This window comes from Sturnira hondurensis, unplaced genomic scaffold (assembly GCF_014824575.4).
Source record: "Sturnira hondurensis isolate 20B ecotype Veracruz unplaced genomic scaffold, ASM1482457v3 Scaffold0000256, whole genome shotgun sequence".
Lineage (NCBI taxonomy): Eukaryota > Metazoa > Chordata > Mammalia > Chiroptera > Phyllostomidae > Sturnira > Sturnira hondurensis.
The window spans coordinates 2,686,386-2,808,281 of NW_028072887.1; the positions used below are offsets into that span (position 1 = coordinate 2,686,386).

The 121,896-nt window shown below is 42.6% G+C and overlaps 2 protein-coding genes and 1 pseudogene across 2 annotated transcripts; 1 reads left to right on the forward strand and 2 right to left on the reverse strand.

Moving 5' to 3' along the window:
- Nucleotides 1-6,846: 6,846 nt before the first annotated feature.
- UBXN4 (UBX domain protein 4) lies at nucleotides 6,847-50,831 on the forward strand. Its single transcript, XM_037027913.1, has 13 exons — nucleotides 6,847-7,078; nucleotides 13,914-14,016; nucleotides 17,086-17,114; nucleotides 17,608-17,726; nucleotides 18,182-18,356; nucleotides 23,473-23,563; nucleotides 31,007-31,061; nucleotides 31,810-31,974; nucleotides 33,099-33,226; nucleotides 42,057-42,159; nucleotides 46,278-46,409; nucleotides 47,350-47,552; nucleotides 49,115-50,831. Exons 1-13 carry the CDS (start codon nucleotides 6,997-6,999, stop codon nucleotides 49,251-49,253), a joined length of 1,524 nt encoding a protein of 507 aa, XP_036883808.1. The 5' UTR covers nucleotides 6,847-6,996; the 3' UTR covers nucleotides 49,254-50,831.
- Nucleotides 22,732-23,466, reverse strand: LOC118974385 (non-histone chromosomal protein HMG-14-like; annotated as a pseudogene).
- An 8,741-nt stretch (nucleotides 50,832-59,572) lies between the features above and the next one.
- Nucleotides 59,573-112,899, reverse strand: LCT (lactase). The gene is made up of 17 exons (XM_037028033.1): nucleotides 112,085-112,899; nucleotides 102,297-102,376; nucleotides 99,643-99,726; nucleotides 94,869-94,971; nucleotides 93,546-93,624; nucleotides 88,045-88,771; nucleotides 80,874-81,519; nucleotides 77,257-78,807; nucleotides 76,345-76,613; nucleotides 72,865-73,155; nucleotides 70,857-71,055; nucleotides 69,166-69,368; nucleotides 66,967-67,076; nucleotides 63,461-63,595; nucleotides 62,280-62,503; nucleotides 61,058-61,285; nucleotides 59,573-60,373 (listed from the first exon to the last, which is right to left on the reverse strand). The coding sequence occupies exons 1-17, from the start codon at nucleotides 112,725-112,727 to the stop codon at nucleotides 60,153-60,155; spliced, it is 5,793 nt and encodes a 1,930-aa protein (XP_036883928.1). The 5' UTR covers nucleotides 112,728-112,899; the 3' UTR covers nucleotides 59,573-60,152.
- Nucleotides 112,900-121,896: the final 8,997 nt, after the last annotated feature.

A 121,896-nucleotide genomic window follows, 5' to 3' on the forward strand; every position in this document is an offset into this window, starting at 1 on the left:
TCACATGGAAAGGGTACTGTTAACAGCTTGGGTGGGCCATAAATTGGGTGGGATGGAGCCTGAAAGAATCACCAGGGTTGGGCTAAATAGTGTTAGGAGATGATGACTCCAACAGCCAGGTGATGGAGTCTCAGATAAGGCACCTGCCTGCCAGTTCTGTGGCTCTGTCGGGGGAGAGTTCAGAGAAAGAACAGTGGCCTCTGCCCACCTTTCTGCCTAGGAAAAAGCTATCCCCCAGCTCTCACCTTGATGCCAGATACTTCAATTCCTCCTGGTAGGCCACTGTGCCTTTCAAGTTGTTATCCTGGTGCTGGAGTTTGGAAGGAGTGAAGCTGATTAAATCCATATTCAGGTTCTTTAAGAGGAACTGCTTGGGACTCCAGAAATTTCTTCCACTGACTCAATCCCTGCTGGGTTTTGCAGCCAAAAGTTATCAGTATGTATCTTCCTGGCACTGGAACCCAGGGCTGGGGTGGGGTGATGTTGAGCTGGGACCCCTCGCTTCTGAGATGTCCCTCTGGAATTTTTATCCACCACGTATGGGTGTGGAACCAGCTTGTTCCAATGTTTTTGCGTCTCTGCCCCTCCTGCCAGTTTGGATGCATGTGGTTTCTTCAATTCCATCCTTGTCAGACTTCCATTTGACTCAATTTCTGATGGTTCTGAGTGATGGTTGTTCTATAGTTCATTTGTAATTTTTATGGTTGTGGGAGGAGGTGAGCTGTGCTTGCCTACACCTAAACTTGGCCAGAAGTCAAGAAGTCAGTTTGTGATGGTTTTTCACCTGTGCAAATTGAAATAAAACCTTTGTAATGGGGAAAGTTTGGCATCAAGACATTTCACAAAGGATACAAGGCGTTGTGGGGTATAGAAAGAAGTACAGTTGCTGCTTTTCATCTTTTAGAGAAAAGAAGACATAAACCCAGAAATGTAAATAACTGTATAAAATAAAGTGTTCACAGGATACAATAACCAGGAAAAACTGTGCACTTCCTCTAGAGGTGCTACATTACCTGACCAATTGTCTTTCACATTCTTAGGTGGAAACTGGTACTAGAGCTGATTGGTGAAACACCAGCCAATGTTGTTTGTATGTTTTTGTCTGTCTGATGCCAACTAAATGTGTACAACAGGGTTGGCAAACTCAAATACTTGATACTGCAAGAGAGTAAATAAAGGAATGAAGCTTAGAAGTGGGAGGGGCTGTGGTGAACTAGAGTGCCCGTGACTTTCTAAAATCTCGTGCACGCCCTAAAAGAAGAGGACGAGACCAGATACAGCACATGGACTCCAGCACAAGTACAGGACCCAAACATCTGAAGATAACACACTGCTAAGACATGAAGAGAGTGAGGGGCCCTGCCTTGGGTAAACAGTTGCAGGATCTCTGTTGATTCAACCTGGAGCAGCACGAAGTGATCGGTTACAGAAGAGAACTGATGGATTTCGAGAGGTTGAAGGGCAGAAGATTTATGGTCAGCCAAATGGGGTATAGTTCCCCATCTCTGCCCAGAACCTCTGTGAACAACTTCTCTGTTTTTGATGACAAGAAGTTGAACTTTTAAATTCACAGGAGGGTCAAACATGTGGATTACGCTGCTGTGATGGGGGTTCTTCCATGGTGAGAGACAAACCAGCTGAAACCCTTCTTCATGGCCTCTAGATCTGGTCACAGGTCTGTATCTAAGGTCCTACCAAGAGCTCCATAAAGCCTTGGAACCTAGGTCATGGGAAGTTTTTCATTAGAATTTAGGGATGGTAGTGAGAAGGGAAAGAACAGGATATAACTCATTTCGTGGTTTGCTTGCTACACATCAATAACCAAACTTCTGTTTTAAGGGTCTGGTTATAAAACGGGGTTTAACTTTTCATCAGTGACTAAGGTCCATTTGAAAAATAGGACACCACCTCCTCCAGGAAGCCATTCCTGTCCCTCTCTTCCTCCCTGCAATACCCCGTACATGGCTCTTTCATTTCATACAAGCCCATATATAATGCTCACCTATTAATGTTTTGGTCTCTCCCATGACAAGACTGTAAGTTTTTTGAGGACCAAAATGCTATCAATCAGCAATCAACTAATATATAGGTTTTTCACAGCATCTTATCTACTAAATATTTGTTGACCAAAAGGAGAGGATTCCATGCAAGAGGCATGGTGTGGACAGAAGTAAAGAGGATGAGGGATATGGCAAGGACAGCGAGTCAATAATCTGGCTGTCCTGGAGGGCTCAGGCTGGAAAGTAGAAGAAACAAATGTTGAAAAGTGAGTTGGAGCCAAATTGTAGAGGATTTTGAATGTTGGGCCATAGAATTTTTACTTTACTTTTGGAGGCACTACAGAGCCAGGAAAGGTTTTTAAGCAGGAACACAGTAAAAAAAAAATGGGGGGGGGCGGAGAAGATGAATATGACATCATTTTGTAGGATGGACTGGAGAGAAAGCAGAAATAGTTTGGAAAGTTGTATCAATCTTTCAAGTGATTAGGGTTCTGTCTCGTTTGGGTTCACAGAAACAGACTGAGACAAGATCAACATACAGAACATTTATTAGGGAGTGAACCACATTGTTAACAACATTGGTAAAATGCAGTTGTAACAGAGGCCTAGAATGACTCCAGGGAGAAGGCTGGAGATAAAAGGTCCTTCAGAGGCAAAATGAGGCAGAGAAGTCAGGCCCTTGTGCCCTCCGCTGAGTGAACCCTCTGAGAAGCACACAGCTTTGAGCCATTAGACACAGAGCTTGGGCAACAGGGGGAATGAGTGTCCTGGTTCCTAAGCGCGGCTCTGAGAGGCTCACCATGGTATATTCGCTACCTTGAAATGAAAAGAATTTAAAATAACACAAAAGTATGAAAAGTTTGCTGTGGCTAGTTTCACACAGAATAAAGGGAGGAGACAGGTTTCACTCTGTGGAAGAAGAAAGACGGGTGTATTAATTCAGGGAGGAATATGTTTTGACTGACCGAATTTGACAATATCGCATTAGAAAACTCAAGAATGTCGAAGAAATCAAGAATTTCCATAATTTCTAATGGTTTTCCCCGAGAAAATTTAACATTTTAAAATTCCACAGCGCCAACCAGTCTCTTGCCTGCCCCTGCCCTGTGGGCCATTGCCTCTCCTCTGCTCTTCTTTTCGTGTCCATTATCTCCTGCCCACATTTCATTGCCCCTCATTCAGCTTGGATTTCACATTTCATCACATTGTTCAATCTTGCTGCTCTCCTAAATCCCCATGTTCCTTTGTTCTTTCTCACACTGTCTAGCATGCACAGCACTGGATAATTCCATCTCCACTTTCTTGGTGTCTGTGCCTCTGGAATTGAGTAGCTACTGGAGAAAATCATATCAGGCAAATTCAGGGCCACCAGTCCCACCTGGCCCTCAGCACTGCCTGGCACACTGTATTCCCACCCCCCCACCCCTACTCCACCCCAAGTCCTTGCCCTGCAACACTCATCGATATTATTTCAGACCTTGTCCCCTATCTTTAAGAACAAATGTCCTTACCTCACTACCCTGTCACTCTCAGCAAATGACCTCTCCTTCATAGGGAAAAGTCCAACCTTTATATGAAAACTTACTGTTTTCTTATGTCACCTTAATGTCCTAAAACATATAAACTTATTTATGTCCAAAGTTATTTTTCCTCTCTCATTCCTGTTAAAATGGAAAGGGTGTCTCTTCTGTCTGCCTGGGCTCTGAATCCCATTCCAACTTGTTTAGAACAGTGGTGATTACAGGGAGCAATAACAGCAGCCTAATCAATGAGGACAGTTATTATCCCACTAGAGGAGACTTGTGGCACCACAGACAGAAGTACTTTCCATATTCTATTCTACCACTCTGAGCGTGTTGGCAGTGTCGTTCGTTCATTATGACCACAAGGTAGCTGTAGCAGTATCAGGGATCATATGCACACAACCACATCTAGCAAAAAAAGTTTGTGCTTTTTTTCCATGATTCTTTCTTTAGAAAATCTTATCTTAGAAGTGTCCATGCCTACTTCCCACAAGGCCTTTACTGGCTGAAAGGGGAGGTTAAAAACAAAACAAAACAACTATCTGGTAGTTTCCCCTCTCTGCCAGCAAGGAATAATGGGGTGGGGGTGTAGTAAAAGAATGATTGTTGAGCGGGCTATTAGCTCAATATCCCATATATCTCATTTCCCCTCTCATCTTCATAGGGGTCCCTCTTTTCTGTGGATTCAATCTCTCCAAGATTAGCTCCTTTTCAGCAGTATTTAATTGTGTACAAATCTCTCCAATATTTAAAGGTTGTCTTTCCCAATCCAAATCCCTGTCCAGCTAATGCCCTTTCTTCCTCCTTCCTTCACATTTAATGACACCCTTCCTTATCTCTCATTTTTCAACCCATGCCATCTTGACTCCATGCAGAAGAAAAACCCCTCATGCTATGTTGCTAAAAACAATGGACATTTAAAAGTCTTATTTAAGTTCACCCAACAGCAGCATTCAGCATAGCTGCTTCTCATCATTTTTCAAACTTCTCTACACTTGGCTTCTTTGGCATCACACCAACCCATTTTCCTCCACTTATACTTCCCCTCACCCCACTACCTTTCCTGATTTATACTTTTCTATACAACCCTGTAGCTATCAGAGGTTTTAAGACCAGAGTCATATAGTCTTATCTCACTTCACTTTGCACATCCTGTAACAGCATCCTCCAGAGCCTCAATTATCCTCTGCATGCAGACAAATCTCAAATTCTTTTCTCTAGGTAAGAAATGTTTTCTGAGCTCCAAATCTACTACTTGTCTGCCTACCTAACACCTCCACTTTAATGTCTTTCCAGCAACCCAACACATGTCTAAAATTGAACTCACATCTTCATGCACTCCTCCCACCAACCTGCTCTTCCTTTAATGTTCCCTCCCTCTCAGTGCCACCTTCTGTATGGTTTTTCAAAACAAAAGCTCCAGATCTCTTCTTGACTACCCCTTCCTCAAATTCCATACCTAATCAACAAACAAAACCTGTTGGATCTGCTTCCAAAATATCAAAAGTATCCACAGCTCCATCTCCATTATACATGAATAGCCTCTTAACCAGTCTCTTCATATTCACCCATTCCACTTCCAGTGCAATCCATTTAAATTGCAGCATAGCTGCATATTAAAAACATAAGTCTTATGTATAACTCCTCTTTTTAAAATTCTCCAATGGCTATCCACAATTTTTAGAAAAATGTCTGCAACATTTAACATGACTTCCAAATCCTTGCTGAACTTCCAAGCCTCATTTCCACTACACTCCCTTTCTATGTTCTAGCTGCACTGTACATTTTTTAGTTTTTCAAGTGTACTGTTCTCATTTGCTTCACAGCCTTTACATTGCAGTTTCCTCCACCTGGAACAGTCTTCTCTTTCACCTAGCTAGATTTCTCCTGGCATGTCATTTTCTCAGAAAGGCTTCTCCAAACCCTGCTATCCATGTTTGGTCACATCATCACACCTCTGAAGCACTCAAAACTACCCCTTTTACGGCATTCATCATCACTCACAATCACTTGTTCAATGTCTGCCTTTCTCTTCAGAACAGTCTAAAGTCATAAAAGCAGGGCTTTTGTTTGATCACCTCACCTCCCTGTCAATGTCAGGTACAATGCCTACCTCAGTATGAGAGCAATAAATATTTGATGAAAGAAAGGCTTTGAACGATTCCTATAATATTTAATTCTAACAATAGAAATAATTAAAATCATTGCTCTACTGAAAGAATTTATAGGTTGATCAAATTATAAGAAATCCACTTAAAAAGTTGATGTTGAAGATCAACTCTAATTCTTCTTGAGGAATGGTGTCCTTTATAAGCAGCAACTGTCTCTAATCAGTATTATGTTTATTTACAATAACACTATATGAAAGTCCTGATTGGAAAAAAAGTAAATAAAAATTGGAATGCATTATGTTAGCTATTTTTAGGTTAAACATTTGCAAGAAAGCGGTATTTTCAGATGTAGTACTGCCTTAATCCTGCAAAGATTATCAAATTGTACTGCTAATTTAATTGATGTAGAATCTATAATGCTGGAAAATAAATCAAATCATTACTCTCTGTTTTTGAGTTGCTTTAGAAAGCAGCTATGAAGTAGCTGCTTCATAACACTTCAGCAGTGTTATGAAGTTCTGTAATGATCTCTAGTCAATGACTAGTACAAGTTTACAGTCTACGGATACCTTCCCTTAGGTACATGGGCTGTGTGGTGTTACAGAAGGTGACTGCTGTGGCTTTCATATCCTGTCTTTTCTTCAAGATTGGGATGATAAGGTTCAATAGTAATCAAAACCTCTCTAAATCCCTACAAAGCCCATTTAGTTCCATCCTGAGACTCCCAACCCTGAGACTCACACAGTGACCACTGATCGTAATAGAGAATCACATCGTCCCCTACTAAGCAGGGTTCCAACTCGAAGAGGGGATTATATCTCCGGGGACCACGTCCTCCACACGTAAGGCCTCAGGGGTAAGACCACAGCAGCTCCGGATGACTGCCCTTTCTCTCTTCCCCGTCATAGATACTGAAGTGGCTCTCACTGCTGCCCGCTTAGCGGAGCCCGGAAATCAGTTACATCTTCCTCTATCAGGAGAACAAGCCCAAGACGACTACAATTCCCAGAATGCCTCACGAAGGCGCCGCACACACTGGCCACAGGGGATTAGTCATCCTTCCATTGCCTCCTTCTACTTCCGTGACAGAATTCACGGCCTAGCGGGCGCGCGCACGCACCAAATTGCCAAAGAGACAAGGCAACGGGGCTCCTAGCCGACCGCGACGTGTGGCGTCACGTGACGCGGCGCGCTCTGTCCCCTGAGGCGGCTGACGGGTTTGCGCGTTCGTGCGTAGCAGGAGGCAGGGGGCGGAACAGTTGGGGCTGCGGGGAGCCTTGGGGTCCGACGAAGAGGAGGGTGCGGTCAACTTAAAGACCGCACGGACAACACTTCAGTGACAGCGTAGACCCGTGAGGAGCAATGCTGTGGTTCCAGGGCGCCATTCCGGCCGCCATCGCGTCGGCCAAGAGGAGCGGAGCCGTCTTCGTGGTGTTCGTGGCAGGTGAAGGGGGCGGCGGCGGAGATACGGCCAAATACCCTCTCTGGCCTACTTCCTGCTCTAGGGCCCCCCAGGGTCTGACCGTCGCCACCTTGTTAGCGCCTGTCCCCCACCGCCCGGGCTGGGGGTACCGTCCCAGCCTCACCCTCAGAGCGCGTGGAGTCTCGCGGACCCCTCTCTGCCTGAGGCCAGGTGACGCGACGAACAGGCCCCTCGTCGCCCTGGCCCTGGTCGCCCAGCCCTACTGCTCCCAGCCGAGCCTTTCTCCCGCGCCTTCAGAGGAGTCGGCGTAGACAGACCCCCCGCAGCTCTCCCTGTGCCCCCATAGAGCTCTCTGTCCCCAAGGGCCCACTTCGGATGCCCTGACGCCCGTGGGTAGCTCTGGTGTTTATGTGGGGAAATGGCAGGCCATTAACCAGGCAGTTGGGTTGGTAATTAGTTGTGGGCTGTGAGGAATAAAGCTGTGTCATCGGTAAGCAACAAAGACGGACCTGATGTTACTGGCGTTTTTACCTTGCTGAAACGTAAGAGTGTTGAGGTCTATATAGGTTTGATATTTTTAACAGTAGTGGGGAAGGTTCCAATGTGAAATAATTACTTGTTACAAGTTGATTTTTAAAAACCATTTGTTTAAAAGAAGTAGACGTTCGTCCTTGGTTCTTTTTGTTTTCCTGGTCTAATATCTACAATTTCTAGAACGTGTATTAACTCATTTTCCCTGGGTTTCTCTGGGTTACTGTGCTCCGTATTTTATTACTCTCCTATTTAATTACTGTAATGTTCTAGATTTACAGTAAACCTATGCCTCTATGGGTTTGCTGATTCTTTTTACAGGAACCAAATCAGTGTTTTTGATTACTGTTAATTTGAAGTGCATTATTTCAACTATATGTGTTTAATAACGGCTTATTCATTAACTCATAACTCTTGGGAGACTACATAATAGCTCTCACTTTATGCACTGTGGTGAGAACAAGTTGCTGAAATTGAGTTTTAATTAACATTAAATTTGACATTTATAATTATTCTAAAGCTTTTAATTTTGAAGAGTTTGAGTAGTTCATATTATGGTTTTACAGTTTTTATTTCACATACATAAGTAATTGCTGTAATACTGTAAGAAAAGATTAAAAAGGAAAATAAAATGATAAATACTATGCTTATTAAGAATATATACACAGGAACAAGTATAGAGGACACATGGACAAAAACTAAGGGGGGTGGAAATGAGAGGGAGGTGGGGAACACTGCATGGGAGTGCTAGGATGGGAGTAAAAGACAGAAACTACTTGAACAACAATTAAAATAAATTTTAAAAATAGAACAAATATATAGTGGTTTTATGACATTTTAAGTTGTGTCTTTCACATAAAATCTCAGTTGATTCTTGTGGAAGATAGAACAGGATTTATCATCTACATTTTATAGACGAGGAAACTTATGTCCAGAGTGGTTAAATGACAAGCACCAGGATCACAAAACAGGATTTACATCTTGTCTCCACCAATTTTTTTTTTAGCTGCTTAAAAAGAAGTGTTTGTTTCTTATGAAAAACAGAACAATTGTAGACTTTATGTCATTATTGAAATCAGAAAAGGGTAATGGTAGTCATGTTTTTAAACAAAAACCACAATTGATGGCGTCCAAATGTTCCTAGAAGGCACTCTTGGGCTAACCAGTTAATTTGCAAGAACTAATGCTAGATTTAATTAACAAACATTTGGAAAACAGTAGTGCTAATTATTACAATAGTGAAATAAAGTTATAGGTCTTTGGGGCTTTGTACGTATGTGCACATTCTTCAATTAACTTTTAATGATACGCATGTATTCTTTGCTTTTAGAATATTAATGATTTGGTTGAATGTTTGTAGGAAGACTGTTAGCTATCTTTCAGGTTGTCCCTTGACCCCTTCAGAATACTGTTGCCTTTTCTAGTGTTTTAGGGAGTTATCTCCAAGAAAAGGTAAGATTAGTGTCACCGTAGGAATTTGTAGACAATAATGTCATAAAACTGCAACACTTGTTCCTTCGTTTATAACTCTGAAGCATCAGCCAGGACTCATGATTTTCTTAGATCTGAGACCTCAACAATAATATACTAACTCAGTAGAAAATTAAAAAGATACCTTTATAGCTTTTTAGGAGTGGTAGGAGTGGTCATAGAGTAACTTTGGTTCACATAACTACACCAGTGGGAAATATTTTAGGTAAGTTGTTTACATTTAGCGAACTTTTCACAGATGAATTAAAGAATATTGTAGGATTGATGTTAGGAGACTAGAAAGATTATTACTAGTTCAGCCAACAAATTAACAAGGATTTTCAAAGTATTGTAGATTACTTTATTACTATATGTAAATTGAAAGAAAGAAAACTGAAAAAGATTTGATTGTGTTCATGGGAAGAAGAATAAATCTGATAAGGATCCTGAAAGTAAGGTGTCAGTTCACTGACTAGTGTTGCTAGTGGGCTAACATTTCCTTGACAGACACTTTTTACTGCCTTTTTTGATTAAATACACCCTAAACACCTTTAAGTTTTGACCAGTGGAGGTTTTCTAGGTTTGAATTGCCTGCTGTACTAGGGTCTGCAGTTCTTTGCTTCTGAGCTTGTAATGTTCTCTTTAAGTACCTTTACTTTGCATACTGTTGAGACCACCAAGGAGACAGTGTTTTTTCCTAAAATCTTAGGCACACCTAAGATCTCCATAGCATAGTTCATAATTTGGTTAAAACTAAGAAACTACCCTGGCTGGTGTAGCTCAATGGATTGAGCGCAGGCCTGCAAACCAAAGGACCGCGGTTCGATTCCCAGTCAGGGCACATGCCTGGGTTGCAGGCCAGTTCCCAGCAAGGGACACACCAGAGGCAACCATACATTGATATTTCTCTCCCTCTCTCCTTCCCCTCTAAAGATAAACAAATACAATCTTAAAAAAAAAACAAAGGAACTAAAGATACTGAAGTTGGCACTAATAATTCCACTCAGTAGTGTTAAGATAGCTCTCACCCAGTTAAGCAATTCCAATCTTGCACCTCTTGGCCTTGCAGCTGCTACTGCCACTAGACTGAGTCATGGACAGACATTGTTTGGGGGGATGTGACATCTGGGACTCTAACTGCATGGTACAACATAGGTGAGAGAGTGCAAAGTACAGACCTCAGAAGTAGGAGATCCGTACTTGCAGCTACCTACTTGAAATCCCCTACTTGGATCCCTCAGGATTCTAAAGCCTAAAAGTAAATTACTGCCTAAACTCCCCCAGTGTTCTACATCTAAGTAAATGGCACCACCCAGGTGGTTTGTGACTCAAATCTTCAGTCTCAACCTGTCTTGTGTTCCTATTATTCATGACACTACCAGTCACATAGGCCTTTCCCTATACCTGAATTTCTTTTCCTCAGTGAGCTCTTCTGGCTCTTGGCATAGCTCAACTTTCTTATCCCTTAGGTCTAACCTTGAATTTCACCACACAGAGAGCTTCTGACCAGTCTAAAAAAGTCTAATTTTCTCTCATAGTTCTGTTCTTTTTCCACAGCACTTGTTACTAACCAAGTACTTTTTTCTGTACCATTACATTTTAATCTCCACTGAGGGCAGTGTCTCATTTGTTTTATATTTAGTCTATAGTCCAAAGCCTAGCACAGAATAAATGTGGAGTATAATAGCGAAATGTATGAAGTAATGAATAGAAAGTATCCCTGATGCCTCACAATCTTCTCTAAGAAATGTTTGTAGTAACAGTGTTCCCATGCAGCTATTTTTAAGGTTGATATTCTTGTCATTGATTGAGAATTTTACATCTCTCTGCAGCCCTTAATGCCTTAAGAGGTGCTCAGAAAGATGATACTTTTCAACATCTAGGAGTCTGCTGATAGGCACTCTTTTTGGTTTTAGTCTGTGGATGCATTAAAGTCCGTTTATTTTTCCCCAGATTTCTCAAGCCCCTATTCCTGATATTCCTGGATCTCATCTCCCACAAAATACACTCAAATGTGCAGCATTAGTCATACTATATCAAAAACTTAACTATTCATTCCACAAAATAATTATTGAGAGCCTGCTATATATATGCCACCTGCTTATGCCAGGTTTTGTTCTGGACATTTGAGTTATTACATATCACTAAGTAAAGAGGAAAACAATCCTTGCCCTTCTGCAGCCTGCATTCAATGGAAGATACAGACAATAAACAGTAAACAGAACAAGTGAAAACGTACTCTATTAAAAGGTTGTAAATATTAACGGGAAAAAATGCAGGAAATAAGGAACCTTTGGGAATATTTGAAGGTTGGATCATTTTAGAGTGGTGAAAAGCTTTATTGAGAAAACAATATTTGAGCAAGCATTTACAGAAGAACATTCCAGGCAGGGGAAACAACAGGTACAAAGACCTTTAAATGAATGTCTTTCATAATTTGAAGAATAGAAGAGAAAGGAATAGCAAGAAAGTAAAAGAAAATAGAGGCAATTGGACCTTTGTAAGGACTTTGGCTAGGGAGCCATTGTAGGATTTTGAGCAGAGGATTGATGAGACCTGAGAGCTTAAGGAAAGTTGCTGTGTTAGGAATAGACTGAGTGTTGTCACCAGTGTGGCTCAGTTGGTTGGATATTATTCCACAAAGTGGAAGAACGCCGGTTCCATTCCTCACTCCTGGTCAGGGCACATGGTCTGAGTTGCTGGTTCAGTCCCAATTGAGGCAAGTAGGAGAGGCAACTCATTGATGCTTCTCTCACTTTGATGTTTCTCTCCCTGTAGTCTTCCCTTCTCCACTCTCTAAAAATAAGATAAATAAAATCTTATTTTTTTAAAAAAAGGCCCTGGTTGGTGTAGCTCAGTGGATTGAGTGCAGGCCCGCAAACCAAAGGACCGTGGTTTGATTCCTAGTCAGGGCACATGCCTGGGTTGCAGGTGAGTTCCCAGCAGGGGACCCACAAGAGGCAACCATACGTTTACATTTCTCTCCCTCTCTCCTTCCCTTCCCCTCCCCTCTAAAGATAAATAAATAAAAATGTTTTTTAAATTTCTTTTAAAAAATAAATAAATAAAATACACTGAGAACGGAGACAAGTTAGGAGGCTGTTGCAATCATCTAGATAGATGTGGTAAGCATAAATCAGGGTAGTAGTAGTGAAAGTGGTAAGATATATTCTGGGTATACAGTTGACCCTTGAACAGCACAGGTCCCTTTATACTTAGATTTTTTTCAATAAATATGTAGAGTTAAAAGTAATATGAAGATTTTTCACTGTATGGGGGATTGGTTCCTCAACCCTGTGTTGTTCAAAGGTCAACTGTATTTTGGAGATAGAGTCAACTGAAGTCAAGGGAAACTAAGGTTTTTGGCCTTAGAGTAAAAGGATGGAGTTCAATGAACAGATAACTGAGATGGGGAAGGCTAAGTATGGATTAAATTGGCTAGGGGCAGGGTTGGGGGGAGTTACGGGGGGTAAAGCAGCTAACAAAAGAGTAAGTATAGAATAATCTCATTTTTGTAAAATGAAAAATGTGGCCTGAAAACTTTTTTCATCTGTAAATTGGCAAAGGTTACTCACCTTTGAGAAAATGCTTAGCTCTGCTAACCTCAGAAATATTTTTTAGTGACTTACTCAGATGTGTTTCCCTCTCTTCACTACTAAGTAGTGATGCCAAGTTGTGGACATTATAGGTCTAAAGTGGGAACAATTTCTTGATAGGTATAACTATTTTTAACTTAAAAATTATTTTACTTATTTATTTATAGAGAGTGGGGCAGAGGGAGAAAGATAGAAACATCAGTGCATGAGAGAAACATCAGTCAGTTGCCTTTCATATGCCCCCACCTTGGGATGTGGCCCAGTAAGGGAATTGAACCAGGAAACCTCGACTTCAGGGTTTTGCGGTGGATAGCCAACCCACTAAGCCATACCAGTTAGGGCAGTAGATACAACTTTTAAAAATTTTGTCATTGAAGTATGACTTACAATATGTAAAATGAAATACAGAGTCCAGCACAAGTAACACCTCTAATACATTGTATAATATTTAATAATTATTTAATAAGTAAGGAAAATCAAATGTGTACGATATAACAAATGTGTATATTATGATGTTTTAGGTGAAATGTTCAAATTGTTGTCTGTCTCATGCGAGACATTCATGTACCCTACCAACCACACGCAAGGGCCTTCTGCTGGACCCTGTATATTAAGTGAACACGTGGATGAATTTTTACAAATGAGTACACCTGTATAATGTCATCCAAATGAGATATAAACATTTCCAGCAGCCCAGAAGGTTCCTTCATGCTCTTTCCCAATCATTAGCACCTCTACCCAGTTAGCCATTATACTTAATTCTATTACCATAGATTAGTTTGGGGTCAGCATAACTTTTATGGTTAGCATACTAATAAGAAAAAGCAAGTCCAAGACTGTAAACAGAATTATACCTGCTTATATCTACCTTGGAGGAATTCTGCAGAGTAAATGTTGTGGAGGACATTGAACTCAACAGGAAGGTGCTACATAAAGAAGGAATGTTGTACATTTATATCTAAAATCATATGTTGGAAAGTCAGAAAGTTACTACACATTTGTACATGCAATTTCTAATTATTGTGGATACTATTTGGATGTTTTCTTTTAGAAAATGCTTTGTATAATCTAAATGGCAGTATTTTGTATTTTACTACTTTTTATTAATACATATAGTCACACTTATGGTTTTACGGAAAAATTCAGTTTTTAAACTTGATAGAAAATAGTATTTGTGGTATTATATTATATTTGCAGTTTCCAGGGAAAAAATCAGCAGATACTGGCCTCATGATAAGAGTCCTTGAAATCTTTTATAGGTGATGATGAGCAATCTACACAGATGGCTGCAAGTTGGGAAGATGAGAAAGTGACAGAAGCATCTTCAAACAGTTTTGTTGCTATTAAAATTGATACCAAAAGGTTTGCTTGTGTTTTAATCTTTCATTTTTAAAAAACATTGTAACTATGTTTTTTGGTTGTGATTTATTGTGATGCTTTTAGACTATAAAAATATTGATTTTTGTCTAAAGTATATTGGGGTCTTAAATTGTTATGACTGTTTTCCAAATTTATCATTATATCTTACTGAAAAACTTAAGTTCTCCTAGTCTACCAAGCAGGAATACAAAAAAACTGATCCTTAGCTTCTAAGAACTTGGAAGTAACTGTGAATCATATATTGAATATCTCTGAAAGGTTGACCACTCTTTTGAATCCTATTTTGGGGAGTGGAGGTGTTTAATAGGAATAAGGACATTTATAGGTCCTCCTAGTACCTGCTATCCACAAAGCTATTTTATTCATTAATGCATCCCACCTCCCCACCTTAAAATTTTTTTATAGAAAATCTCAAATATGTAAAAAGTAACTGAAGAGTGTAATAAACCCCTGTGTACTTGTCTGCTCCTTTAGTGCTTATCAGTGCATGATCAGCCTTTTGTCATCTATACCCCCGCCCATTTCCACTCATCCCATATAATTTTGAAACAAACCTCAACCGTTGTATCACTTCATCTATGAATATTTTAGTATATCTCGGAATGATAAAGATACTTAGTTTTTTAACATAACTGGAATACTTCAAAAACAATAATTCCTTAATACCAGATATCCACCCAGCATTCAGATTTTCAATTATATTATCAGAGTCAGTTTTATTATTAATTTAATTTGTTAGTTTGTTTGGTTCAGGATCCATCAGGTTTCACACATTGTGATGTAGTGATCTTTCTTAAGTCTTTTAGTCTATAGGCTTCACCTCTGTATCTCTTTCTGTCTCTTTGTTTGCTGTATATTTTTTGAAGATACCATAGTTTCCTCCAGTATGGATTTTGTAGACCGCAGCCCTGTTGTATCATTTAGTTTGTTCCTCTGTCCTCTATTCCTCTGACAGTTGGATTCACGTCCAAATCCAGCCCTCCACCTTGTTTTATCTGGCCTGGCACCTTGTTTTTCTACCCAGCAGCAGCCCTGAGCACCTTGCCCCTAGTTAAGGAGTAGTTACACTTATACAGTCCTAAAATTACATTCGGCCCTTTGAAGGCAACCATGAGGCTGATGTGGACCCAGATGAAAATGAGTTTGATATCCCTGCAGATGGTGGTGCATCTTCCATTAGAAGGCCCATAATGCCCTGTTACTCTTCTTGATGATAGCAGCAGCCATCACTGATCAATTCCTAGAAACATTAATTCATTAATAATTACAAACTGGTTTTTCTGTCTTCTTGATATTAATAATATCTGGCTGAATAATACTTGAAAACTTTCAAGATTAAAATGTTCAGAAATTTACCTGTAGGTTTAGAAACTTATCTAAAAATTTCAGTATTAATAGAAACTTCACAAAGTAAATTATAGTGCAGTCTGTTTCACAAGAATAGTTACTGAACTATATGTTTATTGAGCTGTAATAGTTTTCTAACAAGAATCTATCATTTTAATGTATATTATGTCAATTATTTGTTAATTCTCTTCCAGAAGCATATTTGAGAATTAGTAATGGCAGGAGGAATGTAGGGCTTTATTGGAAATGTGGAAGAAATACAAATTTCAGCATTCTTGAGACTATATACAGACGTATTTAATTAGCATTTTTAAAAACGTTTCTCTTAGCAGATGGAGGGATGCCTGCATCACATAGTGATGGTTGATGTTTATTTCACTATGGAGTGCCTGCTGATAGAATTAGAGTGTCTTTTAAATTATGAGGAGTGGCCCTGGCTGGTGTGGCTCAGTGCCAGCCTGTGAACCAGAGTCACCAGTTCAATTCCCAGACAGGACACATGCCTTGGTTGCAGGCCAGGTCCCCAGTGGGGTGGAGCTCAAGAGGCAACCACAAACTGATGTTTCTCTCCCTCTCTTCTCTCTCCCCCTCTCTCTAAAAATAAATAAAATCTTTAAAAAATTATGAGAAGTTAATTCTACTTATTATACAATAATGAAATTACCTAATGTTTTAGGAACATTTTAGTGTATATTTATTTATGGAGATAACCTCCATTGAAAATAAATTGGTAGGACATGCATCAGAAGTCTACAGTGGTTATTTCTGAGAAAGTAGGGTTCTTGGTAATTTAAAAAATATTTTCATGTTATGTTTTTATGATAATCATGTTTTATATTCAGAAAAAATGAAACAAATTTCTAGTTCTTGGAAGCATTAATTTTTGGAATTACTCATTTGCATTGCTTAATGTCTCTTTCTTTATAGTATAAAATCTCTTTTTAAAAATTATTTATTTATTTATTTTTGCGGGGGAAGAGAAGGAGAAAGAGAGGGAGAGAAACAGCAATGTGTGGTTGACTCTTGCATGCCCTGAACGGGGGACCTGGCCTGCAACCCATTGTGACTGGGAATTGAACCAGTGGCCCTTTGGTTCACAGGCCTGCACTCAATGCGTGAAGCCACACCAGCCAGGGCGAAAATCTCTTTTCTATCCCTATTCTTAACCATCCAGTTCTCTTCTCTGGAGGCAACCAAATCAAGGAAATGTATTTATATTTGTTTTCCTTTTCTCTTTTAGCAAAAAAAAGTTTGACATACTTCTTTGTACCATTTTTCTCTTTATGATTGCATAATTAGTTTTTATTGGTGAATATTTAGGTTGTTTTGAATCCTTTGTTATTTTCAGGCATTATTGCTTATACAGGTAAGTCATAGGCATAAATATCTTGTTACAAAATACTGTAGTCGTGTGTACTTGCTGCTGAGGAAGCAGCATGACAGATACTTGAATTTTAGTCACCAGATCCACCCACCAGTTTGTGGGTTGCAAGAGTGAGTTCTTTTAATTTGAAAATTATAAAACAAAAAAAGGTCTTGAAGTAAGAATTATATTTTTCTCCTACCAGTTGATGGCTATGAAAGGAACTAGTAGTTTCAGAAAAATGCTTGCAATTGGTACAGTAAATTTTTATAAAAACAGCTCAGTATTTGGTTAACACTTGCATTCATCTAGCAATTTTTCTGTTTGATTTTGTTTTACAGTGAAGCCTGCCTACAGTTCTCACAAATCTGTATCCTTTCAACAAAGAATCAGTTTTTTATATATATTTTGTTTGAGGATTTACTTTTCTTTAGTTTAATTTATGACTTTTAGAAATCAATCATTTGTATTTACAAACTCATGCATTCTTATTTATGGGAACTTTATACTGCTAAGTGTCCTTTCAGACAGTACGTTGTAGCAAATGGAATCATGGGAAGTTTTTTTATTATGAGCATCTAGAAAGTTTGATTGGCATGTTAGAAGTAGCTGACGACTCAATATGAATGTAAAAGTTATGATAGAGGGGAATGCAGTAGATGTTTTCCACTCAGATTTACAGTACAGATAAATAATAAATCAGTTCCCATTTCACATGCAGTAATTGAAATTATTTTGTAGACATGTTAGCGGATTATTTTGTGAAATTCACAAAGATGATTTATTTTGCTTTGTTGCTAGTAGTGTTTCATAAAACTATCCTTTGTTTCCCATGAATTGTTGGACTTAATTAAACTGTACAGATCCTGTAGTGTGTGTTCCATCAAGTTTCTTCATTGGAGATAGTGGAATTCCCTTGGAAGTAATAGCTGGAAGTGTTTCTGCAGATGAACTTGTTACAAGAATTCACAAAGTCCGGCAGGTGGGAAGGAACAGAATTGTTCTTTGCATAAACGTGAAAATGATTAGCCAGGAACTTGACATTAGAATGTTTTTGGAACTGCTCTGTATATTCAGGAATCTGCCAGGCCATTAAATTTGAAAAGAGAGTAGTCAATACTCTCTTCCTGGACTGCATTATGAAGTTATGCATTATAGCATAACTACAATAGCATTATTGTAGCTTATAACTTTCCCCCTTGAATTGTAATTTGAAGGAAAAGCAACATTGTACTTTTAAAATCTTAAAATCTTTTTATGCTTTTGTTCAACTTACAGTAGAATTACGTAAGATGATGATGTCATATTTAGGATTATATATTTCAGATTTATCTACTTAGAAAGTAGATAATTTGACTTTTTCATATTTTGTCTCATCTGCCATAGTAAATTTAGATTCTTAGCTGTTAATTAAATTTCAATGTGTTTTCTCCTTAGATGCACTCATTAAAAGGTGAATCATCAGTGGCAAATAGCAGCGAATCAGAAAGTTCAGTCTCTACTCCATCCAACTCATTTGAACGTAACAACACTTCTGAAAATTCTCTGTGTGGAAATGGAGAGCTTTGTGAGACACCACCCACTTCTGATACAAAGTTGGATTCTGCAACAGGTAGTTTTCAGTGAATCTTTTGGGTACAATAGAATTCTTTCTTCACTTCATTTTAAAAGCCATGGATTACTATCCTTTAAAAAATATTGTATTTTCTCCCACCACATTCATTTAACTTAAAATTTAAGGGTTGTCTTAAATACATGTTTGTCATTTAGTGGCAGAAGAGGATAAAGTCAGTGAATATGCCCTTCAAACCCAAATAGGCAACAGTCCAGAATAGTTGATTTGTAATTTGTACTACTGTGCTATGGTTTAGGGATTGTCATTATGATACTCAGTGGTTTCTAAATGTCTTCCCAGCCAGAGAATTTTGAAAGGCCCAAATGAACTAATGTATTTGTAATTGTTTTGTATTTAAAAACTAAAAATATTTTTATTGTTGTTCAAGTACAGTTGTCTCCATTTACCCAACCACCACTTTCCCCTGCCCCAGCCACCCCCACCTTCTGCCCTCTATCCTGCTGCTCTTTGGCTTTGTCCATGGGCCCTTTATACATGTTCCGTGATGACCCTTCAACTACTAGACACATTTGAGGTTAATATTTGTATTTTTTAAATTAAAATGAAAAGATAATTGTAAAATAGAGCTTGTAGAAATAAGAGGTGTGACTGAAGAGGGACTGACGGAAAAGGCAAAAGAAATTTTATATGTATATTAGGGATCGTGGTCAGAGTAGTTTGGAGTACTATAGCTTTGTATTAGTCAACATAGGGTTAGATGCAAAAAGTTAGAAAGTTAGTATCCTAAAAGATGATTCCAGTCTATCATCCTGGTTAATCATTAAGCCTCTATTTGAGTACATTTAATTACAGGAGGGTCATTATCTTGCCTAAGAAGCCTATTCAGTTGTCGAAGCCCTAATTTTTAGAAAAGTTCTTCCTTATCTTGAGCCAAAACTTGATGCCCTACAATTTTGCATTAACTTGAATGCTACTTATGGAGTTTCAAGTAACAGTTTTTTGAATATTTGAAGTACAGCTATCAGGTCCCTTCTTAGAAGTCTCATTTTAAGGTTTTACATACATAGATCACTTAAATTCTAGATGCAGTTAGGACTGGGGAACTCTATTATGAATGTAGTCCATTAGGTGTACAGCAGAATAGTTATCTTTTACATTTACTCGGGTATTTATAATTTCCAAAATTTCTCATTGCCTTTTGAATACAGATGCTCCTTGGCTTACAGTGGGGTTGTGTCCTGGTAAATCCTTAAGTTAAAAATATAAGTTAAAAATGTGCTTAATACATGTAACCTATCAAACAACATAGCCTAGCCTAGCCTGCCTTAAGTGTGCTCAGAACATAGTATCAAAAAAACACTGGTAACAGGGTACAGTGTAGAGTATCACTTGTGTACCCATGTGGTTGCATTCTGACTGGGAGCTCCAGCTGGCAGCTGCTGCCCAGAATCATGGGAAAGTGCCTTACCGCATATCACTAGTTCAGAAAAATATCAAAATTCAAAATATGGTTTTGGCTGAATGTATATTGCTTTTTTACCATCATAAAATCTAAAAACTGTAAGTCAAACCATTGTAAGTGTGTGTTCAGTAGGAAATTAGTAAATTTTCTTTAGTAAATAAAATGAATGCTAAAGATAGTCATGTCTTGATAATAGCAAATAATTTAACAAAACTTTAATTTTTTTAAAGATTTTATTTATTTTTATTTATTTATTTATTTATTTTTTAAAAGATTTTATTTATTTATCTTAGAGGGGAAAGGAAGGAGAGAAGGAGAGAAACACCAATGTGTGGTTGCTTCTCATGAGTCCCTTGCTGGGAACTGGCCTGCAACCCAGGCATGTGCCCTGACTGGGAATTGAACCGCGATCGTCTGGTTTGCAGGCCCACGCTCAATCCACTGAGCTATAGCAGCCAGGGCTCAGATTTTATTTATTTTTAGAGAGAAGGGAAGGCAAGGAGAAAGAGAGGGAGAGAAACTTCAGTGTGGTTGACTCTTGCACACCCCCCACTGGGGCCCTGACTTGCAACCCAGGCATGTGTCCTGACTGGGAATTGAGCCAGCAGTCCTTTGGTTCACAGGCTGACACTCAATCCACTGAGCCACACCAGCCAAGGCTAACAAAACTTTTAGAGGACAAGCTGAACAAAAGTGCTGTGTAATAATATAGTTATGTGGACTTATGACTGAAAGAAAAATGAATGCGTGTCATATAGTGGGGGATTTCTAATGGTATGTTACAGAGTTCTCTGTCTTTGGCATTTTATAAATGACTTGAAAATGTAGAATATACACATAACTTTATGAACAAAATAGCTTATTAGCTTATGCAAGGATTGTATTCAGCAGTGTGCTAGTAAATATTTAACAAGAGGCCTTTGGGCAAGGGAATGCCTTTATTTGTAGTATTTGCTAATTTCCAAGGTATAAAATACTTCTATTGTGGCTGATACCAAGCTACCTAAGTGAATGCAGAGGTAGGAAGAGATGTGTAGCATCGGCTCTACTAAGTAATTCTAGTATTTCCAAAATGGCTATAATAACTAAAACATTATGTTCCAATCTTAGTAAAAGGCTAAGCATTTAATTTATATTAACATGTTTCTCAAAACAACTCTAGGAGATAACCACCCCCATTTTACATATGATGAGACACAGAGAGATTAGGTAACTTACTCAAGTGACAGGATGGGACTTGAACCCAGACTTTACTGCTCCATAGTCTTCAATGATCAAAAATGAAAGAAGTAACAAGTTGGTGGTGAGTGGTAATGAAGGAAATGGTAGAGGCTCTATAAGGAAGTGCCAGACTGTAGCTATCTTCTGTAATAGGCCAGGACAAAATTCTGTCTTTCAGGAAATTCTTAAAGGAATACTAGTGTAGAGCCCTGACTGGTGTGGCTCAGTGGGTTGGGCGTTGGGTTGGCCTTTTGCAAACCAAAAGGTCACCCATTGGATTCTTTGTCAGGGCACGTGCCTGGGTTGCACACCAGGCCCCCAGTTGTGGGCATGCGAGAGGCAACCAGTTGATGTTTCTCTTGCACATCAAAGTTTTGTCCTTTTTTTCCTTCCTCCCTTCTCTTCTCTCTAAAAATAAATAAAATCTTTTTTAAAAAAGATTACTAGTGTAGATACATACAAAAAGCTTCTCTAAGGAATCACTCTGGTATACAGAAGCATCCATTGTCAATGTAAATCTAAAGCAATATCCAGGATCAAACTTGGCCTTTAGAGCATCTCTGTTGAATACTGTAGCCACAGCCACAGGTGGCTATTTTACTTAAAGTTAAATACAATTAAAAATTTAGACCCTCACGTGCATAATCTTGTTTCAAGTGCTCATTAGCCACATGAGGCTTGTGGCTGCTGTACTGGATACCACAGATCATTGGACAGCATAGCTCTAGAGTAAAAGTCTACCTACATCTAGTCCCACTTATTCCACCTTTATTGTATCCACTTGTGTCAGATCAGTATTGCTTCATGTTTTACCTTGGTGGCCCTCAACTGGGTAACTACCTTATGTATTTATTTATTTTTTCATAAGTGAGAGTTTATCGGTTGTTTTGAGAATAAGAACACAGACATTTCAATTTGTAAACACTTCTTAACATATCGACCAAAAATGTTAAGTCATGTAGTTTTGATTCTTTTCTGAAGTTATTCTCTTGACTTTCCAGCTTAAAATTTGGAGACTAATTTTCCTTAATAGAGTATCAGGTCCTGATATCTGCAAATGTTGATACACCTGACATCAAAGTTGGACTAATTCACAGTTTAAGATAATATATACTACATAATTGAATTTTCAGTTTTTCACAGCAAATTAACATAGTTACTAGGAGAACTGGACTGCCACATCAAAGATGTTACAGAATGCACAGAACTTCGACAGGGAGAGCCAAAATTAAGGGCTGGTTTTCTTTTGGAAACATTTCTACCAGAAACATGAGAATAAAGTAATTTAAAATGTTCAGGATATAATAAATGCACAACTGACTCCAAATTGCTATTTAGTATGGTTTGTATTATAGGGTATAAAACTATCCCCATGTGAGATGTTAAGCTGACACCCAAGACGATCAAAGTTAAAGCCTCTCATATTTAAGATGCCACTATTTTCTGGTTGTACCAAAAAATGAACAATATGTAAATGATTCCACTTCTTTTTTTTTTTAAGATTTTATTTATTTATCTTTAGAGGGGAAGGGAAAGAGAGAGGGAGAGAAATATCAATGTATGGTCGCCTGTTGTGCATCCCCTGCTGGAAATTGACCTGCATCCTAGGCATGTGCCCTGACTGGGAATCAAACCGCTATCTTCTGGTTTGCAGGCCTGCGTTCAGTCCGCTGAGCTACACCAGCCAGGGCGATTCCACTTCTTAAAAAAGCATTTACACTTAAAAAGAATGGGATGAGGTGGAATTATGTCCTTATTAAAAATATTTCTAGAACTACTTAAAAACTTGCATTTACAAAATAGTTGATAAAATATGCTGGATTGTAGAAGAGAGACGGGGACCACTGATAAGACATGCTATATGATAATAATCAGGCTTGGCTTCCTTTTCTCTTGCTTCATCTGAGGGTAGACTCTCCTTGTTTTTTGTTTCTCTGTTTTCCAGAGGTAGATCATCTTTAGGTTCCTGGCTAGCCACCCCAGCCTGTTTTCCCTTGGCTCCCTTTTTCCCTTTTGTTTGCACTTTTTTGTCTGCAGATTTATCCTTTCCTGCCGCCTTTTTTGTCCTGGTTTTCACTTATGCAGGAGCAGGCCTAGCCGACACCCTCACCATTCTCTTGGGTTCCTCCTTCGCTGCCCCTTCACAGAGCTGACCTCCCTCTTGGGCATTGTGGCAGTAGGGAGATGCAGGTGGGCGTATGTTGGGTGCCTGAAGGCTGAGGCACTGCCAGAGCCTTCATAGACCTGGATTGCTTGGCCGCTGCCCAAGCTGCTCAGACCTGCTGTCGGGGTATTCTTATTTCTTATTGATAATACTATTGCTCATTTCTTATCTCCTGGTCCATTAGGGAAAATATGTAATGTTTAAGAAACAAGATTAACAATGTTATCACCCAAAAGATTCATACCTTTTAGAAGTTGGCATTAAGTGCAATATTTTTCTTATTTTTTTATATCTGATAATTTAAGGAGGAGAAAGATCAGATGCCATGCCATCTCAGGAGCCCAGTGGCTGTTCAAATCAGAGACCTGCTGAGGACCTCACTGTTAGAGTGGAAAGGTTTGCTTATGTTTTTGTAAATAATACTTCACTAAAAGAGTGGTTGTCAGTTATTTTGTTAATTTGAGTAAAAGCTAAAACTGTACGAATGAAGTTCAGAATTCTGGGTTAAAATTTTTTTATTACCTGACCTATTTATTTGCATCCATGAAGATTAATTCTAGAAGTAAAGTTCTGTGTATCTCTAAAGTCATCAGTCAGCTTTAGGTCTTATCATTCTAAGAATCTTTTCACTGGTATTGTGTTACATGTGTGTTTCCATTTGTCACTTTTGCTTTTTTTCTCTCTATGCTGTAGGATAATAAGTTCCAGATGGTCAAGAATTTCAGCTAATTTTATAACTGTATACTGAGTCTGGGTTCTGCATAAGTGGGTGTCCATTAAATGTCATGTGTTATTAGTTAGTCTGATAATCAGATATAAATTTATGAATTTTTGTAGTTTCTAGTTTGATACTTTAGTAATGAGTAAATCACAGTCTTTTATATACTATGATTCTTAAAGATTATATGAATTGTTGGTGTATAGGTAAGCAGGAATTTTTTTAAATCCTGACTTAAAAACACTTAGTACTAAATGAAGGTTAAGAAAAATTCCTTAGAGATCCTTGACATTTTCTTGTTCACATAGATGCTGTAGAGAAACAGGGTTAAAAGTGATTGTTGACATTGGGTATTTGGGTTTGCTCACAATTCTATAAAAACAACTTCATTTCAGCAAAATCTAGATTCTGATTGTTCTTCGTAGGAATTGGGCATGACTAAGATCTTAATGTGAGAAGCCAGATAGATCCTCACACAGTGGTGAGAGATGGTGTAAAGCTGGGAGAGCAGCAGCAGGGAACTGAAGGTCCCAGGGGTTCATCCTCTTTTGCTTCCTTCTGTTTTGCTGACACCAAACCCACCACTGGGCACCCTTACTTGACCACCTTGGGGTGAAGTGAGATTCAAAGATTAGAAACAGATTTGTAAAGTTGGTGGGAATAAGAAGAAATATGACAGGTAGCCATTTATCCTGGCATAAGGTCAGATGCTATTTAATTGCAGTGAGAAAAGGGAATTTCTGTTTTTGTTTCAGTTATTTCAAATGTATTTTTCTATTACAGTTGACATACATTATTTTATTAGTTTCAGGTGTACAACATAGTGATTAGATACTAATATACCTTGCAAAATGGTCACACTGATAAGACTAATACCCATCTAACACTAATAATAATACGTAGTTACTACAGTATTATTAACTATATTTCCTATTCTGTACTCCCATGACTGTTATAACTGGCAATTTGTATTTCTTAATCCACTTCATCTTTTTCACCCATCCTCTCCATTTTTTTCTCCATCCTGTTGTTTCTTAGTTGCTTCCCTTGTCTTGTAAGGGGATATCTGCCGTGTCTCCCTCTGTGGTTCTACAAACACAATATAGTATGCCATTTTAGTATTAAAAAGTTAAATGTATATACATTGGTGTATATGTTATGTATAGTATAATGAGTCAAGTAAAGACACTCTAAGACATACAGCATGTAGGGGGAAGGTGGTGTGTGGATGTGAAAGAGTGTATAAGAGATAAGTTGTAAGGGAAAATACAACAAAAATAAACTACTAAAAAAAGACATACAACAAAATGTTTATATTAATACCTATGAAAGAGGGGTTGGGTTTTTTTTCCTTTGCTTTGAAGTTGCTAAATTTTCTTCTTGAAGCATTATTACTTTTAAAATGAATGTGTCAGGTCAGAGAGGGTATACAGTTGTTTGAGATTCCTTAAACTGAAAGAACCTTTAAAGTGCTCTTGGAGGAGATACGTGTATGCAGTTTTTTAAAAAGCATATGCTGTTAGGACCATTTTACGAAATATATGTAGACTGGAGCCTATTAAAAAATGATACTAATATTGAAATTAGATGAAATGTTGACAAACTTAATTATAAAACAGTTTTCATTGGGAAGTAACTATTCATTGCTTAGACAACTTTTGAGGAATCCATATCATATGGTTGTATAATTAAAATCATTCAGATTAATTTATCAGATTCAACCAATAAAGTCTGGGCCCTTATAATATTTAATAATTATAGACTGAGGCCCTGCATTTTACTAATCTAAGTTATACTTCATTAGGAATTTTGTTCCTTTTGTGAAATCTGGTTTATTCACAATGACAATAACTAAAAACATCAACCTATATGATATTCCTATGCAAAATATCCTCTTAGCTCATCATTCATATACCTTAAAGTTACCTTCATCCCACCATCCCTGTTGTAGACTGTAGTGCTTTTGTGCCTCTGACTCACTCATCCTCTGAATGGTTATTGGACTGTGAAACCCTAACGCTGCTAGTTTCTGTCTCACAGAACTAAATTGCACTGTTTTTTTCTTTTTCTCAACCCACGTAAATTGGACTCATCCAGTCCCTGTGGTATTCTGATATGTATACCATTATGTAACGCCAAGCTCTGTAAAGCAGAACTCATGCATTTTTCTCTAACCTTGATGACATTTTAAAATAAATTTCATTCAAATGAAAAATTCAGCCTTAAAATTGGGAAGATGGGCTAGTAAATGTAGAATTCTAACTTCCCTCTCAAGCTGTAAAATCTCTTTCCAGAGGCCAAATTTTTGGGAAACTAATTACTCCATGTTAGGTCTGAAGCTTTTTTTCTTATCTAGCTTGAAGGAAAAGTAATTTTGATAATTTTGATAGGGAAAGGTGACTAAATCAAATTGACTTCAGCTCATAAACTCATACGTAATGAGAATATATACTTTGAATTGCCTTGAGTAAGTAAACTTGATTTTTTAAAAAATATATTTTATTATGCTATTACAGTGGTCCCATTTCCCCCCATTCATTCACCTCCACCCTGCACACCCTCTCCCAGCCACATCCCCCCACCCCCTTTAGTTCATGTCCGTGTGTCTTAAGTTCTTTATCTGTCCTTCCATTCTAAATTAAAGCTTTGCTGGATAGAGCAATCTTGGTTGTAGGTCTTTGGATTTTATGACTTGGAATACTTCTTTCCAGCCCCTTCTTGCCTGGAAGGTCTCTTTTGAGAAACCAACTGACAGTCTGATGAGCACTCCTTTGTAGGTAATTGTCCCCTTATCTCTTGCTGCTTGTAGGTTTCTCTCCTTCATTTTAATCTTGGCTAATGTAATGATGATGTGCCTTGGTGTGTTTCCTTCTTGGGTCCAACTTCTTTGGGACTCTCTGAGCTTCCTGGATTTCCTGGAAGTCTTATTTCCTTTGCCAGACTGGGGAAGTTCTCCTTTATTATTTGTTCAAATCAGTTTTCCGCTCGTGGCTGTTCCTCTTCCCCTTCTGGTACCCCTATAATTTGGATGTTGGAACGTTTAAATGTGTCCTGGAGGTTCCTAAGCCTCTCCTCATTTTTTTGAATTCTTGTTTCCTCCTTCTTTTCTGTTTGGTTGTTTCTTTCTTCCTTCTGGTCCACTCCCTTGATTTGAGTCCCAGTTTTCTTTCCATCACTATTGGTTCCCTGTGCATTTTGCTTCATTTCACTTAGTGTAGCCTTCATTTTTTCATCTAATTTGCAGCCAAAATCAACCAGTTCTGTGAGCATCCTGATCACCAGTGCTTTGAACTGTGTGTCTGATAGCTTGGCTATCTCTTAGTGGCTTAGTTGTATTATTTTTGGAGCTTTGATCTGTTCTTCTGTTTTGGCCTTTTTTTTGTCTTGTCGCACCTGTTCTGTATTGAAGGGTGGAGCCTTAGGTGCTCATCAGGGCGGGGCAACCCAGTTGCTCGGTTGTGATGCTGTGTGGGGGGGGCGGGGTCAGAGAGGGAACAGTGGTGCTTGCTCCACCCTCTCTTGGATTCCAGTCCCCTCCGCCACTTCCCCCAAGTAAACTGGACCCTTCTGGTGCTGGTTCCCTGGTGGGTGGGCTTGTGTACTAAGTTCTAGGACTCTGTGGGTCTCTCCAGCAAACTGTCCTGTGAGGCTGGGAGTCTCTCTCTGCACGTCAGCCTCCACAGTGTTTTCAGGCTTTATTTCCTGGCACTGGGACCCTGGGTTTGCGCGGTCTGTCATGATCCCCAGTTATATGTGTGCAATTGTGGGACCCACCAGTCAGACAGCCAGCCGGCTTGCGTACCAGTGTCTCACTTCACTCTCGCCCCCTTGCGGGTCTACCAGTTGCCACCCCGTGCCCCAGTCTTCCAACTGCTGCCTGGACGCCCAGGGCCTGACTGCTGCCATCTTGCGCGCCCTGTGTCACCACTTCTTGTGCCACAACCCCTCTCTGCCCAGCCACCCGACTCTGCCCCGCCTACCAGTCAGAATGAATGTGTCTATTTCAGCTCCTTGGCTGTCCGACTTCAATACAGTTCAATTTTCTGTCAGTTCTGGTTGTTATTTTGTTTGTAAATTTTTGTTGTCCTTATTTTGGTTGTGTGAGGAGGCTCAGTGTGTCTACCTACACCTCCATCTTGGCCGGAAGCTCCATAAACTTGATTTTTTTTAAAAAAAACGAATGATTTGTAATTGAGATTAAAAATTTTTAATACTAAAAAAGATAGTTTTTTTATTTTTAGAGGTAAAGTATGAGGAATATAAGTCTTTTAGTGATTAAGATTAAAAGAAATACCTTCATTAAAGTACATTATTTTGTTTATATAATATTTTATACATTATATTTCCCAGAATTATCTGGGAAAGATAAATATATAGTACCATCAATTCCAACTTTTGGGGGGAAGGTTTCAACCCTCAGAGAATTGAAAGAAGAGTATAATGACCACTTTTTTTGCTGATTCATTTGAAAATTGCAGACATTTTATTTCACACTAAATATTTAAGTATGTATCTCCTAATAATAAAAGCATTGGCTGGGGTTCAGAAGTTCTGAGAGCTCTGAGCACCTAGGGGTTTTAGGGGCTCAGCCTAGCTTGGAGCCTGGAGTCCACACCCACCAACCCATGCCCTGCCCTATCCCCCAGGCCAATGAAAACACCAGTTGAGTAATAGATTCCCAGATGCAGAAGTGATGAAACAGTTGATTTATCATTGAGATGCAGTGGGCTTTCAACTAAATTAAAACAAAATTACATCTTTTTAACTGTATGAAGAGAATTCTGCAAGTGGTATATAATTAAAGAATAAAAACATTTTCAGATTTTAGTATAATGCCACTATCACACTAAAGAAATGGTAAATTGCCCTGGCCGATGTAGCTCAGTGGATTGAGTGCCAGACTGAGAACCACCGGTCGCCGGTTTGATCCTAGTCAGGGCACATGCCTGGGTTGCAGGCCAGCTCCCCAATGAGGGGCGCATGAGAGGCAACCCCACATTGATGTTTCTCCTCCCTCCCTTGCTCCCTCCCTTCCCCTCTCTAAAATAAATAAATAAAATCTTTAATAAAAAAAGAAATGGTAAATTATAAGATTATCTAATCTATCATATTTATATTTCCCCAGTTATCCTAATAATGTCCTTTATAACTTTCCAGATTCAGGATTTATTCAAGGATCATTCATTGAATTTTGTTTAGTATCTTTTACTCTAAAACATTTCCTTTCTTTTGTTTTTTGTTTTTGTTTTTATTTTTTATGACTGGGACATTTTTTAGTCTAGGCTATTTGTTTCTAGAATGTTTGTTGATCTGGTGCCTTTTCCATCATTCTAGGTTCAAGTTAAACTTTGATAAAAACATTACCTAGGTACTGTTTTGTCTTTCCCGTTATGTTATTAGGCAACTAATATCAGCTGTATGGATTATTGGTGCTGTTAGTAAGTTTAATCATTGATTAAGATGGTGTCTGTTGGTTTTTTCAATTATAAGAATAACCCTGTTCTCTAATTAATAAGTTATCTGTGTAATGATTCTTTGAAACAGAATATGCTATTCCTCAGAAACTTTCACCCAGTGTTTTGCCATCCATTGATTTTTGCTTGGATCAGTTATTTCATTGGTAGTGGAAAATTATTTTTCCCTGGCTTTATTCCTTTTTACATTTATTAGCTAGCTTTCATTCTTCTATAGAAAAGCCCTTTCTCTTTGATCTACCTCTTCCTAATTTCCATCCCCCCTTTTTTCAGTGAACTTATTAGACATCAGCACCCAGATCAAGAAATAGAAAATTACCAGTACACTACATGCACCAGAGCCTACTGCCTTCTTCTTAATTCCTGTTTCCTTCTCCAAAATAACCACTATCCTGAATTTAACACCATAGATGAATTTTTTTAATTTGTGAACATCATAACGGAACCATACCACATGTACTCCTGTGTCTGCTCTCCTTTACTCAGCATTGTATATGTGAGGCTCTTCTGTGTTGTTGCATGTGGCAGTAGGTGGTGCACTTTCATTGCTGTGTAGGATTCTTTTATTTGACTATACTACAATTTATCCATTCTACTGTTAATGGACATTTGAATTGTTTTCAGTTTGGGGCTATTACGAATAGGGCACTATGAACATTCTTGTTACATGTCTTAATGAACATACCTTCTGGGTATATTTGTAGGAGTAGAAATTTCTAGATCATAGAAACTGGTCAGTTTTCCAAAGTGGTTATACTGATTTATAACTCCCTTCTGCAGTAGGATGTTTCATGAATCCTTTTTTTTCTCTCTAATGTGTTATAGTTTATTTCTCCTTTTTTTTTTTGATACACAGATTGCCCCAGATTTGGATCATAGAATCCCCTTCATGCTAGATTTTCTGTGCTTTGGACATACATCTCATTCTTTGAGCACCGCCTTGGTTTTTGGCATAATTAATCAAGTACATGTAGCTGTGTGACCCAAATCCTTTCAGAGAAAGTTCTGTTATTTTCTGAAATTGAAATATAATTCACATACTATATATGCATCATGTAAAATTCAAAGTGTACAATTCAGTGGGTTTTAATATGTTCACAAGATTGTGCAACCATTATTACTGTGTGCTTTCGGAATTATTAGTTTTTAACTGACGAATTTCTTACAATTGGGACTCCATTTTGGTATTATTAGTTTTTATAAATGCTGCCTTTCATTCAGTATTTTGCTTTTATTTTTAACAATTTTGTACCACATTGCTGTTTACTTCTGTATTAAGTGATAAAACATTTGTTTAAAATGTATATGTTTATTTTTAAATCAATATCAAATAAATCAGGGGAGGTAAAAAGGAACTGATGGTAAGTAGGAGGTAAAGCACTTAGAGCTGGAACTAGGCTTCCCAATGGGCTTCCCCCGACTCATGGATTTCTCTAGCAGCCAGGGACAAGGCAGACAATTTGTTGCTTTGCCTTCAGGAGCTTTCCTTGTTTGCTTGTTTGTTTTTTCTACATTTCCCCAATTATTTTTAGCTAACTAAATCTCCTAAATGTATTTTATATTTATATGATGTGTTATTGATCAGTTAATATTTATATGATGTGTTATATGATCAGTTAATGTATTTTTTAAAAACTTAAAATACAGACTAACCAAAAAACTTGAAGAAAGGAGAGAAGAGAAAAGGAAAGAAGAAGAACAGGTAAAGTTTGTGTACTGAGCTTCGTTTTACTCTTACATTAAGTAGGGAACATTTGACTCCCTGTTCAGTTGGCAGAACTAGGATGGCTCCTTGGTTATAGTTTAGTTTTGCAGCACAGTGCAGGGAATTAGTCTGTCTTCTGTAGTAAAGTCATAGTGTCCTTTTTGTAAATTGCTGGGAGTAAATTTGCTCATTTCTCCTTCTGCATTGAGTCTTTTACACTAAGAATAAAGGGACTTGAACTAAAATTATTTTGCTTTGATGAAAATCAAAGTTTTAGTTCCTTTTTGTGTAAAGAAAATTGTAGACATTTTGCTAAATTTTTTCTTTGGTGTTGCTGCATTTTAGTGCACCATTAATTTTTCTCATCATGCACACCTAATCTGCATCATCTCTTTGATGTTCTAATATAAGAAGGTTATCGTTTCTCCAAGCCAAATAAATGACAGCCTTAGTGTCCTTTGAGGGTAACATATTCATTCACCTTAGAAACCAAAGACTTGTAGTTCTCTGTTTTCAAACATTGACCACATCATAGTCTTATTAGTACCATTGGCAAAGATGTAGAAATTGATAGACATTTGACTCTTTTCCCATGGTTAATAAATTCTACTGACTTCTTACATTTTATGAAGTTGTTCTATTCCTTTAGCAGTACCTACAACCAGCTTTCCCTGCATACAGAATAATATCTAGGGCAGATTATTAAATTAAAGTTTTGGCTCATAAAACTTTCTCTTTAACTCAGAGAGAGATTAAGAAGGAAATTGAGAGGAGAAAAACTGGAAAAGAAATGTTGGATTATAAAAGAAAGCAAGAAGAGGAATTAACAAAAAGAATGTTAGAGGAAAGAAACAGAGAAAAAGCAGAAGATAGAGCAGCTCGAGAGCGTATAAAACAGCAAATTGCATTGGTGAGTGTTAAGTGTATTTATTTTTTAAAGGTTTTGTTTATCTATTTTTTTAGAGGGAAAAAATAGAAGAGAGGGAAAATGTGTGTTAGAGAAATACATATTGGTTGCCTCTTGTATGCCCTATGAAAATTGGGCATACAATTTTTTCTTTGGTGTTGCTGCATTTTAGTGCACCATTAATTTTTCTCATCATGCGCACCTAATCTCCATCATCTCTTTGATGTTCTAATATAAGAAGGTTATCGTGCAGGTTCTAATATAAGAAGGTTATCGTGCAGGTCTACTGGAGACCTGGCCCATGACCCAGGCATATCCCCTTACCTGGAATTGAACTGGCAATGTTTTAGTCTGCAGGCCAGTGCTCAGTCCACTGAACCACACCAGCCACGGCTATTAAGTTTATCTTTAATGCTTGACTGTAGAACATTTGTGAAATTGTTTTTCCATGCACAGTGGTTTTGTTTTATCATCAAACAGTGTACACAAAAATAATACATTTTAAGTGACTCAAAAAGTAGTGATTCTCAACTTCCTTTTACAGAAAAGTTGTACATTGAATTAAAGTACAGTTAAAATTAAAATTGAGATGATTTTTTTCAAAGTAATTTTTTCCATGTTATGTTAGGAATTTTATCAGTAGTAGTCAAAAGGTAGTTTTCAAAGATTCCCTAGAAAAGAAGCTAAGAGTTGGTTACCTGGAACTTTCCTCTAGTCACAAATATTTTTTGGGGGGACATTCAAAGGATTGAGAACATCATGTAGAAGCTTAGGGTGGTTTCACAACAACTGCTTTTAGAATTGAGCAGTTGTAATACATGTGAAAACCATGCCTACTTTAATATTGTTTGTTCACTTGTTTATTCAGTAAATAATTATTTACTACTTGTTTGTGCCAGATCTTGTTCCAGTCTCTGGCAATATAGTACTGACCAAAATAACATCTTTGTTTGTTTAGTAGCAACGCTGGTCCTTGGTACTTGATAAAAACTGAAATATACCAGATCCAGAGTGATAAAGTTAATGTGTATGACTTTAAGGAATTTGACTCCTGTGTTTACTTGGAAACGTATGAATGGAGCATTCTGGCAGTGAAAGATAATTAGTGTCTGTCAACTGTTTTAAAGGATCGTGCAGAGAGAGCTGCTCGTTTTGCAAAAACAAAGGAAGAAGTGGAAGCTGCTAAAGCTGCTGCCTTGCTGGCTAAACAGGCAGAAATGGAAGTTAAGAGGGACTCTTCTACGAGAGAAAGAAGGTACTTTATTCCCTGCTTAACCATCTTTGTGTGTGTAGCTGCTGAGAAGAATAGTGGTTGTGCGCTGCTTTTTGATGCTGATGAGTGCTGTGGCTATAAGAAATAGTTCCAGGAGGATATATTGACTGGTTTGGCAGCTGCCAATGGTATTTGTTATTGAATGTGAATTTTCAGTACAACTGTACTAAATTAAATACAGACACTCCCTAATTTATGATGGTTTAACTTACTGGTTTTTCAACTTTTACTGTGGTGTGAAAGTGAAAAGTATTCAGTAGAAACTGTACTTCAGTTTTTAATTTTGATCTTTTCTTGGTCTAGTGATGTGTAGTATACTCTTGTGATGCTGGGCACCAGCACACAGCTGCAGTTCCCAGTCGGTCATGCTATCACAAGAGTGAACAACCAATAATCTACATTGTATTCATTGTATTAGGTGATTTTGCCCAACTATAAGCTAATGTAATTATTCTGAACAAGTTTAATATGGGTTAGGCTAAGGTGTGATATTTGGTAGGTTAGGTGCTTCAAATATATGATACTGGGTTTATTGGAACATAACCCCCATTGTAAGTTGGGTGGTATCTGTGAATAACTTAATAGAAGGCTCAAAAAAATCTCTCTTCAGAAGACAAAGTATATACGTTAAAATGGTCATAGTGATTATCTTGTGTATTAAGATTCTTTTTTTTTTTAATTTTTTAAAAAAATTTATGTATTTACTTTTAGAGAGAAGGGAAGAGAGGAAAAGGGGGAGAGAAACATCAGTGTGTCAGAGATACATGATTGATTGCCTGCACGTTCTATTCCTGGTCAGGGCACATACCTACGTTGCAGGTTCAACCCCCCATCAAAGGGCGAAAGGGCATATGGGAGGCCACTGATTGATGTTTCTCTCTCACACAGATGTTTCTCTCTCTCCCACCACCCTCCCCCACTTTCTTCTCTCTCTAAAATCAATAAAATTATCCTTGGGTAAGGATTTTTAAAAAACGAAAGTCTAGCCTCCCACTTGTTTCTCTTCCATGCCCCTAACTGGGGACCTGGCATGTACCTGGACTGGGAATTGAACCAATGACCTTTCTGTTCACAGGCACTCAATCCACTGAACCACACCAGGCAGGGCTGTGCTAGGATTCTTTACTTGTCAGAATCTCAAATAGGATAAAGCAAGAGAGGGCATTCATTGGTTCTACATTTGGGAAGTTCCATTGATGGATTTGGTTAGGCATACTTAGATCTAGGAATCTAAAGGACATCTTTAGATACCTTTAGATATCCTTTAATCTCTTGGTTTCTTCTGTTTTAGTATCATTCTCTAAAAAACTTCGTATATAGTGTTAGGAGAGCCCTTAAAGATGAACCCTTTCTCCCAAAGCCCATATCATTCACTGAGGAGAATTCTGATTGACCCTGTTTGTATGATGTGGCCACCTCTAGACCAATCACTGAGTCTGCTGGTGTGGGCTCTCTGGTTGGGATAGTTGATAAGCCCACTCCTTTGGTGAAGGAGGTGCAGGAAATGTTAGTGATAATCATATCAAAATGAGTGACATGTAACAGAGATAAGGTAGTTCCCAAAACAAAAATATGTTATGAAGACAAAACTTCAGATTTCCAATATATCCTATTAGTTAATGTTTATTTTCTTCTCTTTTCTATATTTTTCATATTTAAAAATTAATAAGCATTACTTTTATAATCATAAAAATTACTTTTTTTTCTTTTGAACTTGGTGGTACATTTTTATTTTTTTAAATATAGTTTATTGATTATACCATTACAGTTGTTCTATTCCCCCTTCATTCCCCTCCACCTGCACACTCCCTCCCGCACCCTTCTCCCCCCTTAGTTTATAACCACGTGTCTCAACTTCTTTAGATTCTATATTTCCCCCACTATTCTCGCCTTCCCCCCTATCTATTTTCTACATACCATCTATGCTATTTTCTGTGCCTTCTCCCCCCTTCTCCTCCCACCCCCCTGTTTCTAACCCTCCATGTATTCTTCATTTCTATGGTTCCACTCCTGATCTAGCTGTCCTCTTGGTTTGCTTTTGTTTTAGGTGTGGTTGTTAATAACTGTGTGTTTGCTGTCCTTTCACTGTTCATCTTTTTCATCATCTCTTTCTTCTATAAGTCCCTTTAGCATTTCATATAATAAGGGCTTGGTGATGATGAACTCCTTGAACTTGACCTTATCTGAGAAGCACTTTATCTGTCCTTCCATTCTAAATGAAAGTTTTGCTGGATAAAGCAATCTTGGCTGTAGGTCTTTGGATTTCATGACTTGGAATACTTCTTTCCAGCCCCTTCTTGCCTGTAAGGTCTCTTTTGAGAAATCCGCTGACAGTCTGATGGGTACTCCTTTGTAGGTGACTGTCCCCTTATCTCTTGCTGCTTCTAGGATTCTCTCCTTCATTTTAGTCTTGGCTAATGTAATTATGATGTGCCTTGGTGTGTTCCTTCTTGGGTCCAACTTCTTTGGGACTCTCTGAGCTTCCTGGATTTCCTGGAAGTCTATTTCCTTTGCCAGACTGGGGAAGTTCTCCTTTATTATTTGTTCAAATAAGTTTTCCACTCGTGGCTGTTTCTTTCCCCCTTCTGGTACCCCTATAATCCGGATGTTGGAACGTTTAAAGATGTCCTGGAGGTTCCTAAGCCTCTCCTCATTTTTTTGAATTCTCATTTCTTCATTCCTTTCTGGTTGGATGTTTCGTTCTTCCTTCTGGTCCATTCCATTGATTTGAGTCCCATTTTCCTTTCCATCGCTATTGGTTTCCTGTGCATCTCCCTTCATTTCAATTAGTTTAGCCTTCATATGTTCCTCTAATTTGTGACTGTACTCTACCAATGCTGTGAGCATCCTGATAAATAGTGTTTTAAATTGGGCTTTTGAGAGGCTGGCAATCTGTTGGTCGCTTAGAGTTATTGGCTCTGGGACTTTGAGTTCTTGCACCATCTTTTGGGCTGTTCTTGCCTGTTAAGTAGCAGGAACGGAGCCCTAGGTTTTCACCAGAGCAGGGCAACTAAGTAGCTGGGTTGTGATGCTGTATGTGGGGGCGGGGTCAAAGAAGGACAATGGCTTCCCTCTGGCGCCCGCCGCCGCGACCCCCACCAGCACCGCAGCCACCACCGTCACCAGGGCCACGCACCCCGCTCTACTGCACGCGAGTGTGCCACCGCTGTCAGCCCTCCACCACTGGGTTCGCCCCCTGGTGCCTGCGTGGTCCGTCTCACTGTGGGTGAATGTGCGACCTTGGTCAGTCTGTCTCGCACCCCGACTAGGTCCGGGCTGCCTGCACTCCTAGGTCTGTCCTTCCCGACCCTGGTCTGCTGCTGGCTCTGCCTCTCTTACCGTCCCCGTTGAACGGTTCGTAGCTGTCGGACTTCCGTATAATTCGGTTTTCTGGTCTCTGGATGTGTCTTAGTTCTCCAAAACTTTTGTTGTATCCAAACTTGGTTGTGGGAGAAGGCACAGTCTTTCCACCTATGCCTCCATTTTGGCGGAAGTCTCAAAAATTACTTTCTTTAAAGATTTTATTTATTTATTTATCTTTAGAGGGGAAGGAGAGAGGGAGAGAAACATCAATGTATGGTTGCCTTTTGTGCGTCCCCTGCTGGGAGTTGGCCTGCAGGGAACTGGCCTGCAACCCAGGCATGTGCCCTGACTAGGAATTGAACCGCGATCCTCTCGTTCTCAGGCCTGTGCTCAATCCACTGAGCTATACCAGCCAGGGCATAAAAATTACTTTTAAAAACATTTCTTTTTAAAAATTTATTTATTTATTTTCAGACAGATGGGAAGGGCGGGAGAAGGGGTGAGAAACACTAATGTGTGGTTGCCTGTCCTACACCCCCTATTAGGGACCTGGCTTGCAACCCAGGCATGTGTTCTGACTGGGCATCGAACCAGTGACCCTTTGGTTTTCAGGCCAGTGCTCAGTCCATTGAGCAACAATAGCCAGGGGAAAAAAATCTGTTTTTTCTAAAAGTAATAAAATACCTAAGAATATACTTAACAATATTAAATCTTCTGACCTGTGGAACACAGAATGTTTTTCCACATATTTAGGTTTTAGGTCTTTCAACAACGATTATAGTTTTCAGTGTACACATCTTACACTTTTCTTAAGGTGGCAGTACTTCTTCCCAAACTGATTTATAGATTTAGCGTAATCCCTATCAAAACTCCAGATGGTTTTTCTGTTGAGATTTTTGCAGAAATCTGATCCTGAAATTCATACTGACAGGCACTAGACCCAGAATTGTCAAAACAGTCTAGAAGAGGAAAAGTGGAAGGCTAGACTTTCGTTTTTTAAAAATCCTTACCCAAGGATAATTTTATTGATTTTAGAGAAGAAAGGGGGGGGAGGGTGGTGGGAGAGAGAGAAACATCTGTGTGAGAGAGAAACATCAATCGGTGGCCTCCCATATGCCCTTTGATAGGGGATTGAACCTACAACTTAGGTATGTGCCCTGACCAGGAATAGAACCTGCAGCATTTTGGTTAGTGTATAGGATGATGCTCCAATAAACTGAGCCACCTGGCCAGGGCAAGACTCAGGCTTTTCTGACTTTAGAACTTACAACAAAGCTTCAGTAACCAAGACAATGTGGAATTGTCATAAGAATGGACCACGTAATAGAATTGAATCTCTAGAAATAAACCTATGCATTTATGATTGGTTGATTTTATGAAAAGGCTGCCAGGACCAGTGGGGAAAGATAGACACTTAGCTCACACCAAAGACACTCAGAATGGATCATTTACCAAAGTATAAAAGTTAAAGTTTAAAATCTTAGAAACAAAATTAGAAAATCTTAGGATCTTGGAATAGGCAGTGGATTCTTAGACATGACATCAAAAGCAGAAGCAACAAAAGAAAACAATAGATAAGTTGGACTTCAAAAGCACAAAATCAAAATTAAGGACTTCATCAAAATTAAAGACTTCATCAAAATTAAAAAGTTTTGGACTTAAAAAGCACAAAATCATCAGAAATGGGGGTGTAGGACAAAAAAGGTGAAGGAGACTAAGAAGTACATACATACTACCAGTTATAAAATAAGTCATGGGGGTGATTATGTAGGTTCCGGCCAAGGTGGAGGTGTAGGTAGAAATGGTTTGCTTCTGCACACAACCAAAAGAAGGGCAACAACAAATTTAAAAACAAGAAACAACCAGAACTTCAAGCAAATCAAACTGCATGGAAGTCTAACAACCAAGGAGTTAAAGAAGAAATATTCATCCAGACCAGTAGGAGGGCAGAAACAGAAAGCCAGGGCGGAAAGGACTTGCAGCAAAGAGGCAGACCAGACTAGGCAAAGCAGCTGCTGTCCATTGGGATTTCACACACATGCAAGTGGATAAGCCAGTAGGAACAATTGGAGAGTGAGACAGGCCATGCAACCCAGGGTTCCAGTGCAGGAAACTAAATCCTTAAAACCCCTGGCTATAAAAACCCATGCAGTGGAGGGAGAAACTCCTAGCCTCACAGGAGAGTCTAGGACCTGTGTGGTCCTAAAACATGCACAAACCCACCCACCCGGGAATCAGCACCTGAAAGGGCACAGTCTGCTTGTGGGAAGCAAGGGAAGTGATGGAAAGTGGGGCAAGAGCCAAGCAAGCAGTATTGTTCCCTCTCTGACCCCTCCCCCATATATAGGGCCACTACGCAATGAAGTGGTTTGCCCCTCCCTTGCGAATGAATACGTGGGGCCCTGTGCCTTACAATGTAACAGGTATGCTGAGACAAAGAAATGTGGCTCAAATGAAAGAACAGATCAAAACTTCAGAAAAAAAAATCTAAGCAATGAGGAAATACCCAGCCTATCAAATGCAGAGTTCAAAACACTGGCAATCAGAATGCTCACAGAAATGATTGAGTTCAGTCACAAAACAAAAGAAGAAATGAAGGCTGTACAAAGTGAAATAAAAGATAATAATGAGGGAACCAACAGTGAAGGGAAGGCAGCTGGGACTCATATCAATGATTTGGAACAAAAGGAAGAAATAAACATCCAACAGGGACAGAATGAAGAAACAAGAATTTTAAAAAATTGAGAAGCTGAGGAATCTCCGGGATGACTTTAAACATTCCAACATCCGAATCATAGGGGTGCCAGAAGAAGAGGAGGAAGAACAAGAAATTGGAAACTTATTTTAAAAAATAATGAAGGAAGACTTTCCCAATCTGGCAAAGTAATTAGACATGCAAGTCCAGGACACTCAGTACCAAAGAAGTTGGATCCAAGAAGAAACACACCAAGACACATCATAATTAAGTTATCCAAGATTAAAGGGAAGAAGAGAATCTTAAAAGGAGCAAGATGAAAAGAGATACAGTTACCTACAAAGGAGTTCCCATAAGACTTTCAGCTGATTTCTCAAACTTTATAAGCAAGAAGGAGCTGGAAAGAAGTATTCCAAGTCCTGAAAGGCAAGAACCTCCATCCAAGATTGCTCTATCCAGCAAAGCTATCATTTAAAATGGAAGGACAGAGGCCTGGCTGGTGTTGCTCAGTGTATTGAGCGCGGGCCTGCGAACCACACAATTGCTGTTCGATTCCCAGTCAGGCCACATGCCTGGGTTGCAGGCCAGTTCCCAGCAGGGGACTCACAAGAAGCAACCATACATTGATATTTCTCTCCTTCTCTCCTTCCCTTCCTCTCTAAAAGACAAATAAATAAAATCTTTAAAAAAAAAATAAAATGGAAGGGCAGATAAAGTGTTTTCCCAGAAAAGGTCAAGTTAAAGGAGTTCATCATCACCAAGGCATTATTATATGAATTGTTAAAGAGACTTATCTAGGGAATAAAGATAAAAACTATACACAGTAAAATGACAACAAACTTACATACAACTCAGTAAGTGTACCTGAAAAAAAAATCAAACTAAGGAAACAGGAACAGGATTACAGAAATGGAGATCACATGGAGGGTTATCAGCAGGGAAGCAGGAGGAGATTGGGGCAAAAGGTACAGGGATTAAGAAACATAATTGGTAGGCACAAAATAGGGTTAAGAATGGTATAGAATACTATTAGAATAGTTAAGAATAGTATAAAAAATGGAGAGGCCAAAGAACTTACATGGACGTGAACTAAGGGGGTGTATGGAATGTTTGATGGTGGGGTGGTGCAGGGCAGAGGGAAATAAAGGAGAGAAAAAATTGGGACAACTATCTTAGCATAACAATAAGATAGACTTAAAAAAAGAGTAAGTCATAGTCATGGCATGTAATGTACACTGTGTACATTATACAGTATTGAGAACATAGTCAATAATACCATTATTGTGGATGGTGACAGATGGTTACTAGTCTTATTGTAGTGATAATTTCATAAGGTATATAAATATCTAATTGTGTTGTAAATCTGAAGCTAATATTGTATGTCAGCTATAATTTAAGAAATACATTGTTTTGTATTTAAAGATTTTATTTATTTATTTTAGAGGGGAAGGGAGGAGAAAGAGGAAGAGAGAAACATCAATGTGTGGTTGCCTCCTGTGCTCCCCCTGCTGGGGACCTGGCCCACAATCTAAGCATATGCCTTGACTGGGAATTGAATTGGTGACCCTTTGGTTTGCAGATCGGTGCTCAGTCCACTGAACCATGCCAGCCAGGGTTAAGACGTAAATTTTAACAAAGTCAAAGTAAAAGTAAAGTGAAAAGATAACTCACAGAATTGGAGAAAGTATTTGCAAACCATATATATCTAAGGGACTTGTACTTAGAATATAAAAGAAAGTTTTATAGCTCACAATAAAAAGCAAACAACTCGATTTAAATATGGGGAAAGGATTTGAATAGACATTTCTCCAGAGGGGATAGACAGATGGCCAATAAACACATGAACAAATGCTCAACATCACCATTCATTAGAGAATTCAAATCAACACCACAATGAGATACAATTTTTTACCCTCTAGGATGCCTACATTTAAAAAGAGGGTAACAGGTATTGGCATGTGTTTGGAGAATTTGGAACCTTTCCACATTGTCGAAGGGATTATAAAATGATGCATTCACTTTGGAAAAAAAACTTGGCAGTTCCTCAAGATTTAAACATAGAGTTAACTATATACTTTAGCACTTATACTTTTAGTTGTATACCCAAGAGAATTGAAAATACATGTCCACACAAAAACTTGAACTTGAATACTTATAGTAGCATTTTTCATTATAGCCAAAGTGTGGTATAATAATACAAATCAATATTCATCAACTGAAGAATGGGTAAACAAAATTGTATAGCCCATACAGTGAAATGTTATGCAGCAATAAAAAATAATGACGTACACATGCTACAACATGGATGGACTTTGAAAACACAACGGCATAGAAAGAAGCCAGTTACCAAAAGTCACTGGCTTTTATAGTCACTGGTCATATAAAGTCATTCCATTATATTAAATGCCCAAAGTAGGCAAACTTGTAGATTCAGAAAGTAGATTGTGTGGTTGCTGGAATTAGGTAAGAGAGGAATGCTAATAGGTTTGGGGTTTCTTTGGAGGTGATAACAATGTTCTGGAATTAGATGTTGGTGATGATTTACAACTTTGACTATATTAAAAATGACTGAATCTTATGCTTTAAGAAGGCAAATTTTATGTTACATGAATTATAGCTTAGTAACGCTGACCTTAATACAAACAAAAAGATCTGACATTGTGGAAAAGACTTAGTGTACATTGTGAAAAAAACTTGTCTGTATTGTTTCCTGTTCTTACAGTTCACTGCACATATCCACTTTCATTTTCTCTAACTTTTGATATTATTTGAGAATATGTAAAGATGCTGACTTAAATTTTCATTTTTTCATAGCACTGTTGCAAGAATTCAGTTCCGTCTTCCTGATGGTTCTTCCTTTACAAATCAGTTCCCTTCTGATGCTCCTCTAGAAGAGGCAAGGCAGTTTGCTGCACAGGTAAATTTGCCTTGAGTTGTAGTAAAGGTAAATTAAGTAAAGGTTATGAAAATGTAGGAAGGGAAGATTTTTAAACAGAATTTGAAGAATGTGAATAAACCATAATTTGTTCCTAGGAGGAAGGCACAGGACAATACTGGGTGTTGAGCTTCCGTTATCTCTTAGTCCCACATGGGAATAGCTTATCTGCTGGTCATGCAAAAAGTAGGAATTTGCTGATGTGGTACGGGAAACTTGACTGCTTCGTATACTCAGCTGGATGAATGAAAATCAAATGATTTTTCAAAGGTCTAATCTGAGGGAGTTGTCAGTTAAAAGGATGAAGTATTTCTTGGTCCTTTTCACATTTTCTGCAGATTGCTTAGAATACTTTGGGCTGGCCGTTTTCCCACCATCTGCTGGTTGTCCAAGCCTAAAGACCAGTAATCTTCATTTGGCAACAAGTATCATCTTCAGGAACTTACTTCCAGAATTGTGGCCTTACTCCAAAATCTATATGGGTGTGAAATTTGATATCTTAGAAAATAAGATACGAGTAACTTTCAACTAATTTTTATTTTCTGATTGATTTCTTATTCAGAATGTATTCTAGGCATCATATGTTCTAGACTCACTATCTATACCAGTATTTGTCTTGTATAATCACTTCAGTGTTGAAATTAGAGTCCAGATCTTTCCACTAGATCTCTTCTTTGTATTTAATGTGCTACCTTACTTTTGGGTCCCCAAAGATTGATACTTGCTGTCTGCCTTCCTCCATTGCTGAGCTGGGCTGGACAATATAAAAATTGATTTTCAGCCCTGGCTGATGTAGTTCAGCGGATTGAGCGCAGGCCTGTGAACCACACGATCGAGGTTCAATTCCCAGTCAGGGCACATGCCTGGGTTGCAGGCCAGTTCCCAGCAGGGGATTCACGAGAGGCAACCATACATTGATATTTCTCTCCTTCTCCCTCTTTCCCTTCCCCTCCAAAGATAAATAAATAAAATCTAAAAAAAAAATTGATTTTCAGAACTCTTTCCTTAAGCTGTATAGTCGAACCAAGCCAATAGCCACTTTCATTCTTCTTTTGCTTTGGAGCCCCACCTGGGGCCTCCCAAGAAGGGGCGCCCCTTGTCTGAGTCTTACTGCTCCTGCCATGGGTAAGTGAAAAGGGGGGGCCACATCAGAGGAAAAAGAGCTTTGATTACATCAGTCCTGTTACAACTTCTCTCCAGTAGAATGGTCTAATTTTGTATTTGTATGTCCTCTTTTTTTTTAAAGATTTTATTTATTTATCTTTAGAGGGGAAGGGGAAGGAGAGAGGGAGAGAAATATCAATGTATGGTTGCCTCTCGTGTGTCCTGTGCTGGGAACTGGCCTCCAACCCAGGCATGTGCCCTGACTGGGAATCGAACCGCGATTGTGTAGTTCGCAGGTCCGCGCTCAATCCACTGAGCTACACCGACCAGGAGTATTTGTATATGTTCTTATGGTAGAGCAAAAACAATGAGAGGTATACATGCTATGACCCAGAGAAAAAAAGCAAAAGTGTTAGTGTTTTTCTTTGGAATCTTCTAGATAAAGTTGTCGAAGACATTACAAATGCAGGGGACTTAAAATTGTGAGAGTGACTCTGATGCAGCTGAGTATAATGCCCTGGGTCTGGGTTTATATGTATGGTGTGGATTGATTATGGACCATTTATTCTATGAGAGAAGAGGTAAAAGCTCCTGATGTATATATGAGGGCAAGTTTGGTCTATTCCAGATTTTAAATAGGGAATACTTATAATCCAGACATATTTGTGAGATATTAATGTACGTTTATAAAGGATAATGAAAACCCTCATGGCCAACTGCAGCCATACTTGAAAGAAGTACCTAATTGTTCATTTTTATTCGGTTCATATAATTTTAGGAACTATATTCTTGCTATTTTATGGTCATTTATAAAATTTACTTAGACTTCCGGCCAAGATGGAGGCATAGGTGGAAACACTCTGCCCCCTCCCACAACTAAATTTAAAGATAGCTAAGTTTTAGAAACAAAAACGCAGCCAAAACAGTGAAAATTGAACTGTACGGAAGTCTGATAACAACAAACCACTCAGCCAGACCGATAAACTAAGCGAAGGAGTGAACAGTGAGACAGACCGCCCAGGCTAGGGCCCCAGCGACCGGAATTAGAGCCTGAAAGCACCAACTGGAAAGACTTTCTCGGGGTCAAGGGACCAGGAGAGGCTCCCAGGCCCACAGAGAGTTCGTTGGAGAGACCCACAGGGTCCTGGAGAGTACACAGGCCCACACACCTGGAAACCAGCACCAGAAGGGCCCAGTTTGCTTGTGGGAAGCCACAGAGGGGACAGAAATCTGAGAGAGAGCAGAGTGGAGCAAAGCGCCATGTTTTTTTCCCCTCTGACCCCTCCCCCACCTACAGCTTCACAACCCAGCAACTGGGTCACCTGGCCCTGGTGAACACCTAAGGCTCCACCCCTCATACATAACAGGTGCGAACAGACCAAACATTATGACTCAAGAACAGTTCAGAGCCCCAGCCTATAATTTTAAGTGACCAAGAAATATAGCCAACCTTTCAGATGCACAGTTCAAAACACTAGTGATCAGGATGCTCACAGAATTGGTTGATTTTAGCCATAAATTAGAGGAACATATGAAGGCTAAACTGATTGAAATGAAGGGAAATGCACAGGAAACCAATAGTGATGGAAGGGAAACTGGGACTCAAATCAAGGGAGTGGACTAGAAGGAAGAAAGAAACAACCAAACAGAAAAGAAGGAAGAAACAAGAATTCAAAAAAATGAGGAGAGGACTAGGAACCTCCAGGACATCTTTAAACGTTCCAACATCCGAATTATAGGGATACCAGAAGGGGAAGAGGAACGGCCACGAGCGGAAAACTGATTTGAACAAATAATAAAGGAGAACTTCCCCAGTCTGGCAAAGGAAATAAGACTTCCAGGAAATCTAGGAAGCTCAGAGAGTCCCAAAGAAGTTGGACCCAAGAAGGAACTCACCAAGGCACATCATAATTACATTAGCCAAGATTAAAATGAAGGAAGGAATCCTAGAGGCAGCAAGAAATAAGGGGACAGTCACCTACAAAGGAGTTCCCATCAGACTGTCAGCTGGTTTCTTAAAAGAGACCTTCCAGGCAAGAAGGGGCTGGAAAGAAGTATTCCAAGTCATGAAATCCAAAGGACCTACAGCCAAGATTGCTCTATCCAGCAAAGCTTTCATTTAGAATGGAAGGGCAGATAAAGTGCTTCTCAGATAAGGTCAAATTCAAGGAGTTCATCATCACCAAGCCCTTATTATATGAAATATTAAAGGGACTTATCTAAGAAAAAGAAGATAAAAAATATGAACAGTGGAAGGACAACAAACTCACAGTTATTAACAACAACACCTAAAACAAAAGCAAACTAAGAGGACAGCTAGATTGGGAGCGGAAACATAGAAATGGAGATCACATGGAGGGTCAGCAACAGGGGAGTGGGAGGAGAAGGGAGGAGAAGGTACAGAGAATAAGTAGCATAGATGGTAGGTAGAAAATAGATGGGGGGGAAGGCAGGAATACTATGGGAAATGTAGAATCTAAAGAACTTGTGACACATGGACATGAATGAAAGGGGGAGGGGTATACAGGGTGGAGGGGAGTGAAGGGGGGAATGGGATAACTGTAATGGCATAATCAATAAAATACATTAAAATTTTAAAATTACTTAACATTTATTAAAAATTTTTAATTTACTGACTTTAGAGGAGAAAGGAGAGAGAAAAAACATTGATTTGTTGTTCCACTTATTTATGCATTCATCGGTTTATTCTTGTATGTGCCCTGACCAGAAGCAAACTCACAACCTTGGTACCTCAGGATGATTCTCTTAACTGTCTGAGCTACCTGCCTGGGATATAAAAGCTTTTAAATACTATTTCGATTTGACAGCTTTTAGCTACACCAAATTTTTATAAATCTTTTTTTAGTATACATTTAAATGGACTTTTAAAATCAAGGCAGTTTTAATTAAATCAGTCATTACATGCATCTAAATATGTAGTATCTTACTATAAAAAGGCACTGTTGTGATGTTTCTAAACTTCCTGTTATTTACAGACTGTTGGCAACACTTACGGTAATTTTTCATTAGCAACCATGTTTCCCAGGAGAGAATTCACTAAAGAAGATTATAAAAAGAAATTATTGGATTTGGAACTTGCCCCAAGTGCTTCAGTGGTACTGTTGCCAGTATGTACATATTTCTATATTGTTTTCTGTTCTTACAGTCCTGTTTGTTCTATCTTTGATTGTTTCTTACAGTTAGAGGAAGGTAAGGTGAAAGGTATATAGTGGATAATTAAAATCCACTTATCCAAAAATGTTAGATCAATTTATCCTGTAAATTATCCTAGATTATCCTGTGCTTTTTATATTTTTATTGCTAATGAAGCACTAGTTTAATTTTCAGCATTTTTCTTGGCCTGTTTTTATGGATAAGAAATGGTAGGAGAAAAAAATAAGAAATGCAGAGCATCTAATCTGTAGACTTAGTGTTTTTATATGTGCACTACTCTACTGTTTACCAAGTTTTTAGAAAACATATTAACAAAAATATCATTAATTTTAACATATTACTCCCATTTGATCTTTACAACAATATTTTAATCCCCGATAAGGAAAAGAGGCTCAGAAAGCTTAACCGACTCTGCCAAGGTGCCACCTTACATGCCAGAGCTGAGAGAAGAGCTGGGGCTCTCTTCTGTGTCTGGGTTCGGGTAGTTTTCCCTGCTCTTGAGCTATAGCCCCGCACCTAAAACAGCCCTCCAACCATCAGGATTAGTTGCATTCACTGAGGTTTGAAAATTTCCCCCCCTTTTTTTAAATAATCAAGAATAACTTGTCAAAGTTACTAATTTTAGTACAAAAGTTTAGTTCTCTTAAAAATAGTTGATTCATTTTACCAAAAAGTACCTTCTGGGTTCTGTGTTGTAATTACTCCTTTAAAAAGCAGGAGTTCCCAGAAATTTATATACACTTCAAAAACCTCAGAGTTAGTACTTTTACTTCTTGCAGTAAACTAAAATTGTTAGGAATTTATTTTTTCAGATAAAAGATTCACCTAGAACCTTGAATAGAATGTGATTGAACTGTTAATGGTCTTTATTTAGGTTTTTTTCTTAATTTTTAGGCAGGTAGACCAACTACATCCATGGTACATTCTTCCAGTGGAGACTTTTGGACATTGTTGGGGACAGTACTTTACCCATTCCTTGCCATCTGGAGATTGATCAGCAACTTCTTATTTAGCAGTCCTCCTCCTGCACAGACCTCAGTGAGAGCAGCATCATCGGAATCCTCAAACCTTGCATCCTCTAGCAATTCAGAAAAAAGGTATCTGTGTTTTCTCCATTTTCAAAACGTTGCTAATGCCCCCACAGGAAAATTTCGTTTAAAGATACTTTGCCTTCTTTCTATGTGGGTGGGGAGACATCCCAGTGTTTCGAAGATTTCTTATATCGTCTCTCCAGGGAAGCTCACTTACCTGGGTTTCTCAGCCATCTGAAACCTACTTTACCTCTGCTGGATTTATTATTCCATGTATTGAAGTCTCTTCTTCCTACAACTGTAAAAACTGATTTTTTTCCAGGTCTGAATAGCAGTATTTTTTTCTTACTAGCCATGTGAGTGTCTATCAAGATACTTCATTCCATTAATTTCTCAGTCATCTTGCATAATTTCTTTAGAGGGATTCTGCTGTAGAGAATTTTAACCCTAGTGGCTCTTGATCTGCTGGCTGACTGTCTTCTCTCGGTCATTTAGAGAAGAACCAAACTGAGGACACTAGATATTCACTTGAAAATGGTGCATCCTTCAGAGAATTATTTGGATTAGTCCCTTTACCATGAGATCTACCTTTTTTTGCAGATGGTCAAGGTTAGAATGGAAATACTAATCAATTAATAGACAACACTAATGATTTTAGCTCATACCTCTGTTAAGATTTTGCATATTTGAAAATATTCTGTAGAAGCTGAGATTTTACCCCTTTCTAATAATAGCACAATTTATTATAATGTATACCTAGTATTACTAAGCACCTTTTTAGGCTGTTAATAGATATTATAGCAAATCATCACTCTGATCCTGTGTGGTAAATAGTGAATATTCTTGCCTGTCTTCCATTAGTAAGGAGATCCTAGTCTTATGTAAATATTGTAATTGGGCTGACTTAGCTTGTATCTTATTTCTTTCTTAACTATTAGGCAGGAAGACCAATTATAGCCATCATAGTCCATTACTCCAGTGGGGACAGAGGGAAATTCTTTTCTAGTTTTAGAACAGCCTTCAAACTACATCTTGTTAGTGCTGAATTTTAGACTTACTGAGCACTGGGTGGAAGCACTTAATATTGAATTAGTGTAATGTCAGATAGTTTGCTGTGTGGCTTTTTAAAACATTTTCAAGTAAAGGAACAGGACTGGGTTAGAACAAAGGATGGCATGAATGTACCTCTGAGGTAAAATTTTGTGTCCCACTGTTGGTTTTCCTTTTTGCTCTCTCTTTCCCTCTAGCACTGGACAGTGAATTATCTTAAATTTCACCAGTTTTCCATTTTCAGATGACGTCCTGTTTGTTCTTAATTGTGTGAATAAATTGTTGAACATTTTAAAAGGGTTAAAAATTGCCAATTGACCATTTCTGTAAATGAGGCTATGAATGGAGCTTTGGAAATGGGAAATGTGATTTGGCTGGTTGGTTTTGGAGAACAGGTGAAGTTAAACTGCCAAAAACATATAAAGTCTAGTATCATCATAGTAGATATAATTATCTTTCATGAACTTTCCTTAAAAACTAGTTGCTTATACTAATAGAATTGTAAAGGAAACAGCTTTGTATTACTGCTGTTTTCATTTGATGTCATCTTCTCTTTTCTCTCTCTTTTTTTATATCAGGGAACCCGTCAGAAAAAGAGTGTTGGAGAAACGGGGGGAAGACTTTAAAAAGGAGGGGAAGATATATAGATTGAGGACTCAAGATGATGGTGAAGATGAAAACAACACTTGGAATGGAAATTCTACACAACAAATGTAGTGTGACAAGTACATTATGTGCAATAATCATTGTTTCTCTTATGATTTAATTCAACTAAAATTCTACTGGAGAGAAGTGGGACTACTTTATGTTTTCTAACCAATCTATAAAGGGTCTCTTTAATTCCTGCTTAGTGGGTTAAAGTCGTTTAACTCAGACAAGTCAAAAGATAAGATAATTCACTGTTATGTTCTTGCATATGGTAACTAACTGCTAGAAGCCTAAAAGAATCAAATCTGCCACAACCTCCCTTTATCAGTTTTTTACTCAGTATTTCATATACCCATTAGCCCTGTGTTCTCAGATGGTAAGTTTTGTTTAGAGCTGTTTTGCTTCTGGATTCGTAAGCCCACACAAACTGGTATATCACTGAGTAATTTGACTCTTGAGTCAAAGCATTTTAACTATCCAATCAAAGGATAATTTATGTTTTTCCCCCTCTTTCCACTCATCAGCTGCAAGCAAAATCTTGTAGTTTTTAATCTTAAACACTGAATAAAAAAATCTTTTCAAAGAAATTGGAATGATCTTATTTTTGCTTTAAGTTTTGTAATCCTAGCATCTTTTTGTTTCACAGGGCTATGTTGAGGTCATGTGTTTGCACTTTGCATAATATTACAGTTTTCTCATTAGATGCAGAAAAACAGCTGATATACAGCTAGTCTTCTTACCTTTATACTGAAGTTTTGCTGTCAGTAATCACATTTCAAAGACCTGAAGTATTTGTAGTGTAGGACAAGAAGAATGGAATAAAGACATGCCTTAATCTGACTTACATGCTACTTTCTCCGTGTTTTTGGTAGTGAAGTCTACTAAACTAATAATGTTTGAAAAGGGGGGTTAGCTTGACAGTTCCTCTTTTAACCTACTTTTAGATGGGAAGATACTACTCTTGAGTGAACACACAAAAGAACTCTATTTTCTAATGGGAGAGAAAGTTTTCTCAGCAGACCTTCTTTTTATCACTTATGAAGTAACAATAACATTTTAAAATGGTAATAGTAATTGTTGGCAAGGAAACAATGAGACAAGCTGCACTGGTGGTTGAAGTATTAACTGGTATAATCTTTTTGAAAAACATCAGAAACAAATATTTCATACTCTTCGATCCCATTATTATTTTTAAGGAACAATCATAAATGCAGAAAAAGTTTAGATACAAGTATATTCATTGTTATATTTATTTTACCTGATAACTAGAAAGTAACAATGCTTTGTGTGGAAATAACTTGATGAGGAAGAATGGTACAACACTAATTTGACAATATATTTATAAATCAGGATAGGAAGCTGGGATACAGTATGATTTTAGCTTTGTAAACACATTTTAAATGCAGACATTACTATGCATTATCATAATGCAAAAAAAAAGAGAAAATTCCAAACATTAACAGTGGTAAGAGTGGTTATATGTGATTTTAGCACCCGTATAGGTTTTTTGCACCCTTAAATGTTTTCTCAATTTTCTGCAATGGTCATATTACTTCCATAATTTAAAAAGTAAGCTTGAAAAAAGAAATCCAGCAGTCATCCCATTTCAGGGAAGGTTTGTCATCTTTAAAAATACAGTGATAATGTGATTTAAAAACAAACAAATAAAACTTGTCAGATGGGTGTGACCCTACTAATAACTATTAAAAATATATCTGCAAAAACTTGTGGTACCTCAAGTCAGTTTGCCTTGGGAAAAAAATCAGATATAGATCTCAGAAAAATGTATGTAAAAGAATGGTTCACAATCTTTGAGTAGGAGGATCCCTCCTCAGTTTTATATTTTAAAAAGTAAACATGGTAAGGAAAAACTCAAGTATAGGAGGCTATAAAATGAAAATGAAATCCCCCCTTTGCATCTTAACCTCCAATTTTACTCCCCCAAAGTAACCTTAATCTATTAACAGTTTCTTTTGTAATCTTCAGAAAATTTTTATGTATAATCAAATATGTAACCTTTATATTTTAAATAAATGGGATCATATTATATATACTACTCTGCATCATGCTTTTTACTTATAGTCTTGAAGATCTTTCCCTATCAGCACATAGCTGTTTCATCTTATTAATGGCTGAATAGCATTTTTCTTTTTTTTTTTAATATATTTTATTGATTATACCATTACAGTTGTTCTATTCCCCCCCTTCAATCCCCTCCACCCACACCCTCCCTCCCCCACCATTCTCCCCCCCTTAGTTTATAACCACGTGTCTCAAGTTCTTTGGATTCTATATTTCCCCCACTATTCTCGCCCTCCCCCCTATCTATTTTCTGCCTACCATCTATGCTATTTTCTGTGCCTTCTCCCCTCTTCTCCCCCTCCCACCCCCCTGTTTCTAACCCTCCATGTGTTCTTCATTTCTATGGTTCCACTCCTGATCTAGCTGTCTTCTTGGTTTGCTTTTGTTTTAGGTGTGGTTGTTAATAACTGTGTGTTTGCTGTCCTTTCACTGTTCATCTTTTTCATCTTCTTTTTCTTATATAAGTCCCTTTAGCATTTCATATAATAAGGGCTTGGTGATGATGAACTCCTTGAACTTGACCTTATCTGAGAAGCACTTTATCTGTCCTTCCATTCTAAATGAAAGTTTTGCTGGATAAAGCAATCTTGGCTGTAGGTCTTTGGATTTCATGACTTGGAATACTTCTTTCCAGCCCCTTCTTGCCTGTAAGGTCTCTTTTGAGAAATCCGCTGACAGTCTGATGGGTACTCCTTTGTAGGTGACTGTCCCCTTATCCCTTGCTGCTTCTAGGATTCTCTCCTTCATTTTGGTCTTGGCTAATGTAATTATGATGTGCCTTGGTGTGTTCCTTCTTGGGTCCAACTTCTTTGGCACTCTCTGAGCTTCCTGGATTTCCTGGAAGTCTATTTCCTTTGCCAGACTGGGGAAGTTCTCCTTTATTATTTGTTCAAATACGTTTTCCACTCGTGGCTGTTTCTTGAATAGCATTTTTCTTGATAAATGTACCCTAATTTATTATCCATTCTCTGATGCCATTCATTGGTTATTATAGTGTTTTTGCTTTTCTACTACAAACATTGCTACAGTGAATGTCTTTGTGAAGTATCTTTCTAGGTGTGAAAACAGGTTTAAGAGGTAAGAAATCCATAAGAGGTTTTCTTACCTCTAGGTTTGTGTAACTTACCCTGCAAAAGGGTGTTTGCAGTTTGGATTATAAAAAATGCTTCCAGATTACCTCCTGGTAAGGTGCAGTGAATTTACACTCTCACCACATCCTTGCCAGCATTGTATTATACCTTTTTATCTTTAGCAACATGATAGATGAAAAATTGTTTGCATTTTTTATGCATGGTGTTGATCACAAATGAAGTTGTGAGCATTTTTTAATATTATTGGTCATTTTTATGCACATCTGAGAACTACATGTTCTTTGCCAGTTTTTATTTTGTGTTTTCCCTTTTTTTCTTACTGATTTATAAGAGTTCCATGTATATTAAGAAAATCAGCCCTTTGTCTATCATATGATGTAAATATTTTTGCCTGTGTATCTTATGACTATATTGATGGTAATTTTTGCCACAATATTTATGTGGTCATATTTATCGGTGTTTTTCTTTATGGCCTCTGGATCTCTTAAATTTTGCTTATGTATGCCTTTCCCACTTCAAAAAATAATTTTAAAAAATTCACAGTTCTGTTCTTGTATTCTCCTGGTTTTGTTTTTATACATTTAAATCTGGTATACCAGGAAGGCTCTGGCTTCTGTCCCATGCCTGTGGCTGACATCCTTGAGATCTAACCTACCACCATTTAAAGGTGGGAAAGAATAATCCATCTTTCCCACCGATTTAGCATGTGACTTTTGTCGTGTACTCTATTCCTCTATGTCTAAGCTTTCTTTTCCTTTGTTGACCTTTCTGTTCTCTCTGCTTCCAAACTACTGGATTGGCCAAAAAGTTCATTTACTTTTTTTGTACAATGGCTCTAATAGTGCTTAATTGCTTTAAACTGTATTCAAAACAATTTTGGTAGATGTATTGTCACAGCTGTTATATCAATGTGCATTTTTTAAAAACATCAACATCGGTGAATTTTTGTGCAGCTATTTTAATATCAAAGATGGAAGAATATACATAACATTTTCAATATATTATGCTTTATTATTACTAGAAAGGTAAAACATACACTGCAACTGAAATGCAAAGATTTATGCAGGGTACAGAGAAGGTGCTGTGACTAATCAAACATATCAAAAGAGGTTGGCAACATTTCTTGGTCCTTTTTTCATTTTGGCATAGCAATTCTTTGCTTTGTGGCCGTTTTATGCATTGGAAGATGTTTAGCAGCACCCCTGGCCTCTACCGAGCAAAAGCCAATAGCCAGAAGTGGCTGACATAGTCAAAATACCCAGATCAGTAAAGTTATTGCTGAAAATGAAAAACATGTTTTTCATTTTACAGGAAAAACAAAAGACTTTTTGGCCAACCCAATAATTTTTATAATTAGTTTTATAATGTTTTAATATGCTTCACTGTTGGGAACCATCCTGCCTGCTTTCAGGAGCTGTAACCCCGCCAACAGGTGAAAAGGCCCCATGGCTAGGGGACCTTGGGACCATAAGCCACTAAGGAGTCAAAACTTATCCTTCCAGCAGGGGTACTGCCTCTGCCCCCTTCACCCTGCTTGGCCCCTGGAGGATGTCTGGATAGTCAATGATGGGTAAGATTCCTCAAGGAAGGAACAACCTAAGCCAGGCACAGTAGTGAATGGGGCCATCTGGGAAGGATTAAGGGGATTGTGGAGAAGAGACAAAAAACCGTCACCCCTCAGCTTTGTCATAGCTTAAGTCCTCATTCTATCTAAAAAGTGTCCTAGTCTCCTGCCTGCCTTGCTTCCCCTCCCTGCTTCAGGTCTGAAACAATGCCAAAGCAGGGTGCAGCCCTGTGCTGGAACTGGAGGTTACTGGTGGGGTGACGATCAGGCCTAAGAAGGAATGCATAAAGTCCTGTGAAACCTGCATTGCTAGGAATATCCTCAATCTAAATGTTAAGGGTCCAAGCCCAATCTAAGTTTGTTTCCCAAGGTTTTACAGCCAACTGATGTCACTGTCTGCCAGACCCTGACTCAAAAGGACCCCCGTGATCTCAGAAATGTTAGCTGTAAGCCATACCTCTTTTCTTTGATATGCAGAGAAAGCTAAACTCAATAAAGTCCATTGAGAGAGGGGCAAAAAGCCTTTCTCTTCTGACAGACTGGTCAGCCTTCCTCCTCAAGCAGATCATGTCTTAGTAGAATTATTCTCATCCATGGCTCTGCTGGCAGAGCACCCCCTACACTTTGCTCCAATTTATCCTGGCTCTTCTTATAAGTTTATTTAATGTGAAGCTTTGTATTTCGACCACGGCTTCCCCCCAAAAAAAATGGTTACGGAATTTTTTTATCACCCAGTGGTACACTCTCCCTGATCCTTGAACCGGTGGCTTCATGGGTGTCCCTTGTGTGGGTTTTGTGTGCCTTTCTGTTGTAGTTGTGCCTTGATTGCTGTTAGCACATCATGGATGGGGTTGACCCTCAGGCTGACTGGTTGTGGCTACTACAGATGAGCTATTATGTAATGATTGACACCATAGAACAGAAGTCACTTTAGTAGAGCTCTGGTGCCAGCCAAGTCTGCCCTCAGGTATGTCATTTATGGAGCTTGTTGGGTGGTGCTCTGGTGTGGTCTGAAGCCAGCCACAAAGTGTGTTGGTTCTGGAGCTTCTTGGGAGGGACTCCAGGGGAGGCCAAGGTGAACTGCCACTTGTGCTGGGCTTGGAGCTGCTTAGTTGAAGCTACATTCTAGGCCAAGGGTAGCTGCTGCGTGTGCTAGGCTTGGGAAAACTTGATAGGAATTACAGTGCAAATTGAGACCAGTTGTTGCTTGTACTGGGCTTGGGACTACTTAGCAAGAGCTACAAGGCACACTGGGGCCAGCCACTGTTTCGGGTTTGTGGACTCCTGAGAGGTTTTGGGAAAGTCCACAGCATGAACTTAGGCTGCTTATGTGGAAAAGCCACTGGAAGAGACTTGGTTGGGTGTGTGAATTGGGTAGGGCAAACCATGTTAGCCTGATTTGCAGAGCACAGATTTGGCGTATCTCTGAGTCTGCAGGCTGGGTGAGAGGAACACTCAACAAAGGAACCATGGAGCCTGCCAGCTCTTGCATCCTAGAGAGAGCTGTCCTGACCCTGTACCCCTTTAGCCCTTTTTCTGAAGTTATTTTAACACACATACCTGGCACTTGATGAGCGGCTGCCCCTGTGCTGGAGCCCACATCACGTAAGTTTGTGTGAGAGTAAGCCTGTGCGTGCCCATCCCCCTCCCAAGAGGAGCACCTAAGTCTCCATCAGGCCTCCACCTTGCTAGGACACAATCCTAACTGGTTGTCACAGCCGGATGTTATAGGGACTCCTCTCCCTGGTAGTTGTGCCCTTGGTTGGGGAGACCTGTGTGGGTCTCAAGGAGACCTCCACAGCTAACATATCCCTCTCCATTCTCGGTCAACATACAATTGGTGCGGGACCTGCCTGTTCCAAGTCTCCCCGCTCCTACCAGTCTCCATGGTATGGCTTCCTTATAGCCTCAGTTGTAGGACTTCTGCTCAGCTAGTCTTCAGATGGTTCTCCAGGTGGATTGATCTGTAGTTTAGTTTCACTTTTATTTTTTTTTAAGATTTTATTTATTTATGTTTAGAGGGAAAGGGAAGGAGAAAGGGAGAGAAATGTCAATGTATGGTTGCTTCAGGTGCGTCCGCTGCCAGGAACTGGCCTGCAACCCGGGCATGTGCCATGACTGGGAATCGAACCGTGATCCTTTTGTTCACAGGCCTGCACTCAACCCACTGAGCTACACCAGCCAGGGCTATAGTTTAATTTTGGGGGCACCATCCTCTAACTTTTATTTATATTGTGACCTGTTGGGGTTTTTTTTAGTATATTTTATTGATTATGCTATTACAGTTGTCCTGATTTCACCCCCTTGGCCACCTACTGCCCAGTACCCACTTTCCTACAGCATTCCCCCCTCCTTATTAGTTCATGCCCATAGGTCATGCATGTAAGTTCTTTGGCTTCTCCATTTTCTATACTATTCCTAACATCCCCCTATTTGGTGCCTACCAATTATGCTTCTTAATCCCTGTACCTTTCCCCCACTTACACCCTTCCTCCTCTCCCTGATGACCAATCCTCCAAATCATCTCCATATCTATTCTTCTGTTCCTGTTCTAGTTGTTTGCTGTGTTTTTGTGTTTTAGATTCAGTTGTTGGTAGTTGTAAGTTTGTTGTCATATTCCTGTTCATAGTTTAGATCTTCTTTGTCTTAAGTCCCTTTAACATTTCACCCTGGCTGGTGTAATTCAGTGGATTGAGTGTGGCCTATGAATCAAAGGGTCACTAGTTTAATTCCTGATCAGGGCGCATGCCTGGGTTGTGGGCCAGGTCTCCAGTAGGGGGCATGTGAGAGGCAACCACACATTGATTTTTCTCTATCTCCCTCCCTTTCCCTCTATCTGTAAAAAAATAAATATAAAAGACTTCATATAATAAGGGCGTGGCGGTGTAAACTCAACCTTTAACTTGACCTTATCTGGGAATCTTTATCTGCCCTTCTTCTTTTTTTTTTTTTAAAACACTTTTTTTTTTTTTAGATTTATTTATTTATTTATTTATTTATTTTTAGAGGGGAAGGAGAGAGGGAGAGAAACATCAATGTATGGTTGCCTTTTGTGCGTCCCCTGCTGGTAGTTAGCCTGCAAGGAACTGGTTTGCAACCCAGGCATGTGCCCTGACTGGGAATCAAACCGCGATCGTCTGGTTTGCAGGCCCACGCTCAATCCACTGAGCTATGCCAGCCAGGGCTTCTGCCCTTCTATTCTAAATGATAGCTTTGCTGGATAGAGTAATCTAGGTTGTAGGTCCTTGCTTTTCATCACTTTTGAGTACTTCTTTCTAGTTCCTTTTTGTCTTCAAAGTTTCTTTAGAGAAATCAACTGATAGTCTATGGGAGCTCCTTTGCTGCTTTGAAGATTCTCTATCTTTAACCTTTGGCATTTTAATTATGATGTGTCTTCATGTATTTCTCTTTGGTCCAACTTGTTTGGGACTCTGTGCTTCCTGGACTTGTATGTCTATTTCAGCAAATTAAGGAAGTTTTCTTTTTTTTTTTTTAAAGAAGTTTTCAATTTCTTGCTCTTCCTCTTCTTCTGGCACCCCAATGATTCTGATGTTGGAACTTTAGGAGATGTCCAAGTCTTCTTATTTTCTCTCTCTCTCTCTCTTTTGAATTCTTGTTTGTTCTGTTCTGGTTGACTGTTTATTTCTTCCTTATGTTCCATATTTTTTATTTGAACCCCAGCTTTCTTCCCTTCACCGTTGGTTCCCTGTGGATTTTTCTTTATTTCACTTAGTCTGGCCTTTCTTCCCTTAGGCATTTGTCATACTCATTGAGTTCCCTGAGAATCCTGATAATCAGTGTTTTGAACTCTGCATCTAACAAGTTGGCTATGTCCATTCCATTAGTTCTTTTTCTGGGGGTTTGTTCTGTTTTTTCATTTGGGGTATATTTCTTTGTCTCCTCTATTTGGCAGCCTGCCTGTGTTTGTTTCTGTATATTGGGCAGAGCTGCTTTGACTTCCTGTCTTAGCACACCTGTTAAGTTGTATGGGTGGAGACTTAGGTATTCGCCAGCATGGGGTAACCTGCTTTACCACTTTGTGGTTCTGTATGTGGGAGAGCGGTCCTAGAGGGGACAGCGCTGCTGCCCGGCTGCTGGAGGCTTGCATTGCCACTCTCCCCATTTCCAGTCACGTCCTCCACTTCCCCTATGCCACTGGCACCCTCTAGCTGTTGCCCTGGTGTTGGTTCCCAGAGGGGTGGGTTTACATATGTTCTGAGAATGTGTGGGCTTTTAAATGGACTCTCCTGAGAGATCAGCAGTTTCTTCCACCACCCCAACCCTCACTGGTTTTTATAGCCAAAAGTTACGAGGCTTTATTTCTTACTGCTGGAACGAACCGTGGGCTGCATGGTCTGGCCTGTGGCTTGGATCACTCACTCCCCAGGTATCTTTTCCAGTCTTTCCCTACCACACATGAGTATGGGACTGCCCATTCTGCTGGCTGCTACCTCGCCACTGCCACACCACGTCCTCTCCACCACAGCTGCCCATCTCCACCCTTCCATCCAGTGTAGATGAATATGGCTGCTTTAAATCCTTGGTTGTTGAACTTCCATGCAGTTTAATTTTTTGGCATTTCTGGTTGTTTTTTGTTTTGAGTTTAGTTGTGATCCTTATTGTGCAAGGAGGTGAGGCATGTCTACCTGTGCCTCCATCTTGACTGGAAGTCTATAGTTAAATTTTTGTGTGTGTGGTCATGGGAGGAGGGGAACCCAGCATTTACCTATTCTGCTATCTTGACAACAGGTCCTGAAAATTACTTAAAAACTTTTTAAAATTTATTGATTTTAGAGAAAGGAAGTGGAGAGAAACATCAGTGTGTTACTCCACCTATTTATGCACTCATTGGTTGCTTCTTGCAGGTGCCCTGACTAGAGATCGACCCCTCAACCTTGGCACATTGGGACGATGCTCTAACCAAGTAAGCTACCCAGCCAGGGCACACTCATTGTTTAAAAAACAAAACAAAACAGATATCTAGAAAGGATACATAGACCAAATAAGTTGTTAAGTGTTTTTCATTCAGCTGTCTCATCAGCACATTCTAGGGGAATTGATAAGGCCACATCTTTCTGTGCGCCTCTCACTACTCAGATATTTTGTGATCAAACACACAGAAGGGGCAGGTGTGCATTCTGGGCCCTGTCTCTAAAACGTGCTGCTAGAGATGGTGAGACATGGTCCTTTGACCCCAAGAAGCTGATAGTAGGGTGATTTTTCAATTCCAGTGTAATGTGGTCATAGGGGGTATTTACAAGCAAAGTCGAAGTAGTGTCTGCCTGGAGGAATTCAGGGCAGCTTTCCCCACAGGGAAAGTACATATTTGAGCTGAGACTTAAAGCATTTTCCAAAGAAAGGGCATCCTAGGCAGAAGCAATAGTATTTGCAAAGACACAAAGGAGCGTGGGACACTCCAGGGCTTAGATGCTGTTTAGGTTGAGACAGGAACAAGGGAAACAGGCTAAGTGAACCAGGGTAAGATCACAGGGGCCTTGAAGGCCGTACTTGGGTCCTTAAAACTCTGCCTGCAAGTGGCAGAGGCAGGAAGGACAAGAAAGGTGGCAGCGGTTGGAATAAAGGATTCGCAGGTCATCTTTTTGTTGTGGTTTCTCTGCCCCAGGGAGTATATATAAAAAGCAGAAAGCCTTGGTCTGCTGGGAAACACCCCAAATGGCTTGTGTGGCTGTGTCGCTTCTGTAGAACGTGCTTTCTCGAGGAGAGTCACCCAGGGGACAGGACACAGTTAACAGTACCATTTTTATTTTCTGAGAAACACAAGGTAAGGGGCTGGGAGGATCTGGAAGAGAGGGCAGGGGATGTGGACATTGCAGTCCACATCCCCAATGGAGTTCATTTCACCAAAAAAGGGTTCCTATGGTTTTTGCTCCTGCTTCTATCTTTAAAATCTCTTACACTTGAAACTGTCCAGTTAAACCAAGTGGCCCACAAAAGCACTAGATGAGTTCAGTATCTGCACATCTACACAAGAGCCAGTTGCAGGGTCTTTTAATGCCCAAATTAATTCCTGCTACTGGGGCAAGGTTCGGATACTTGCATTTTAACCAGGGACCTGAAATCCTTTAAGAGTAGGCTCTCACACTACAGAAAGCCTTTATGAAGAAGCCTGGTATGGACAGAATATAAAATCTTGAGGAGTTTTGTGGGTGGCAAAGGTATACAAAGAAACCTGGGTTATTTTGTAGAACTGGAGGAGGTGGTAACTTGCGGTCAGAATGAGGAAATGGGGCTCAGTTCCCGTGGGCCTCGTTGTGCCCTCCCTTGCCTGGAGCGCTTATAGTGCTTGTACAACAGCAACGCCACAACACAGGCTCCCACGAGCACAAGAGAAAACTGTATGTACAAAGCTGTCTGGGCTTCTGCCGGACCTAGTGCTAGCCCCAGGAACTGAACTTTCTCTTCTTTGCTGGGGCTGATGGTGGGTCCAGCATCTAGGAGAAGACAACAGAATGCAGGTTACACCCTAGTGCAGGTGTGGTTACGGGGCTTGCGTAGACCTATAGTAAGTCCAAGCTGGATCCTGGGAAGAGGGAGGTTGTATAATAGCACCCAGAGTGAGCATATCGCTGAGATATCTATATCCCTTTCACTGAATTATGAGCCTCTGAATGAAGTTAAGTAGTTTTATTTCTTAAACATTATCTATTAGCAATTAGAATATAATCTAAATGGGATGACTGTCTCTTACATTTGTATAGTAATTTACATTTTTTCAGTCATTCAACAAATGTTGGGCATCTTACATTACACCTTACATCTTACATTGGGCATCTGAAAAGCCAGGCACTGTCTTTTCAGTTGTTACATTTGATCCTCATATCAGCCCAGAATATTTGCCTGGTTTCTTGCTCCACGGTCGCCCAGAGCGCTAGTGCTCGGGCTGGGACAACACTCTAGGTCTGGTATCCCTGGACCAGGGCCTAGTTTGTAAGTGTAGCATTAACCCTGTTAGTTGTTCTGTTCCATCCTAAAAACACTGAAAGAAAATAGTATTTGTTGAATGAATGAGGGAATGGAGAGGCCGAGAGGAGGGGAACAAACTAGAAGAAATGACTGAAAATGGCTCCTCTCACCCCTGGCCCTCTGTTTTAGTCCACCCCAGAGCTACATCTCACCTTGTGGCTGGAGACAAGGGTGTGGGCCCGCCGCAGGGTCTGGGAAGCCATTGCACCGGGTTACAGAGGCGTAGAACTTGGCTGATGCTTTGGGAATCCTTGGCAGAGAAGGGTCAGTAAAGTTCACAAAATGTAGACCAAACCTCTCCGAGAAGCCTGTGGCCCACTCGATGTTGTCTGTCGCACTCCAAACAGTGTATCCACGAAGGTCCACCTTATCCTGCACGGCTGTCCAAACAGAGGCCCCAGCGTGAGCATCCCACGTAAGACCTCTTTCCACCAGGGCTGCCGAGGCCCTGCCTGCCCGGGAGCTCCCCAAGTTCCCACCTGTAGGTCAGGGGGAGCTTTACTTTTCAGCTTTCTGAGAAAGCTGCCCGTCCACTTCATGCAGTATTTGGTATCTGGCTGGCTGTGGACGGAGCTGTAGCACCATCAGCGTTTTTCCAGAAAGGCCTAGCCCTGAAAGTGATTCAGAAACACGGGCAGACCAGTGCTGCTCTTTACAGACAGTAAATGGCCTTGGAAAAGACTGGAGCTGGCAGGGCATTTCCTAACTCTTCCCTTTCACTGCTGTGCTGCATTGCTCATTCTCTCTTTTTTTTTTTTTAAAGATTTTATTTATTTATTTATTTTTAGAGGGGAAGGAGAGAGGGAGAGAAACATCAATGTATGGTTGCCTTTCGTGCATCCCCTGCTGGTAGTTGGCCTGCAAGGAACCGGCCTGCAACCCAGGCATGTGCCCTGACTGGGAATCGAACCTCGATCCTCTGGTTCACAGGCCCGCGCTCAATCCACTGAGCTACACCAGCCAGGGCGCTCATTCTCTTTTTGAGATTTCTTTCTTATGCTCTTTTACCAGCATTACCTTCTCATCCCCAGTTCTGCTGAGCCGAGGATCTTAAACTTTGCTTGGGGAACAAAAGGTGCTGCAGACACCAGCCCCACCCAGCCCGCTCCTCTAGGCCAGACCGCCTTCCGGAGGGCACTGCAGTTCGGGGATGGGCTGTCAGTGAGGATCCAGGCCCAGAACTGGCTGTAATGGGCAACTGGATTTGCCTGCTGCGCTTAAATTTAGGAAGGAAAAAACTCAGAACAGCTAAGCCCCACAGGAGTCGGATGCCTCACCTTTCTTATTATGGATTGAGTGCCACCCTAAATGCAGACGTTGGCAGATGTCCGCACAGCGAAAGGGACGCCGGGAGGAGGGGTAGGCCCGCCATACCTTTGAGAGCCTCGTTGATGTAACTGCGGAGGTAGTAGATCCTCGCAGTGTCGTTGAGTCTTACTTCCCCCCGCTGGGACACTCCATTCTCTGTCACGTAAATCGGGGGGTTGTTGTACTCCTCCTTTAACCAGTTCAGGATCCTCCGGAAGCCGAAAGGTGTCATCTTCAGCCAGGAGGAGCCAGTGTCTGGCCAAGAGGGATCTGCGATGGAGGCGACTCCCCTACCAGTTCAAACACGAGATTAAGTCTTTGTTTTGTAAATCGCTAAAGACCCTTTGCACTGAAGACAAAACAGAATTTGTATCAGGAAGAACCTTAGGTTTTGTCTAGACTTGGGTTTTGAGGGTCATAAGTAAACCCAGCATAGTCACAGCGCCTCACATTCTCTTTTCATGAGTCCTGGCTGCACCACTCAGTGCTGGTGTAACTGGAAAGCCACTTCGGCCCTGTTCTAGCTTCTCACACGTGCTCTGGCACAGTCCTGCGTGGGGGCCCGACGCTCCACAGGTTCGGTGTTGGCGCACCTCACACTAGACGTGAAGGGGCGCTGGGTTCCCTGGCCACAGTCTCCAGTGGGGTGTGAGCTTTATGTCTTCAGAGGATGGGCTTCCCTGAATCACCTGCGTCTGGGCAGTGCCACAGGCACCAAGCCATTTATTCATGTGGTGACAGGGAGCAGTGGGTGGGGGCCCACTTCGAGGGCCCAAGACCCTGTCTCTGTCTACAGTGAGAGACAAGAAGGCAGCGCCTCGTGCCAAAGGAGCACCTTCTGGGAGAGGCAGAGTATCTCAAATGTCTGTGGAGTCATACATTTCGAATAAAGACCAGTTATTTAGATGAGTAAAAAAGCCCTTATTGTTTTAACAGAAATACATCTGAGAAGTCAAACAAACTTGGCAAAAAAGGAAAAGATCTATCTCAAAAACATGATTTAAAGACTCCGAGCTCGTCCATCCCAACAGGAAGCGTCTTGGAATCCCGAGGCTGCACTGCTATTGTTGTATGATGGGGTTTGATGAGGTGTCTCAGGGGACGGGGCTCACCTATAAAACCCCAGGACACCCGGCATCAGGAGGCGGCTTTCTGGGGCCAGGCAGGCCTCGAAGTAAGGAGTAGGCAAAGGGGCAACTTACTGTCTTTTCCAAAGATGTTCTAGGTGGGCCTGCCGGCTGTCTTACCTGTCTGCATCAAAGGAAGAGATACCAGAGTCATAGTCTAGATTGTAGGCCAGGACAGTGGTGTAGTGATTGAACCCAAAGAAGTCATAGGTGCCTTTGATCCTCTTCTTCTCACTCTCCGTGAACTCCGGGAGCCTGGGCGGAAGGAGCCATTAAGGGTGTGGGGCTTCGGGGAGGGTCACACCTTGGGAGGAGAAGGTCCTGGGGCAGGGCTGGGAGCTGGGTAAACCACAGGTGACTAGGGTGCACCTGGCCCAGAGCAAGGAAAGGCCCTTTCAGCTGTTACTGGAAAGTGCCCGAGGCTCCTTCTACCAGTCCACAAACCTCACCTCCCTCTGTTGTTACAAGGCCCTCGCTCTCTTCCTGTTGGTAAAATTGAGGCAGGAGGCAGCATAGGAAAAACTCTGAGACTGCACTGCTGTCACTGGCCTGCACCTAGCACCCTGGTTGCCAGGAAACACCTTTTACCAATTAGGTAGAATAAATAGTAAATCGAGGCAGGGAGGAGGAGGGAGACCTGTCTCACATGTTAACTCAGCAGTCCTGAGCCTGGTCTGATAATATTGCCAAGTGTTCCAACATCACTATGTTAGCAAGAAAGAAGGGAAGTCCTTGAAATTACAGCATTTCCACTATCTGGGAAAGCAAACCTTGAAACTGTGCTTTCATCCCAGGGCCTGGAATGTGAGAGAGGGTCCATGGTGCCCAAAGAAGCTGCTCATAAAACAACTTTGGTTAATTGTCTACCTCTGGTCACTATCTGTTTTACGACGGAGTCCCTGATACGTACGCAAAGAGCCCATAAATAACTTTGGAAAGTGCCCCAATTTTAATTCACTGCCTCCTGTCACATATTTGTTTTACAAGATGAACAAATAAGGACTTAGGGTAACAGACCCCCACACATCCCTAAGTTTGGGTAGTCACATTCCCCCAGGAAAGCTGGCACCGCATTTACTGGTTAATCAATATGTAACTGTTTTTCTCCCAACCCACCAGCTATATAAGTCCTCAGAACAAAGGACTCACTCTCTTTCTGGGGCTCAGGGCACTCCTGATGCTCTTGGCTCTTGGGTCACTGGGCCTCATGCTGCCCCGGGAAGCAGTCTTCAGTTCCTCAACTTTTGCTTTCCTGCTTTGCCCTGAACCTTTGCCCTTCACCCCCTGCTCTACCCAGTCCTGTTCTCTTCCATGGGAACAGGCCACTAATAAACTGATTACATGTTAATAGATTTGCTGATCTGTAATTCTTCGTCAGCAAGAAGAACCAGGTCTCTCCCGTCAATAAAATGAAACTACAATTACTCTTTTATAAATCTCCCCTTGCAGATGCGCGCGCGCACACACACACACACACACACACCTTTATTTCCTTCACAAATAACTATGCTGCCTCTGATAGTACCTGTGATAGATTTCAAAATCAACACATCTGAGGTACACATCTTAAGACTAAGCCTTACAGCTATAATATCTTATAAATTTGTGTTTTTATATTTGCCCTTTATAACTTACTCTGCTTTGTTGTTTGTTTAGGCTGGCCTCTTTTTTTCCACAGTTTATCCTTATTAGTAGGGGAAATATTTTTACAAATTACATTCATTGAACTTTTGAGATTTGTACCTTCTGCTCATGTGACTTCACTGCACTTTTTTTTAAAGATTTTATTTATTTATCTTTAGAGGGGAAGGGAAGGAGAGAGGGAGAGAAATATCAATGTATGGTTGCCTCTCATGGGTCCCCTGCTGGGAACTGGGAACTGGCCTGCAGCCCAGGCATGTGCCCTGACTGGGAATCGAACCGCGATCCTCTGATTCACAGGCCCGCGCTCAATCCACTGAGTTACACCAGCCAGGGCTTAACAGCACTTTTTAAAAATAAACATTTGCTGGAGCATTCAAATGCTCTGAGATGTCCCTATAAAATCGAGGATTCATGCACACTTGCATGCAGACTGACAGGCTCCTCTCAGCCTGACCTGACTATGTGTGCCTTCCGACAGGGACACCCTGGGGCTAGTTTAGGGTTGCCTAGAGATTCCCTACTTAGGGATCTGATGCCTTCATCTTGACCTTCCTGCTACCGTTAACCTGAGGGATGGACACCTTCCTCCCCTGAGGTTTCTGAAACAGCTAGAAGAACAGTAAAGGCCAGCCCTGTCATGCCCCTCACTTCCCTGCTCAAGAGCCAGCAGTGGCTCCTCAGGGCCCACAAGGATGTCAAAGCTGAGCCCCTCTACCTGGCTTCCAGACCCTTGCCCCTTGCCTGCATGCCCTTGGCCCCGCCACCAGGCCAGTCCCCCTGCCCTCAGCTGCACATTCCATCCCTTCCCCTGGGATGGAATGCCCCCTGTTCTCCCACATGTTGTTCATTGTCAAGGCCCAGGGCAGCTGATGTTCTGCCTCGTTAGGAAGTCCCTTGGGTCCACTCAGCCTACCATGGAGTGGGGAGGGTTACTGGCCTCTCAGCTGGTGTGTCAGCAACTTGAGGAACCAGACTTGGAAGCTTCTCTTAATGAGACCTTTGCCGGGCCAGGCTGGGCCCTGACCTGACCCGGGCACTCAGCAAAGTTGTGTGGATGGGCTGAGTGCACTGCTTGTGGGAGACCAGAGTCGGCTGCTGAGACCGGCAGGCACAGCCTGCTCAGTGGGACTTGCCCTCACCAGGCCAGGATGTGTGCTGTGAGGACGGGGACTGGATTATTTCATCCTTACAGCTGGGCTGTATGGGGTAGTTTGACGCAAAGATTCAAAGCCTTTTGAGCTATGGTTAGGTGAGCTACCTTGGAGCTGTGGCTATGTTTCCATAAGGCCAGGTCATTCCGTCCTCATCCACATACCACAGCTCTAATCCCAACTGGGTGATGAAACAGCCCCCATGGGCCCTGGAATCAGACAGCCTGGTTTCATATCCAGCTCCGTCATTTAGTAGCTACATGTTCTTGCTGTCATATTTCTGCTTCATTATTAAATAGTAGAAGTACCAAGAGAAGATAGATACAAGTTAGCTGTTGTTGATGTTGCTATTACTGCCTTGACAGGGAAGAGTGAGCCAGGAAGCAGGACAGCAAACCACCGCCACCTGCTGGCCGAATGACATAAAGCACCCTCTGGCTATCACCCACTGCTATCCACATTCCCTCATACGTGATGGGGTGGGATGGGATGTGCTGGGGCATTGGTCCTTGGAGTGAGGTAGTGGGTTGATAAGTGGGGACCCTACAAATAGATTTTCTGGCTGTTCTAAGGAATAATAACAATAATAGCAACTGTTCTGTCAAGCATGGAGCAGGGCCAGGTCCTGAACTAAGAGCTTCACAAACACAATCATGTTTAATCTCCCCAGCAAGCAAGGAAGCTCAGAGATACGGTAACTTGCCTCCATCACACCTGACCCCGGCAGCTGCTTTCACCACTGTGCTGTCCACCCAGGAGCCCAGCTCCAGCCTGCAGACCAGACTTCCCCCAACCCTCTCCTGGCCGGGTGTGTGGGCACTGGGACCTTACCGAGACTTGTTGAGGCCTTCGGCCAAGCTCCTGTCACGAACCCGGGTCTTCATCACTTCATGGTAATCTCCATTCTTGAAAATAGGATGTGCAAACCAGCCTCCCATAAACTGCAGGTAGGGTTGGGGGGACAGTCAGCCTCAGCATTAACAGTGGGCACAGCTGGAGATGTTCAGTAGTTGCCACTTTATTTGTTATTTTTTTTTATTTACAGTTGATGTATGATACTAGTTTCAGGTGTACGACCCTACGATTAGACATTTCTATATCTTATGAAGCGATCATCCTGATAAACCCCATACCCCTCCGACACCGTAGATAGTTATTGACGGTGCTCCCTATGCTGACTTCACATCCTCACAACTGTTCTGTGGCTACCAATCTGAACTGCCTAATCCCTTCCCCTTTTCTACCTACCTCCCAACCCCCTCCCATCTGGCAACTGTCAAAATGTTCTCTGTCTCCATGAGTCTGTTTCCGTTCTGCGTGTTGTTTTCCAAATCCCACTGTTAAACTCCCTTCTCCACGACTGTTGGCCTGTGGCAGCTTCAGTGCCCGAAGGTCTCTTTACCTCCTCCGCTTTGCTGAGCTGCCATCTCACTGAGGGCAGCTGGAGGGGCGATGCGCTGGACTGAGCACTGGCCCAGGGCTTGGCCAGTGCCGCTCTTAGGAGGGTCTGAGGAAGACAGGGAGACCCTACAAGCCTCCAGGCTCAGGTGCCCTCTCACCACAGAGCGGGTCCCTCCCCAGCATCATGCCTAGGGCTCACCCAGAACTTTCCAGGGAGGGCTGAGCTACAAGGCTGTCTCAGGGGTTGACAAAGGATGGCTTTTGCTGGCCAGGCAAAGGATGGCTTTTCATGGGCATTGGATTCCTAGAGTGGGAACTTTGTATCCCTTTTCTTGAATGAGGTCTAGGCCGCCCTTACCTTAAAGGCACCCAAATGCTACAATGCTGTGGTCTTGAGATGCTTTTTTAATCTCCTCATATCCTCCCCTGACCTGCTGATTGATGCCCCAACTGTGGGCCTTGCCTTCTCAGTCAGAGATGAGGCTGGGAACACACTCGGGTCAAAGAGGCTTTTGTGGGTGCTGAGAAAAAAAAAGGACCCTTTGTAGATGCTGATTTTGCTAGAGGATGTGTGGGTCCTACTCCTGGGCTGCAGTTTTGCAGTTCACCAGCAGGTGTCTCAGTCAGATGAGGCTAGAGGCTAACATTTCCTGAGGTTTGGGGTTTTAATTTCAGAAAACAAAGTATTGCTCTAATTCAATATATTCTGTGAGTCTGAAGAGAGGGATGCACTAATTTTGTCCTGAGACTTTTTCCCCAGCTGGCTAGCAAACAGGAATATCAAGCTTTTATTTTCTTTTAATAATCTGACTGCCTTTGCCAAGTTGCCTTGTGAAGAGTGTGGCAAACCCAGGTCCTTGGTATCCCCTCCGATGCTGCAGTCTGTGGGCCCCTCCACAGAGCCAAACGTGGGGACCAGTGTAGAGAGACTTGCTTGCTTTCCTGATGTGGAAACATGGAAGAGGATGCCTTGTAATCCCTTCAGAGGCATTAATGGGAGCTGTGCCATGAGTGGGCCACGGTTCTCTCTCTTGTCAGGGCCCAGACTAAATGGGGGCAGGTTGTCTTGTTGGCACCTGCTTACTAGTGTCCCTGCTTCCTGGAAGCGAAATTCCATGACCAAAAGCTGCATGTGCTTATGTTAAACTCATGCAATTGGAAACTTAGGGGAACCGATGAGTTTCAGAGTCCAAAATTCCCAACCTAAGGAATGCTTAGGCTCAGGAAATAAAATTAGATGGCGACACACCTAGAGGTTGAGTGTGACATTGCAGCCCACTTCTATTAACTACTGCAGTCAAACCTGACATTTGAAGGGAGAATTTCTATTTGTTAGCTTCAAGCCATTTTACACCAAGCAAGGACTACAAGTACAAATAATTTTTTAAAACCTAAACAATAACCCCCCAAAAACTCATCACAGCAAACCGATGAGGTAGGTAGGTCATCTCCACTTCACAGAAAACTAAGGTCCACAAATATCAGGTGATATAATCAAGTTCACAAAAATCACATAATAGCAAAACAGGGCCCAGATCCTAAACTTTAGTTTTGCTTTCTAATTCTATTTCCATCAGACAGGAGGGGAAACGAGGGAGAGTAACAGCAATGCCCAGAGGGAAAACAGACCTGAACGTATCTCCTGGCTGCCTTCACATCCTCCTGGTTGGAGGGGTCTCTGGGCTCAGCCCAGTCGCTGCTGATGGTGATGGAAATTGTGCCTCCCTGACTGGCACGGTACTTGTCGTTGTACAGGTGCCAGACCTCCGCATGCGCCTTTATTAGGTTGTGGCCAGCAACATAGGGGCCAGTGCCAGGCCTAACAGAGATTCCTGGGAACACACACACAGAGGTCAGCAAAGACTCAGCGTGGCCGCCGGTGTCCCTTTCTGCCGGTAGACACCCACTGCAAGTTTGGGAGGAAGAATGCAGGTTTCAATATTAGGAAGAATTAATTTAAATCTTGGCTCCAGCCCAGCTGGTGTGGCTCAGTGGATTGAGTGCCAGCCTGCAAACCAAAGGTCACCGGTTCGATTCCCACTTAGGGCACATGCCTGGGTTTCGGGCCAGGTCCCCAGTAAGGGGCGAGTGAGAGGCAACCACATATTAATGTTTCTCTCTTTCTCCCTCACTTACCTTCTCTCTAAAAATAAATAAGTGAAAGCTTAAAAAAATCCTGGCTCCATTGCTTACTAGTGGGCCAGGCAACTTGGGGCGAGCATTTCAGCCTTTAGGGTTTCTCCTCTGCACAACTTGCAATTGGGAGTTCTTGGGAGAAGGAAGTAAAAGAGTGTGTGTGGGGCTCCCAGCAGCACTGTCTGCAAAGACAAGGTACTGGATAAGTGTGGGGCTTCTGTATCCCTCCCCCAAAGAGTGGCTCCTACGTCTTAGGCAAAGCACCCAGGAGAGCTGCCTCTGGAGTCGACATCCTGGCACTCTTGGGGAGCCCGCTGTGAAAGGAAAGGTTGGAGAACATGGCTGATGGAAGCAGCTGACGGAGATTCCTTGAGAACCAGCGCTAGAAGGCCCCTCTCGTGTGCTGAAGGAACGGTAAACCACAGTGCCAACCAAGGACCCACAGGAGATACATCTGGTAGTGATTCCAAATCTTCCTGCGACTCCAGCGGTCATGTGTGATGACGAGGGTCACACAGACGAGCACACATTTCTCTTATGATCAGAACTAGAGAAGAGGGAAACCGGGCGGTTCTGAAGGGGCGAGGGCAGGTCCACAATCCCTTACTTGAAGCTTTTAGCATCAAATATGTTTGTGAACAAAAAATCATTGTTTTTTTTTTGGTCTTAGAAAAGTATGAAATTCTATGTGACGTATTTAATGTCACCCCAGCCGGGCCCCGAGCAAGCTGTCCGTAAGCAGAGGCACTAACATGAAGTGGAGTAAAGACCCCATGCAGCCTCCTGTCGGCTCAAGTCAGCCGAGCTCAGGTCTGCCAGATCAGTGATCTATAACTTGGGCGTTCTGGAGTTGCAGAAAACAGACTGTATCGCCTGGTGCATGAATAGTCCTTTCCTGCATCGATTCGTCCGTGTCCCTGACTCAGGGAGCTTCCCATCTGAGGCACATCAAAGTCTCAGGGCAAAGAAATGAAGCCATCGGAGGCACAGACATGAGAAATTCATGTTCAGCAGACATGGTGTCAGAGGGGAAATGTGTCTCCCATTAGGCAGCCCTGAGCTAGAGGCAGGACTTCCACAGTTGCTCTCCTGGCCTCCTCCTCCAACGCTACCTGATTTCATGTCTCACAGGAGCTAAGAAGGCCAAACTCCAAAGAGCTGATGGGTCGGGCCTGGGACCTTACCTGGGGCGAATGTCCCATAGCCATAGCCCTTGTAAGCGATGACGAAGGGCTCATTCAGTGTGATCCAAAACTTCACCTTGTCTCCTAGCCTCTGGAAGAGCATGTTGGCGTACGCTTTAAAGTGCTGTACAATGGTCTCATTCTCCCAGCCTCCAACATCCTGGAGGGCCTGGGGCAGGTCCCAGTGGTAAATGGTCACCTGTGAGAAAGCAAGGTCTGCAGCTCCATCAGCCTGCTTTGAATAGGAAGCTGTTGGTGCTGTGCGCGCACCAGCACACACGTTTGCTGCCAAGGCCAGGAACGAACGCTCAGACAAAAAAGGCCCAGAGGCTCTCTGGTGGTGGGCACGTGGTGGGGGGGGGGGGGGCGGGGGCGCGGAGGGCTGCAGTTTGAAGAGCAAGAAACCCACACATGGCCTCAGTGAAGCCTAGGTCTGTGCCCGGCTTTGCACCTCCCACTCTGGGCACAGGTGCTGAGAGCTCCATGGCCTGGAATCGCCGGGAGGCCAGAAGCAAGAGGCAGCCCCTGACTGCTCTTCAGTGTTAGCAGTGGGTGTGCTCGGGTCAGAGCCTGCCTGGACAGAATGCTGAGAGCCTGAGGGTCCCAGGAGGACGGGGCCATTTTACTTGTAGAGGGACACCCCAAGGCCATCATCTGCTGTGTCTGGAGGCTCCTCCCGTGCAGCTAGGAACTCTTTGCTGGGAGGGAGCACCTCTGGCCATACTGATGGGGTGGCCTTTCTCTCTCAGCCTTCCCCTCAGTGCGCCTGACACACCGCCCCGCCTTGACCAAGCTGCGGTCCCCACTGTCCTTGGTCTGCACTGGGCCTCTAACCACTGTCAGCCCAGGCCCAAGTCCTTCCCTCTGAAACGCCCTCACCTTGCCCGGCCACCGATCCCAATGCTCCTCCTCATTTGAGACCCACACCTCCCTGAAGCTCCTGGGTGAGGCAGTTTTCCTTCTGTCGTGTCTCTGTGCCCTCAAGAGGTACAAAATCATTTTTCCCTGAGTCATGTGCTCTGTGACCTCATCATCTACCCAGCTGGTGGGGTCCTGCAGGGCAGGCCCTCGGCCACCTTCTCCCCCACCGCGCCTAGCACGCCTGTTCCAGGGCAGGTTGGTTCCCGCAGCGCCATCAGTGTGAGGAGAAGTCCCGAAGGCACTCTTTCCCCAGATGCCGGTGGGGCGGGAAGAAGGGCTGTGCTGTGGGGACTGTGCTCTCGCCACGATGCCTGATCTCCAGCCACGACCGGAGGACGCCGAGCTTCACAGAACTCACCACCCCTCCCCACCCTCCGCACTCTGTCATGAATGGCCCAGGGGAAGGAAACGTGTCCTTAGGCTCTCAAGTTTTACAATTTTGGCAACAGCAGAGTAAGCCCATGAATAAACTTCTGTATTATTCATAATAACTTATTGCTTAAGAACATATCCACTTTGGCCCCGGCAGTTCCGCCCCGGGACCGTATCCCACAGATAAACTACCCATGTATTTGGCCGTACGTCTATGGCGACTCATCGGAGTACAGGCTATGATGGCGAAGGAGCAGAAAGGTCACGGGGAAGGTGCCCACGGACAGGGAAATAATCAGAGAAGTAAGGTACAGACAATTCCACGTAACAAAAAAAAATGAGGAAACTATGTATGGATTTCAAAATATCTGTAAGAAATATCGTTAAATAAAAGCATGTCTCTTGCCACTATGAAAAGAGAGGGGAAAGGAATATACACACACACGTGCACACCTACTGGCTGCCACGCACAGAAGAAGGACGCGAGAGCCTCGCAAGTGCGGCTGCCCACAGGAAGGGGAACTGGGGGGCGGGGGTCAGAGGTGGAGGGAAAATCTACAGTGCAGACTCCTCTGTGCTTTTGGAATTCTTCTCCATGTGAACTTGTTAACAATCCAAAAACTAAATTTGGAAACGGCTTCTGTTTATAAGATAAACGTGCTCCCTGGCCCGCTGGCTCCCCGGCATGGACAGGCCTGGCCCGGCCCCACCTCACCTGGGACTGGATGTTGGCAGCCAGCAGTGCATCGATGAGCCGCACGTAGTAGCTCAGGCCTGCTTCATTGACGGACTTGGTGGTTCCATCCGGGAGGACACGAGACCAAGAGATGGAAAAGCGATAGTGGGACACACCCAGGTACTTCAGGGCGGCCACGTCCTCGGCAATCTTGTGATAACTGTCACAGGCCACGTCTCCATTGTCATCGTTCTCAATATTCAGAGGTGTGTGAGAAAACATGTCCCAAATACTGAGTCCTTTGCCATCTGCTCTCCATGCACCTTCGACCTCAAGACGATAAGACATGGTCTAGTTAAGTCCTGCAGTCAAGCCTCCTGAGTTCCTTTCTGCCAGCAGGAAAGTCCCTGGCAGGACGTTAGTCTGCACCACCTCCTCTGGGAACACGCAAGGCCTCCCCCCAATTCCCACACTCCAACTGCTTCCCGAGCCTGCTTTCTGCCCTCGCGGCTCTGCCACGTGGCATCACACAGCTCCGCACTTGCCAGAGGGCTTCCCACAGGACTGTGAGGTCTAGGCGCTACGTCTTTTGTCTTTGTGCCCCACTAGTTAACGCGACAGTGTCTGGTGTATGGTGGGTGCTCCCTAAAACTGTAAATGAATGGTTCCATGCGCTCCAACTCCAATCAAGGCAAAACAAGTCCCAGTGATGCCAGGTGTGGAGGCAGAATTTGATTAAAAATCAAAGTGGCATGTGTCACTTTCTGAGCTCCCGTCTGGTCCTCCCACCTACATTAAGGGGAAACTGACCATGAGCCACTGGGCAAACAACTAGCCACCAGCTTAGCTAGTCTGACAGGTATGACTTCTATCATTTACTTTAAAACACTTCAGCACATATGGTGTGATATTATGCGACTGTGTGCAGCTAAGGTAGAGTGGCGTTTTACCAAGGCTCGTCCAGCACAGCCCCTGTGGGAGTGGCAGGCACACACCCTGGCGGGCGGTCTGGCGGAGGAGAGGGCCTTGGTGCTGGGGAGATTAGTTAATGCAGGGGCGAGCACATAAATGCCTATGTTGAAAATGTTGGGGCTAGGTGTCTTACTACTAGAGAAAGAACTATAAATATGGAAAATAGGAAAGCTAGCCTTAACCCTGTGTAGCTGGGTTGGAATTGGGGGTTCCAGGGTAAACTGACAGGGATGAGGGTGGATGCAGAAGCAAATGGAAGTGCATGCATGTATATGTGTGTGTGCACACAAATACTTCCCAGCTCTGTCCACTGAGGGCCTAGAAGTAACGGCACCAGCAGCAGTGAGCACGCTTAGCACTTCCATCTCGGCTTCTAGATGCCCTTATCCAACAAAAGGAACCAGGGATCATTAGAGAAATGGCTGATTACAGGGCCGGGGCAGAAAAGGACAAGGTGAACCCAGAACACCTTGTGTGGGAAGAATCAGAGAAGTGCACGGACAATGACAGGCCGTGTCAGAAGGACACAGGGCCAGGCCAAAAGGCACTCTGCCTGGGAAGGCGTGGGTCCATCTGAGCATCTCAACACATAATGAGAGCAACAGTATTGCCCGTTAAATAAAAATAGGGCTTTGTGAGGCCATACTGGTGCAATATTGCAATCTATATTTACATACAGATACAATATAAATAAGTAGAAGAAAAGACAAAGCTCGACCTTCTGTTGCACGGCCACACAGAGTGAAGAAGTGACGAAACTGGAAAATTACCAGTTGTCAGCTCTCGTAGTAACAACCGGTACAGGCAAAAATCATCCACAGTTGCTAGAACCGGTGGGTGAGATTCAATGAGGAACAGGATATTCATATAGTCCCCAAGTAGCGCACCACAAATTACTTAGAACTACAAAATACTAATTTTATGGAAGACAAACCTGGTAGACACCTTCTTGTTCAGGTGATAGAGTCAGCTTCATACACATGTATACAATGTGCACACGCACACATATACACATTATATACATACAGAGAGAGAGGTGAATGGTAACAGTTAATAGCTGAGGAATGTGGGAGAAGCATATGTGGGAGTCCTCTACGAGTTTTGCAACTTTTCTCTGTGTTTGAAGAGAGTTCCAAATAAAAGGTCTTAAAAAAAATACACAGTCAGATGGCATCCACTTAGACGGCCTGCGCCGTAGGCCCTTCTCCCCTGTTCTGGACTCACAGCCCACACTCGCTAGTTAGAATGCATAGTCAGCATCCCAGACGGCGTGCATTGTGCCTGCCGACTGCCGTAGGAATAGAAACGGAGGCTCGCCGACACCGATTGCATCGTTCGAGACGTGGGTTGACCAAAATGTGTTCAAGACCCTCCCTGCCCTTGCGTGGATGGCTCGCAGCCTGCCCCTTGCTAGATTCTTCAGCCAGAAAACCCCTACCCTTCCCATGTCTAGAGGTAACCCCATGGGACTGTGGTTATTTTGTCCCTGAGGAGAACTGATCGATGTCTGGAGACATTTCCTGTTGCTACAACTGGGGATAAAACAGACTGGCATCCAGTGGGTGAGGCCAGGGATGCTGCTAAACCTCCTACAATGCCCAAGACAGAGAACTGCTCATCCGAATGTTGGTAAGGCCACATGGGAAAACCCTGCTACGGAGAATCCTGTTTGCCTGGAATAAGAGTAACAGAACCCAGTCTCTGAAATCTCCCACTTCCTGAAGGGAACCTTCCACGTAAAGTGTTGGCCAGGGCACCTAACAGGGCCAAGAACTGGGTTTCCTCCAGTCCACACCATCGGCTGCATGAACAGTTTTTGTTCGTTTAGGTAATAAATGTCTGGATGTGGCCGGCTTTGGTCTGAAACCTGGTAGTGTGCTCATCTGGGTAGCTCACATTCACACATCTCAAAAATATTTTCGGCAACTCTGGTCATCTAGAAAAAACCCAAGGGCAGAGCGCACTCAGAGGCAGTGGAGCGCTCAGGAGCGCACTCAGCTCCTGTCACTGACCTGCCCAAGTGCCACACGGAGCACACAGGGCCCCACTCCTGCGTCAGAGGAAATGAATGAGGCAGAAGAAGTAAAGCAGTGGCCCACAGCTTGTGCCTGGGCAAGTCCCTCTTCACTTTTTCTCTTTTATTTTTTTGAGGAAAAAACCAAAACCCTCATATTTTCTGTATCAGGGAGCTTCATGTGGCATGTGTAAGGCAATGGTACGATGTTGTGAGGATGCCGGAGAAACCCATGTGATGGCCACACTGAGTAAACTGCTGACCTGGAGGAGACAAGGTAAGAAATAAAGGAGAGAACCTTCATACTTGCATGTCTTTGCTAAGTGTTTCTGCCCGGGCTTCCCCTGCCCCATCTTGCCTGCGAGCCCCCATCTCCAGGAAGAGGACCTGCAAGATCCCCCAGATGGCATCCCGCACTCCCCGCCCACAGTCTATGAAATTCCCCTGCTCACGCCCGCCCTTCCCAGCATGGAGCCCAGAGCCTGGCACATAGTAGGTATGCAACAGATGTTGCTGAACTGCCCTGAACTCACCTGATATGCAGCGGAAGCCACACTCCAGATGAAGCCCTTGGGAAACTGACCATAGAGAAACTCATCTTCTGGGGCCTGCGGCATGCCATTGTTGGTGATGACCTCTGTGTAGTACCTGGCAGAGACTCTGGCTGTGCGAGGCCTGCTCGCATGACTGAAGTCAACATGGTGCAGTCCAAACTTGACCGTGTAACCATTCAGCCACTCAAAGTTGTCCATCAGAGACCACGCGGCATACCCTCGAAGGTCTACACCATCGAGCCTGTAGGCTGGGAACATTCCAAAGGGAAAGAGAAGAGCTTTACCCCAGGATGGCAAGGACCCCGAGAAGTGCCGGCAAGTACTTTAACTCAAGACAGCGGTCCTAAATCATCTCATGCACACTGGTAATGTAGCCCTGTTAGACAAGATCACCTTGTGTCTTTGTTTTTGTCAGCACTGCTTTCCCCAAATGAGTATTAATGAGTAAAGTCAAACTCTTTTGTTGGGGTAAATGGATGAGTTCTACCTTTAAGTGCCTCAGCCCACTTTGGAGGTTAAACACAAATGTGAATTGGAGAGCAGTTTCTTGCTCTGGGGTTGCACGGAGCCCATCAGCAGAAAGTTATCTGTTCTGTTCACTGCTGTTTCCCCATCATTTAGACTAGAACCTGTCATGCAGTCATTGCTCAGTGACACATGAATGGGCCCATGAGAACATTCTTGTGGGGACTGTGTCCACTTGGGGAGATGATCATAGCTCTTTTTCAGATTCCCAGAGGACTCTGTAACTCCAGAAAGGGGGAGAATTATAGAGTTAGCACATAAGAGAGAGACTTGATGATGTTTTTAATTCACTCTATCAAATTATTTCAGGTACACGACATATGGAAGTTGGAAGGTTTTGTAAGGGGGTCATGAACACTCACATACCTTTCAAAGCTTCATTGATGTAGGTTTTGTGGTAAAACACCCTACTGGTGTCTTCCTCCTCTGGATTTGTCAGCCCCACCCCATTTTTGGTGATGTAAATGGGGATGTCACCGTACTCTTCTTTGATCCAGTTGAGCAGCCTTCGCAACCCCCAGGGAGCAGTTCTGTTCACGGCTGTGGCAGGCCACGAAGGGTCCTCCGTCTCGATCACCTCCTGGTCATCTTTGTAGGAGGGTGGGTGTAACCTGGGTGTCGTATGCTGCACAATTCTGGAGGAGTAGGTGCTGAGGCAGAACACATCGGCCGTGCCCCTGACATACCTCTTCTCTTCCTCGGTGAAACTCGGCAGGCGGGACGCGGCCAAGTGTTGGAGTTCACTCCTGTTCCCCACTTTCCACTTCATGGCGTCGGGATAGTCTCCATTCCGGAAAATGGGGTGGGCGAACCAGCCCAGGGAGAACTGTAGCATTCGGTCAGCCGCCTCCACGTCCCTTGGGACCTGCGGTGACTTGGGCTCTGCCCAGTCTGCACTCAGACTCAAAGAGATGACCCCCTTCTGCTCTTGTCTGTATTTCTTATCATAAGTGTGATAGACTCTGGCGTGAGCTTTGATGACTGCGTGGCCAATCCTGTAAGGTGCCCAGCCTGGATCCTTCACACCTGGGGGAAAATCCCCTGAGCCATAACCCAGCCATGCCTGGTATGCGGGCTCATTAAAGGTCATCCAGAACTTGACTCTGTCACCGAAGGTCTGGAAACAAAAGTCTGCATAGCTGTTAAACAACTCAATCAAGGAAGAATTCTCCCAGCCACCAACATCCTGGAGAGCCTGGGGCAGGTCCCAGTGGAACAGCGTCACCATGGGGGAGATGTTGCTTCCCACCAAGCCATCAATCAGCCTGTTGTAATAATTAACACCAGGCCAGTTGATGGAAGTGTTTCTCCCAGTCGGGAAAATCCGAGACCAGGAGATAGAGAAGTGATAGGCCTTCACCTTCAAAGCTCGAAGCATATTCAGATCGGCATTCAACTGGTTATAGCTGTCACAGGCTATGTCTCCAGTGGCATTGCCTGTCACATTGCTACCTGGTGTGTGGGTAAAGTTATCCCAGATGCTGGGGCCTTTGCCATCAGCATCCCAAGCTCCTTCAGTCTGATAGGCCGATGAGGACACACCCCAGAGAAAGTCATCCCGAAACGTGCCCTGGTAGAACAGATCTCTTTCAAACTTGGGTTGGTTGGAGAACTTCTTCCAAACTACTTTAGCCTTGGAGGGCACCTCAGATGGAAAAGTGAAGGATCTGATTTTAGAGGGGAAATTTGCTGTATTGGGTGGTGGCAGTCTTTTTACACTTTTGGTGAGGAAACCATTCTTTTCAATGATGCTGGTGAAAAAATAGGCAGATTTCCTGGGAGTTCTTGGCTTGCTGCTGTCATTGAAGTTGACGTGGTGTAGCCCAAACCTCTGGCTATAACCAGAGGGCCCTTCGAAGCCGTCGATGAAGGAACGAGCAATGTAAGATCTAACATCCACGGAGTCCTCCTTGACAGCTGTGGGGGAAAATGAAAATAGTATTGTTTTAAAGACTCTGTTTGCTTTTGAAAGGTCTTCCTTTGGACATGAAAGTTCTGGAGGTGACTTGGGTTACTCCAAAAACATCAACACTTTTTCTTCCCCAGAAAGAATAAGGAAAACCCACAAGACTCCCACAAAACATCAGGCCATACCTATGGCCATAACTCTCAATCCCAAGAAGCATCCTTGTCCTAAAATGAGTAATGGAGAGAATGCGCCCCATCTTCTAATACCAGGACCCCTTGGTTTTATATATAATACATAAGTCATTTAATATTTAAAATGTGCTTTTGTTTTTCCTGGTTTATGTCTAGCAATACTGAACAAAAAATGATCACATGGTCCATATCAAAAAGAGAGAGAGAGAAATAAAGCCTAAAGAAATATATTCCCTGGTTCAGTGGGTTGAATGCTAGTCCCCAGAAAGATATGTCTAAGCTAACCCTTGGCACCAGGGACTATAACCTTATTCGGAAAAAGGGCCTTTGTAGACATCATTAAGCTAAGAATCTCAGAATGAGATCCTCCTGGATTGACTACGTAGGCCCTAAACCCAGTGACTGGCACCCTTACAGAGACATAGAGGAAATCAGAGTGATGCAGCCACTAGCCATGGAATGCCTGGATGTCAACAGAGGCTGAAAGAAGAAAGGAAGGATTCTTGCCTGGAGCCTTTGGAGGAAGAGCACGTTTACTGATATCTTGATTTCAGACCTCTGGACCCCCAGAACCATGAAAAAGTAAAGACAGTCTAGCAAGTCAACCAAGAACCAGAGGTAAAATAAGGCAATGGCTGTGGGCTCCAACTGGGAGTCCTCAAAGTATTAAGCTTTGTTTTTATCAGATCACACAGCCTCTCAACAAACATTAGTTGTATAAAAGGTAGGAAAAGTTCCTACTCATTCATTCAATAAGTAATTCAGTAAGCACTTACATTGTCTCCAGGCTGTGCCAGGCTCTGGGAACATAAAGAGGAATAAAGGCCTCACAGGTTAGAGGGTGGGGTGAAGGTCTGAGCCAGAAATAGCAAAGCCTATAGTTCCACTCACAGGATGTTTGGGCACATCATTTAACATCATCTCAGGGCAGCAGGAAAGTGTCTGTCCCTACTGATTGCCTACAGCTGTGCCAAGGATCACTTGAGGTAATGTCTTAAATGGACTCCAAGACTATGAAGATGATAGAACTGTAAGCTTGATGCTGAGAAGAGTACAAGTGAAGAATAAGAGAGGGTGTCTGATCTCCCCTCAGTGGGCTGTGTCTCATTCCTCACTGCAGTGCCCAGGGCAAGTATCACTTATCAACTCTTTCTCTCTGAGTCTAGACAAGACATTGACATGGACCTCTTCTCTGCATAGACCTCTAGGCAGAAAGCACGCCACTCTCAGCTGATTAGGGCTGGCATATGAGAGGAAACCTATTTACCATTCTTTTTCACTTGAAATAAAAAAAAACATATGAAACAGTACATTATGTAAGAATGGGACTGTAGATATGACTGTAGAGCCTCCATAGCCCGTTAAAGGAGATGAAGGTCAGTGTGGCTGGGGCAGTGGAGGAGACTCAGGGGGTTGGAGTCCCATCTGCAGGCTTCTCACACCTGCGAGGCTGTTATCAGCCCATGTCACAGTTTGCTGCCCTCGTCCCTCTGTAGACTGTGGGTACCCAATGGGGAAAGACATTTTTTATTCACAATTGTACTCCTACTCTCTTACACAATGTCTGGCACATAATAAGCAGCCAGTACTTATTTATTAAATAAGTGCATTCAAAGATGATGAGGCTTGATGAGTAAATAGGACTCAAATGGGCAGAACTGAGAAGGCAGGCATTCTAGGGACTAATAATATAGGAGTGAAGAAAGACCTGAGGCCTTTGAGGGGGAGTGTTGGGAGGCTGATGTGAAGGACTTGTGCTCTTACTACCAATATGACTTTTTAGCGTCATTTACTTGGTAGACTGTCTTTGTCCCAGAAAACAAAACTGTGAAGACTAGAAGTACCGCCCACCTTTGAGTCACCAGCATATGCACTGTTCTTACCCTTGAGTACTTCATTGATGTACTGATTGAAGTAGCCTACTCTCAAGGAATCATCAAGGAGATCTCCACTTTCCCCTGTGGGCATGCCATTTCCAGCCAGGTAGATCGGAACTTTTCCTCTTGTGTATTCCAAGGATATAAACCCCAGCAGCCTCCTTATACCCCAGGGTACCACTCGAATCCAAGGGGATGAAGTCTGGGGCCAAGCAGGGTCCACATGCTGTGAGAAGCCTCCAATGGTATCATAGCTGGGGATGCAGGTGTCTTGCCGGGCCTTGCTGATTAGGCGAGAAGTATAATGGGACAGACCCAGAAAATCAGCAGAGCCTTTCAGGAACTGCTTCTCTGCTTTGGTGAATTCAGGGAGCTGGGCCACAGGACTGCGGCACTGCTTGTTTATCTGTTGAATCTGGGCTCTTAGGGCAGCTGGGTAGTCTCCATCCACAAAGATGGGGTGTGCAAACCAGCCCAGCATGAAGTGCAGGAAGCGTTCAGCAGCGCTTAGGTCCGCAGGCCTCCCTGGGGACAGGGGTTCGGCCCAGTCCGAGTTCAGCACAATGCCCACACGCCCCTGCTGCTGTGCCCGATGGTGGCTGTTGTAGAGGTGCCAAGCTCTGGCATGAGCCTTGAGGACCAAGTGAGCCACCTTGTGACAAAGAAGAGGCAAAGAGCAAGTCAACAACAATGTCAACAAATTAACACCAGTGTCAACAATATCAGCAAGTCAATAACAACAGCAACACTGAAAATGTCAACATCAACACTAATGCCAACACTGTCATAAATTACCAACAAGTTAATACGAATGTCAAAAACATCAACAAGTTAAGCACATCATCACGTTACGACTGATGCTAACAGTGTCAAGTCAACAGTATAGAGAGCGCTGACATCAGCAACACCAGCACCAGTGCCCCCAATGTGGACAACAATGTCAACTCGTCTACACCACCACCAAGAGGTTAATAGCAACAGCTTCAACAGTCGTATTAACAATAACAACTGTTAATGAATTCTCTCACGTGATCCTCACAACAGCCTATCTGACAAGTCCATTTATTAGTACTGCTATACAGATGTGGGAAACAAGACCCGGAGAGGGAAAAATGGGAGCAGTCTGGTTCCAGGCCTGTATTGTCACCACCATGTTATTCTGACTCCGTTTCCAGTAAGTATTTGACTAATTAGTCAACAACTAGTGGGGAATGGATGTCATTTTAGTTACCACACAAAGAAGGGCACGATTCTTCTAGATTACCTGCTCTTCTTTCTATTAATAACATCTAGAAAGAAACACCACGACCAGGAATCTCTATGTAGATTTAACTGACAATCTTACAGGAATCAACAGCTTTCCTTGGTGGAGCACCCTGAGAGAACGAGCAAAAGCAGGGTGTCTGAAGTATAACAAGCCTAGGTTTAAATCTCGACTCTGTCACTAACTTGCTCATTAAACTCAAACTATCTTGTGTTTCGACTCCAGCTTCCTCGTCTGCAAGAAGCAGGTAACTGTGGATCCACAGAGGAGGTGAGATAGTGCACACAAAGCACCAAGCAGGAATTGGGAGCGGAGAAGAGAACGCGCTACTGCTCAGCTCCCTTTCCTTTTTTTTTATCCCCTTAAGATGACAACACTTCCGAAGCCTTTTATATCAAAAGATGCCTAGGAAGTGAAACTCCTGAGTGCTTCTCACATCCCAAATGTTAGTGCTTCGCTATGTCCCAAACTCCAACAGAAACTGTGTTTTTTTCTGAAAGGTGGGAATGCTTCTCTTCTAAACTAGTCAATGACAGCAAGGTGCTCAGTGAATATTAGACAACCATCAGAAACGGTCATTGTGAGTGTTATAACAGGGAAAATTAATAGCAACATGTCAAGTAAAAAATGGTCACTAGGGTGATTATGATTTGTCAGTGTAGGTTCCTGGATTCTAACAAATGTGCCATGTTGATTATGGGAGAGGCTATGCGCGTATAGGGGTAACAGGTATATGAGAAATCTTTGTACTTTCCATTCAATTTTGCTATGAACCTGAAAGTACTCTAAAAAAATAAAGTCTATGCCCTGGCTCAGTGGATTGAGCACGGGCCTGTGAACCAAAGGGTCACAGATTCGATTCCCAGTCAGGACACATGCTGGGTTGCGGGCTGGGTCCCCAGTGGGGGGTGCATGAGAGGCAACCACCCATTGATGTTTCTCTCTCTTTCTCCCTCTCTTCCCCTTTCTCTAAAAAAAATAAATACAATCTTTAAAAAATACAAAATAATATTTTTTATTTATTGATTTGAGAGAGAGAAATAGAGAAGAAAACATCAATTTGTTCTCCCACTTACTTAATTGGTTGATGCTTATATGTGCCCTGACTGGGGATTGAACCCACAACGTTGGCATATTGGGACAATTCTCTAGTCAACTGAGCTACCAGGCCAGGGCAAAAAAAAAAAAAAAAAACCACGTCTGTTTTTAGAAACTGATACTAAATAAAGTGTACACTGTGATTACACTATGAATGCATGGAAGCCAAAGCTGGAAGACACAGAAGAGAAACCTTTTCTTTGAAATTTGTCTTTAATGGAATTATAATGTTTCAACTAATGAGTTAGAGAATGGTTGAAGTAGAAAAGTGAAGTGGGTTTTCACAGTGAAGTCTCTGCAGAAAAATCTCAGGAATATGTTGTAGGGACAAGGAGCCTAAGGAGAACCCAGCAAAGCCATCATTTAGAATCAAAGGACAGACAAACAGTGTCACAAAGAAAAAGCTAATGGATTTCATCACCACCAAACCAGTATTACAAAAAATGTTATGTTTAAAAAGGAGAAAAAAGATAAAATATATGAATAATAAAATGGTAATAGCTACATATCTATCAATAATTAATTACCTTCAATATAAGTGAATTATAAGTGAATTAAGTGCTCCCATCAAAAGACATAGGATCGCTGAATGGATAAGAAAACAAAACCCAAGTGTCCATCAACAGATGACTGGATAACAGGATGTGGCACACATACACAATAAAATATTACTTGGCCATAAAAAAAAAAGAACGAAATCCTACCATTTGCAACAACGTAGATGGACCTAGAGGGTATTATGCTGAATGATTTGTCAGACAAAGGCAAATACCATATGATTTCACTTATATGTGGAATCTAAAAAAACAAAACAGAAACAAACTCGTAGATACAGAGAAGAAACTAATGGTTGCCAGGTGGGAGTGGTATTGAGGGTCTGGGTGGAAAAAGTGAAGAGATTAAGAAGTACCAACTGACTTCAGGCTTCCAGTGAAGATGGAGGCATAGGTAAACATACCTTACCTCCTCACACAACTACAACAAAAATTATAACTAGGATACAAAACATATATCATCCAGAACTGTCAGAAAATTGAACGGTATGGAAGTCCAACAACCAAGGATTTAAAGAAGTCATTCATCCAGACACGTAGGAGGGGCAGAGATGTGGAGGTATGGAACAGACGGTTCCACATCCACGTGGTAAATAAAAATTAGGAGCAATACCTCAGGAGTAAGGGATGCCAGCCTCACACTGAACCACCCAGCCCAGGATTCCAGTGCCAGGAAAATAAGTCCCTATAACTTTGGGCTGTAAAATCCAGTGGGGGTTGGGGTGGCAGAAGAAACAGGGATTCTCAGGAGACTGCCATTAAAGGGCCTGCGATAGACTAAGGACTTATGCAGACTAATGATCTGTGGGCTTCAGCACCAGGGCAACAGCAGGAAGGGCACCCATGGCATATTGGGAGAAACTGAAGTGACTGGCAACTGGGCGAGTGCCAGGAGACAGCTTCCTCCTGGGCAAAACTTCAGAGGCCAGGCAGCAGCATTGTCCTCTCTCTGAGCCTTCCCCCACACAGAGCCAGAGAGTGGCGACACGTGTTGCCCCGAGCTGGTGATAAGTCTCCACCACACACAGCTTACAAGTGCACTTTTCTACAATGGCCACATTCCTAGGACCAGGAGTCAAGAAAGCTCTACCTGATACACAGAAACAAACATAGGGAGGCTGCCAAATTGAGGAGACAAAGAAATATGGCCCAATGGGAAAAAAAAAACCTCCAGAAAAAGAACTAAATGAAATGGAGATAAGCAACCTATCAGATGCAGAGTTCAAAACACTGTTTATCAGGATGCTGAAGGAACTCATTGGGTACTTCAACAGCATAAAAAAGATCCAGGCAGGAATGAAGGTTTCATTAAGTGAAATAAAGAGAAATCTACAGGGAATCAACAATGGAGGGGATAAAGTCAAGGCTCAAATCAATAATTTGAATATAAGAAGGGGAAAAGCATTCAATCAGAATAGCAGGAAGAAAAAATAATTTAAAAAAACAACAGGCATAGGCTAAGAAGCCTCTGGGACATCTTTAAACACAGCAAAATCTGAATCATTGGGCTGCCAGAAGGAGAAGAGGAAGAACAAGAAATTGAAAACTTATTTGAAGAAATAATGAAGGAGAAATTCCTTAATTTGGTGAAGGAAATAGGCATATAAGTCCAGGAAGCACAGAGAGTTTCAAACAAGTTGGACCCAAAGAGGACTACACCAAGACACATCATAATTAAAATGCCAAAGGTTAAAAATAAAGAGAGAATCTTAAAAGCAGAAAGAGAAAAGCAGGTAGTTACCTGGGAAAAAGTTCCCATAAAGCTGTCTAGCTGATTTGCAGGCTAGAACGGACTGGCAAGAAGTATTCAAAGTGCTGAAAAGCAAGGACCTACAACACAGATGACTCTATCTAGCAAAGCTATCATTTAGAATGGGAGGGCAGATAAAGTGCTTCCCAGACAACATAAAGCTGAAGGAGTTCATCATCACCAAGGCATTATTATATGAAATGCTAAAGAGAGTTATATAAGAAAAGATCAAAACTATGAACATTAAAATGGCAGTAGATTCACAACTATCAACAACTGAATCTAAAAAACAAACTAAGCAAACAAGCAGAATCAGAATCATAGATATGGAGATCATTTGGAGGGTTATCCATTGGGAGGGGGAAGGGGGAGGATGGGGAAAAAGGTGTAGGGATTAAGCAGTACAAATTGGTAGGTACAAAATAGACAGAAGGACGTTAAACACAGTCTAGGAAATGGAGCAGCCAAGGAACTTATATGCAGGACTCATGGACAGGAACTAAGGGGAGGGCAGCTGGAGGCAATGGGGGTACAGGGTGAAAGGTGCAAAGGGAGAAAAATTGGGACAACTGTAATAGCATAATCAACAACATTTTTTAAAGTTACATTACTTAAAAAAAAAAAAGCACAAATTAGCTCTGGCCAGGTAACTTGGTTGGGCAGAACGTCATCCCAGTATGCCAAGGTTGTGGGTTGAATCCCTGGTCTCTCCCCCTCTTCCTCTCTCTCTCTAAAAAATCAATAAATGAAAAAATTTAAAAACATTTTAAAAAAGAAGTACAAATTGGCAGCCACAAAATAGTCGTGAGGATGCAAAGAATGGCATAGGGAATATAGTGAATAATATTGTAATAACTATGTATGATGCCAAGGGGGTAGTAGACATTGGGGAGATCACTTGTAAGTTATATAAATGTCTAACCACTATGCTGTATACCTGAAACTGATATAATACTGAATGCTGATTGTATTTGAAATTTTTTAAATATTTTATTTATTTATTTATAGAGAGAGGAGAAGGGAAGGAGAAAGAGTGGGAGAGAAGCATCAATGTGTGGTTGCCTCTAGCATACCCCCTACTGGGGACATGGCCTGCAACGCAGGCATATGCCCTGACTGGGAATCGAACTGACGACCCTTTGGTTCTCAGTTCATGCTCAATCCACTGAGCTACACCAGCCAGGGCGTGAAAAAAATTTAATTAAAAAAAGAAGCCTAAGGAGAAAAGGCCTGTATGACTTTCTCAACAAGGAGATAAACAGAAAGGTTCAAACCCTCCTTTTCCTGACGTGCGCCTCTCTTCCTTGTGTGTTTACTTGCTGAACATGAGCAGAATGGAAATCTTAAGTGCTGTAGTTTTGGCATTTTATTGAGTCATTTATTCACATTATTCCATTCACTCTAATTGGATGTTTTGATTCTCCAGGTTCTTTACATGTGTTAGTATCATCTTCCCCAAAACATGTTAACATCTCGGGGGCACGGGCTGTGTGTTCTCATTAACACCCAGCCTGGGGCACAGTAAGTCTTTATTTTGGAACAAAACTCAAAGTATGGCAGGGGAAAGCCAGACTAACAGTCCATCCTGAAGAATGTTGCCAGGGAAAACTGGTGGGTTTTCTGGGAGATTTTGAAGGAAAAGGAAAATGATGGAAGGAAGCCACAGAATCCATGTTAATTTTACCTTCATTATACACATCTCCTTGTTGTTGAAATGACACCCTGACAGCTCTCTGGAAAGCCAACCCGTCCCCTCTCCCCTACTTCCCTGCCTCTCAGCCAGCGTGCTGAGGGACAGAGCTGGGACCTGTACGGGTCAGGGCCCCACAGTCCCCTAGAGTAGGTCAGTGACTGGTTCAGGGGGCACATGTGACCCACACTGAGACCAGGAGACACAGGGAGAATATGCTGGGGGTGACAGACAGAGGCCAGCTTTCTCTCCCCCTGGTCTTAACATAGGCGAGCAGGGCTGCTGCCATCTGGCCAACAGGTAGCCCAAGGAAAAAGCCAACGAGAGGAGCAAGAGAAGAAAAACTGGGTCCTGGCAACATTGTTTGTGATCTCATCAAGCTCCACTCTGATCACGTAAAACCAAGACTTTTCAGTTTCCTGAACTCATAAATTCCCTATCTGCTTAATTAAATTCTGCCACTTGCAGCTAAGAGTCCTGGATGACATAGAAAACTTGCTCTGGAGTCAAGCAGACTTGGGCTCAGATTTTGGCTTCACACTGACCCACTAGTGATGTCATCATAACCAAGCTGTTTCTCCTCCTGGGCCCCAATTTCCTCATCCATCAGTGCTGTTCTGGGGATGTAGTAACTATTTTTAAAGGGCCAGCATGATATTTGGACAAAATAAAGTGATTGGCAATTTATGGTTCCTCTCCCCCTTCTGATTTTCTTTAAAAAACAAAAAGTAAACACTTTCTGATGGGAAGATAAAATGACTTTCTTTCAGCCAAATATCCCATCTCTTTCAAGGAGCAGGAGCTGCAAAGATGAAAAATACCTTGAAGGAGGCCACCCCTGGGTCGGAGATGCCTGGTGCATGTTGGCCAGTGCCATAACCCGCGTAGCTCATCACCCACGGCTCATGGAAGGTCACCCACAGCTTCACACGGTCCCCAAAGGTGGAGAAGCAGAAAGCTGCATAGTCCAGGAAGGCATCTGCCACACTCTCATTCTGCCACCCTCCTTGATCCTGCAGGGCCTGGGGCAGGTCCCAGTGGAAGAGCGTGGCCATGGGCTCGATGTGCGAGTCCAGCAGGCTGTTGATCAACTTGTTGTAGTAGGCGACACCCTGACGGTTGGGGCTGCGTCCACGCCCATTGGGAAAGATGCGGGACCAGGAGATGGAGAACTTATAGACCTGAGCCCGGATGCCACGAAGCAGGGAGACGTCAGAGTCCACCTTGTGGTAACTGTCACTGGCCACTCCCGGTGTTGCTTGGCCCTTGGCAGCCTTCTGGAGTCCAGGCTGGTCCCAGACACTTGGCCCCCTTCCGTCCTCGGCCCAGCCTCCTTCCACGTTAAAGGCTCCAGTGGAGACGCCCCAGAGGAAGCCTTCAGGAAAAACACCCCACAGGAAAGCATCCCGTTCTGCATTGGACTGGTTAGCAAATGTTTCCCAGACTCTCTGGTAGGCAGGGCCGGGTGGCGAGAAGCCCGCTACAGTCTTGAAGTCCCGCTGCTCGGCAGCCTGAAGGGTCAGGCTGTCAGTCAGAGAACAAGACCTGCTATGGGATTGAAGGGACATAAAGGAACATAGTGAGTAATGACTCTGAGTTACAAATGCCCCCAGGCTGATGAACAATGACATGTTTAATCACTAAGATTCCAGAAACACTGAGTGGAAAGCCACATCTACAGAGTCACAGGCAGGAAGTGACTGGCAGATGGGAAATTATTACCATCACCCCTTCTTAGCTGAGTCATCATCGCTCCACTGCGGCAGGAGTGGGAGCTCCATGCCTGCACCGCTGCTCTCCCCTGGGTCCCGCCGTGGGGTTGATGCTGTCCTTTTTTCCTCTTATAATTGCTTCCTCTTATAAAACATAGCTAAGAATAATGTTGACTTCGATTTACTGAGCCTTGTGCTGGCTACTGTGATAAAAATGTATAGGACTTCCGCCAAGATGGAGGCATAGGTGGAAACATTGTGCCTTTTCCCACAACCAAGTTTATATACAACAAAAGTTTAGTAAACAAAGACACAGCCAAAGAACAGAAAATTGAACTATACGGAAGTCCGACAACCATGAACCGTTCAACCGGACCAGTAAGAAGGGCGGAGCCAGCAGCAGAGGCGGCAGATGGGACAGCCATTGCTCCTCTCTGACCCCGCCCCTACATACAGCGTCACAACCCAGCGACTGAGTTGCCCTGCTCAGGTGAAGACCTAGGGCTCCAATCCTGATATGCAACAGGCATGAATAGGCCAAAAGATGGCTCAAGAAGAACTCAAAGCCCCAGAGCCAATAACTCTAAGTGACCAACAGATTGCCAGCCTCTCAAAAGCCCAATTTAAAACACTATTTATCAGGATGCTCACAGAACTGGTTGATTATAGTCACAAATTAGAGGAACATATGAAGGCTAAACTAATTGAAATGAAGGGAGATGTCCAGGAAACCAATAGTGATGGAAAGGAAACTGGGACTCAAATCAATGGAATGGACCAGAAGGAAGAACAAAACATCCAACCAGAAAAGAATAAAGAAATGAGAATTCAGCAAAATGAGGAGAGGCTTAGGAACCTCCAGGACATCTTTAAACGTTCCAACATCTGAATCATAGGGGTACCAGAAGGGGGAAAGAAACAGCCACAAGTGCAAAACATATTTGAACAAATAATAAAGGAGAACTTCCCCAGTCTGGCAAAGGACACAGACTTCCAGGAAACCAGGAAGCTCAGAGAGTGCCAAAGAAGTTGGACCCAAGAAGGAACACACCAAGGCACATCAGAATTACATTAGTCAAGTTAAAATGAAGGACAGAATCCTAGAAGCACCAAGAGATAAGGGGACAGTCACCTACAAAGGAGTACCCATCAGACTGTCAGCGGATTTCTCAAAAGAGATCTTACAGGCAAGAAGGGGCTGGAAAGAAGTATTCCAAGTCATGAAATCCAAAGACCTACAGCCAAGATTGCTTTATCCAGCAAAACTTTCATTTAGAATGGAAGGACAGATAAAGTGCTTCTCAGATAAGGTCAAGTTCAAGGAGTTCATCATCACCAAGCCCTTATTATATGAAATGCTAAAGGGACTTATATAAGAAAAAGAAGATGAAAAATATGAACAGTGAAAGGACAGCAAACACACAGTTATTAACAACCACACCTAAAACAAAAGCAAACCAAGAGGACAGCTAGATCAGAAGTGGAACCATAGAAATGAAGAACACATGGAGGGTTAGAAATGGGGGTGGGAGGAGGAGAAGGGGGGAGAAGGCACAGAAAATAGCATAGATGGTAGGTAGAAAATAGACAGGGGGAGGGCAAGAATAGTAGGGGAAATATAGAATCTGAAGAACTTGAGACACGTGGTTATAAACTAAGGGGGGGAGAATGGTAGGGGAGGGGGTATGCTGGTGGAGGGGAATGAAGGGGGGGAATAGAACAACTGTAATGGTATAATCAATAAAATATATATATAAATGTATGTATATTATCTCATTTAATGTTAATAGTAAATTTATGAGACAAGTACTGTAATTATTTATCTTCATCCCACAGAGGAACCTGAGACTTGACGAAATGAGTAAATTAGCACCAGGGACCAGAGGCTCTTTGCCGGCTGGTGCAGAAATGTTTCCGTAACTGAACGACATGTACAGCTCTGCCGATGTGCCCGGGTTAAAGATCAGCACCGGCCGCAAGCTCCCTTCTTCTTCATGCTGCCTGGAGGAGAACGTGACGGCAGCCCAGCCTCCTTCCATGGTAAAGGCTCCCGTGGAGACACTGCAGAGGCACATTCGAGGACAAACGCCCTGTAGGAAGGGCCCCTTTCTGCCTTGGACTGGTTAGCAAAGGGTTCCCAGCACAAGCGTCCGGGGTGGACGACGAAGCAGACGTCTCGTTAAGGGTGACAAAGCCATGAGATAGGAACCTGGATCCTGATGATTGTATCCACTGTCCATCTCCAGACTTTATTATGTAAGTGAACTCATACCACGTTTTTTTAATGAAAACTTCTCCTTGATCACATAGCTTGCAGATGGTATAGCACAGAGTCTGTGCTTTTAAACACGTATCACTATGTATATGTGTGGATGTATAGATGTCCATATGTATTTTGTTATGCTTTATTTTAGAAACAAATATATCTAAAATAAAATACATAAAATGTTCTTTTTTTGAAAATGTTTGTTTTTTAATGTTTCAAACCAAACCTCTAAACTGATTTCCCAACCAATGAGTCATGTCCTACAGCAGTTCCGCCGGCAGAGGGCAGCTTTGAGGGAGGGTGGGTCCAGGCGCGCCCGTGTCTGTTCTGGAGAGAACGCGCCTGGGGGAAATGGGGTGGGTAGGGGATGACACTTACCCTAGGTTGGCCCAGAGAGAAGAACTGGTGGAAGTGACAGGGCCACTGCCGAGGGACCTCCCTCCCATGAAGGGAAGCCTGGGCCTTCCCCACCTAAGCACCTTCTGTTTTATGAAGGATCGTCCACATTTGCTAGGAAAGTGGAGAGGGGAAAGGACGACCTGCAGTGGTGAGTTCTCCAAAACGTGTGCGTGACTCTGGAGCACAGCAGGGACAGAGGCGATCCAGGGGCACAGCCTCAGTGCTTGGACCCTGACTGTCCTCGTCTGGGTGAAAAGTGGTCTTGAGGAAATAGATAAATTGCCCCTGGATAAAACAGAACCTGCCCTGTGAACCTTGGAGCAGAAGTCCCGGGTTTGCCTAGCTTTGGAAGAGATTTAGCACGCAAAGCTCAGTCTCTGCCCAGCCCCTCCACCGTCCTGCTGCAGCCGCCCCTCCCCCACTGCAAGCCACCGCAGAACATCTCAGATGAGACTCTTCTCCCTCCTCTGGGGGAGAAGCGCCACAGTCTTTCAGGCCACAGTCTTGTGTGAGAGTCACTTCTGGGCTCTCTGTCTCACCTCTGAGGTCTAAAATTCTCAAGTGAGAAAACAAAATTAGGCCTCCTGAGAGCCCCCTCCACCTGTCCCTGCACCCAGCAGGCTCTCCATCAACACTGACCCAGGTGAGGACCCCCACCCCGCCGTACCCCACACCCTTACAGTGGTCAGTTGAAAGTTAGCCAATGGTACCTTCCTTTCAGGCAAATTACCATCAAGGGGTTAGAGAACCTTGGAACTGGTGTCAGGTATCATCTCGTGATTTTATAATCACTAAGCTCTCAAGGTACCCCTTTTATTATGAGCGCTTGAGTTTAACTTTCTGAAAAGACATAGCCCAGAACTCCTCAGCTGACTCCAAGTGTGGTCAGGGAGCAGTTCTGACCTATTTGCTCATCACACTGTTCACACTCCCAGCACAAAGCTTGGCACGTAGCAGCTGCTCAGGGCCTGTGGCTCTGAATGCTGATTTGGAGTGACAGGATTTGAGCTGACAGGATTAAATAACAGAAGGGGCTACAATGCAGGACAGCCAAGGGCTGGGAGAGGAAAAGTACAAACAGGCGACTGAAGTCTATGACCTCGGACGGAGCCTTGCTGAGGTGAACAATGAGGTGAGCTTTAGCTGAAGGTCTGGGGAGCCAACTGGCTGCCTCTGCCGGCCTTTGTCGCTCCTGCACGCAGGGTGTCCGGGCTCTCAAGTGTGACAGACCCCCACGCAGTGCTGGGGGTGCTGGGGAACTCCCAGTGCAGATTTTCACATTGTCCTTTTCTCGCTCACTCAAGCAGCACACTGGGATATGAATGGGCAAGAGTCCTGTATTCATGGGGATAACCTCCAATCCGCTCTTTCTTTTTAAGCATGTCATTTACAAATGTTGGTGCTTTAGTCATTTGCTAAGAAGTTATTTACAACCCCGCTGTAAATAAAAATCTCTGTCCTGAGAACAACCACCGAGTTAGGCTCCTGCCGCTGCAACTGCCAGCTTTCCTATCTACACTGCCTCCTCAGAGGAAGGTGTTTCACGCTGCGCATGAGCAAACATGCGCAGAGGACTCACCCTACTCACTCAGATCATACAGCCACAGTGGGATGGTCAGATCTATCTCCACCCCAGCTTGCTCTGCCACAAACTCACAGGTTCTTAAACTAGAAGGCAGGGGTTCATTCCCAGCTCTGCCAGGTATGTGAACTGCAAGGGGGCTGAATGACAGGTGAGAATGCCAGAACCATGTTGGGCCCACGGTAAGACTCAGGAGAAATGGGTTCTCCCTGCTGTTCCCTCTGAGCCTTCCTCTCTCTTCTCTAGAAAGTCTCGATGAACTCGCTGGCCTGGGAGGCCGTCTCCTGAGATTATACATGTGAGAGAGCAGCGGAGTATTTTGCAAATATCAGTTATTGGTAATGAACAGAAATCTAATCTTACCTTTTCTTGGAATCTGATGAACAGTTCAAGAATATATTAACATCAAACCCAATGGTGAACACTTGCTCTTTATTGATGGCTGTAAGAGAAGACATTTAATTAACTCTACCTGGAGCCCAACAAACAATGTACATGATTGCAATCAATAGTTTTCCTCACCTTATACAAAACTCCTCACCTCCAAGCAATGGCTCTAAGTCCCTCTGGAAAACTCTGTGGGCTAAGCATTTAAGGAAATCAGAAGCAGTTTCTACCTTCTTATAACTTAGAACAGTGGTTCTCAAACCGTGTGCACCAGCGCCAGCTGCGGGGCTTATTAAGCACAGACGGCTGGGCCCACTCCAGAGTTTTGGATCAGTTTCTGATCTGAGGGGGCTTGAGAAAGCTGAGGCCCGGGCGGTGCTGCTGCTGCTGCTGGTCTGGGGGCCACACACAGAGCAATTCATTTAGAAGAAGTCAAATATCAGAAGGGTGGATTTTTAAAAAAAATTATAGTAAACTATACATTAAACATAAAATCAACCACTCCAACCTTTAGAAAGGGATGGAATTTCAGAACAGAAGTTGTTATGCTACAAAAGGTGAGTTAGGGTAGGAGTTATTAAGTGGCATCTATGGACAAGTTTCATGAAGTCTGTGAAACCAGCTCAGCACTGGTTACAAGTAACCTGTCCCATACTCTGACCTTTCAGGGTGACTGGACTGAATGTCATGACACCGGAATTGCACCCCTTGGCCTCTTCCTGCAGAGTGTCTAGTAACCCTCAGCCCCTGATGCCTTAATAGACCCTACCTTTCCCTTGACCTCATTGGACCAGGAGCAATCTCCTGAACCACAGCAACCAATCAGATTCCGTCTAAAAGAATTGGATATGGAGGAGGTGCTCCGTTGGTCAGGTACCTACCAGGGCCAAGTGCATGTTGAGGTAATGGGGAAATGAACAAGGATAAGCAGAGCAGGCTGGCTGTGGGGAGAGAGGCAGCCCCGCTAAGGGCTGCAGAGATGAGAAACCCTGAAGGGAGGGTAATGGAAGGAGACAGAGAGGCAAAGAGCAGTTGCTATGCTTACACCTGACATCTTATTTCCATAAAACCAAGGTATCCTTGGCATCCTTGAACAGAACCTGTCATCTTTCTTGGGTCAATGGGAGTTGAGGGACAGACAATAGGAAGGCAAGGGACACTAAATCCATCTGGGATGGGCTCTCAGACCAACTCCTTTTGGGTCCCTCCTTCTACCGGAAGCCCAGACTTTCAAGGCAGCTACCCCCGAGTCAGTGTGCCAGATGCCACTCAAACCCTGTCCAGGGATGGTCCACTGACCTTCAGAAAGGCTGAAGAGCAGCTCAGCGGGGCTACTCCAGGTGGAGGGGCAGTCCCGGAGCTTCAGACTGAAGATGAGAACTTTCACTTTCGGCTCTACAGTCTGAAAAAGATAAAGGCCAGCTGGTGAACCGAAACTGCCTAGAATAAGCCTTCTGATAACAGGGGCAAATATTTCCAGATGAGAAACTAGGAATACTCAATCTGGTTTTGGAAATTACCTGCAGCCATCTCAGTTAACAAAGGGAGCTGGCTCTAGACTCTGCGGGAGAAAGAGCTACACTTCTCAGTAACACGGCCCATGACCTCAGCAGACAGTTTGTGTTTTCATCCTGGGCTGACGAGGCACCTCCTCCAACAGGGCACCGTGTTAGGATCAGGGACAAGGCGGTCCACTCTCGTCAGGGGTCTGTGTCACGGGGAACTTAATCAGGTACCACCTCATGATATCTATGGATGTCTGGGGTTTGCTTCTAAATAATCTGGTTTTGGAAGGGGGTGGTAGGTAGAGAAGAAACCAGATCAACCACACGTTGATAGGTTTTGAAGCTCTAGGTAGTTTCATTATACTTTTCTCTCTACCTTTGGCTATGTTTGACATTTTCCATAATAAAAAGATAAGAGGATCTGTTTCCATTAAAATTGGAGCAGGTATAATTTTTTCTCCCATGTCCAGCCTTTCAATATCAAAGGAAACATATCCAGGCTTGACTTCACTTTAAATTACCTTTTTGGGGGAAGTTGAGTTTGATCATTTTTCCCTTGCTAACTTTTTCCTCCTCTGAGCAGGTAAAGGCCACTGAGAGGAACCAATAGCAGCTACTGGAAAGGGAGCCAGGCACATTCTTTAGTTTCGCTCAGCCGCCTGTAACCACGTCCCTTCTTTACAGATGAAGTGCCTTAAGTTCTGAAAAGCCAGGTAACTTGACCAGGACCGTAGTTCCTGGAGCAGCGACTCACTCAGCCTTGTTCTTTCTCTGGGTCAAGGCAGGAGAGCTAGCTACACTACCAAGGGAGCTCTGAAAGGTCCTCCTTCCTGAGACAGCAGTGCACAGCGGGGCAGCCCGTGCCACCTCCCGCAGGAAGGGAGAGCTGGAGGAGCCGTCTGCTGAGCCCATGCCGCTCAGCAGGCGAGCAGAGCCGCTTCTGATATGTGGCTGTGGGGCCCTCGTGCAGCTCCTGCAGAACATGTGGGCGCGACACAGCTCTTCGTCATTGTGCTGGGCCTGAGAAAGTCCTCTGGCCCTAGACATCAGGACATTGGTGGGAGCAACAGCTGAGGGTCCCTGAGACACACAGAGAGGCAGGCAGGAGCCTGGGGGTGGGGGTGGGGGTAGTGCAGAACTGCAGTGGGTGAGGGTGACTGCTCCCCCCTGTCCTGACTTCACCCTCTTCCCTTGCAGCCCATGGAAAGAGGCCCCTTTAGGAGGAGGGTGTGGGGGGACCTGGGAGGAGGAGGGAGGGTAGGTACTTCAGGAGAAAGCTGTGGGCAGCACGATTCAGATTCCTGCAGACACAGGGCAACTCCTCTCCCTGGGGAGATCCTGGCTGCTCACCCTGTTCTGGGTGTGGCAGCTGTGTGGGAAACGCTGCCAGGCATGGAACCAAGGATCCCAGAGAGGGACCATCTCCAGCTCACTTCTCACCAGTGCATAATCAGAGTGGTCATCCTGAACCTTTGGGGCTGCTTCTGAGCTGTCAAGTGCACTATCTGGAATTTAATTCCTACCCAAGGAAACAAAAGGAATAAAGAACTGGTACAGGGGTGCAGTAAGTGGCTGCTATGTTCATCCAGGGAAGGATTTACTCTTTGGCTGGTGGGCTATGAACTGAGGGTTCATTCTTTATCTAGACACTGGTAGGAGCTGGTCTCCTTGAGAATGTCGTGATGTAAAAAGGGAAACTGTAACCCACATCCTCAAGCAGACCAGGAGCCAGGGTTCTGCTGGGTGCCTCTCTGAGGGCTGCAGCTGCATAACCCTGTTCTCAAATGTCCGCGTGCCTCACCCGCTAGCTAAGCAACAGCTCTGGTTGAATTCCTTGAAGAAGACCGAAGGCAGATTTATTTACTTATTTAATTATATCTCATTGATTATGCTATTACAGTTGTCCTGATCTTTTTTTTTGCCCCCCTCCACCCAGTGCCCCTACTCCCTCAGGTAATCCCCCCATTATTGTTCACATACGTGGGTCATACATGGGTTCTGTGGCTACTCTATTTCCTATACTTTACATCCCCGTGGCTGTTCTGTAATTACCTATTTGTGCTTCTTAATCTCCTTACTTTTTCACTCATTCTCCCCCTCCTCTCTCCCCGTCAACCTTCTGATAACTGACTTCTTTTCTTTTGCTTTTAAGAGTCTCTCTTTATCTTTAAGCTTTGGCCTTTTAATAATGATGTGTCTTGGAGTGGGTGTCTTTGCATCCCTCACAATTAGGACTCTCTGAGCTTCTTGGACTTGCATGTCTATTTCCTTCACCAGATTAAGGAAGTTTTCTTTCACTGCTTTTTCAGATAGATTTCCAATTTCTTGCTCTTTCTCGTCTCCTGGCACTCCTATGAGGTGAATATTGGACCTCTTAAAATTGTTCCAGAGGCTGCTTATACTATCTTCATTTTTTGTATTCTTTTTTCTTCTTGTTGTTCTGCGTGGTTTTCTTTTGCTTCCTAATGTTCCAAATCATTGATTCAATTCTCGGCTTCATTCATTCTACTGTTATTTCCATGTAAATTGTTCTTTATTTCAATTAGTGTATCCTTCATTTCTGACTGGGCCTTTTTTATGCTGCTGAGGTCCTCACTAAGTTCCTTGAGGATCCTTATAAACAGTGTTTTAAACTCTGTATCTGACAGATTGCTTATTTCCATTTAGCTGTTTTTCTGGCGTTTTGATCTGTTCCTTCATTTGGGCCATGTTTCTTTGTCTCGTCATTTTGGCAGCCTCCCTGTGTTTGTTTCTATGTATTAGGTAGAGCTGCTTTGACTGTGTCTTGGTAGTGTGACCTAATGTAGTCGGCATCCTCTAGGGTCTAATGGCACAGCCTACTTTTGTGTGAGCTGAGTACACCCTCCTCTTGTAGTTGAGCCTTGGTTGTTGTTGGCAGGTGTATGGGAAACATTTACCCAGACCAGTCAGCTGCAAGGACTGGCTGTGACTGCTGACCACCAACCTCTGCCCTCTGTGGAGGATCAGCTGTGCAGGACCAGGGTGGTGGTTCTCTGATGTGGTCTGTATCTGTCTATTGGGTGCATCGGCCCCGGAGTTTCCCAGGTGGTACAGGCCAAGGTCAGGCCCCACCTGTGTTTTGCCTGGGGCACCCTGCCTGAGCTGTAAAGCAATCTGAGATGGCTGCTACTTACGCTGGGCTTGGAGATTCCCAGATGAAGCCAAGCTGTGCCTCTAATCTGGCTGCTGTTAGGGCTCACTGAAACCAGCTGATGCTTGTTTGATAGGATTTAGGAGCCAAGATCAGCCATTCTTTTTGGACAAGCAGCTTGGATGGGCCCATAATTTGGGTGGGGTAGAGCCTCTGTGGATCTCCAAGGTGGGTCACACAGTGCTAGCCAGGTTGATGGAGTCTCAGATATGGCGCCAGCCTACCGTATGGCACACAGTGCCTGGGGTAGAGCAGGCACTAAAACCCTAGCCGCTATTACTCCAATGTCTTGTGAAGGCATCCGCTACCTTTGTTGAGATTGTCTCATTATTTGTAGATAACAAAAGCAACAACATCTGCATGGGCCAGCCGGAAAGTCACAGATATGGGGATGGGATCAATGCTGATTTGTCCATTTTGAGCCACCTGCTTCAGGAAAAATGGAGGTTCTACAAAGCTGCAGCAATGAGGGCTTGGCATTAATAAGCTTGGCCTTTAAATGAAGAGTTCCCCCTGCAATCCATCTCTCTTGGTGATGGAGGTGGTGGGATCAAAGCCAGGAGGCACGGGGTTGAAAGCAGAGGCAAGTGGCTTTGTCCCAGAACCTGCCTGCAGAGGCCAGAATAAGGTCTGGGTGAATTCCAGGGGCATCCGGAGACAGACCTGTGAGAGGGCAGCTCTTTGGGGGTAAGTATAGGAATATTGCCAGGATGCAGGAGGTCCAGAGAGAAACTGCTGGCTATGTAATCAGTTATACCCTGTCAGGAGATGGGGCAACAGTGGGGACTCCAGAGAATTAAGTAAGGAGGTTGTACGGTAGTGCCCAAGCATAGGAGAGGGGGCCAACTGTTGGGTAGGGGACATCTAACACACTTTCTCAGAAAGGAGTCAGAATCGTTAGACTTGATAAAACCAACACTAGGTACAGGAAGAAGGGGCCTGAGGTTGTAGGAAATTTCCGACAGCTGGTATCTAATTTAATGGTCCTGGGTGTAAAAGGTCTCTTTTAAAAAATTGTGGTAAAATGCACATACTGTAAAATTTACCATCTTAACCATTTTTAAGTGTACAGTTCATTGTTATGCAACCATGATCAAAATCCATAAAATGTCCTTTTTAATTTAGAATTTTAATTCTCAATAGATTTCTATATAAGAGAGCAGGAGGTGCATGTAAATATTTACCTGAACAAATCAACCCTCATTATCCTTCCCGGGAAGACTGCCTCCTGACATTCTCTAGCAGTGCTTTTGGCAGAAATCTCCCCAGATACCACTCTGCAGGCCTGCAGACTGTGGGGGCAGTTCAGTTTACACATCAGCCGAGTGTTAAATGCCTAATACATTCTCAGGACCCTTTGCCACTCCTCATCAATGTGGGAAATGGCTCAGCTTACCGGCAACTCACGCAGCTTCTGCAGCACACTTGCATTGCTTCGGCAGTCATAGGACAAATCGAGAGAAAGGAAATCGACTGCGTCCTAGAAACAAAGGAACAGGGTCATCAGAGCACAGTAATTTCAAGATGAACTGCTCAGAAGTGTCCTTTTTTGTTTCTCCCTGATTACTGAACTGAATGCTCCTAAGTAGGGTTTTTCAAAAGACAAGCAGACAGAGAAGCTGGGGACGGAGTGAGAGAGAGAGAGAGAGAGAGAGAGAGAGAGAGAGAGTGTGTGTGTGTGTGAGAGATGAAGTGCTGCATATTGTTGGAGATGTATCATTTATGTACTTGGCAAAGTGCTTGGCACACAGTAAGTGCTCAGTTGCATGTGAGTAAAGGGATCAAGGAATAAATGGAGTACTGGATGCCAAGCGTGGTGGATTCCCACCAAGCAGGTAAGCACTAATGGGGGAGTCAGAGGCCAAGGCAGCCCTGGGCAGCACTCTCCTCAAAGTGGTCCTTCCACTTTGTCAGAACAGAGGTGGTGGAGCCCTCTGCCACCTGTGGGCCCCTCAGTGGTCTCTGCAGAGCCTACTGGGGTACTTAGTTTTGTTTTCATTGTAGGCTATAGTAGCCATTGGCTACTTTTAGGTCACAGCTTAAAATCCACCCCATTTGGCCCGAGCCTGGACCATACTATTATCCAAAAACGTAGTTCTCATGGCTCTGGTCTTCGACATCCCCACCCATGTTCTAGCGAAGGGCATATCCCTCCACCCTGTGGCTGGCCTACATATACTGTAAAAACTTCAGATTCACCAAATCTAAATGTGTAACCATAGAACTGTGACTCCTTCCACGCCCTTCTGGGCAAGCCACTTCAGGTCCTAACTAGATCGTTGCTGGTCTTCTCCTGCTCAGAGGTCATCTGTTCCTTCACAACAAAGACTGTGGATAATGGCATCTGGTGCCAATCGTGTTCTGCGGACCTCAGACAACTGACTCACCACTGGAGCCGTACGGCTTTCCCAGCCAAGTTGCCATCAGTGTTTACTAAATGTTCCACACACTCACTCCACTTTGGCGAGGTTCTGGAAGGTTTTGGAAATTTCTACTCTAACCTTCCGCTACCCGCCCTTTCAGCCCTTGCTTTTGTCAAGTCCATACCACACAGTCATCGAGTTTCTATTCTTAAAAGCCACTGTGCTGGGTACAGTGGGTGGGGATTCAGGTTTAAAGATCAGTAAGATCCATAGATGCTGACAACTTAATAGAGAGTGTTAGTAAATGCTCCAGTTACACGAAGAAAAGGCCATCACTTCTGAAGAGATTCAGAAGTGCCACGAGGAAATTCCACCTCAGGGGTCCTGAGACCTTGTGGGGATTAGGCTGGGAACAGGGGACACCTATGAGGGCCAAGGGCTGTCCTTCCGCATTAGTCCTTGGCCTCTGTATGCATCACTAGCCCTCCAGAAAATTCTGATAAACGTCAAAATCTGGGAACCTCTGGTCTAAACAAATGACTAAGGGTTTCACGTGGGGAGAGACCCCAGCGGGTTGAGCAAGAGAGCACTACTGAGCGAGGCCTATTGGTGAAGAGCTCGTTCACATCACATATTAATAATTGGTATGACCTCGTTGGAAGAGACGTTGGAGGAAGGCTAGGAAGGAAGAAGGGAATGCAGGAGAGCAGGAAGAATGCAGAGCACACACTGAGAAAATAAGAGGTGAGGTCAGACAGCGAGCAGAACTTGCACAGTTCGGGGGAGCGTGACTTCCCAACAGGGAACCGGCACAACCGTGCTTTGGAAGAATAATGCGGCAGCAGCACTACGTGGCGTGGACTAGGGCCGAGGGACCAGCTCACAGACTCTTGCTCCACAGCACCTCTCTGATCAGCACTTTGGTCTCCGAAGTTCCTAATTGATAGCCATTACTGCTCCTCGTAAACTAATTTAGATGGCATTCTGGCTGCACAATCAGCTTTGGAGCAGGTGGTTTACAGTTTATCATGTCTGGATTTTAAAATCTGAGCTGTAAATCTGAATACCAGACGCTGACGTGGCGGCCCCCTTCACGTCCCAGACAGCGGTGTGTGTCACGGGGCAGCACTGTCTGCGCCGGCAGGTCAGTGCCCCACAGGTCAGCGCCCTGCAGGCCAGTGTCCAGGACGGCGGCAGCAGTCTGCTCTCCTCCCAGACGCTTTCCGCATTGCTCAGCAGCCAGCGTTGCGGGGCCAAGGCTGTTTCATTCTCAGGGCTTCTAATTTTTCCTATGAAGATCATAGTGTGAAAGTTCCATTTGGAGGAGGTATACACCAGGATGAGCACTCTACAGAGCACATAATATACAAAAACAAACAAAGCTTTCGCCCTAGTACCTGTTTTGCTATAAACTGGCCTCTCTTTTAATAAGCCATTTTGGACTCTTTTAATATAAAATCAGAACAAGCAGAGGCACTTGGCTTTTTTTGTGTAGGCAGGAGCTGAGATTGGTTTTAAAGTAATTACCAATGTAGAGAAAGTATAACATTCAGAAATTTATAGAAGTGTCAAGCCAACAGACAAAATAAAAGCCAACAGATAAACACATCTCTTGGTTTTTAAAATGAAAATCGCAACTTTTCTCAGATACTACAGACAAAAAAAAAATTTCAGGAACTTTCCTCACCTTGGCAAGTGAGGATGTGGATGGTTCAAGCAGGAGCTCCCAAACGGCTGTGGCTGGTAGGACGACGGAGAACTTTCCACCTGAAAGCAACCAGAGGAGGGGGGTGCAGTGAGCGAGGCAGGCCGCTTGCAGACTCATTTCCTATCAAACTTTCTCTTCCATGTTCACTGACTTAGAAAGAACTTCTGAAGAAATCACTCACATGACTTAAGCCTAGCCAACAGGGTTTAGAAAACAAGGTGGCTTACAGAACAGCCCTTCAGAGAGTGTTTCACATAAACCAGGACTCTGAAGTCCTGGTAAAAATATCCTTGTAAAAGTTGTTTAAAAGAGTAAAAGCAGTGAAAGGCAGGGTGCGCTCAGGGAGCTGCTCTTTCTTGTCCTCACTCACTGTACAAGCATCAGTTCAGCCCCTACTATGCACTGTGGGGGCAACAGGGAACATGCGCAGTGCAGCTTGTACCCGCTTGCTTTGACATTCGCTCGCCTACCAGTGGTGCTCAAGTCTGTGTGCGTCACAGACACCTGCCTGCTTCTCAGGAGACTGGGGTGGGCCCAGGAACGGGTGCATTTTAACGGGCTGCCCAGGTGCTTCCTGGGTGCTTCCCGCACAGAGGTCCTCAGACCACAATCAGAGAAACGAAGCTGTGGGTTTGGGACCCTCACTTGTTTGCGCTACTTCCCCTTTGACATATCCACATCTTTATCTTTCACTGGGGGGTAGGCTGCTTGAGGAACAAAATTTAAACATTTCTTTATTCCTCCCAAATATCAAGCTTACGACTGGGTGTGGGGTAGGTGCTCTGACCTATAACTAGAAAACACTGAACAAAAATCGAACAGAACCACCGTTAGGCACTTAAACTATAAGACAGAATTTCATCCAAATTCTGTACAGGGGAAAGATTTCCAGCCAATGAAACCACCACTACCAACACCTGCCAACTCCAAAGTGCTCACTCTGATAAGCAAATGGAACTTTGAAGTCCTCAGAGCAGGGAATGTCACCCAGACACTATGAGCCCTCGCTCATTCTGATAAGATAATGCCATTTCCAGTAATTTGATGAGTGGGCCGATGGCTGCACCTCACCTTCCACCCACTTACTTCCCTGCTTTGGTCCACTGTCATGTCAGCACACAGAGACCGTATGTTCTCAGCTTGTGCTTAACATTTTTAAATGTACAATTTAGTACCCTCTCTAGAGCAATGAAATGAAACAAGGGTACAGTTCATCCTTAAGCACGAGTAACCCACGAATCATTTCTATTTGACTTTGAAAGCTGTTTTTAGAATTCAGACTAAACAAATGAGCTTAAATTTCCAGAAATTCTCGTATTATACAAAGTGATCAAACTTCCCCAATATCATTCCCAACGGGTTCTCAGTTTAAACATAAACTATACTTCTTAAAATAATGTAAAATGCAGATTAACCGAAACAGATTCTCAATGTACACCTGCGGCTCATGTTTTCTACGGGACTGAAAGGGGGTTATATTCTGGTTTAAGATAACTTATCTTGTAATTTTTTGCCGAGTGTGGTTAGAGATAGGTATTCATGTCTATAGGACTCAAAATCAGTATTTTTTGTGGGTTGAGAATTAACCCTTCTAAGCCTGGGTAGAAAATCACTGCACGACACTGTGTGGATTCCTGTCCCTCGGAGTTGTTGCTAGACCTCACTAGAGGATCAACTCATCTGTTTCCACCCCAAAGGGAAGTTATTTCTCCAAAAATCATTTCAGTCGTCTGTACAAACAGCCCCTTTCCATCTGCTCCTTTCCCTTTTGGCCCAAATGCGTGGATAAAAGGAACCTGGTCAATACTGAACTGCCAATAACAATGCTTCACACCACTACGGCCAGGCCCGGATGGGGAGAGCAGCACCGCGCGGAGCTATGCGGGCAGGCAGCTCGGCAAAAGGAGGAGGACGCTGCGGGCTTCCGCTCCTCCCACGGCGGAGGGGGTGGGGGTGGGGGTGGGGGTGGGGGTGGGGGGCCGTGCCCCTCCCCCTCCGACTCTGCCGCTGCCTGTCTTTTGTGTTCTCCTCAGTGTTGGCACCCTGAACACGTCAATAGGAGGTTTACAAGACTTAGTAAAAGATTAGAAAATAACTTTTCAAAAATTGCTGTAAAATATTACCATAAAAATGTACCCTTAAAGAATTTAAATGTGCAGTTCAGTGGCATTAAGCGCAAAAACACTGTTCTGCAACCGCCACCACCACCCTCTCCAAAGCGACCCGCACCCCCCCAGACTGGAGCTCTGTGTCCGCGGAGCAGCAGCTCCCCCTTCCCCTCCCAGCTTCTGGGAACCACTGTTCCGCTTCCGTCTCTGCATCGGTCAGTCTAGGTCTTTCATGGAGGTGGACTCATGTAATATTTTTGTTTTGTGGCTGGCTTATTTCACCTAGTATGATTTCTTCAGAATTCATCCATGTTGTAGCACATGCCACATTTTATTTCTTTTTAAAGTTGGATAATATCCCATAGTTTGTATATTCCAGATTCAGTGTACCCATGCATTCATTTACTGGCATTCATTTGGGTTCTTCGTACCTTTGGTTATGGTGAACGCTGCTGCTATGAAAACGGGTATACCCATACCTGCTCAAGTCCCTGCTTTCAAGTTTTTGCATATATACCCGCAAGCGCTAGATCGTATGGTAATTCTGTATTTAATTTCTTGAGGAACTGCCATGCTGTTCTCTATGGTAGCTACCCAGTTTACACTCCTTCCAACAATTCACAAGCATTACAGTGTCCCTGTACCCTCAGCAACGCTTGTGGTTTTCGTTTTCTTTTTTAACAGGAGCCACCTAATGCATGTGAAGTCGTATCTTGTGGGTTTGATTTGTGTGTCCTAATGACTGTTGATAGAGCATCTTCTTGTGTGCTTATTGGCCACTGTCATAACTTCTTTGGAAAAAATATTAATTCATGATCTTTGCCCATGTTTTAATACAGTTGATTGTCTTGTGGTTGTTGAGTTAGAAGTCTTAAATATATTCTGGATATTAATTTCTCAGCAAGTATATGATTTGCAAATACTTTCTCCCATTCTATGGGTTGCTCTTTCTCTCTGCTGATGGTGTCCTTGGATACACAAAGCTTTTACATTTTGATGAAGTATAATTTATCTATTTTATTTTCTGTTGCTTGCACTTTCAGTGTCATTGCTAAAATATCAGCACGGAGTCTAACATTATAAAGTTTTTGTCCCAGTGTTTCCTTCTAAGAGTTTTATAGTTTTATTTCTTATGTGTCAGTCTTTGATACATTTGAGTTACATTCTTTCTTTTGCACATGGGTGTTCAGTTTTTCCAGCACCATTTGCTGAAAAAACTGCCTTTTCCCCTATTAAATGGCCTTGGCACTCTTGCTGGAAATTATTTGACCATATAGCTGAGGGTTGATTTGTGGGTTCTCTAGTCTATATGCTCATTTATGCCAGTACCAGGCTATTTTGATAACTGTAATGTCAGTCTATCCTTGAGGGAAACATCAGACAAATCCCAATAGAGACAGTCACAAGAGGCGACATATTAAATAAATTTTTCTATTCATGTAAAATGTCCAGAACAGGGAAATTTAGACAGACAGTGAATTCGTGGTTGCTTAGGGCCAGGATGGGGAAGGGAAATGTGGGGGTAAAAAAGTGAGAGCTAAAGGTCACAAGATTTCTTTCTGAGGTGACAAAAGTGTTCTAAAGTTGACCATGGTGCTGGTTGCACGTATCTCTGAATATACCAAACACATACTAAAATACACTAAAAACTTCAAAGGGGTGAATTTCATGGTACATGAATTATATCTTGAGAAATCTATTTTTAAAAACAGGCATCCAATAAAATACCTGGCCAGGACTCCTTGAAAATGTCAATCAGGTTATTATAAACAAGAAAATTCAGTCCCAGCCTGTGTTGCTCAGTTGGTTAGAGCTTCATCCCATGAAGCAGAAGGTCACAAGTTCGATTCCCAGTAGGGGCACATACTAGAGGCAACAGATCAATGTTTCTCTCTCTCCCTCCCTTCCCCTCTCAATCATCATGTCCAGGATAAAAAGAAAACAACAAGAAAAGTCTGAGAAATTGTCACAGCTCAGAGGAACCTAAAGCAACATGACAACTAAATGTAATAAGATCCTGGCATTGGAAAAGGACATTAAGAAAAAAATACTAAGGAAATATAAATAAAATATAGACATTAGTTAATAATAATGAATCAATATAGGTCCATTAATTGTAAGCAATACACCATACTAGTGTAAGATGTTAGTATTAGGAAAAACTAGGCTCAAAGAGAGGGGCATATAGGAACTCTGTACTATCTGGTCAAATTTTCTGTAAATCTAAAACTCTTCTAAAAAATAAAGTCTATTAATTTGTTAACATGTTAATTAAAAAGGAAAAATCCTACAAACCAAGGATGGCTTTCAAATTTGCAGATTATCTCTGATTTTTTAATGACAGCCCCTCAGTTATTAAGAAATGTCATAGGCCCTGGCTGGTATAGCTCAGTGGATTGAGCACAGGCCTGTGAACCAGAGGATCATGGTTTGACTCCCAGTCAGGGCACATGCCTGGGTTGCAGGCTGGTTCCCTGCAGGGGGACGCACAAAAGGCAACCATACATTCATGTTTCTCTCCCTCTCTCCTTACCCTCTAAAGATAAATATATAAATAAAATCTTAAAAAAATATATTAAAAAAAAAGAAATGTCATAGAAGTGACAGAAAATGGCTCTCCAAAGAACGGGCATGGAAAAGAGGCACAATCACCTGAGAACTTTGAGATTGACCAAGGAGGGGAAAGGGATTAAAACATTTGGAAACTAGATATTCTAAAGACTGAAGAAATACATTTAAGTAATTGTAAGTACCATGGAAATATATTTAAATATCAACCAAAGAAAAAGTTTGATAAGTTTCTGTTAACAGTAAGAACTTTTGTTCATCAAAGTCTCCACAGAAAGAGTGAAAGCACAAGAACTAGAAAATTATCATTACATATAATCTATCAGATTAGATTTAAGAATATATAAAGAATTCTGACAAGTCAATAAGAATCACACAACTCAATACATAAATGAATAAGAAACAAAATAGGAATTTTATAGAGGAGGGAACAAATATGGCTGATAAACAAGAATTCTTCTACATTGTTCATGGACTTGTTCGTTGGGGGTTGTCAGTTACAACCCCAACGGAGAACAATTTACATTCTCCCTCAAAGCTAAAAGCACTTGTATTCTCCACAGAATAGAAACTCCTGCACATGTGCAGAAAGAAATATTTACAAGAATATTCATAGCAGTTATATTCATAGTAACATAACTTAAAAACTATTTAAATGTCCATAAGCAGGCAATAAATTAATAAAATGTGGCTTAGCCATACAACGGAATGCTTGTATAGCAGTGAAGAAGAATGTGCTATAGCTATATTCAACTGCATGGATAAGCTTGGAAACATAATTTTGTTTTTTAAAAAAGGAAGCCCTAGAGGACTACAAAAATTATAATACTCTTTTATGGTGCCTCAAAACCAAACCAAAATTAAATACTATATTGTTTAAGCACATATAAGCACTTGGGATAAAAATACGATTTTTAAAAAGTAATGGAATCATAATGAAATATCATCAAAATGGCTAAAATAGGGAACATGTGCGTCCCAGTGCTGGCGAGGACGCTGGTGGGGCTGCTGAGACCATTGTGCCCAGCTGGCGGAAGCAGGGCTGCAAAATGGAGCAACGGCTTTGGAAAATTGACCTCTTCCGAAAAAGTTAGGTACATCTATGACCCACTTCCACCCTTACCTATTTATCTGAGAAATGAAAATATAGTTGCACACAGAAAATTACACAAGAATGAATACTCCTAGCAATCTGACTCATAATAGATTAAAACCGGAAATACCTCAAATGCCCCTTAACGATGATCTATCCATAGTAGAATACTACTTAGGTGCAAAAGTAGCAAATAACTCATGCAGCAACAGGGTGAATAAATATCCCAGACTTTATGCTGAATGAAAGAAGACAGCAGGCACCAAAACTGTGTGATTCAAAATCAGGTCAGCGTTTGCTCTCTGGGGGTGGGGTGGGTTAAGGATTGATTAGGAATCTACACAATTAATCAGAAAGGGTATTTTCCGAGGTGTTGGTTAATGTCTTATCTTGATAAGGTATGGGTTACATGATGTGTTTGCCAAAATTATTTAATTGTTAAATCAAGATCTATGCGTTTTACTATATGTAAATCATATCCTGATAAAAAACATCTTAGGAAAAATTCAGAACCACATTTCCTAATGTATTTCCTAGTGAGTAGTAGCTGGGAATTCACTTCTTTTTTAAAAAATTTTTATTTATTTATATTCAGAGGGGAAGGGAAGGAGAGAGGAAGAGAAACATCAATGTATGGCTGCCTCTGGTGTGTCACCTGCTGGGAACTGGCCTGCAACCCAGGCATGTGCCCTGACTGGGAATTGAACCACAATCCTCTGGTTAGCAGGCCCATGCTCAATCCACTGAGCTATGCCAGCCAAGGCAGAATTTACTTCTTAACACACTTTTCAAAATTTTATTTATTTTTAGAGAGAGAGGAAGGAAAGGAGAAAGAGATGGAGAGAAACACAATCCATTGCCCTGATCAGAAATCAAACTGGTGCCCTTTAGGTTTGCGTGATGAAGCCCAGCCCACTGAGTCACATCAGTCTGAGATTTTAACATATTTTTTAAAAACACTGTCAATGTGCTTTATCTGCTAGAATTCCACCTGTTCTGTAACTAAAAGATTTTTTATTTAAAAAAAATAAATGTTTTTATGTTTGGCCTGTACCTTTAAGTCACTGTGGACACCAAGTGGGAGGAAAAGCCATCAGATAGTGAAAGGTAAGCAGAACATTTAGCATAGTGGTGCCCTGTGTGGGGAGGGGAAAAGCAAAGGAGAGGAGGGAGGAATATACAAGTAGATGTAAGTTGTAGTATGGTTTGCTTTGTTTTGTTTTATAAACCCGCAAACCTCCCATTTATAATTTTTACGTTTTTAAAATTAATATATATTGTATAAAGTTAAGATATATAACATAAAATTCACATCACCTGAAACTAATATAAAATAATATTTAATGTCAACTTTAATTAAAAAGTTACCCCTCTCAAGTATACAATTCAGTGATTTTTAATAGATTCACAAAACTGCAACTACCTCTGTTGTTCCAAGACAATTTAGCCACCGAAAGGGAAAGTCTGGACCCAGAGGCAGTCACTTCTCATGTTCCTTTAGCCCTAGATATTGATAATCTACTTTTGTGTGTCCATAGGTCTACCTATTCCAGACACTTACTATAAAGAAATTCATGTACTATGAGGTCTTCTGTGACTGGTGCTTTCATTTGGCATAATGTTTTCAAGGCTCATCATGCTGTAGCCGTAGCAATACTTCACTCCTTTCAAGGCTGCATCATAATATTCCCTTGCATGTGTGCACCTCACACTGTGTACCCATCCAGTGATGGACATTAGGGTCATTTCCACTTTTGGTTATTATAAATAACACTGCTATAAACGTTTGTAATGACTTTTAGTCTGGACATTTGTTTGCATTACCCTTGTATATATTCCGGGAGAGGACATGTTGAGTCACATGGTCACTCTACCATTTAACTTGAGGAAATGCCAGACTGTTTTCTGAACTGGCTATACCATTATTCATTTCCACCAGCAGTGCATGAGTCTTTCAGTGTCTCCACATTATCTCCAATGCTTGTTACTGTCTGTCTACTTTTATTATAGCCATCGCAGTTGAAGTGGTATTATGTTGTATTTTAATTGTTGGATTGAATGGTCACTCTATGTGTATTTGCTACAGTATTTTGCTTTGAACCGAAATAAGTTACATACTTTTTGTTAATATTACAAATAGATTTTAAAAAGAACAATAGGGTTATAATTAGACTAAAAATGAGGAGAGAATGAGAGAGAGGAAAAGAGAGAAAGAGAGAGGGAGAACACTACTTTCTCAAATAATAAAAAGATTGAAAAAAGAATTTATTTTGTTTCCTGCATTATAGTGGGGCACATAATCTAGAGATAGTAATGAAACAGAAAATAAAGGATGGGAAATATGAGCACAAGAAGAAAAGAAGGAAATATAGTATAAAAAAGAAACAGTATTTAAAAAAGAAGAAAGAAATGATCTTTAGTAACCTGATACAAATTAAAAATAAAATATGCAAACATTTTAATAAACATGCATATTTAGTTTTAAATTTAACTAATTATATGGAATCTGACTCAAAATAAGACAGATGTTCCTTTACTGGAGATAATCCAAGTCCATCTCGCCTTCTTCTGTCCTAAGTTCATTTTGCGCAGAGCTTCTTCCGCAGAATTACAGCCAACAAAGCTTTCTTTGCTCCCCCACCCCAAGGTACTCTTTCCGAAGAATCCATTCTCGGTCAGGCGTGTCTTCACCTGCCACCCTCCATTGCCTGTTTACTACGCTGGCAGCTGGCTCTTCCTTGTTCCCACTGTGGGGGCTTCACACTCTCCAGGGACCTGGAATCCTCTTCTCCAGATCTCAAGGCTGGATCCCACCCTCACTGCTCACCAGGTGGCCTGATCACTGCCTTCCTCACACTCCCACCTGAAAGAGCCCTCTGGACGCACACGCCTCTGATCTTTCACATGGAAAAATAGGTTTAACCTGACTATAATCAAATACATGCAGATCAAGAATATGAGGAGGTAATAGTTTTTAGCTGTCCAATTACCAATGATAAAACAGGCTAACTGGGGTCAGAAGAACAATTTTATAACTGTTAATATAAACTATTACAACTTTTTTGGAAAATAATTTAGCAACATGCTTTAAAGTTTTAAAGAATGCACTGTCTTGATCCAGTAATTTCAATTCTAAGAATCTATCAGGAAGAACTTGTCAGAAGTTAGGCAAGCATTTGTAAATGCCCATGTTTATAATTTGTAATAATAAAAATTACAAATTATATGTTTAACATATGCTTAATATATATTAAACATATATTAAAATGAGAGCAATATTTTAAACGTTATGATCCATTCATATTATGGGAACCTATAAGCCCATGGAAAATCATGCTTTCAAAGAGTTTTTAGTAACATGAGAATAAACTCATAAAGTAGAATATAAAAGCATACATATATTATATACTACATGTATATCATAAAAACAAGAAAACGGGTTCTCTAAATTAGGGCACCTCAGATTCACCTAGAGAATTTATTAAAATCACGAATGTCCTGGTCCTGCCCGGATCTGCTTGAATCAGAACCTCAAGTTAGCTGTGAGGCAAGGGTTTGGACAATTGAAACGATGCTCTTTTCACCACCTATCAATCAGGATGTCCTGATATTACCTCTGCATTTGTCTCCCCTGCTGGAACGCAAGCTTCAACTAGAAGGTGTAGGTTGCTTTTCATAGCGAAAGGGGAAGGGAGGCTGGGGCAGGTGGGCCCGGCCTCAGAAGCGTCCGAGCGGCCGGGCTGCAGACGGCAGGGCAGAGGGACGATGCCCGGTGACAGCTCGGGGCAAAAGATCCCCTTCATGGGGAGCGCTGGGCGCTGCGCAGTATAACCCTCCCCGTCTCCCTTGAGTCGTCTTCACTGCAACACTGATTTCTCTACTGAAGGGTCAGGGCTGGCCGTTGTCGAGGGGGGAGAAGAACCGGGTCCTGCTTCAGGGAGGGCGGGGCAGGAGGGCGACGAGGCTGCGCTGTGGCGGCCACCGTCACCGGTACTCACCCGGGGAGGCGTATTTCCCGCGGTAAATCTCGTAAGCTTTCCTGTGGGCGTCTACGAGGGTCTGCAGACGCGAAGATCCTGACTTCTGCTGGGGGAGCTCCGCGATCACCGCCTCCAAGTCACTAAACGTGAACCAGATTCCCACCAAGTCCCCGAAGGCGGCGAAAGCGAACGCGGCGTAGTCTGCGAAGAGCGCGGCCCAGGCGTCGGCGTCGCCGACGCGGGCGCGGACGGGGAGGGCGCCGCGGTGCAGCACCACCAGCGGCTGCAGGCGCGCGGCTCGCAGGGCCTCCAGGAGGCGCCGGTAGCACCGCACTGCCTCCTCGTCTGGGTTCTTGGGGCTCGCCGCCGGCAGAAGTTGTGCCCAAGACAGAAACACTTTATAGTGGGTGACCCTGCGGGCGTAGATGCTGCGGAAGTACTCGGGCAGCAGAGCCGGCAGCGGCTGGCGACACCCGCGCGAGTCCGGGTTCCCCGCCGCGGGGTCGGAGCCCTGGTCTCCCGGGGGGCCGCTCAGGTCGCGCAGCAAGTCACTGGTTAGAGGGCCAGCCGCGAGAATGACATTTCTGTCAAGCGTCCAGTCTACCCCCCAGCATGAAAAACTTAGAAAAACAGTAAAGACTAAATTCCAAATCAGCTCCATTTTCAAGGACCTGTTAGGAGGAATTGAGAATCCTCACTTTATAACTGCAGCTGAGGTTGTAAAATACTACGGGATTATTAGCCCTTAATATTTAACCGGGTTAGCAATGCTAACGAAATCAGGTCCTGGTTCATCCATGTAATATCAAAATATGTAAAGACCAGAAGAGATAGCAAAATCTCAAATGTCTCACACAGTTTAAGTGGAGGAACCTGGAAAATGTCCAAAGGGAAAAGTCTCCACATTTTTGTCTTACAAATTATTTAAAAATTTGTTCAAAGAACAGAACAAAAATGAGTCCCTTGCCAAATATTTTTTCCCTTTAGAAATATGTAGGTAAATGATTAACACATTTCGTAAGAGTCAAACAATATAGAAACCTGAAAAGTCTCCTTCCCTCACTGCCCTCCCTTCCCTAGTTCAGCACTCTCAGCACTGTGTCGTTCTGGTTTGCTCTCTCTGCGTAGCTGCGCGGCAACTCAGGAGCTGGGATGCCTGGGATTAAATCTCACCCAGAGAAAGTTACTGCGTTTCTCTATGCCTGTCGCTTCATTTGTAGAATGGAAGTAGAGAGGTGGTGAGAATTAAACAAGGTCGATCTTTAGCTTGTTTAGAACAAAGCAATTCAGTGATAGCCATTATTGCACGTGTGCAATACAAACATATGTAGGTGTATAATGCTTTACGTGTGGAATGTAATTTAACATACATGAAATTATGATTGCAGTATTGCTCCTCAGCTTTCTTTTTTTCACTTAATAGCTGTTGGAGCCTTGTCTACATCAGAATATATAGACCCACCTCTTTTTATTATTTTTTTATTATGCTATTCCAGTTGTCCTGATTTTTCTACCTTTATGCCCCCCGCCCCCAGGCATCCCCCAGGCACCTCTCACCGCTTCTGTTTAACAATGCACCACATTTATTCCACAGTGAAGAGGTACCATAATTTAACCTCTTGCATATTGAACACTTGTTCTATTTCCACTTTAATTAATTGCAAATAAATGTCTAAAACAACAGTTTGTTGCTTTTTGTGTTATATCCCACATCTGAGTGAAATCAAGCAGTTCTGGTCCTCTTCTTTCTGACTTACCTCACTTAGCATGGTTCTCTCGAGGGCCACCCATGTGGTCAAAAATGGCTATGTTTCATTTTTTGAATGACTGAGTAATATCCCATTGAATATATGTACTATATCTGCATTCAGTTGTCCATTGAAGGACACAAGTTCTTTCCATGTCTTGACTATTATGACTAATACTGCAATACATGCAGGAGTACAGCCCCAACCAGTGTGGCTCCGTTCGCCATCATCCAGCAAAGCAAAAGTTGCAGCTCGATTCCCAGTCAGGGCGCATGCCCGGGGTTGCAGGTTTAGTCCCTGGTCAAGAGGCAACTGATGGAAGTTTCTCTCTCGCACTGATATTTCTTTCTCCCTTCCTTCCCTTCTCTCTAAAAAATAAGTAAATAAAATCTTTAAAAAAATAAACACAGGAGTACATATATCTTTATGAGAAGGTGTTTTCAAAATTTTCAGGTTGCTACCTAGAAGAGGGATTGCTGCATCACATAGTAGTTCTATTCTTAATTTTCTGAGGAAACTCCGTACCATTTTTCATACTGACTGCTCCAATTTACATGCCCACCAGCAACATGCAAAGGTTTTCCTTCCCTTTTCTCCACATCCTCTCCAACCCTTGTTATTTCTTGTCTTACTGAGAATAGTCATTCTAATAGGTGTTAGGTGGTATTTCATTGTGGTTTTGATTTGCATTTCCATTATAACAGGTAGTGTTGAGCATCTTTTTGAACATCTGTTGGCCTTTTTATTGTTATTTTAGAGTGTTCTCTTTCTACCTATGAAAACTCAGGATGCCATGTGATGCTGGCAGCAGCCTCATACGCCTCATGGTTACTGGGCTTCTTGATGGCATCATTTTCCTTTGTGCTTCACTTAATGTCATGTCGTTTTATTTGTCACAGCCCTGAAGCATACAAAATGCACAGCTAATTAAAGATGCTGTATTGAGTGATTGACATTGAAATAAAACAAAAAGTGATTAAGGGACTGCAAAGGTTGGAAATCAGAGGTGGCTACTTGCCAGTCGGGCACGTCCCGCCCACCACAGCTACAGTCTTGAAGAGCAAAACCAAAGCAACACAACGTGTTAAAGGGTGCTCCTCACTGAGGAAAAGGGGGCTAATAAATACTTTAGAAAATATTAACAAATACTTTCTCCATCACAAATGGAGACATTTCTAATGACCTGAATTAAAGACAAGACACAGAAATGAATCCCTCTCAGTACCGTGATGATCATGGCCAAAGCAAAGAGTTTGTTTGCAATGTAGAAAGAAAAGGCTGAACCTAATAACCACGATGTTGAATCTACTGCTAGGTATCGGCAAATGATTTCAGATACCTTATTCATTACATAATGTGAATGTGAGCAGGAAGTTTGCAAGTTCTGATGTGAACACAGCTGAAGAATTTTTGGAAACACAAAACAAGCTGATTGTGGAGGAAAATTACTTGCCAGAGCAAATATTCAATATGGATGAAAGCTCCCTAATCCAGAAACAAATAAGACGCACTCCCTACAAATTCAGGAGGAAAGGGGGTGCGTCTCATAGCCCGAATGTAGCTTTACACTTGCATTGATGAAATATTATGTTACTTATGTTATTAAATATTTCACCACATTTTTTTGCGTCAAAAATTTTTTTCCTATTTTTTCTTTCTCTAAAACCTAGGTGCGTCTTATGGTCCAGAAAATATGGTACCTGAAAGGACTTGCATCCATGTAGAGGCCACCGCAATACCAGGTTTCCAAGCTTTTAGAGATGGGATAACAGTCTTGCTGGAGGGCAATGTGGCAGGCTGAAAAGTGAAACCCTTTGCCGTCTGGCACCGTGAGAACCCTGGGGCCTTTAAGCAAAGCAATAAGCACAACGGCCAGTGTAGTACATGAGCAAAAAGAAATCATGGATGATCAAAATCCTCTTCCAAGATGCCTTCCTAAATTGCTACACCAGAACAATGGAGAAGTAGTGTTTGGAGAATAACATATCTTTCAATGTTTTACTTATTGTTGACAATCCTCCTAGACATTTTATTTTTATTGGTGATCTGTACCCCAACGTCAAAGCAGTGTTTCTCCCTCCAAACACCACATTTTTTGATTCAATCAATGGGTCAAGGTGTTACAGAAGCTTTTAAGGACCACTGCCTGAGGTGACCTTTGCTTAGGCTAGTGCTTCAATGGAAGAAGACACCAAGAAAACATCTATGCAGTTCTGGAATGACTGCATTGATCGCTGCATTAAAAACATTACTTGGGCTTGGGTGATGTCACTGAAAAGTACATCTGGGAAAAGACACTCAAGAGTTTTGTTCATGACTTTAAAGGATTTGTCAAGATGAGGAGGCTGCAAAAATTAAGGCTGTGTCTGAGATGGCAAACAAGTCTAACCTGGGTGTAGATGAGAATGACACCGAGGAGCTCCTAGAGGAGGTTCCTGAGGAAATGACTAGTGAGTTGTTGGAACTGGAACAGTTCCATAGGTGTGCATAGCTGAAGAAGAGACAGGAGAAAAGGAAACTGCAGAAGAAAAAGAACCCCTCAGAAAATGCATAGTGAAATATTTAGCAGCTTTTTCAGACCTCAACAAGCTCATTAAAAAGTTTGAAAACCTGGATCCAACACTGNCTGAAAGGACTTGCATCCATGTAGAGGCCACCTCGATACCAGGTTTCCAAGCTTTTAAAGATGGGATAACAGTCTTGCTGGAGGGCAATGTGGCAGGCTGAAAAGTGAAACCCTTTGCCATCTGGCACCGTGAGAACCCCGGGGCCTTTAAGCAAAGCAATAAGCACAACGGCCAGTGTAGTACATGAGCAAAAAGAAATCATGGATGACCAAAATCCTCTTCCAAGATGCCTTCCTAAATTGCTACACCAGAACAATGGAGAAGTAGTGTTTGGAGAATAACATATCTTTCAATGTTTTACTTATTGTTGATAATCCTCCTAGACATTTTATTTTTATTAGTGATCTGTACCCCAACGTCAAAGCAGTGTTTCTCCCTCCAAACACCACATTTTTTGATTCAATCAATGGGTCAAGGTGTTACAGAAGCTTTTAAGGACCACTGCCTGAGGTGACCTTTGCTTAGGCTAGTGCTTCAATGGAAGAAGACACCAAGAAAACATCTATGCAGTTCTGGAATGACTGCATTGATCGCTGCATTAAAAACATTACTTGGGCTTGGGTGATGTCACTGAAAAGTACATCTGGGAAAAGACACTCAAGAGTTTTGTTCATGACTTTAAAGGATTTGTCAAGATGAGGAGGCTGCAAAAATTAAGGCTGTGTCTGAGATGGCAAACAAGTCTAACCTGGGTGTAGATGAGAATGACACCGAGGAGCTCCTAGAGGAGGTTCCTGAGGAAATGACTAGTGAGTTGTTGGAACTGGAACAGTTCCATAGGTGTGCATAGCTGAAGAAGAGACAGGAGAAAAGGAAACTGCAGAAGAAAAAGAACCCCTCAGAAAATGCATAGTGAAATATTTAGCAGCTTTTTCAGACCTCAACAAGCTCATTAAAAAGTTTGAAAACCTGGATCCAACACTGAAAGTTTTCATCACTAGAGAGAAATGTTGATGATACATTATCTACTTACAAGCAAATCTATGATTAAAAAAAGAGAGAGAGAGACAGCTCTGGTTGGTATAGCTCAGTGGATTGAATGCCAGCCTGTGAACCAAAGGGTTGCTGGTTCGATTCCCAGTCAGGGCACATGCCTGGGTTGTGGGCCAGGTCCCAGTAGTGGGTGTGTGAGAGGCAACCACACATCAATGTTTCTCTCTCTCTTTCTCCTTCCCTTCCCTTCTCTTTAAAAATAAGCAAATAAATAATCTTTTTTAAAAAAGAGATGGACCAAGAAAGTCACCATGATATATTTGTGAAAAGAGCGACACCTTCCCAAGAGGATCCTCAGACAGGTCGTTCAGAAGGTGTTCCAGAGGAAGAATTTGTTTTCGTGGGAGTGGACGGCTCCATGCCTGTTTTTGCCCCTGGAGACCTTCCAGTGGGACAAGATGTGGAGGTAAAGACAGTGATATAGATGATCTGATGATCCTGCCCCTGCACAGGCCTAGGCTAATATGTGTTTGCATCTTAGTTTTTAACAAAAATTTTAAAAAATTAAGTAGAAAAAGCTTATAGAATAAGAATATAAAAAAGAGACTACCAGCCAAGATGGATGCATAGGTAGACACACAGTGCCTCCTTGCACAGCCAAAATAAGGACAACAACAATTTAGAAACAAAAACCAACCAGTAATAACAGGAAACTAAACTGTATGAAAGTCCGACGACCAAGGAGTTAAAACAGATACATTCATCCAGACCTGTAGGCGGGGCAGAGTTGGGCAGCTAAGCGGAGAGGGGTCATGGCAAAGTGGTGGCTGGCAGACCCCCGGTGCACAAGGCAGCAGCTGGCAGACCCAGTGAAGCGGCAGATTGTGGAGGGGCACAGGGTGCAAGGTGGTTGGTGGACTGGGCAGTCCCACATTCACGTGCAGATAAACTGGGTGAAACTGGGGAGTGAGACAGACCATATAACCCAGGTTTCTAGCACAAGGAAATAAAGCCTCCAAACAATGATTGAAAACACCTGTGGGAATTGAGGTGCCAGAAGAAACTCCCAGCCTCATGGGAGAGTTCATTGGAGAGACCCATAGGGCTCTAGAATGTACAAAAGCCCACCCACATGGGAATCAGCACCAGAAGGGCCCAGTTTGCTTGGGGGAAGGGGTGGAAAAGACTGAAATCTGGCAGAGAGCAGAGCAAGCACCACTGTTCCCTCTTGGACCCCTTCCCCACACACAGCGTCACAACCCAGCGATGTGGGTTGCCCCACCCTTGGTGAACACCTAAGGCTCCACCCCTCACTATGTAACAGGTGCATCGAGACAAAAAAATAGCCCAAATGGAAGAACAGATCAAAGCTCCAGAAAAAATACAACTAAGTGATAAAGAGATAGCCAACCTATCAGATTCACAGTTCAAAATACTGGTCATCAGGATGCTCACAGAACTAGTTGATTTTGGTCACAAATTACATGGAAAAATGAAGGCCATGCTAAGTGAAATAAAGAAAAGTGCACAGGGAACAAATAGTGATGGGAAGGAAAGTGGGACTCAAATCAATGGAGTGGACCAGAAGGAAGAAAGAAATATTTAATCAGAAAAGAATGAAGAGTCAAAAATTCAAAAAAATGAGGAGAGGCTTAGGAACCTCCAGGACATCTTTAAACATTCCAACATCTGAATTATAGGGGTACCAGAAGGGGAAGAGGAACAGCCGCGAGTGGAAAACTGATTTGAACAAATAATAAAGGAGAACTTCCTCAGTCTGGCAAAGGAAATAGACTTCCAGGAAGTCCAGGAAGCTCAGAGAGTCCCAAAGAAGTTGGACCTAAGGAGGAACACACCAAGGCACATCATAATTACATTAGCCAAGATTAAAATGAAGGAGAGAATCCTAGAAGCAGCAAGAGATAAGAAGACACTCACCTACAAAGGAGTTCCCATCAGACTGTAAGCTGATTTCTCAAAAGAGACCTTACAGGCAAGAAGGGGCTGGAAAGAAATATTCCAAGTCACAAAAATGCAAGGACCTACATCCAAGATTGCTGTACCCAGCAAAACTTTCATTTAGAATGGAAGGACAGATAAAGTGCTGCTCAGATAAGGTCAAGTTCAAGGAGTTCATCATCATCGAGCCCTTATTATATGAAATGTTAGAGGCACTTATCTAAGAAAAAGAAGATAAAAAACATGTACAGTAAAATTACATCAAACCCATAATTATTAACAACCATACCTAAAATAAAAACAAAAACAAACTAAGTGAACAACAGAACAGGAACAGAACCACAGAAATGGAGATCACATGGAGGGTTATGAACAGGGGAGTGGGAGGAGGAGAAGCGGGGGGAAAGGTACAGAAAATAAGTAGAACAGATGGTAGGTAGAAAATAGACAAGGGGAGGGTAAGAATAGTATGGGAAATGCAGAAGCTAAGAAAATTTAAGTATGACACATGGACATGAACTAAAGGGGGAGAATGTGGTTGGGAGAGGGTGTGCAGGGTGGAGGGGAGTGAAGAGGGGAAATGGGACAGCTGTAATAGCATAATCAGTAAAGTGTATTTCAAAAACAGTATAAAAAAGAAAACATTATTGTACAGCTGTACAATGTGTTTGTGTTTTAAGGTATTCTTATAAAAGTTGAAAAGCTTGTTTTTTTAAATTTTAATTGTTGTTCAAACATAGTTTTCTGCCTTTTACCCCCATTCCAGCCCATCCCCCTAGTACTCCTCAAAAGTTTTTAAAAATTAAGTTTGTAAAAGTAAAAGTTACAGTAAGACAAGGTTAACTTATTATTGGAAAAACGTTTGAAAATAAATTTAGTGCAGCCCAAAGGTACAGAGTTTGTAAAGTCCACAGTAGTGTGCAGTAGGGTCCGAGGCCTTCGCAGTCACTCAGCGCTCACTCACTGACTTCGCACACCTTCCAGTCCTGCAGCCTCCATTTATGGTGAACACCCTGTACAGGTATGCCATTTTTTGGTCTTATATAGTGTATTTTTACCATATCTTTTCTATGTTTAGATACGAAATACTTACCATAGTATTACAATTGCTTACCATATTCAGTACAGTACCATGCTTTACAGGTTTGTAGCCTAGCAGCAATAGGCTAGACCACATAGCCTAGGTGTGTAGTAGGCTAGACCATCTGGTTTGTGTGATGTTTGCGTTACAACAAAATTGTCTAATGATGGGGACTTCCGCCAAGATGGAGGCATAGGTGGAAACACTGTGCCTTCTCCCACAGCCAAGTGTGAATACAACAAAGGTTTGGAGAACAAAGACACACCCAAAGACCAGAAAATTGAATTATATGGAAGTCCGACAACGACGAACCATTCAACGGGATGGTAAGAGGGGTGGAGCCAGCAGCGGAGCAGGAGCAGGGTGGGGCAGGACAGATCCCCCCGACCTAGGCGAGCAGGCAGCCCAGAACCAGTCGGGGTGTGGGGCAGACTGACTACGGTCACACATTCGCTCACAGTGAGACAGACCACACAGGCCCCATGGGGCGAACCCAGTGGTGGAGGGCTGACGGCGGTGGCACACTCGAGTGCAGTGGGACGAAACACGTGGGACCGGTGATGGTGGCGGCTGCGGTGCTGGTGGGGGCCGTGGCGGCAGGCGGCAGACGGGACGCCATTGTTCCTCTTTGACCCTGCCCCCACATACGTCACAACCCAGCGACTGAGTTGCCCGGCCCTGGTGAAAACCTTAGGGCTCCAATCCTGCTACAGAACAGGCACGAACAGCCTAAAAGATGGCGCAAGAAGAACTCAAAGTCCCAGAACCAATAGCTCTAAGCGACCAACAGATTGCCAGCCTCTCAGAAGCACAGTTCAAAACATTGTTTATCAGGATGCTCACAGAACTGGTTGATTATAGTCACAAATTAGAGGAACATATGAAGGCTAAACTAATTGAAATGAAGGGAGATGTTCAGGAAACCAATAGTGATGGAAAGGAAACTGGGACTCAAATCAATGGAATGGACCAGAAGGAAGAACAAAACATCCAACCAGAAAGGAATGAAGAAATGAGAAGTCAAAAAAATGAGGAGAGGCTTAGGAACCTCCAGGACATCTTGAAATGTTCCAACATCCGGACTATAGGGGTACCAGAAGGGGGAAAGAAACAGCCACAAGTGGAAAATGTATCTGAACAAATAATAAAGGAGAACTTCCCCAGTCTGGCAAAGGAAATTGACTCCCAGGAAATCCAGGAAGCTCAGAGAGTGCCAAAGAAGTTGGACCCAAGAAGGAACACACCAAGGCACATCAGAATTACATTAGCCAAGACCAAAATGAAGGAGAGAATCCTAGAAGCAGCAAGGGATAAGGGGACAGTCACCTACAAAGGAGTACCCATCAGACTGTCAGCGGATTTCTCAAAAGAGACCTTACAGGCAAGAAGGGGCTGGAAAGAAGTATTCCAAGTCATGAAATCCAAAGACCTACAGCCAAGATTGCTTTATCCAGCAAAACTTTCATTTAGAATGGAAGGACA

What these genes read in the sequence shown, in the direction of transcription:
- UBXN4 (XM_037027913.1), top strand. Translation starts at nt 6,997, where the DNA reads ATGCTGTGGTTCCAGGGCGCCATTCCGGCCGCCATCGCGTCGGCCAAG. An exon ending in CCTACAGTTCTCACAAATCT is followed by an intron (nt 17,115 to 17,607) that starts GTATCCTTTCAA and finishes TAAACTGTACAG; the next exon opens with ATCCTGTAGTGTGTGTTCCA. An exon ending in CTTCAGTGGTACTGTTGCCA is followed by an intron (nt 46,410 to 47,349) that starts GTATGTACATAT and finishes CTTAATTTTTAG; the next exon opens with GCAGGTAGACCAACTACATC.
- LCT (XM_037028033.1), bottom strand. Translation starts at nt 112,727, where the DNA reads ATGGAGCTGATTTGGAATTTAGTCTTTACTGTTTTTCTAAGTTTTTCA. An exon ending in CGGGAAATACGCCTCCCCGG is followed by an intron (nt 102,377 to 112,084) that starts GTGAGTACCGGT and finishes GGTTGCTTTCAG; the next exon opens with GTGGAAAGTTCTCCGTCGTC. An exon ending in CCCTTGTCTCCAGCCACAAG is followed by an intron (nt 60,374 to 61,057) that starts GTGAGATGTAGC and finishes GTCTTCTCCTAG; the next exon opens with ATGCTGGACCCACCATCAGC.